The sequence below is a fragment of the Arvicola amphibius genome, chromosome 7, assembly GCF_903992535.2.
Source record: "Arvicola amphibius chromosome 7, mArvAmp1.2, whole genome shotgun sequence".
NCBI classification, from domain to species: Eukaryota; Metazoa; Chordata; class Mammalia; order Rodentia; family Cricetidae; genus Arvicola; species Arvicola amphibius.
Genome location: NC_052053.1, coordinates 138,432,231 through 138,576,409, shown reverse-complemented (window position 1 = coordinate 138,576,409; position 144,179 = coordinate 138,432,231). Strand labels below are relative to the sequence as shown.

The following is a 144,179-nucleotide window of genomic DNA, read 5'->3' as shown; positions in this document are numbered from 1 at the left end:
TTAAAAATTAATATAATTGTGGAAAATAAAGAAATGGGTGCTAGTAAGAGGGCATCATGGTAAATGGAATTAATTCGCTCTTGTCTTCGTTCACCGGCTTCCTTAGCTAAACAAAACAGCAAAGGCATGAAGGGGCATGGTCGATCGACAATTATGATTAACCAGACTAGCTTCAATATATAATATTCAGCTTTAATAAAGGAAAGAAAAGGGAAAATGATGGAGGAGCGTCTGTGTTACTTTCATTGGTTAATAAAGAAACTGCCTTGGCCCCTTTAATAGGACAGAAAATTAGGTAGGCGGAGTAGACAGAACAAAATTCTAGGAGAGAGAAGACAGGCGCTTCAGGCAGTCGCCATAGTCAGTCTCCATGCTTCTCCTCTCCAAGACAGACACAGGTTAGGATCTCTCCTGGTAAGCGACCACCTCATGGTGCTGCACAGATTACTAAATATGGGTTAAAGCAAAATGTGAAAAATTAGCCAATAAGAGGACAGAACTAATGGGCCAGACAGTGATTAAAAAAATATAGTTTCCGTGTATTTATTTGGGTAAAGCTAGCCAGGTGGCGGGACACAGCCTGCTGCTCCATCTACAAAGGCATCCTGATGATCTGATGAACATGGGATCCTGTGGGTCAGAGTCTTCTTGCTAGACAGAGAGTGGCAAGAGCAACATCCTTCACATTTTTGGTCTCTTGTTTATTCTCTTCCTTTTTGTTTGTTTTGAGACCGTATCTCACTATGTAGCCCTAGCTAGTCTATAACTCACTAGATCCTCCTGCCTCAACATCCCAAGTGCTAGAATTCCAAGTGTGTGCCACCATGCCCAGCCACCCACTATTTTTGGATGTTCGGTAGAGCTGAGACCAGACCCACACTCACAGACTCATCACCCATTGCACAAATGCAATGTGCCAGAGCAAATGCCCCCGAAAGTCCAACCCCTTCCAGTCTCCGTCTTCGAAAGGAAACAGATTGCCCACAGTGAAGTGATACAGCTACTTGGCAGCAATTCGTTGCCGAGAGATTTTTTAATGTCATGTGGAGATACAGATAGTGAAAGATAATTTAAAGGCAGGTAACAGATTTTACCTGGAGGGGAGCTCAATCATGAAAGGAATATAACATTAAGACAAAAGGGCAAAAAGGGTAAGATTATTAGTAAAGTTTTGTCTTATTTATACTTTAGAGGTACTTAATTTTTTTTTTTGCTATGATAAATAGTACATTGAAAATCTAAAGAACGGCCAGGAGGTGGTGGCGCATGCCTTTAATCCCAGCACTCGGGAGGCAGAGGCAGGCGGATCTCTGTGAGTTCAAGGCCAGCCTGGTCTACAGAGCAAGTTCTAGGACAGCTAGGAATGTTACACAGAGAAACCCTGTCTCGAGAAGTTTTTTAAAAAGAGAAGAAAAATCTGAAGAACCTATATGTGTAATCTCTCTCTCTCTCTCTCTCTCTCTCTCTCTCTCTCTCTCTCTCTCTCTCTCTGTGTGTGTGTGTGTGTGTGTGTGTGTGTGTGTGTGTGTGAAATACTAGGGCACTGGGAATGTTACTAAAATAAAATAATGTAGGAAGATGGGTTATACTGGAGAAAAGAAGGCTCTTGAAGCTTAGGAAGGAAGATGATTAATGAAATAGAGGGTGGCTTGTGGTGAGGAGGTATGTTAGATTTCACCATGTCTGCTTTAGCCCAATCACTTCTAGTAATACTTTGCAAATGTCTGCCTCATGTTCCTCTCATCTGATATGGGCTTCTTTGGTTATTTTGAGCCCCCAGATTTAAGTATCTGGTGAATATTTACGAAGGTGAGAAGCTGAGCTTGTTCCAAAAAAAAAAAAAAAAAAAAAAAAAAAAGTCTGTATCTCTTGGAATGCTTGTGATTTTAACCTTTGACTGGGCCCCTGAGCTGCTGGAATGTCAGTGAGGATAAATAACCCTGAACAAACAGCCCGAAACTCAGCCCTTTGGTCCTCCAGCCCTTGTTCCTTTCCTCTGTGAGGCCTCTTCATCTCCCCACCCCCACTCTAATATGACTTATAGAAGGCTGCATGCCTTTGAAAAATCAGAGTGCAGGAACTGACTTTTATGTGCTAAGCAGCTGTATCTGGTGAAATCTGTATGTCCTGGATATGTATGTGTGCTGTTAATGGCATTTACATATAAACCCTATTTCTCAAATGAAGACTTTTACTTTGCTTAGGAGGAATTTAAATTGACTATAAACAATTCAGTTAAGCTTTGGATTGAGTTTCTGGAATCCTCAAGGTGAAGTAAATGAATAATGGCATGTTTATCTAATCTGATATGTTAATATCTTACCTTAGAAAAGAAACAGCTGTTAAGACTTGAGGAAATGCTGAACAGGTTGCAACAAGTTCAAATCACTCAAGGCCAAGCAAACTCAACTATCACACAGCTGGCTGCCGAGATAATGAACATAAAGAAGAATGTACTGTAGGAATTTTATCTTCTCTAAAAATATCATGAAGTAGATTTTGAAGGTAGAAAACACAGTTGTTTTTGCTTATATCAACTTTCCCTGTCTGTCTGATGGAATTGTAATAAAGATACATTAACATCAATAATTTTGTTATATCATTATTAATGGAATTAAGCATCAGATTATTGTACAGCAAAACCCTTCTAAGCATGAACTGGGACAGGGATGGGGAAAGCATGTATCAGGTACTACCACCAGCTTAGGAAACTAAGACTCAGAGAAGTTATGTAATTGTCTCAGGTCACACAACTACTTAATAATAGATTTGTAGACAAAGCTTCCCCACTCTGATGGAGAACAAACCTAAAAACTTACAAACCATCAGGCAGTGGTTGTGCACACCTTTAATCCCAGCATTTGGAGAGGCAGAGGCAGGCAGATCTCTAGAGTCAGGCAGATCTCTAGAGTTTGAGCATTGAGGTCATCAAGGCCATTAAGGCCAGTCTGTCTCAAAAAAAAATAAGAAATAAACAACAAAAAAAAAAAAACTCACAAACCATAGAACTAGATAGGGCTCCTGGTTACAAGGTTGCTGCAGTTTATCCTGAGTAAAATTAAATGATGAGTAGAAGCAAGGCCTGTTTCCACCATGAGATGACAAAGGAAGAAAATGACTTCACCCCATGGTACAGTGGATCCTCCACAGATCCAATTTTTGACATATGTCCTTCCTCCCAGGGTTCGGAGTCACTGGGTCCCCATGCTTCAGCTGTATTTCTCAGGCATCCTGAGAAGAAGAAGAACAGCAAGGAAGAGCATAGGAAACAGTGTACCATGAAAGTGACCATGGAGGAAGAGGCTGTAGAAGAGGGAAGCTCCAGCTTTCCCTTCCAGATACACACTCAAGAACAGAAGTGGGAAAATTAGCCAGGACCATGCTGGCTGTGGCTGCTTTGAACTGCAATGCCCCAGAGTCAGAGAGTAGCAGCAGGAACTCTCTGGACCACAAAGCACAAAGCACTTTCCACTTCTCTTTTTACAAAAAAAGTGCTCAATCTCTTGCTGTAGAAGAACTCCCACATATACTTAAGAGCATGCTCTTCATATCTCAGAAGATGGTAGACCAACACCTTAAGGAATGCTCCTAGTAGAAAAGAGCTAAAAATGTTATACAGGGGGTTAGTAAGAAGCCCAAGTTTTCTTAGAGGCCAGAATGACAGGCAACCATAAATTCAGAGAACTAAGCAAGCATGTACCTAACAAAGTGAGAAGGTATCTGCCAAAAGCAGTCTCTCTCTTTCCTCCTTTCTTTTTCTATCCAATAAACTTGCCTCTAGGTAGGGCAGTACTCAGTCTCCTACAAGAATTGCTATCCACAGTTGACTCTTGTGCTGGGTAATTTTGTGTCAACTTGGCACAGGTAGAGTCATTTGAGAAACCTCAACTGAGAAAAATGTCTCCCAAAGATTGGACTGTTGAGCGTTTTCTTAATGAGCAGTTGATAAGAGAGAGCCCAGCCCATTGTGGGTGGTGCAACCTCTGGGGTAGTGGCTTTATCTTTTAGGTGCTTTTGTGTAACATAGTCTACATGGTTGTTTTGGTTCATATAAAGATTTTGTTTTCTTTCTGGTCTTTAACCCAACAACAGGTTAAAACTCAAGCCAAGAAAATGAAGGCTTAGCTGGAATTAGCAAAATTAAAATCAAAACGAAACAGTCAGAGTTAGAGCCAGGAGCATGTAGCAGTGCAAAGGATCCTGAGGCTGTATGAGTCATTTTTCTACCAGTCACCAGGACACAGTGCTTCCTTGCAGTCTTACCATTTAACTCCAGACTCTTGGACCATTACCCAGAATTCCCTTTATTGTTGATCCATACTCAGTGGTATATGTTCACAGGTTCCTAATGTGGGAAGGATTTTGTGCAGTAACAAATGACCTCTGACCAAATCCTGTTGGGGTGTTTCGTCCCCACCTACCCGTCCTAATCTGCTTAATGGTGACCTATTCACATAGCCCATAGTATTTTGTGTTATCAATCTACGCTGTGGCCGGGCGGTGGTGGCACACGCCTTTAATCCCAGCACTTGAGAGGAAGAGACAGGCGGATCTCTGTGAGTTCGAGGCCAGGCTGGTCTACAAGAGCTAGTTTCAGGACAGGCTCCAAAGCCACAGAGAAACCCTGTCTCGAAAATAATAATTAAAAAAAAATCTACATGTGTGTATCTGCCCTGTGATTTAAACCCACACCATATAAATAAAACAGTAAAAGAAAGTCAGGTGAAGGTTAAGGCTCACAGTGAGCCCGTCCATGCTGTAGAGTTCACATTCATTGCCGTTGTCCTTGGTTTCTCAGTCCTCCTCCACCATCAGCCACATTCAGAGAGCCCGGTTTAGGTCCCCTGTTCCATCAGTTCCATTCCAACTGGACTTGGTGATCTCCCGTTAGATCTGTCCCACCGTCTCAATGGGTAAACGCACTCCTCACGGTCCTGACTTCCTTGCTCATGATCTCCCTCCTTTTGCTCCTCATCGGGACCTTGGGAGCTCAGGCTGGTGCTCCTATGTGGGGCTCTGTCATTTTCTCCATCCAGTGCTGATGGAACATGCGACCAAATCGGACTCTCTGAGGGTGGTTGATGGTGGAGGCTGACCGAGGAGCCAAGGACAATGGCGATGGGCTTGGTCTCTACGACATGGACGGGCTCTGTGTGAGCCTTGTCAGTTTGGTTGCTCACCTTCCTGGACCTGGGGGGAGTTGGGAGGACCTTGGACTCAACATAGTGTAGAGAACCCTGATGGCTGTTTGGCCTCAAGAGGGAGGGAGTGGGGGTGTGGGTGGAGGGGAGGGGAGGGAAGGGGGAGGAGGAGGGGAGGAGATGGCAATTTTTAATAAAAAATAAATAAACTGGAAAAAAAAAAGAAAGTCACCCTTTGGAAAATAGATCAAGTTACAAACATTGGAGTGAGCTAATTAGCAGCCTGTGGAAAGTGTCCACTCATTTCAGTTGCTGAAAGAACCTATCAATTCACTTTCTTAGTAGGAAGTCTTTGGTTGGCTGTATGACTACAGTAGCTTACACAAAAGGAAAATGCTGGGGTTTCTACAATTCATCTGTTCACTTGCTTTGAATTCCTAATGTGCTGGGTAAACTTTCCATTGTCTGAGGAGCTGGGAACATTTGTTACAGAACAGAGGTTGAGAAAGGGGCTTCCTGCTCACTTGCTTCCCACCTCCATCCTCCATACCCCACTCAGCCTTTGTTATTTTCTTACTCTGGGTTATGAGCCCAGCCATACATGCTGATATAAAAGATTTCCACTTGAACTGCAGCAGAATTTCATGCCATTCCCATATTTTTCTTTCCTTCCTCCCTCTCACCTTCCCACACTTCTTTCTTACCATTAGCTAACCAAATCTAAATCTTCATTATTCCATTCTTCATCCTGGACATGCAACTGTTTCCTACAACTGAGCCACAGGGACTGGTCAAGCATAGATTAGGTCACTTCTGTTTTCTACATCTCCCACTATAAAATATTGAAAGACAAACAACTCTGGTCCCACCGATGATAATTCAATATGCATTAAAATTAATAATTTATAATTAAAAAGTTGAATTAAAGCTGAATTTTTTTCAATCTGTTTTTGTTTTTGTTTTTTTTGTTTTTTTCGAGACAGGGTTTCTCTGTAGTTTCGGTGCCTGTCCTGGAACTCGCTCTTGTAGACCAGGCTGGCCTCGAACTCACAGAGATCTGCCTGCCTCTGCCTCCCGAGTGCTGGGATTAAAGCGTGCGCCACCACCACCCAGATTCAATATGTTTTTTAAAAGCTTATAAATAGACTAGGCAGTGGTGGCATACACCTTTAATCTCAGCACTCAGGAGGCAAAGGGAGGTGGATCTCTATGAATTCAAGGCCAGCCTGGTTAACAAAGTGAGTTCCAGGACAGCCAGAGAAACACAGAGAAACCCTATCTCAAAAAACAAACAAACAAAAAAACAAAAACAAAACCAAAACAAAACAAAAAGCATACAAATAAAAGCCCTCTTACGACACAAAAGTGACTCAAGAACATCAGTATTCTGCACTACTGCTTTCTCTGTGTTCTTTCTCGAAGCAACAGGAGAATCTTCATGCAGTGACAAGCTTTGTAAATACTTTCTGATAACGGGAGTATGGCTCTGCTATAGGAGTTTGTTCAGCTGAAAATTCAGTGTATACATCTTAAACATATGGCAAGCTGATGGGGGAAACCTTAAAAAGAATGAGACAGCTCAAAGATGTTTCAGAGATGCAGAGGACAAGATAAAAAGGATAACAGGACCTATTCTTTCACCCACAATGCCAGTCTGACAGTAACATCATGTTAACCTGTTTCTCTGCTAGGACTTAACACTCATTTGAATTTGTCATTAACATGACTTAACCTCAAATAAGTCCACTGAGGTATGAAGTGTGAAGGATGTAAATAATCGACCTCTTTCAAGGATTTTCCTAGGAAGGTGCAAATGAAAATGTGCCTTAATTAGTCAGAACGGCCATTCTCTTGAGTCTCCTCGAAATGTGATTTCCTCAACTTAGTGTTCCCAGCTGGAGGTGAGACGCCTCAAGACATTTTGTGAGGTTACAGACATTGCTGTACATATTGCAAAGCAGAGGACAAGACAAGGACTAGAAATGCAGCTCAGTTGGTGAACTGTTGGCCGAGCAGGCAAGAAGCCCTGGTCCAGTACTGCCTGCCCCAGCTGTACAGTGTATGCGAGAAGCAAGAGGATCAGAAGTACAAGATCATCCTTGGCTACAAAGCAAATGTGAGGCCAGGCTGTCAGTCAAACAAACAAAACACAAGAAAACTCCTCAGAACAGACAATGATGTTAACCAATGTCAGTAATGGTGAGATTCCATAGTCTCACTTATTTTTTTTTTTTTATTTTTCTTCTAATGAAAAAAATCCCTTTAGGGGCTAGAATTATCTAGATTCTTGTGCATGAGTCACCTAACATAGGTCTACAATAGATATCAAAACGGAATTATTTTTCTGGAAAAGGGTTTTGACCAAAATGAAAACCCTAATGTATGTAGGCTATCGTAAGCATCCACTATAAATAATCAAGAAGAGAATTGGGCTGTAGAGATGGTTCAGTCAGTCAAGTATCTTTCTCCTAAGCATGAGGATGTGAGTTCACATCATCAGCATCCACATAGAGCCAGAAACTGACTGTAACAGTGGGAGCCTAGTCAGTTCCAAGTTCAGTAAGAGAATTTGTTGAAAAAATAATGTGGTAAGCAACAAAAGAAGAGACCTGATGGCAATATCTATCCTTCACACATGTGTATCCTCTCCACATAAATACACCTGCATACACACATACACCACAGAGATACACACGCAAAAAAAAAAAAAAAAAAAAAGGAATCAGAATCTTCTTTTTTACGCCGATAGTCATGACTTTTTCTAGGTAGTCCTAATGAATTCAACAAATATTAAATAATGAGTACAGTGCACTACTCATGGTCATATATATTATCTCCCCACACTTGAAGACTAATGGCATTTTTGCAGAATGAGCAACTTAAAATATTAAATTAGACAGGACCCCCCTTAATTATAAATGCATCTTTACTATGAAATGAGAATTACAGCCACTTATATCATGGCTACAACATAGATAAAATGAAAATGCATAAGTGTGGGGCAGTTAGGGAAAGACCGTGAGATACCAAGCTATTTTCACTAATTATTTCAGGTGAAGTGGAAACTGAAATTTACATTTATATAGTTGTCTAAAAGGCAGAGAGCTTCAGGATTTTTTTTTCTTTTACCATTTTCAGCAGTTTCCTGAAAACGTTTTGAAGCAAATAGGAGAAAAGGCTCAAGAACACAGGCAAGGATGTGAGGGGTGGAGTTTTGCCTTACATTGTATAGCCGATACCATGAAAGTCAGTTCTGATGCCCTCAGACCTAAGTCCTTACTATAGAGGTAAAAACATGGGAAGCGTATTTCTGTCTGTGTTTTACACCCAAATTGCTTCTACTTTAGCCACATTAACTGACACTTGCAATTCAAAAAATTAGACTGTAAGAGAAGTTTAAGCCAGAGCCCTCCCTGAGTGTCTATTAGAAATAGATGCCCACGTGCCTGTAGCCAGGGTCCCAGCAATCCACAGAAAGCATGATTGCCATTTTTCTGGATGAGTATCCCTGTTAACTGCTCACTATATAGCAGCAATCCAAATTTGATAGCTTAAAATGGAAGCCATATCTCTTTTGCAGTGGGTTGGCTGGGTCATCTTTTGTACAAGCCATCTGGAATACATGAGTAGATCAGCTTACCAGAGAGATCAGAGGCCCAGTTATGCCAGGGAACGACCTAAAATCCAAGCATGGCTGATTCATGATCCCCTGACTGTGAGCACAGAGTATGGCCACTGAGACCCAGCAACAGCATCATTCCAGCTTCCACTGGTCAAGACAACTCTTGAAGTCAGCCCAGGTTTTAGAGTATAAGAGTGGGAGAGAAAATAGATTCTACACCTTTTCAAACATTTTACATCTTTGTTGTATTTATTTGTATATTTGTGCATGTTTATGGAGGCAGATGAAGTATGTGTGCCACCATGTGCATGTTCAGGTCAGAGGACAACTTTCAGGAGTCAGGTCTCTGCTTCTCTACCATGTAGTGGCAAGTGCCTTTGTGGACTGAGTCATCTTTGCTCGTGGTAGGTTGTAACAACAAAGGTTACAGAAGAACTTGGGGAGTTGGCTAGTGTTGTGCAGTGCAAATCCTTTAGCACCTCTAGACTCAAGAGGTAAGAGAAGCAAGAATGCTACCAGAGCCCTATGAACCCTGGTACATCAGGAAAGCTAGAGCTGAGAAAGAAAAGACTGCCGGTGTCAACCAGGGACGCATACCGTTTGCTGGTCTCAGTATAGCCCTTCGTCAGCACATCTTTCCAGCCACACGAGTGTAAGCAGAGGTAGAGAAAGCCTGAGAATGTCACCATGGGGGTAAGGTTTCCAAAACACTGAACAAGATAGAGACTGGGTCTGCTGGGGGAATGAAAGGTATTCTGTTTAATCATATCATTTACCTGGTAGAAACATGGGTCTCTTTTCAAACATAGTTCCAGGGTTGAATCCTCTTTTTAATTTCAAAAGACTTGCACTTGAAAGTATCTAGTGACAAAACACTCACTACTTTCACACCAGCTCTTTAGTCTTTGAGTTTCAGTGGCTGCTATAACATTCTTCTTTATACTTAGACAAAATCTTCCTTCAGCAAGCTTTCTAAATGCCGCTTTTCATTTTATTTCACCAGAACGACATAGAACATATTCACTCTGGTTTCCAGGCTGGCTTTTCAAGTACTAGAAAAGTAGCTGTGTTACAGGCTAGGAATTTTTTTTCTCCACATGAAACAGTACAACAGCATTTGTTCAGAGAACAGTTTCTGATTTAGCCTGGCCCTTTCCTTCACCATGTGCTAGTTTGACAATCCTAAACTAAGCTAGCCCTTAGGTGCACTCTGAACAGTAAAGCAGGTTACATTTACTTTCTTGCTTTTGGAAAGTCTACTTCTAACCAAGGACAGGGTTTTTCTCCCCCCCCCCCCCAAAAAAAGTCACTTCATGTTGTTATCTGTAGCTCTCTACCTCTCTTGTATCCCTTATTCTGTATGGTTCTTCATTAAGATTTATTAGAATTCTCAAATAATTGCCGAGTGAAGAGTAAGCAAATATACAGACAGATAGATAGATGGATCAATTGATAATAAATTGATAAATGGGTTATGAGTGCAGCCAAAACAATATAAACAAACCACCAAAAAAAAAACCCTCTTAATTTGTTGTCACAGTTCAGGGACTTCCACAACAGTAAGGACATTTCTAAAAATCTGGAAAAGTCTAAAGAGGCATGTTTACTAAGTTAAAGTAGTAACAAAATACTTTGATTTGAAAAAATAGCAGCAACTCCACTCAAAGCTGCATGGGCCTTTTCATTTCTAATCAGCTCTAACTACCTATGGATGGCATCTTTATTTTCTTATTTTATTTAATTAATTAATTTTAATTAATTAATTAATTTTATTTATCTGTTAGTTTTTTTCAAGACAGGGTTTCTCTATATAGCACTGGCTATCAGGTTTCTCTACATAGCACTGGCTATCAGAGATCTGACTGCTTCTGCCTCCCAAGCGCTGAGATTAAAGGTGTGTGCCAACACCACCTGGCTTGAATGACATCTTTAAATGTTTTTTGATATAAAATTTTTGGAAAAAAGTGTCAGTTTTATTTGATTTATGGTGTGAGATTTTTGAGAAGTCTGCTGAAAAGAGATTCTATTTTATCCACTGAATAAAAAGGCACCACTAACACACAAATCTGTCTTTATAATGAGAAAACACAGGAAGGAGCTATGAAGCAGACATAAATCATGCTTTTCATTTTCCTTCAGATTTATAAAAGAAGATAAAAGATTTGAGTCTAGGTGGACAAAAAAAAGCTGACCAACTGAAACAATTGGAAAATCCAAGTTGTCACCATTAAAAATGAAATTGTCAAGAAGAAAAGAAATATGCCACCTGATATAATTAGGCAAAGTCCAGGTGCAAAAGTCTGTGCCTGTTTTTCTAGCTTCTTAAGCACAAACCTGAGAGCTGTGGCAAACTGGTGGAGCACTAAGATCCGCCACTTCATCGCCTGCACTGATGCTGGCTCCTCACCTGGACTGCTGTGCGTCTGGAGGAAGGAACTGGGCCAGAGCACAGTCTTAGCAGCCCCACTTCACGAGGCAAGGAAACAAGGAGTGAGGTTGCTTCAGGCTTCCAAAGCCTTCCCTCTCTGCCTTTTCTTTTCCATAACTTAAAACAACCGGTTCATCTGCCAAGTAAAAACCTAAGTAAATTCTCTACTACTATTGACATTAAGTGAACATAACATTAAGTAATTATCTCTAATGCTAGAAAGGAATATGTATGATGGCATGAGCTGGGTCATCTAAACATTTGGATTTGCTTTTTGCTATTAAAACTTTAATCAAAATACAACATATGAAACTCAAAATGTAACTCACACCACACTTGCCTATTCACTCATTCTCTCAACAAGAGGATTAATTTTCCTAATTCTACACAATAATTTACTTGTATTAATATGCATACGTTGTCTTTTTCTTTATTGTAAATAATCTAATGGTCTTCTAATTTTGACAGAAAAAAATCTTCCTACAGTAGAGATATGATGGGACCAACACAGTGAAGTCTAGACAGATTCTGAGCTTCTTGGACCAGGGATATATGTAATGCAGGAGCAGGATTACCAAGGACCAAGTAGTAGTCAGACCTTATGTCACTGAGACCGGCAGGTAGAGTAGTGGCGTTTGATGCAGAATATTTGTTTAACTATGCAAAGATGTGTTGCATTTATTTAACTATGTAAAATGTGTTGCACTTGTTTAACTATGTAAAGATGTTATTGTTTTACCTTGCCTGTCTAAGGCACCTGATTGATTTACTAAAAAGTTGAATGGCCAATAACAAGGGAGAAGATATAGGCAGGACTTCCAGGCAGGGATAGTAAGTAGGAGGAGGAATTTAGGCTTGGGGGAAGAAAGAAAAAGAGATGCCAGGGAGACACCAGGGGTCAGACAGACACAGAGGAAGCAGGAAAGAAGGACACACAGAATGAAAGAAAGGTAAAAAGTCCCAGGCAATATTCCTAGGGTTGTGTAAAAATTTCTTTGACACAAGGGTCATGAATGCAGTTTAAGAATTTTGTTATAAGGAATTTTAGTTATTGAGGTGGGGATTTTTTTTGCCTTAAGCACATATCGTTCCCATTTGACATACTCTCTCTAAATGCTGCAATAAAGATCTTAATAGTTTTCAGTGTAAACTTTTAGAGTCCCAGGCAAATGATGAATAGAAATAGGTTAAATTAAGTTAAAAGAGCTAGTGGGACAAGCCTAAGCTAGAGAATTCATAATCAATAATAAGTCTCCATGTCTTTATTTGGGAGCTGGTTGGCAGCCCAAAGAAAATTGCTACTACAGGGGTTAGGCAATGGGGTCATGGTCCTGAACATGGGATGTATAACAGGAGGATGTCCAGTGAACTTGGGAGCTCGCAGGCCATGGGTGGGCTGGTAAGTGTACAGGAACCCTGTTCCCAGAGGCCAGGTAAAAGTGTGGAACCCAGCTAGTTCCATCAGAAACTCGACGTAAAGATCAGGAAATGAGTTCCCCAAAAGACAGCTAAGCCATTCAGGGATTCTGCCTCTTGTAGATTAGAAACCCACCAAGGCAAAGAGCAACAAAGAGCTGGTCAATGAGAAGAGCCAGGCGAAATCACTGGGACACATGACATAGAGGGAAACCAGAGCACATGAGTGGGGGGTGGGGTGGGGCCGTGGCCCAGCAGGAAGAAGAGGACACAGATGAGACATATTCATATATGACAAATTACCAAGATGTGAGGTGGGTGGTGAGACACCATTAGGCTCCTGTAGCAATCCAGAGTCAGTACCAGGCAGGGCATGTCAGAGAGAAGGGCTTGAGTGTGGAGGAAAGCCACTTATCAGGACATATGCTCTTTGGTGAGTAAATGCAGCCAGCTGTGATAACTCAGCAGGTCTTCTTGGTGCATAATTACACAGGGTCAAGTCACTCTCTCTTGTTGAGTCTCTTATAGTCTGATCTTCCCATGCAGATCAGCCTTCTTAGCCAGAAAGCAAGACTGTGGAGAAAACACTTCCCACTCAAGCTTCATGATTTGTTCTCTTTACCAGTCAGAGCCACATCTTCATGAGTTTCTTTGGGGCATTAGGGGCCTCAAATCCTCCTCAGCCCAGTGCAACAGTCCTGTCTTCCCTGCCTCAGTGGATAGAGGACCAACAATTCCTGTCCCTGACCTTATGACTTGCATTTTCTTCAGCTAGTCCCCTTCCCAGGGTAACTGAGCTAATTCGTGTGATAGGATTGGGGAGAATGAGGATCTTGGAAATCCTCAGTCCTCCTGACTATTACATTGTTAAACTCATTCCCAGAGCAGGAGCCTCTCCGATAGGATTGTTCTTGTAGTCTATCTCTCTATCTCACAGAAAAAGCCCTGGAGAACCCCAGCCACTACATTCAATAGCTCAACTAGAGCCTCTAAACCTCTCCATTGTCAGCTGCCTGATGTGCCTTATCTGGTAAGCAGATAGTAAGTTCCAGGACAACACAGGCCATGCGTTCAGTCACGTTTTCTTTGTCCCCCACAGAAGTTAGCCTAGCACAGAGTATTCTAAAGCAATGGTAATCACTTCGAGAAATTGACTTCAAATTGATGCAGCCAGGCAGTCCTCAGACCATCAATGAACAAAAATACATTCAATTGTCACAAGAAACTTGTTTGTCACATGATCCAGGGCTCTAAAAGTTTACACTGAAAACTATTAAGATCTTTATTGCAGCATTTAGAGAGAGTATGTCAAATGGGAACGATATGTGCTTAAGGCAAAAAAAATCCCCACCTCAATAACTAAAATTCCTTATAACAAAATTCTTAAACTGCATTCATGACCCTTGTGTCAAAGAAATTTTTACACAACCCTAGGAATATAGTTCTATAAAATAGTTATAAAAATTAAACATTTACTGATAATAAATCTTAAAAATTCAAATTAAAAAATTTCATATACATATCATTTTACTATTTATTAGAGATAAAAGACAAATTTGTACACTAACAAAATTGCATAAAGAATTAAATGGGAGCTTGAGGGATAGTTTAGTGGTTAAAGTACTAGCCACTCAAGCTTGGCATATCTAGTTTGGATCTGCAGAATCCACAAAGAAATCTAACCATAGTAAAGCAAGCATCTACAACGCAAGCACACCCTGTCATGAGATAAGAGACAAAGACAAGAGAGACGCTCAGGACTCAGCTAGCCTGGTGAACACAGCGATGAACACGAGAGGCCCTGTCTCAAACAAGGTGCAAGGTGAGGATGTCCTCTGTTCTCTGCATATGCACTGTGGCAAATGCACACCAACACACATGCCACATACACTTACACACATATACATACACAAGGAAAATGCTGAATGCTGGCTGAGCATTTGCTACTACAGGGTATAGAAAATCATGAACATTTTTTGGAGTTGATCAATATTTTTATGTATAATCATCAATGTTGAAAATATCACTTTTCACAAATTTATAATATAAAAATGGCAAGTGTTGTGATTAGAAACATTTCAAAATTATTGTAAATTCTGTCTTAATCCTCAATCCAAAATTCAGTTAAAGACATTCTGTAAAATCTAAGGCAGCAAATCAAATAGCAATTGATAAAATCAAATATTCTAAGAAATACATTTCAAATATGAACAAATCAATATTCACATGCTAAAGAGTGAGTAACAAAAATGGCAAAGGTCTTTATTTCTATAATTAAACCATTATGTTTCTTTAAGAATGAAAGATTTATGCATGGGGTTGTGGAGGTGGCTCAGCCTGTAAAGCTCCCAAGCTTGACTACCTGAGTTTGACCCCTGGATCCCACATGGTAGCAAAAGAGAACTGAATTGTAAAAACTGTCTTTTGACCTCCACATGTGTGCTGTAGCATAAATGTTAATATGTCACACATAAATATATGTGAGAAAATCTGTACATATAGAAAAAAACAAAAACAATAAACACTGCAATTTGAGATGCGCATCAATCTGCACTCTATCAAGGCTTTCCAGGGAGCATTCCTTGACCTTGCAGAGTGTGACCAAGTGCAGTGTAAACTGCACCTCCTACATATTCAGAACAAGCCTGTAGTGATGGCAACATTCACTTACATGACCTACATATAATTGAAACCCACGATTTAAGAAACTATGACTTACAGAAGCCATAACAATCTTCTTTTTTAGGGCTCAGAATATAGCTCATTGTTAGAACATTTCCCTAGCACCAGCCTTCAGTTCAGCTCCCAGCACTGCAAAAATAAAGAGAAGGTAGGTGGACGGACAGACAGACAGACAGACAGACAGACAGACAGATAGATGATAGATAAAATTTGAACATATCCTTTCTCTTGGCTGGAGATGTAACTCAGTGCACTTGCCCAGAATGTGCAGGTCCTGGCTCAGTGCAAACACACTGTGCATGTACTAACACAAGCATAATGAAGACGGTGTCGGCATAGTAACTGCACTGGTTTTTCCTGAAACTCCCCTAGATTCTCAACCAAGTACACACAACTCCTCACTCTTGCTTTTTTTTCCTTTTGCCTCCCATATCTAACTTCTTCCCTTAGCACTGAATCATCCTCCAGAGCTCAGCATGTTAAGTTAAACACACGGTTGCTATTTTCCAGTTCACTTGACCATAAATTAGGGTGAGTTGTCCCTGAGGAAGGTCATGGCCTCAGACAGGCACCAGCTGTACTTCCTGGGTTGAGTTTATGGAGCCAAAAGGACACATAGCTTTTCCTTTCCATCCCAGTAGCTTCCATCCAAAAACAGGTTGCCCCAATGTGGCTAAGCAAAAGAAAATTACAGAACATATATAAAGGCATATAAATATACAGACTTACATTTGCATGTACTTGTAAGATTTTCTTAAAGTTGCTAATTTCTTTATGTAAATGACAAATGTTGTAAGTTAAATATTTTGAACATATGAAGAATTTAGCAGAAAGTAATTATATTATAATTTAGATTTATTTGCATGTGTGTGTGCCTGTGTGTACCCACAGAGGTTAGAAGAGGATGCTGAATACCCTGGAACTGAAGTTATAGGTGTTTGTGAGACACCTGACATGGCAGCTGGGAAGCAAACCCAGTTCCTCTGAAGAGAGGCAAGCACTCTTTACCACTGAGACATCTCTCCAGCTCCCACAGAAAGTAATTCTCAAAAAAGAAAAATAGCACATCAGTTAGCCAAATAGAAATGCTTTATTTTTGAAATGTAATTGAATAAAATTGTATAATCTTTTGAGATCAGTATGTCTTTTGTGAATAGGCAGCTGAGCAAATATACATACAGTTTAAGCTATAAAATACATTTGATGAAATTATTTTAAGATTCCTCAAAACACTCCATGATGTTTTAAAAAATGGGCTTCCATTTAAAAATAACGAAGAAAGCAAAATTACATGTATCAAATTTTATGTTACAGAATATAATGATTCAATAAACTATTTGATTTTGCAGGAAAACTATGCACACATACACACACACACACACACACATTTACACACACATGATTACAAAAAAAAATACTTGGTTTAGACCAGTGATGTTGTAGGAAGTCGCTTGTTTATTCCTGGCTTCCCAGACCTGAAATAATTACACAGAAACTGTAGTAATTAAATCACTGCTTGGTCTGTTAGCTCTAGCTCTTTATTGGCTAGCTCTTACATCTAGAATTAATCCATTTCCATTATTTTATATTTTACCATGAGGCTCGTGGCCTACTGGCAAAGTTCCGGCTGACAGCTCATGTCTTTTTCCTTCGGGCTCCATGGTGTCTCTCTGACTCTGCCTACTCTCTCTATATATCTTTTCCAGCCTGGGTATATTCTGTTAAGCCATGGGCCAAAAGCAGCTTCTTTATTCTTTAAGCAATAAACACAACACATATACAGAAGGACTTCCCACACCACAGTGTCTCTAGGTGGGCAAGGTGGTGCATGCCTTTACTCCCAGCACTCAGGAGGCAGAGGCAGGCAAATCTCTGTGAGTTTGAGGCCTGCATGGTCTACAAAACAAGTTCCAGTACAGCCAGAGCTACATAGAGAAATTCTATTTTGAAAAACAAGCAAGCAAACAAACATACAAAAAAGGCAGTAGCTACGTATCATATACCACAAGTCTCTAGAATTTTTCAAAAACCCAAACAGGAGTCCATATTATGACTCTGTGAAAGAATCTAACTCGAGCCTCAGTTTACTGAGCCAACTAAAGAAAACCCTTTCTTGTGAACTTTCTGGAAAGAATTAGAAATAGAAATTACATGGGAGCCTGTAAATCTGACAAAGGCAGTGTTTGGGAATTCCAGAGATTCATGCCATGGGAAAAACCTCAAAGCTTAGGGAAGCTGTATAAACAGTCTGTATCTAGAGATAAACAGATGGGGATCTTTATGATGTCCAGGTTCAGTTTCGTGTCAGCCTTGCTGCACTGTGACTCATTTAAAGACGGCAAAGCATGAATGGAAAAGATGGAGTAGTCAGGATTAACAATACAGCTGCTTTCACTGGAAACAGGAAGCTAACATTTCTCATAAAGTCAGTATTAGAATATTGTAGAGACCCAAATATGTGAGCCTATTTCTACGTTGACCAAAGGTCAGAGAGTTGGAACTTACCTCTAATCCTTCAAGGTAATTGTGTTTCTACCTCAAGCAAAGGTTCCACCTAAATTTAGGTCTGAGAGTTCTGCTCTCTCAAGGTTATTGTCAACAGGTGTGGCTAATAGCCAGACCTTGTATTTCAGGAATAGAAAAGTAGATGTGTGTTTACCTCAAACAAAAGTCTAAGGATCCAACTAAGGTTCTGGTTCCTTTAAGGAGTTAACATTGGACTCCACCCAGGGAGTGGTTTGCCTACAGAATGATATGGTCTAGGGTGTGAGCATGACTTGTTTTGTTCTAGCAACGGAAAGTTTAACTATGGATGTAGCCTGCGACCTTCAATGGTATCTTCATTTCCTTGTATCATGTTAATGCATTATTTTTTTTGTCTTATTCCTACCTTTTGGGGTCAGGGGTATTTTAAGCAATTGGAAATTAAACACGGGTGATTTCGGTATTCACTGGAACTCCCTCCTGGTACTATTTTGTTTTTCTGTCATATTATTTTCATGTCTTTGTATTCTTTACTAATATTTCTAGATTCCAATGTCCCTTCCCTGGTGAGCGATATTTTTGTAGAGGCTGTCCCCGGCAGAATATCAATCTCTTTAGACATAATTAACATAGTTTGGGGGTTTTGTGTGTATAATTGCTTTGTTATGTTGGGGATTGAAACCAATGCCTAATGTATGTCAAGCAAGTGTTCTATCACTGAGTTACATCACTAGCCCCAGATATTTAGAATAATTATGTTTCTCTTCCAAATCATCTTGGCTGTATTCTTCTACTGTTCACATGGCTATAGAGCAAATGTATAAAAATATATAGATGTTTCTAAACACTGTTTCCTTAACAAAACAGAAAATCTATTAACCCACTATGGGGAGCAATAGTAATATACAAACAATATGAAAGATTTGAATATTTACATTAACACATTTCTTGAGCAGGAGAAAAACCTGTCTCTGCTCTAAACAAAATTTTTTATATTTTGACTGTGTTGGGAGCAAGAAGGTGCACAGTTCGTACAACAAAATTTATATTTTATTATGTGGAGGGTCATCACACAAAGTTCACACTCTGAATTCCTAACTACAGTACTAAGTCTATCACCCCAACTGCTTACCTGTGCAATATACCTTAGCTGAAGGTCTCTAACAGTCTTTGATTCAAGGATCTTTTCACAGCAATAGAAACTCTAAAGACACCATGAGCGCTGTTTTTATTCCACTATGAATTAAGGATTTTCCTCAATTGGAAGCTGTTTCTCCTCTTAAAGAAACAGGTTCCATAATTCCAGGCAATTGTTAAGTATACTATTACTTGGTTATTTTATATGAGTCCTTAGGGATAGACATTATGTATTATTTCCAGTTTTTCTGCAGTGAAATAATATTGTATGCATAATCTGGTGTAGTTTCCTAATCAGATCTGGAGTATTTAAAATTAATATGCATTTCAGATTGCCTTCCAGAGAAGCATAGTTTAATCTTGTAGATAACTGTTTACACTATTGTCCTCACAGATAGAGCAGCTAATGCCTGGGGACATTAACTTATCATTGAACTGTAGCCACTTGAGCTCTAATTGGGTTACTTCTTCGTAGCCTTCACAGAGATTATACTCCCTTCATTACAGTACCTTTGTCACTGTACAAATTTATGCTGAATCCAGAGTTTATGCATTAGTATTCCATACAGCTAAATCAGAGCAAACTACTCATCTTTTGTACAACCTACTACAAAAAGTGAATATGCTCTATGCATTTTAAAGGTGTTCATGTGTATTGCACATGATGTATTCTGGTGAAAGACTCATCTGTCAATGACTTCTCCAAAAGCTCAGTGGGTATAGTCCCAGTTATTAAGTTCCTCACCCTAAATGGTCTCAACAATTACCTGATGAGCATTTGTCAGATACTCATATATACTGGCAATTCTAAGATGTTCCCAGAGCACTTAAAACAGTATTCATACAATTCTTGTTAAGTTAGCAGACACTCACTGGACAGTTATAGTGCACTGTGCTCTGCACTAGTGCTAGAGACACAACAGTGAGTACCAGAGGTTACAATGCCTGGATTTATGGTTCATCTATTTTAGAACTGTCCAGAAAGTTTCTCTCCAATTAGCATGTGACCGAGTCCTTACTTCAGGGTAGGACTGAAAAGGTTCTACATGTGAACAGCCTTCAGTGCTAAGCTGGCTGTGGAATAAGGAAAAACAGGCTTTGCAAGAAAGAAGGCTGATAGAGGGGGAATGTATCAGATTTCAATGGCCCAAATACTGATAAAGGAGTCTAAACTCTGTACTGTTTCACAGATAAGAAAACTGAGGCATATGGATGTGAGGACACTTCTCATGAATGACTGGTGCATTTGAATTCCATGGGCATTTGGATTTGTATTTCAGAGAAAGAAGTGCAGCTTAGCACTTCAGCCCACTTTCTTCAAAATATAATAAATATTTTACTTCAAAACAAACTTTCTCGTTAGAATTTTACTGATTTTACCAGTTCAGACAAACACATTCTCCTTGCTTAAAAACAAAAATACAGAGTCAGAAGAACAGGGACCTTCTTGCTTTCTGAACCACCCCACTCATTAGGTCCCCAAAGACCCATTCCACCCACCCCACTACCACCTCACTGTTCACCTGACTACCAGACCCCTGCCCTCTTCTTGGGTGGTTTTCCTTTGCTCAGATGCAGACCACACCAGTCAGAAGAACAGGCGCAAGCCAATCAATCAGAAAAACAGGTGAACTCAGAGACGCCTTGTGGAACCAGAGACCACACCTGCCACCAGAACCACAGACAGGCAGCACACCAGCAGACCTTCTCCAATCATTCAGTGCCCACAGTCCCCACTCCCCTCCTCATCACTGTATCCTCAACTCTGGCAGAGAACCTCTGCTACACCAAAGGCCAAGCTAGCTGCCAGAAGTTCAGCCCCCAACTTGGACAATGACTTCCTACAGGATCAGAGGTAATGCCAGTCTCCAGAAACCCAGACCACAGACCAGAAACTAAGGCGCAAAATGTCCATTCAACAAAGACAAACTCGGAAATCAGCACCTAGACCTAAAATCATCCCAAACCCAGATGCCTAAATGGCAGTGTGAGAAAGAATACAATTGGCACCACTCCTGAATATTCCAATGCAACTGAAACACAAGAAAACAACCTTAGAAAACAACTTTATGAAGATGATAGAGGTCCTTAAACATGAAATAAAAGAAGAAAATCTCTTAAGGAAATTGAGAAAAAGATGATCAAAAAATTGGAGGAAATTGCTGGGCGGTGGTGGGTGCACACTTTTAATCCCAGCAGTGGGAGGTGGATTTCTTTGAGTTCAAGCCCAGCCTGGTCTATAGAGCTAATTCCAGGACAGAGAGGTGAGGGCTGTTAAACAGAAAAACTCTGTCTCAAAACAAAAACAAAACAAAACAACAACAACAAAAGAGTAAATCAATAAATCCCTTAAAGAATACCAAGAAATCCAAGAAAAAACAGACAAACAGGCAAAAGAAACTGTTCAAGACATGAAAATGGAAGTAGAAGCAATTAAAAAAAAACACAAACAGAATTCTGGAAAAGGAAAATCTAGGTAAGCAAACAAGAACTATAGACACAACATCCAACAGACTACAAGAAATTGACAAGTGAATCTCAGGTGTTGAAGATACGATAGAAGAAATAGATTCATCTGTCAAAAAATATTAAATATAAAAATTTCTATCACAAAACGTCCAAGCAATCTGGGCCACTTTGAAAAGACCAAACCTAGAAACCCAGAAAATATATTTAACAAAAAACAGAAGAAAATTTTGTAGCCTAAAGAAGGGCATGCCTATAAAGGTACAAGAAGCTTAGAAAACACCAAATAGATTGGACCAGAAAGGAAAATCCCCTTGCCACATAACACTAAACACACAGAACAAAGAAAGAATATTATAAGTGGCAAGGGAAAAAAGCCAAGTAACATATAAATGCAGACTTATTAGAATCACACCCATCTTCTCAATAAAGACTCAAATCCAAAAGGGTCTCTACAGATATCCTGCAGACTGTAAGAGACCACAGAAGCCAGCCCAGACTACTATACCCAGCAAAACTTTCAATCACTACAGATGAAGAGAACAAGATATTTAATGACAAAGTCAAATTTAAACAATATCTATCTACAAATCCAGTACTACAGAAGGTACTAGAAAGAAACTCCAACCCAAAGAAATTAACTATACCCAAGAAAACACAGGAAATAAATAATCTCATACTAGCAAAATCCAAAGAAGGGAAACCACACACAAACACAACAAAACAAAACAAAAACAACCACCAATAATGACAACTAAATAACTGGAATTAGCAAGCACTGGTGCAAGAAACACACTTCAACATTAAAGATAGACATTACCTCAGAGTAAAGGGCTGGAAAAAGATATTCCAAACAAATGAGCCCAAGAAGTAGCTATTCTAACAGTTAAGAAAATAAATTTCAAACTAAAATTAATCAAAAGAGATGAGTAAGGATACTTCATATTCATCAAGGAAAAAATCCACAAAGATGACATTTCAATTCTTAACATGGATGCCCCAAAAGCAAGGGCACCCACATTTGTAAAAGAAGCATTTACCCGTCGAACCTCACACATTAATAGTGGGAGACTTCAATATCCCACTCTTACCAACAGACAGGTCATTCAGACAAAAACCAAACAGAAAAATAATGGAGTTAACAGACATTATGAATTAAATGGACCTAGCATATCTACAGAACATTTCACCTAAACACAAAAGAATATACCTTCTTCTCAGCACCTCATGGAACATTTTCCAAAATCGACCACAAACTCAGTCACAAAGCAAGTCTCAACAGACACAAGAAAACTGAAATAACCCGCTGTATCCTATTAAACCACCATGAATTAAAGCTGGATTTCAATAACAGAAAGCCAGAAACTCATGGAAACAACTCCATATTAAATGATCACTGGGCCAAGGAGGAAATAAAGAAATTAAAGACTTCCTAGAATCCAATGAAAATGAATGCACAACATACCCAGTCTTATGGGACACAATGAAAGCTGTGGTAAGAGGAAAGCTCATAGCACTAAGTGCCTTCACAAAGAATTTGGAGAGATCTCATACTAGCAACTTAACAGCACACCTGAAAGCTCTAGAACAAAAAGAAGCAAATACTCTTGTTGTGCAATGTTTTATTCTTTTGGGGGGGGACTCCTAAATAAATCACACACAGAGGCTTATTCTTAGTTATGAATGCCCGGCCTTAGCTTGGCTTGTTTCTTACCAGCTTTTCTTAAATTATCCTTTCTACCTTTTGCTTCTGGGCTTTCATCTTTCTCTATTTTTGTATAACTTTTGTAACTTCTTTCTCCATGGCTTACTGTATAGCTGTGTGCTGACCCCTGATGTCCTCCTCTCCTTGTTCTCTTGTTTTTCGGTCCTGCTCCTCTTCCTTGTTTCTCTATTTACACTCTCTGCCTGCCAGCCCCACCTATCCTTACTCCTGCCTTGCTATTGGCCTTCAGCTCTTTATTAGACCATCAGGCGTTTTAGACAGGAACAGTAACACAGCTTCACAGAGTTAAACAAATGCAGCGCAAACAAAAGTCACACACCTGAAAATAATATTCCCAACATTTCCCTTTTTTTCTAAACAAAAATGAAAACTGTTAACTTGAACATAGTAAGACTTAGTAAGAAAATAATATTATCCAACACACACTCAAGAGGAGTAGACAGCAGGCAATAATCAAACTGAGGGCTGAAATCAATAAACAAAGAGAAAAAAAACAAAGAATCAATGAAACAAAAACTTGGTTCTTTGAGAAAATCAACAAGATAGACAAACCCTTATTCAAACTAACTAAAAGACTGAGAATATCCAAATTAACTAAATCTAAAACTAAAGAGGGGCATAACAATAGATACCATGAAAATCTAAAAAATCATTAGGTCATACTTCAAAAACCTATAGTCCACAAAATTGGAAAATCTAAAAGAAATGGAAAATTTTTCCCATAGGTACCACTTACCAAAGTTTAATCAGGATCAGTTCAAGAATTTAAATAACCGAGCAGTGGTGGCACATGCCTTTAATCCCAGCACTTGGGAGGCAGAGACAGGTGGATCTCTATCAGTTCCAGTCCAGCTCTGGTCTACTGAGTGAGTTCCAGGACAGGCTCCAAAGCAACACAGAAAAACCCTGTTGAGAGAGAGAGAAAGAGAGAGAGAGAGAGAGAGAGAGAGAGAGAGAGAGAGAGAGAGAGAGAGAGAGAGAGAGAGAGAGAGAGCGCCCAGGGCCAGAAAGTTTCAGCACAGAGTTCTACCAGAATTTCAAAGAGCTAATACCAATACTCCTCAAATTGTTCTAATTGTTCTAGATAGAAACAGAATAAACATTGTCAAATTCATTTTATGAGGCCACAGTCACCATGATACCCAGACTATACAAATATTCAACAAAGAAAGATTACAGACCAACTTACCACATGAACATTAAAGCAAAAATACTCAATAAAATACTCAAAAACCAAATCCAAGAACACATAAAAAAGATCAGTCACCATGATCATGTAGGCTTCATCCCAGAGATTCAGGGATTGTTTAACATATAAAAATCTGTCAATGTAATCCACCATATAAACAATCTGAAAGGAAAAAAACCCATATCATATCAGTAGATGCTGGAAAATTCTTTGACAACACCCCTTCATGATAAAAGTGTTGGGGATCAGGGATACAAGGGACATATCTAACATAATAAAGGCAATATACATCAAGGCAACAGCTAGCATCAATTTAAATAGAGAGAAACTCAAAGCAATTCTACTAAATCATGAACAAGACAGGGCTGTCCACACTTTCCATATCTATTCAATATAGTACTTGAAATTATAGCTAGAGCAATAAGACAACTGAAGGAAACCAAAAAGATACAAATTGAAAAGAAGTCTAAGTATTGCTTTTTGCAAATGATATGATAGTATACATAAGTGAACTCAAAAATTCTTCCAGAGAACTCTTTACAGCTGATAAACATCTTCAGCAAAGTGACTAGATACAAGATTAACTAAAAAATATTCAGTAGTTCTATATACAAATGACAAATGAGCTGAGAAAGAAACCAAGAAACTAACACCCTTCATAATAGCCACAAATAATATAAAATATGTTGAGATAACTCTAACCAAGTATGGTACCTTAAGTGTAATTTCCCCCTATAAGTTCATAGGGAGAGGCACTAATTGGATGTGTGGCCTTGTTGAAGCAGGTATGGCCTTGTTGGAGGAAATGAGTCACTGTAGGGCAGACTCTGAGGTCTCCTATGCTCATGTTACACTATGTGTGACACTCAAACCACTTTCTGTTGCCTGTAGGTCAAGATGTAGGACTCTCAGCTCTTTCTACAGTACCTGCATGCCACCATGTTGCACCATGATAAGAAACTAAACCTCTAAGCCGGGCGGTGGTGGCACACGCCTTTAATCCCAGCACTCGGGAGGCAGAGGCAGGCGGATCTCTGTGAGTTCAAGACCAGCCTGGTCTACAAGAGCTAGCTCCAGGACAGGCTCTAAAGCTGCAGAGAAACCCTGTCTCGAAAAACAAACAAAAAAAAAAAAAAAAAAAAAGAAACTTCTAAAAATGCAACCACCCCCAATTAAATGTTTTTCCTTTATAAGAGTTGCCATAGTCATGGTGTCTTTTTACAGCAATAAAAACCCTAAGACACCAAGCAAGTGAAAGATCTGTGATACAAACTTCAAATCTTTGAAGAAAGAAGTTGAAGAAGTATCAGGAATTAGAAATACATCCCATGCTCATAGATTGGTAGGATTAACATAGCAAAAATGGTCATCCTACCAAAAGCAATCTACACATTCAATGTAATCCCCACCAAAATTCGAACACAATTCTCTACAGAACTTGAAAGAACAATACTCAACTTCATTTAGAAAAACAAAAGAACCCAGAATAGCTAAAACAATCCTATATGGTAAAAGAATGTCTGGAGGTTTCATCATCCCTGATTTCAAGTTGTGCTATAGAGCTGTAGTAATTAAAATCACATGGTACTGGCATAAAAACAGACACATTGATCAATGGAATCAAATTGAAGACCCAGACATAAATTCACACACCTATGGATATCTAATTTTTGGTAGAGAAGCCAGAAATATACAATGGAAAAAAGAAAGCATCTTCAATAAATGGTGCTGGTCTAACTGGATGCCAGCATGTAGAAGAATGCAAATGGATCCATATCTATCATCCTGCAGAAAACTCAAGTCCAAGAGTTTTAAAGACCTCAACATAAAACCAGAATTAATAAATGGGACCTCCTGAAACTGAGAAGTTTCTATAAGGCAAAGGACATGGTAAATAAGACAAACTGCATCCTTCAAAATGGGAAAGTATCTTCAACACCCCCACATCTGGCAGAGGGATGATTTCTAAAATATATGAAGAACTTAAGAAATTAGACATAAAATACCAAATAATCCAGTTTTAGAATGGGATACATATCTAAACAGAAAATTCTCAACAAAAGTATCTCAACTAGCTGAGAAACACTTAAATATTCAACATCCTTATCTATCAGGGAAATGCAAATAAAACAACTCTGAGATTCCATCTTACACCTGTCAGAATGGCTAAGATCAAAAACACAAGCAATAGCTCATGCTGGCAAGGTTGTAGAACACTCTTCTACTGCTGGTAGGAATGCAAACTTGTACAGCTACTTTGGAAATCAATATAGTGATTTCTTGGAAAACTGAGAAGCAGTCTAACTCAAGACCCAGCTATACAACTCCTGAGCATATACTCAAAGGTTTCTCCACCCTATCACAAGGACACTTGCTCAACTATGTTCATAGCAGCTTTATTCATACTAGTCAGAAACTGGGGAGCTGGAGAGATGGGTTAGCAGTTAGGAGCACTGATTGCTCTTTCAGAGGAACTGGGTTCAATTCCCAGTACCCACATGGTATCTAACAACTATATGTAACTCCTGACACCCTCAAGTAGATATACACACAGGCAAAACCAAAAATGCATATTAAAAGTAGTCAGGATGTACGTAAAATATGAATTCTTAAGAATTACAAAAGAGCTATGAATAAAGTGAAATGTTTTTCTCTGCATAAAAATGACTTCCAAGCCAGGCGGTGGTGACGCACGCCTTTAATCCCAGCACTCGGGAGGCAGAGGCAGGCGGATCTCTGTGAGTTCGAGGCCAACCTGGTCTACAAGAGCTAGTTCCAGGACAGGCTCTAAAAAAAAAAAAAAAGCTGCAGAGAAACCCTGTCTCGAAAAACCAAAAAAAAAAAAATGACTTCCAAATTCATATTTCTGAATTTGATGTATGACAATCTGTCCATATATCAAAAATATTAACGATTTAAATATCTCACATTCTTGGTTGATATATATTGATGTCGTATATATATGTTTATATATATTCAGCCATCATAGCGATTAAAGTAGTTCTTGGCATAATCCATCTGGCAACAAAGGCACAGCATAAAGGACAAATAGACAAACACCACGTGCCTGGAATACTGAGCCATGGTCAGCCCTAGATATTTTATCTGAACTCAACCCAAACATGTTCTTTATCAATCTGACCATATGTCAGTCTCATTCCTATAATACATGCATTTCAACTGCATAGACAAGACACAGAAACGCACTGCCTAAAACATTGCACACTACCCTGGAGAATAAAGCCTTGCAGTAGACTGAGAGCATGTCATGACTTGAATGACAGCCCCACTTCAACTTCTGTAAATTTACCTATGTTGCCATTTTACTAATAAGAGAAACTCCAGGGTAGCGTCATCCTTATTTGGTTACTTGTCTGATGATTTTTCTGACTTTTGATGTACTATCTAAGTTCTAAATTTGATTTCGGACATTATATTTCATATTCTGGAAAGAGTTATACTTGATTATATATTAGTTTGTCTAAGAAATTTTCGTGAATCCATATCAAAATGTGGTATATAACATGTTCTTTATTTTTCCTGCTTAATTTAAATGATTTACAGACAGAAAAAAAAAATTTAAATTTTTTTCTTAAAAGTCAGAAATTAGAAATAATCCAGATGTCCTCAGCTGAACAATGGATAAATAAAATGTACATTTACACAATGGAATATTTCTCAGCTGTTAAAAACAATTACAACATGAAACTTTCCAGGCAAATGGATGGAACTTGAAAAAAATCATTCTGTGAGGTAATCCAGACTTAGGAAAGACAAACATGGTATGTACTCACTTATAAATGGATATTAGTTAAAGATAATCATGTTATGGTCCAAAGACCTGGAGAGGCTAAGTAACAAGGAGGATTTAAGGAGGAACTCAAGGGTCTTCCTAGGAAGGGGAAATAGAATAGATATTGCAGGTGAACTGGGGAGTGGATGGGGTTGGAAAAAGGAGGGATCTGATAAGTGGGAGAAATGACTGGAATTAGGGGGCAATTCAGGGGCAAGGTGGAAACCTCCTGCAATGGAAACTCAGAATCCTAGCAAAGACTCCAAGTAATATTGGACACAGAGTCTGAAAAGGCCATCTTCTGTGAATAGTCAAGGTCTCAAGTGGAGGGACTGGGACACCAACCCAGACACAGAATCTTCAACCTACAGTTTTTCCTGTCCTGGGAGTGTTCTGGGACCTGAACCTAGTAGAATCATCATAGAAAAGATCAGAGTTTTGCTGTGGGATGTCTTTCTGCACACTGTTATTATGTGTTGCTCTTATTGGTTGATAAATAAAGCTTTTTTGGCCTATGACAAGGCAGGATAGAGTCAGGCAGGAAATCCAAGCAGAGATACAAGAAAAGAAGGGCAGAGTCTGGAAGATACCAGCCAACCACCTAGGAAGCAAATCATGTAGAAAATGAGGTAACGTCATTGCTCATGGCAATACATAGATTAATAGAAATAGGTTAATTTTTAATGTAAGATTAGCTAGTAATAACCCTGAGCCATCAACCAAACATTTTTAAGTAATATTAAGCCTCTAAGTGGTTATTTAGAAATAGCTGTGGGGATGGGCAGGACAGAAAAACTTCAGTTATAGAGTCTTCATCTAGCAAGTGATGGGAATAGATGCAGAGTCGCACAGCCAAAAACACTGGGCAGAGCTTGGGGAATCCTTCAGAGGAAGGAGAGGAAGGCTAGGAGGAACAGATGGGCCAAGGACATCATGAGATCACAGTCCACAGAATCAACTGACAGGGACTCTAGGAGGCTCTCAGAGATCAGAGAGCCTGTATGGGTCTGACCTAGGTCCTCTGCATATATATGTTATGGCTAAGTAGCTTGGTGTTCTTGTGGGATTCCTAAAAGTTGGATCAGGTGTGTCTCTGACTCTTTTGTCTAATTATGGGATCCTTTTCTTCCTACTGGGTCACCTTGTCCAATCCTCATGTGATAGCTTGTGCTTGGTCTTATTGTAGCATATTATGCCATGTTTGGTTGATGTTCCTGGAAGGCCTGCTCTTTTCTGAGAGGAGAGAGGGTATATCTCAGGGAGAGGGGATGGATGGGGGAGGAAGAATCTGGTGGGGAAATTGTAATCACGATGTAATGTATGAGAGAAGAATAAAAAACAAGAAAAATTTAAAAACAAGCAAAGCATAATTATTTTTCTCTTTTATCATCATGTTTTAATATAAATATGTATTTCATTTATAGAAATAGAAAATTATGTTTTGGGACATGTCATTTACTAGTAGTGTCTTTGCCTAATGTGCACAAAATTTTACATTTTAACTGCACCATTGGAAAAAATGACTTTCTCGTCATCTTAAATTGGAGCTGTTGTTTATTTTGGCAATAACATAAACACTAATGTAGGTCTGATCTTTCTTAGCCACCAAGCAATTTCTTCAGTCAATCTGATCTTTCGTATAAGTAGATTATTGTCACTGTATATAGCAATGTTTAGCATATAAAGGGCACTAGAGAAATGACTACTGAGGAATGACATCTGTGCCACTGGTGGACTTACGGTAACTCACCAGGTAGGCAGAGCATCCAAAGCTAAAGGTCAGTCAAACAGAAGTAACATCACCACCTCTTTAGATGACTGGATTATAGGCATTGTTCACCTGTAATTTCCAACTCAGCCCCATTTCTCTTTCTCCACACCCCACCCTCTCAGAAAAACAGCCAGAAAGCCCAGGTCTGCATTCTTAGTGATGGGGAGGGGGCAGCTCCTTCCCTAAAGCTGCCAGCTGCCCAATCCCTGCCTAAAGTATTATAATTGGGCACAAACCCAGCTTGTGGCAGATACACCATCACCCCGTGCCTACACGGTATTTAAGCTCCCTCCTTTAGATCAGCCATGTGATTTTTTTTGTACCCCTTTCCCATGCTCCATCTCTGGGGGCTAGAGGAGTCACCTGGGAGCTGCTTTGCTCGGAATATACCTGGCCTCTTACTTATTAATTTGGCTTGATCTGGCTTACTGAGTCAGCAGAGAAACCTACTATTGGGCATCACACTTATTAGGTATCCTACTTCATGATATCTAAACAGGACTAGTTAGAATCATGGAGTCTTAGACCCTCACTGGAGTGGAGGCATTTTGTTAACTAAGGTGAAAAGAACCAGCATTCCCTCGATCATCCTGGGTTAGAAGAAGGCCAATATTTATACAGCACCTAATTCTGGAGTGAGACATAGGTGTGACTGTTTTCTAATGTGATAAAAATGGACCACTGGGCTCAGGGTGAACTGACCTCCCACCTCCATCTGATTAGCAGTCTTAGCAGGAACCAGCAGGGCATCTGTGATGAAATAAATGCTCTTTCCAGAGCAAGAGCCCTTTCTTTCAAGTGAACTGTGGTTAAAGTCTTAACTTACCTAGAAGGACAAAGGTATTATGGTGGAGGTGGGACAGGACCGTCACTGCCTGAGAAAAGGACATGGCTTCTACTAACATTGCCATCATTTCAGAAACACACTCAGGGCAAAGATCTTGTTTTTCCAGGGAACAAGTACTGGACTGGGAATTAGACTGTTCTGCTATAAGCCACAAATAGTTAGCAGAGTGTTCAGCTTGCTAATGAAACCCAGCTCCTGAATGGCCCCAGGTAATAATTAACAACCCAGAACTCTATGGCAGTCTAATCTACAAACCTGTCACTTTTAGTCTCTAGTACAAAGACATGCCCTGAACCCAACTAGTTTAAACCAATGGTTTTTGTTTTTCTTTTTAAAATCTGTTTGCATTCCTTAAGACTCACCCTTTGCTTGGAGCTGTGGGGAGTGATAGGAGAATTCAGGTGCTCATGGAAAACCTGGCTTTGACCTTTCAAATAATGACGACAGAGTCTGGATTTAAAAAAAAAAGTAAAAAATTAAAACTGTAGATATGGGAATAAGGACAGTTGGCACCTTCTCCTCTGGCTTTTATGGGTTTTAGCATCTTACAGAGCTGAGAAAGGCTGGTCCCATCAACCCAAATTAAACTTTTGGAATCTACCTTTAAAAATAAAAATTTAGGTGGGTTGTTTTAAAAGAGAAGCCACTAAACTTCATTTTAAGTTGCTTTCCTCTGTAAAACTTAGCATTCACACAGAGCTAATACTCAGCTTCTCATTCAATCTTCTAAGGGTGTTTTTCGGTAAACATGGTGAGTCACTTATGAATAAAAGCAAAGATAGAATTCAGAGAACATGAAGCTGGGGTTGATGGCTATAGTCATATCTTAAGTGTTTAGCTGGCTTTATTTATGTTAATTCCTATGAATCTACTTTTTAATTTTTCCTTTAAAAAGCTTCCTACAGCTATCTAGCCCAACTTCAAGCATCAGTCTCTATGACTTGTTTCTAAAAAACTAACTTAGCAACCAGGTGCCCGAATCCATAAAGAAACAGTAAACAGTGAACTGAAGAAACTTGCCCCATTTATACAGTTTCTGTGGTGTTCTTGCTAAACATTAGGGGTGGGGAAAGATGGTGGAATTCACTATCATAGACAGAAGAAGTGAAAGTGGGCTGGAGAGAGGTCTCCACTTACTGTGCAATCATGAGGACCAGAATTCAGATCCTAGGATCTGTACATCAATCTAACTGCAGCCCACCCCTGTAACTTCAGCTCTTCCCAGGGCCAAACAGGGGGATTACTAGGGCCTGATAGCCTAGCAAGAAAACATCAACTCTGAGTTCAGAGAGAGACCTTGCCTCAAATTAACAGGTGGTGAGTGATAGGACATAAGCATACTCTTCTAATTTCTACAAAGTAGAGTCTACACGAGCACTAGCACATATACAAGTACATCAGTAAGCAGATGTTACTATACACTGCCCCCTCTCAGAGCTACTTCTAACTAATCACTCAGAGGCTTATATTAATTATTAATACTCAATAATAGCTCAGGCTTATTGCTAGCTTACTCTTACACTTAAATTAACCCATATTTCTATGTTTTGCCATGTGGCTCAAAGTTTCTTATCTCATTTTCTATATGTCCTGCTTGTTCAGTGGCTGGCTAGCATCTTTCTCGACTCCACCCTTCGTCATCTGAGATTTCAGTTTGATTGTTCTGCCTAACCTTATCATGCCTGGCTATCAATCAAACAACTTTTATTATTAACCAGTGAGAAGAATAAATACTCACAGTATACAAAAAGATTATCCACATAGAAACTTATATTAATTACAAACTGTTTGACCTATAGTTCAGGCTTATTACTAACTAGCTCTTACATTTAAATTAATCCATTTCACCAGGCGGTGATAATGCATGCCTTTAATCCCAGCACTCAACAAGCAGAGACAGGTGAGTCTCTGTGAGTTCGAGGCCAGCCTGGTCTACAGAGCAAGTTCCAGGACAGACTCCAAAGTACAGAGAAACCCTGTTAATAATAATAATAATAATAATAATAATAATAATAATAAATTAACCCAGTAAAAGTCATGGTTGTGGCTTTTACTGGTCTGCCGATATCTTGTTTCTTGGGTGGCTGCTGGAGTCTCTATTCACACTGCCCCTCCTCATCTGAGTTCTCAGTTAGATCATTCTGCCTAACTTTATCCTGTCTACCTTTTGGTCAAACAGCTTTTATTATTAACCAATAAGAGAAATACATACTCTCAGGGTACAGAAAGATCCTCCCACAACACACATTCACTTACACAGATGCACCAATCAATCAATCTGAAAAGAAAAGAAAAAAAAATAAAGTTACTCCAACTGGATCTTATCATCTTCATGGGAAGTGAAATGCAATGGGATGTGCAGACTTGCAAAAGCCTAAAAAGCTTTGATAATATCTAAATGCCCACTTCAATGACTCTCTTAAAGCATTCTATTACAAACTTGGGTGCTCTCAATTGAGAAACATCTTTTGTAATGCTCTGTGAATGGATAGCCATTTGTAAAAAAAAATGTTATTAAATGCTTGACAACTTCAGACAGTATAAACTGTGCTTCATTGCAGTAAAGGCCAAATTTATTCCTCACTCATGCTACACATCCAAAAATACTAACCAGCTGAAGGAAGAATCTGACTTCAGGTACAACTGCATCAAGACACCTCAAGGTAGTCCTTAAGATATACCTTTTGGGGTTTGGAGAAGTGGCTCAGCAGTTAAGAGAATTGACTACTTTTCCAGAGGACCCAGGTTCAATTCACAACACCCACATGGCAGCTCACATCTTTCTGTAACCCTAGTTCCAGAGGATCCAATACCCTCACAAAGATATACATGCAGGCCAAACACCAATGCACAAAAAAGATGAATAAATATTTTTCTTAAGAAAGAAGATATACCTTCTGCTGTCTTCATTGTTCACTAAGCTCAAGCAGTTTTCATCATTGCAGGCTGACAGCTATAAAACTCTAAGTTACGGAAACTAAGAGAGAACTTCTTCCTAGGAATTCACACAAACAAAATCTCAGAGTTACTGTACCTGGAAAACGTGAGTTTCACAACCATCCCTGAACCAATCCCTGGAAGAATGGAGAGGGTAATGACTAAACACTATTGTAACATTTGGGCCGAAACGAAGAGGACTAATTTCTCAAGGCAATCTAAGGGAAGTTACCAGAGGAAGAGAGACTTTATCTAAAAAACACAAGCACACATGACAACTTCATTTAAAGTTTGAGGTGCTGCGTGCCAATGACTCCTGTCTACACTCTCTGTATGTTGGAGGATGACAGTAATGTCCCTGTGTGATCTCTAAACAGTGAAAGAAAGGCTATTCAATTTATTTATTCATCCAACAAATGATATTCAATATCTATAATATACTAGAAACCCTTCCCTGATGGGAATACAACATTGAACAAAATACAGACTCTGCCTTCAAAGAGTTCCTAGAGACAAGGCCATTTTGGAAAAACTGTGGAGTAATGATCTGCATGGTATAATGGGGACATAGTAGTCACTGTTCTGTTGCTGTGCTAAAACACCTTTACCAAGGCAACCTACAGAAGAAAGGGTTTATTTTGGCTGAGGATTCCAGAGGAACGAGTCTGTCATGATGTGAGAGTGTGTAACAAATATAGGCAACGCGTTAGGAGCAGGAAGCTGAGAGAACACACGTATATAACCAATCAGAAAGCAGAGAGAGGGAACTGGAAATGGGCTATGAAGTCTCTAGTGACATATTTCCTCCAGCAAGGCCATACTTCCTAAACCTCCCCAAACACTGCTATCAACTGGGGACCAAATATCCAAATACTTAAGCCTATGGAAGACATTCTCATTCAAAACACCTCAAGGGGTATGCACAAAGAAGGGGTATGCACAAAGCTATCTGTGACATCTGACTGTTGCCTCCCAAACCTGTAACATGTTTAGAAACCAAGAAACTTGGAAGAACTACAATATTCAAGAAGAATTGGTTTGTAAGTAAAATTTTGTATTCCTGAAATTAACTAATTCAGGCGGTGTTGGTTATTTTTCTCCTTAACCAAAGAAGTGTGATTGTTCATATTTTTTCTCAAAGCAGACACAAAAGACCTAAGAACTTTTGTGTGTGTGTGAAAGAGACATCAATTCTGAATCTCTAGAAATACAGTCCAATCTAATTTTAAAAGCAGTTAAAAAAAATCTATTTTTTTTTTCTGGAGAACAAGCTTATGTAAATAGTTAGGTTTTCTGATCTTAAGATCAAAGTCTTGAATGCAAAGTCCTTGATGCCTCACTGTTAATCAGAATGTAAGATGAAACACATTCTTGGCATTTAAATACTGTGAGATGAAGATAACCTTGAAAATGATTCTTGGCGGAAGTTTTTCAAGTGGAAATAATAAATGCCTCCAGGAGATAACTGTCCCATAGTCTTGGAGACAAATAGCCAATAATTTGCAAACCCACCTGGCATTCCAAATCAGAGAGCTCTCCAGGGATGGAGGCAGGTGAGCATGAGTGAGTGTGTTGCCATCTAGAATAAAGTCCTGAGCAGGCATACTCACAAGTCCACTCCTCCTGAACTTGCAACACCTTCAGAAATCAAGGAAGCTGTATAAAATATAATGAGCTGTAAGAATTTGTCCATGTGTAAAATTTGGAAATATTCGTAACACAAATTCAAGTGGGCAGTGATATTTTCTGCCTAGAAACAAATTCATAGTAGGAAACTAGAAGGTAGATATATATGAATTAAGGAAGTTTTAAAAACAGACTATTCATTTTGATTTAAAAAAAAAACTGTATACTGAGCATCTGTGATGGGCCTGGTGGTGTGCTAGACAGTGTGTGTGTGTGTGTGTGTGTGTGTGTGTGTGTGTGTGTGTGTGTGTGTCGGGAGCTGTTTTACTTGTCAATGCCTCATCGTCTCCTGGGAGAGACAAGCACACAGTTACAGCATTGTGTCATCTATGCTGTATCAGACATAGTGCTGGAAGAGGGAACACGTGTGTAAAAAGCTCTGTGGAAATGCAACAAAGTCACTACAGAGGTCCCCTGAATACAGAGTCATAAAGATATGCTCTATAGCTTTTGAAGAAGAGAATAATATGAGCAAGGCTGTACCTCTGAAGACTCCTGTGAGTACTGGGAGGAGCTGACCGGACAGGATCTGGAAATAAGAACAACACCAAGAGGGACAAGGCAGCTAACAGCTAGGAAATCATAGCAGGACCTCACAACTGGGTCAAAGGAGAGGGTGAGTGAAGCAGACGTATCCGTGACTTAAAGCTGGGCTGGCTTGGTTAAAATGTGATTTATACAGTTACATTCAGGAGAGCCCTGTGCTCTGCTGTCGCTGTCATTATTAGTAATAAAGGGATTACAAGTTGGTGCCCTGCTGGTCATGCCAGGGCTATGCCGGGGCTTCTGTCTGGAGGTAAGGGGTGAACCATAGCACAGATGATCCAAATGAGAAATAACTTATCTTGTTCTCGAAGGGTGGGTGGACAGATGAGCTCAGTTTTGCACTTATATTTCTATTTGCCAGTAAAGTGGAACAACTTTGTGCCTGTTAGAAACTAGGTGCATTTCTGGACCAGATACTGGGGACAGATGTAAATTCAGGAAGAGGGGGATGAGGTGGAGTCCCTGGATATGGATGAACGTGTGTGGAGGAAAGAAATGATGAAGATACAACCTTTAGGAACATTGATGGTGAAGGGATCAGAGATGGCCAAGAGAAATGGAAAAGTGTCAAGTCCAGTAAGAAACATTCAGAATTGTGTCCTAGAGTTAGGATCAGTGATCTTCAGACTTAATGAGAAACTGTCTCAATAAACATGGAGAACAACTGAGAAAGACACCAGACCTCAACAGCTGTTCCCATGCTGTACATGCACCACACGTAAACACAACCCCCTTTTAAAAAAGTGTTAAATTGACTGGCTAGTGAGGTGGTCAGGAGAGCAGTCTTTTGAAGAGTGCTGAAGGTGGGACTAATCCTTTGCACACTAACCAGGGGCAGGTGACCAGGAGGACTTGTCTGCTACTGCAGGAAAGACCAGCCTCAGAAAAGAGGAGCGGAATGGGACGGCAGTTGTAACTGGGGTAGATGAAAAGCTAATATAAACCTTTGGTCCAGAGCCCTGTAAGTTGATCAAGGAGATTTCTGTTAATGTCTATAGATCTCCTTTCAATAGTACGGTACACTCTCAGTGCCCTGTAGGCTATGTGTGCAGCCAGCCCTAGAGGATCTCAAGCATTGGAGAGGCTGGAGAAACTGCAGTTGGGTAAGTGCTAATTTGGTGAATAATTAATGCACATTTCTAAACTTGAAAAACAGCTTATTCTATGGTCTAATGATTATAAACTTCCCCAGGCCCAATCTAATTGCAGCTAAGCTAAAAACTGACCAGTCAGCCACTTAATCCCTTCTTGAGATGGCTGGAAAACATTCAAGTCCGCCTGGCCTAACAACTGACTTATGCTGCCCTCATTCCAGGAACATTTATCCAGGGCAGGACTAAAGACAATTTTAAGGCAACTGAATTGGGATCTTAGGAAAATTTGGAGAATCTCTTCCCCAATCTTTTTCCTTTCAAATCCTCAGTAATGCGAACCTTACAGTGCTATGAGACGTTTCCTGAGAGCCCTCCTGGCAACTTGCCTCTTCCAAAAGGTGAAGATACTAGCAGGATTCTGTTTCGTAGTATGGGAGAAGGGCGTCTCATCAAAAACCTCCAGCTTCCTGACTGCATCAACCTTTCTACTCTGAGGTGGGAAAAGGAAATCAAGAACTTACCTGGGTTCAGGTAAGATGCGGGCTATTAACCTTGTGTATATTTGAACAGACAGATAATTCAGAGCCAGGACTCCTTGGGTAGCAGAGATTGTAGGTATGTCCTGAATAAATTCGTACGCAAAAAAGAGCAGCTAATGGTATCCTTCCTATGAAATATGAAGACACCACACATGTAGCACCCACGCAAAGCTCTAGCTGTTTCATCCTGAGATATCGGGTAACGATGCTCATGGGAGTTCAAGTTCCTAAGAACCAGGCATGCAGACCCTCTTTCTAAAGGCTTAACCCAATTCACATTCCTCCTGGTGTTGGGTGTCAGAGTTCTTAGCCTTGGGCTCCCTTAGTGACTCACTCCTTACAAATGTAAATGTAGGAGTCCGCGGTAGGTCCCACCGGCCCCCTTTGCCGACCGACCAGCACACCTACTTCCAGAACCAGCCCCAACCCATCCCTCCCGAACGCGCACCGCTGGGGTAGCGCGCCCAGGAGAGGACCCGCCAGCCCACTCTGGGAACTGGAAGCACCAAAGCCCTACTGCGACCGCAGACGCTGCCTTAAAACAAAAGAGGCGCCTAGGGAGGTGGGACCCAGACCTCAGCCCCCCCCCCCCCCCCCCCCCCCCCCCCCGCCTACTTGCTGCCTCCCGCCCCTCCGCCCCCCCCAACCCACCCCCGCTCTCTGTGTGCGCATGAGCAGAGGCGCCTCCCTCGGTTCCTCCCAAGACGAAACTTTGTAATTCCCTTCTTTGGGCCGGTGGGCTGCCAGGAGCCGCTAGAGCACTCGCCCCGCTGGTTGAGGAGAACAAAAGTAGCTGAACGACTTGACCCCTTCCTGGGCCCAGCACCCCGCTTCCGTGGGAGCTGCAGAAAATGGACGAGCCCCTCTCCTCTCTCTCAACATTTGCCTTTCTCCCCCTCTACCTCTCCAGAAAGGAAGACACGAAAAAAAGGCAGGCAGCTTCCCTACCGCGTCCTCCCTCCCCGGCTGTGTCCCCTCGGCTGCAGGGACTGGACATGGGGCTGCTCCAGGTGTTCGCCTTCGGTGTTCTAGGTAACTCAGGAGAAGGGCTTGTGGGGGCGGGGAGGGCCGGTGTGCTCGGGCATTAGGGAAGAAACCTCCAAACCGGTTTGCTCCTGCTTTGAAGGGGATCGGGGGAGAGGGACTGGTTGGAAATGACGCCCCTGGGATCAATCGCCACCGCCGCTCTCGCCGGGGTGGTGGTCGAGGACGCGCACGCGGAGGTCCGCGGACCCGCATCTCCGGGTTCTGCTCACAGAGACCGCGGTTCTGCGGACTTCCGAGGCAATCACTTCGGGGCTTTGCACCCTCTACCAGTTCGTGCTGTTTCCCCACCGCCGAAGGCTGGCTCCCTGGCTTGGCTGAGGATCCTCGAGAAACCCATTACGCACAAAAGTGTCAGAACCCAGAACAGGCTTCGTCTTGGAAACAGTTTGGGGGCCATGTGGCTTCAATTAACTATCGCTGTTGGTCTCGGGGTGGCACCATGAAGAGCTGGGCCGGGTTCCTTGCTGGAATGGCGAAACGTTGAAGCCACTACCGAACTAGAGAGACACCAACCGCCTCTAAGCTCAGGGAATCGGCTTCTACGGCAAACGCTGTGCCTCAGCCGGGCGCGATCGCCGGTGACCCTGCCGCGTGCATGAGTACTTGTTCTTGTGTCCCCACGCCCACAGATCTCCCACACTGGCACCGAGGATGCGGGCACTGCCATGTGCACTGGAGTTCTCACAAGCGGGGTTGCAACGCTTGACGGGGTCAGCCTCACGGCGCCCTGGCCCAAGCACGTCGAAGTGGCCGGTTCACAACGTCCACCTTTAGCGTAGGGGCTGCTTGGCTGGGGCAGATCAGAGTAGACAAAAGAGTCGGGTGGATTTCCTAGGTGATGCACTCAGCTGACTGCTGGTCAAACCTAATGACGTGTCTGGTTTTCTTTTCTCGTCCTTCTCTACTTGTCCCGACTTTCCTGGTCTCTCCTGCGCTCATTTCTCTTCTGTGTTTTTCTATGTATTCTCCTTTCTTTTGAACCCCCCTCCCGCCCCTCCTGCTGTTTTTCTTTTGCTCTGGCTTGTCCCTTGCTTTCTTCCTCCTCCCTATTATAGCCCTGTGGGGTACCCGAGTGTGTGCTCAGGAACCAGAGTTCAGTTACGGCTGTGCAGAAGGCAGCTGCTACCCTGCCACTGGCGACCTTCTCATCGGCCGAGCTCAAAAGCTCACAGTGACCTCGACATGCGGACTGCACAAACCAGAGCCCTACTGTATTGTCAGCCACCTGCAGGTAAGGCGGGTCTGGCTGTGGACTGAATCTCCTCCTCCTGGCCGACCAAAGAGGCATGCCCAGGAGATTTCACATCCTGCTGTCAATTCAGATAGGAATTCAGCCAGCAGAGGGGCCTTGGGCTTAGGCTGATAGCTCACCCAGTCTTCCCAGTCTCAGTTTGCAAAGTCGAATCCGCCAAACATTTCCTGCCACCACCACCATCAATCAGTAGGGGAAGCCCGGGCTGCAGAGAAACTTAGCCTCAGTGCCCTGTAGGGTCCTGCGTGTTTGATGTTGTTGCTGCTGCTGTTTGTTCAGTCCCTTTTGAAAAAGTGTGTGTTGAAGATGGGTCAATCATCATCTTTGTGTAGTGATCATTGGTGCTGGGTTTTCCATCTTTCACTTGAGTATAAGGATGTTCCAAACTGAAGCCTTGTGAGGTGATTCAGTCAGGATCAGACACACTTCCTTACTGAAAAATGCCCTGGTTGTCATGGCATCATGATGGTGAAAGACCAATATGAAATTTCTGGGTGGGACATGCTTCTAAATGTTGGCTCAGGTTTAAATTTCAGAAGTCATACTTATGTAAGAGCTAATATAAAAGAAAGAACATCATAAAATATCTTGAAACAGAATCTTTTTGATTATTCTTTCCCCAACCCCTGGGAAAAATAAAAACAGAGACTGGAAATGGAATGGGACTTCTGACAATAGTGGAGTGCCTATGGTTCATCAGGACAGTGACCTGGGATTGCCTAGCACATTTAGTGAAGTGGAGTCACAATGTGGCAAAGTGGATTCACTCATTCGCTTCTAGGTTTATACAGAGCTGTCTAGACTGCTTCCTCCTGATTAGAAGAGAAGCTATAATTAAACTTTTTTTTTAAGTTCTGGTAATTGTTCTTCAGTACTAGTTTCCTTGACTACAAGTTAATGAAGGCAATTAATGTTAGCTTTTCTAATAATAGCATTTCAATTTCACCTAAGCTGTCTTGCTAACATTTACTTCAGAGGTCAGAGCGCTTTGTCAATGGATCACCACATTCTGAAATCAGTTTTGACCATAGTGAAAACTGCACTTAAAAGCAAGTAGAGCCAGACTCCCTGGTTTGTATGATTAGCCGTGACACTGTAGAGTGCTTGTCCCAGATCTCGAGGTCTTCTCTCTTTCTGAAATGACTGGGTATAAGATGAAAGCAGGGAACTGTAGTTCCTGATCCCTTTTCCCTGATCGTTCTAGAGTTCCTAACCCCCACCCATCCCCATCTTCAAATCATTTTTGACAAGAAGTTAATTAAATAAATACAATTGTAAAGATATAGTCTGTCTTGACTTTATATTACCCTTGACCAAATTCTGTTATATATATATTTTAACCTGTAGATACTTCAGCCTTAACATAATTTTTAGATGTAAAAATAATCTGTATTCCAGAAAACAAAGGCACTGAGCCGAGCTCCATACGGGGAAGGAATCTTTAAACTGTTCTGTTTATGGTTCACCACAATGTATGGTGAAGAGTAGAGATGTGGTGCCAGGGTAGCTATGTTTATGTTGATTCCAGCACAGACCTTCTTCCTCAGGACCTCTCCCTTTACTCTGAACAGCTTTGTGTTAGCCTGCTCACCACCAACCTCAGATGAAGTAGAAACTAAGAATCTGGTTGTCTGGATCCCAGGGACTCAATACTTTTGCCTCATATATGGTCTGTGCTTCGTGTATGTTTTGGAAAATCAGGCCAACTGAATTTATTTTTTGTTCTTTCCCTGCCCCCCCCCCCCAATTTTCAGTTTGCATCATGTCAGCAAAAACTCTCTAATACCTCTTCTTACTACTGAGTAAGCTATTTACTGAGATTAAGATTTAAGCCTAGAAATTTAAGTTTGATTAAATTGGTAGCTTATGGAAACAATGCCCCCTATTTTACTCCTGATCTTAAGTTTGCAAGAAAGGAGGAGATAATTTTCCAGAGCATTTCAGACAATTCAATAAGTTTAAAAGTGAAAAATATGACATACATTTGCATAATTTTTCCACATTCACCTTTTTTGAAGGTGGTTGGTCATTTGGGTTTTTTTTTTTTTTTTTTTTGTATTGTGGACTTAATGATTTTTTTTTGTTTCATAGACTCATGAAAATGTTGTGTTTTTAGGAGGACAAGAAATGCTTCATATGTGATTCCCAAGATCCTTATCATGAGACCCTCAATCCTGACAGCCATCTCATTGAAAATGTGGTCACCACATTTGCTCCAAACCGCCTTAAGATTTGGTGGCAATCTGAAAATGGTACGTGATTGGTGTGAGAACAAGTTCCGTGGAGTGTGACTGACTGTTAACTGGGAAGCAAGTTCCCATGAGTATTTGTGACAGATTGTAGTCTTGGCCCTGTGATTAGAGCCACTAGCAGAATACTGTTTGGAGCATTCAACTTGCTTGGTCAAATCTGACCCTCCTTCCTGAAGTTTGTGTCTTGTCAGAAGCAGTGTTTGATGTTAGACCAAAGGAGTGTTCATAGGCCTCACCCTGAGGGGGCTTCTGGGGAGTGGGTGTGTGCTAAGGGGTTTTGGGAGAGAGCAAAGGAAGACTTTATACTTTATATTTTATACTCAGGCTTTATACAGAACACAGCAGTTTTTGTTACCAGCCCCCAAGAAAAGGCAAATGCATGACCCCTCCCCCACCTTCTAGCTACAGAAGATTCATGAAACAAATGATCATCCCATAAAATAAGCAATGTGATATGATTGGTCAATGTGCCTCTTTGCTAGCAGTGATGGGAATTCAGCCTTTTTTTTTCTTTTTTGGTCATTTGGCTTAATCAATCAATCTGTTAATGTTGTTATAAAACCAAATTTAGGGAATACAGGAAGAGTTGCTATATTGGCTAGTTAACCATGTAACACTAAATCTTAGATGTGTGTGTTGAACAACCTTGGCTCCTACTTCAGTCTTCAAGTTACTGGGATTACAGGTGTGTGCTACTGTGCACGCTTGAGTTCATTTTTTTTTTTTTTAATTATGGAAGAAGCCCTTGCAGAAGTGAATCTAAGCTTGGTTGTAAACAACGTGGAAACTACTAGTCTTCGCTACAGATCCTATCTCAGGAGTTCTAAGGGGCCTGCAGGCAGGCGCCTGTCATTCATCTCATTATGAGGAATTCTTTTATGGCTGTCAGTAATTGGCTATAAATTGTGTGTTTTCTAGAAGGACTTGTTTTCTAGGGAAGGTTGCATGTTCATTGATCAGTCTTGAGAATCCTATTGGTTACACACTTGCTTGAGAGAGATGAACCCTCAGAAAGCATATAGATTACTCTTTAGAATGGGTTGTTTTTACAAGGAAATATACTGGTTGGTAGTCCAGTGTGAAAAAAGATTCTACCAATGAGTCCCAGAGGACTGCATCAACAGCATAAACCTTCTTATGAGCAGGGTCTGGAAGCTCTTCCTGTCTATCCACATTCTGCAGTGACCCTGCAGTGAAGTGAAAACTGGGAGATAAGGATGGCCCCATTTTAGTTAAGAAATGATAAAATAGTTTTAAATGTAATTAGAGGTTTTTCTTTATGATGTCAGGAGTTCATTCGTTTCAATAGCTTCGAGGGGAACAAAAGATCCCAGATGCCAGATGCCAGAAAGATTTTGCAAACAGTGAGGCCTGAGTTCTGTCACAGAGGGTAGATAAGATTAGACAGATGGGGCTTGGCGCCCAGAAATCACTGATTGTCCCTGTACCTTGTCATCTCTGTTGTCTGATAGTTCACAATTGAAGACTCTCTGTGATTGTGACTTTATCTCCTTTTCTGTGTTCTCAGGTGCTGAGTGGTCAGAGTGAGATTGAACCCAAGTGCTCAGGTTCAGGGACTGGCGGGGATGATTGGAACTTTTCTCACTCTTCACAGGGATCTGTTCTCGAATCTAGTAAATTAGATACACCGTAAAATAGTTACGTTCTCCGCAGATTTTTTTCTTCCCATATTAAGAGAAAGAAGAACAAACCATCCTGCTTTATCAGGCTGTGACTCTAAATGGAATGTGCTTTAGGGACACACATTGCTGAGATAGTCCCTTTGTTACAGGAAGGGTGCTAGTCTTGCTTTGTGCTTTACATTTTCTCAAAAGCCTAGAAAAGCAGAAATGTATAGTTGCTTAGCTAATGCTTCACTCAGAAAGAAATGCTTAGAGTAGTTTTGTATGATAGTTCTTTTTAGTAAATTAGATAAGGCTCATGGCTATGATTATGGTGTTTTTCTTTAACATTCCAACTAACTCACATCCGTTCCAGTGACCACTTTTCCCCCTCGGTCGACTTGGCCGTTTTCCAGCAGGCGTGTTTATTTCAAAAGGTCCTACTGACTTCCTGAAAATATACCAGCTGTAACATGATTCATTCTGACACATTCCCATCTTCCTGCGTTCAAGACTTATTTGCTTGGGAAGATGAATCCTAAAGGCATCTTCTTACAGGGACAACTGAACAGTCTTCTTAACCCTGGGGGCATCTTAGAGGTCCTTAGGGCCTTGGGGGAGGTGCTTTTTATCCCTGGAATTCCAGTGACTTTGTGTGTGTGTGTGTGTGTGTGTGTGTGTGTTCAAGTGGGTCTCTCACCCTCAGGGCACCATGCACTGTGCAAAGGCTTGTTTGTTCAGGCTTTCCCCCTGAAAGGGAAGAAGTTTTCATTTGTTTGGGGACAGGTTTATTTATCTGGCTTGTTCTCTGCCTCCTTGGTAAGGAAAATGTTCTTCAGATTTCTAAGTGTAACCAAAAATTGCTCCTATCAAGGATATGTTTCCATGAGTTGACATGTACTAACACACATGATACTCACCTGCTTTCTTTCCCATCATTTAGGGAAAAAAAAAGGAATATTTGTGTTCCTACTGTACTTCTACAAACCGATCCCCTACTGTGCACTAGACATGTGCCTCCCTCCCCCCATTTGGTTTAGAAGATTGGGGCAGTGGTTATGGCTTCCTAAGCAAACAGCACTGAGAGATCTTCTGCCAAATGTCTTGCGGCAGTGAATAAATCCAGTAAGCTGAACTCTGGTATAATATATGGAAAACTAAAGAATCATTCTGGCTTATGTTTCACCTCTAAAATAAATACAAAGGGCCCCCATTAATAGCTTCAACTCCAGCTTTAAGACACAAGAGGGATTTGTATGAGGAGCTTACAGGCCATTTAGGAAGAAAGTCAGCTCTTCACAGACCATCTCCTTTATTGTTTTAAAAATCTGTAGGTGTGGAGAACGTAACTATCCAACTGGATCTAGAAGCAGAATTCCATTTCACTCATCTCATAATGACTTTTAAGGTAAGGAATCCCTCCCTTTCTCAAGAGCACTGCGATTTCTACATTCAGAAAAAAAACAATGTTTATTATTCGTTGGCATAACTGGGAACTTAAATATTACTGTTGTCATGTATTGGGGTAATTGAGGGGCTTCAAACAGGGACATGGATAGCTGCCCTTCCCACGTTCTATTTTCATGTCAATAACTTCTCTAACCCAAGGTAATTCATCTATAAACTTTTAATTAGAGATCTCTTTATTTCTCCCATAGAGAAAAATAGTGTTTGACTCTCTCCCAGATCTCATTTGCATAGTATATCTCTGATCCTTCACGTTTATATTTTAAATGCTGAATTTGGTAACTCAAAAGAAAGTGTGTTATCTTAGGCTCCAAGATTTCGCAGAAGTGTGGGAAGTTTCTCAGTCCCTAAAAAAAATGCATACCTTCGTAAATGCAGATTTTTTTCTCTCCATTTTTCTTTTCAAGATGTAAAATGACTCTAGGACTAGGGAGTGTCTCTGTACAAAGTGCCTTTGTTTCTTAAGCAGCTGCCTGGAAATGACAGACTTCACTTGGCTTAAAGTACACGTCAGTACACACAAAACTCATAATTTACTTACTCTCTCCAGATTAAAATCACTTTTGAATAGTTTTCAGTTAGAGTTGGGGCCTTATTGGCATCTTCTCAGGTTAAGAAAAGGGGCTGGGGATCAATTTACCTCATTGGCAAGGAGGCATAGAAGTTTTGTTTCTGTCTGATCCTCAAGCCTGAGAAGCTAAGGAGTAAGGGCAGGCATGGGAATCAGAATGTGAGTAGGAGGGTGTCAAACTCCATGGTTCCCAGTCTGTGCACCTCACTCCCTTGTTGTCCCCCAAATTAGCCACTGTGACAACTACTGAGGCAGGAATGTTAATAGTGACATCTAATACTGAAAGTGGCTGCATAAGGGCAATCACTAACTTATCAGGGACCCCTTGCCATAATTTTTTTGCTTTCACTAACCACACTCAACCTTAGTGGTTAAATTCAAGCTCAGCCCCACATGAGGATGTCATCTTCATGTTATGAGACTCTTTAAAATATTCGTGATCTTCTTTATTGATGTCTGTGGCCCTATCTTACTTTGGAGAAAGCATCTGCCTCACATACACAGATGGCTCTGAGTTCTTTTACATTCAGAGTCCTTTGAATGCATAGTCTGTGGTTGCATTCAAAGGGGCCAGAGATGAAATTCTGTTCTATACCTAAAGGCTAGGTATAGTGCTAAAGGTTAGGCTGAGGAGCCAGTGCCAAATGAACCATGAATGGTACATGGTACCAACTTCAGCACACTGGAGGAGGATCATCCTTCAGGTTCCAAGCTGCTGTGAGAAAGCAGAACCTCCGGGGAAGGGCAGATCTGGCAGTTTGTGTTCTGCCCTTTCCTGGCACATGTGGCCAGAGCGGTAACTTCCTCACTGTAAAATGGGAAGGAAAATGCCTGTATCAAAAGGTTGTCTGGCATGCCCCTGTACTCTGGGTACATGGGAAAGCTTTCTTGACACCTTTTGTAAATGGTGATATTAATGTTAGCTTGTGTTGTGAGAAAACTTTTCCTGGGCAGACAAAATGTGCTCTTCTACTCAGCCCAGATAGGGAACCCATGACAGACCAAAGTTCAGGTACCACCTAAATTCAACTTAGTGAACCAGTGAATTTTATTGGAGTCACTTGCAGGAATATGTGTTGAGGGTTACTTTGGAGCAGAAATGACTCAAGGACAGCTGCATCACCAAGGACTGCAGCATGGATGGCAGCTCACAAAGCTGGGAACCTGCAGCAGGCTGCACAGTTTGCAGGCAACTCAACAGGTTGGCGAGTGTCCTTTCCAGGTGTCTCAATTGGTCTAAACCTTTTCTAGGAAGCTCAGCTGATTTCTGCTTGTCTCATAGCTGGTCTTGTCTGAGAGTTTCTTTGCAGCTTGACTTCTTCCCTCCAAGAGGGACTCTTAGCTTTTATTGGGGCCTAGAGACCCTGGTCAGTTTCAGGGACATCCTGAAGCTATTTTGAGTTGTTTATCTTCCTGCTAATTGAGCTTCCTGCAGGATGGAATGTTTTTATCTTGGAGGAAACTATTATACAACAACCTGGCATAAGGAAAAAACTTCAAGGATGAGAAGGATTTCAGAGGAAAAGATAGAGAAAAACTGTTCCTTGTGGATGAGTCTAAGAGCAGTGTACCTTTGGTATGATCATTGGGCAGACTTACTCAGTAGTACTTGCACTTACATGCTTCAAGTTCAGGGTGACGAGGGAAGAAAGAATGAAGAAACAGGTCTAAGAAGGAGCTTGACTCTTTGCTGAGGAATGTAAACTGTATAGGAAGTAAGGAACCACTGACCCAGAGGTCAGAATAAAAGCTCATCAAAGAAATCAGGCATAGTGACACAAGCCCAGCACTCTAACAGTTGGGTCTCTTTGGGTTCTAGGCCAGTCTGAGCTATATAGAAAGTTCCAGGCTAGCCTAGGCTACATAGTCAGACCTTGTCTTTTAAAATAGTTTTGGATTATAGAGCATTTTAAATTCCAGAAGCTCACCTTTTCTTAGACACTTTTTTGAAATTTACTTGCTTCTACACTCTGACACCCTTGCTGCTTTGGGAACAACTGTAGAGAGGAGGATCCTCTGCTTCCTGAGACTTCACTTGGATGCTTGAGAATCAAAGGTTGACCTTGAAGTTGAGAAAGATTGGAGGCAGGACAGGGGAAGGAAAGGGCTGTGTCCAAAATAGCCTAGAAGTACAAGTCCTTAGGAAGATGCGAGTCCCTAAAAGCACTGTAAATGGAAAAGAAGAGGAAGCAGGACAGAGATGAAAAACTTATGTTTATTCTCCGACAGGCTAGCTCGGGATGGATGGTTGCTAGATTAATTGGGTTTTCTTAGACTAGAAAAACTCATTCGTGTGTTGTATACCCAGTGTTTTTGTTATAGACAGATGTTTCCAGGCCTTTCTGTTTATTATGTGTTCAGCAGCCCCTGTGTAGCAATAAGGGGCCTGAGAAGCTTGATGACTAAGCAGAGTGGGGGGAAGGTTTCCATCCTTTAGGTGAAGTGAGCTGTTCCGGTTCCCGCAGCTTCACAACTCCACAGGAAACTGATGACTCGTCAATGTCACTTGGGATTTAAGAGTTTTCAGAAGTGAGAGAGAAGGAAGCATAGTTGGGACTGGCTTCTGTGTGTTACTTCCCTGCTGCCTTTTGATACTGAGACATCAGACCAGGTGTGCCCCTTCCAAGCCTGCTCACGTCGTCCCAGCCTGAGCTCATGGGATTGGCTGTGCCTGCGCCATACCAGGTTCAAATAATCAAAGGTGCTTCTTATTCCCTTTTCAAAAAATCTTAGTCTACAATTCTCTTTGATAAAGCATTGTTTTCTTCTATGCCTGGATACATAGAAAAGTAACTTTATCTGTCAATCAGATTAGATTATTAAGGACGGTAGAAGCTAGGTTAGTGAATTTTTAATTTCTAAGATCAACACTCTGCAAAGGATGTGGTCAAATGATGATCCTATTTTACTTCTTTTACTTTACTTCTTTTCCCAAGTGATGATTTTAATTCAGAAATTCATCCTTATTTAAGTTCTGTTTCCTAGGTTGACTAAATTTTCCTTTGATTTTTTCCCCCCATGGTAATCTGACTTCCCCTTTGTAAAATGCACACAGCATGCTCATGGGTGGGAGGCATCTGCCTGTACACACAGCATGCTCATGGGTGGGAGGCATCTGCCTGTACACACAGCATGCTCATGGGTGTGAGGCATCTGCCTATGCACATAGCATGTTCGTGGGTGTGAGGCATCTACCTGTGCACATAGAATGCTCATGGGTGTGAGGCATCTACCTGTGCACACAGCATGCTCATGGGTGGGAGGCATCTGCCTGTGCACACATCATGTTTGTGGGTATGAAATATCTACCTGTGCACACAGTGTGTTCATGGGTGTGAGGCATCTACCTGTGTACATAGCATGCTCATGGGTGGGAGGCATCTGCCTGTGTCTGTTTTAGAGTTCTGTCTGCTTTCTCTCCTATTTCCACTTGAACTTTTTCCTCACACCCTCCTGAAATCTTCAACCTGTTCTGAGTATTTGTTTTTTTTTTTTTTTCCTATTCCTCTGGCACCTGCTTTTCACCCGTGAGCACACAGTGCTCCTATGCTCGGCCTCTTAGGCACTTTAATAGAGTACTGACCTCTTTTCCCTTACCATTCATTCGCTTTGCTGGAGAGATTCAAGTATTAAGTGAGTGCAGTAACTTCCAAATTCTGTTTGCACAACTGAGCACCATGCCTGTGTATCTGGTCCCAAAGGAGCGTTCGTATCATTTTCAACACAGCCACCCATGCTTGGGGCCTTGTGTTTCCTTCCTGTGTTCTTTTTCACTACAGTATAATTGGCCAAATGTAATTCCATAATTATACTGTCACTAGTTATACAGAAGAGTTGACTTAATATCTCTCTGTCCATGTTATAACTGTTGGAGTTAACAGCCGTCACCTTTCTTTGGTTTCTCTGCTTCTTGTCTTCTTCCATGTTTAATGACAATGCTATCAGAGTTGTTTTTCTTAGTATGATCTTATGATCTCTTCATTTATTGAAGAGATCCAGCCCTTGAGATCCCAATTTGACATTATCTTCTCTGTGAAATGGTCTCTAATTTTTCTATTCTTTAAAAATGTTTCCTTTTGTGGTAAAGTATGCATAACAGATTTCCCCATTTTTATGTGTATAACTCAATGATGTTAGACATATTCAAGATATCATACAATCTATTGTCAATTTCCCGGACTTTGTCGTCACCCCAGATAGGGCCTCTAACTAGTCACTGAGCACTAATCCCTCATTGTCCTACTCCTCTTTCCCGTGACCCCGTTTCTGCCTCCATTTATTATGCTAGGTATTTCACATAAATGGAATCATAATATTTAAGATTTTGCATAGCTTATTTCACTCAGCACAGTGCCGTCAAGGTCCATCTGTGTTACAGCAAGTATGGCGTTCCCCTTCTATTGTGTTATCACATTTTGTTCTTCCTTTACCAGTTTATAGGCACTTGGGATGTTGCCACTCTGGCTATTGTGAATAATTCTGCTTCTTTTCTTGACTATACTGTGGTGTTTGACATATTGTACTATGATATTTTATGGTCATATGTATTCCTTATTAGACTATGCAGCATATGGGTGACATTCATTACATCTATTGAATGATTAAATGAAGAACTGAAAGAGCAAGCATTCAAATTCAGTTCTGTCATGGGAACAGTGGCTAAATATACCAAAATATGTTAGCTACAAAGGCCTGTTTATAATCAGCTTCCAAAGAGAAGCAGCTTGTTGATCTACTAGGGTGGGAAAAGTGTTTCCTTGCAAGAACAGCCTCCACAGAATAGCGTGTAGTGTTCAAAAGTGAGCTAAGTCTGATATACCAACCACATGAAGTTGGGGCTTTTGGCACACAATGCATGACATTTTTGAAAAGAACAGATCAGGAATCAAAAGCACCAAATGAGACTTTTCTCCTGCTTTTCAGACATTCCGTCCAGCTGCTATGCTGATAGAGCGGTCTTCTGACTTTGGGAAGACTTGGGGTGTGTACAGATACTTTGCCTATGACTGTGAGAGCTCATTCCCAGGCATTTCGACTGGCCCCATGAAGAAAGTGGATGACATCATCTGTGACTCTCGATATTCTGATATTGAGCCCTCAACAGAGGGAGAGGTTTGTATGTCTCTTTGTTTTAATTCTGCTTGCTAGTCTACTTTTTGATCATTGCAAAAATACTAACCCTCTTATCTATTTTTAGGTGATATTTCGTGCTTTAGACCCTGCTTTTAAGATAGAAGATCCTTATAGCCCAAGGATACAGAGTAAGCTTGTTTTCAAATAAATGCTTAGGTGGGAAACAGTCGTCATGGAACAAGTATCTTCCTACCCAGTGCCCTGCTACCAATATCCTGATGCCCAGTCCTAAATTCACCTACATTTTCTTCCTTTTTTATAGTCTTCAGAAGCTCTACAAATTAACAGTAATCAGTCTTCACTGATAGGGAACACATTTTGATTATGTCAGCAGAATACTGACCATGCCACCTTATACTTTTTGTTGTTCAGTATATTAGAGTACAAATTGAGTTGCTATAGTAAACACCCCCCAAATACAGTTGCTCAAATAAAACAGGTGTTTCTTTTGTAAGTATGAAACTAGCGGGAGTGATTTTACATTTTAATTTTATGCATATGGGTGTTTTACCTGCATGTATGTGCACCATGTTCATTTCTGGTGCTCTAGGAGGCCAAAAGAGGATGTCAGATCCCCTGGAAGTAGAGTTACAGACAATTGTGAGCCAACCATACTTGGTGGAAATCAAACCCAAGTCCTCTGAAAGAGTAGCAAGTGTTTTTATCCACTGAGCCATCTCTCTAGCACTGGAGGGATTCTCTAAGAAATACAGCTTAGTTGCCACAATTAGTTTTACTATATAAAATGCAAGATGATACCCAGTTAAATTTAAGTGACTGATAAATAACAAGTTCTTTTTCAAGATCACATGTAACATTTGTAGTTGGTACAAATGTGTCCCATCCAATATTAATGGTTAACATAATTGGCATCACTTGTTATTGGGGACCTACTTAAACTATAATTGTGTTTTTATTATCCATTCGAATTTAACTGAGTATATTTTTTTATTTATTATTTGCTAAATCTGGTAATCATAGCTGTAAGACTATCTCTCTCCCAAGAATTATCCACACCAGCAGAATTAGAACACTATCACTGTTTCCTCATTCTAGAAGTCAAGTACAAAGATAAGACATGGATGTTGTGCATATCACATTTGTTCATTGCTATAATTAGTCTTATAGCTAGAGCACAAAAGATACTGGGAAATACCTCTGCCTATGTGGCCTGTGCTCTGCTAAAACTCTTGGCAAGGGCTCTTATCCATAAGCAATAGGAAGCAAAAACACTGAGACATATCAGAAATGCCAGTCGTGTCCAGTATATGTAGTAAAGTGAGGACTGCATAGCCTTTGGATAGATGAATGACCCAAGTGCAGAGTTGGAAAACGTGCATAAGGTGAAGGGGCAGTGCAATGGCAGGTGGATCTTGAGTTCATATGATACAATTCTTAGTTCAGAGCTCTCGCCACTGTTTAACAGTTGTTTATATTACAGGACTGCATATTGATGTTCAGTAATTAAACTCATCAGCTTCCATGTAGTGATGAGCTGTGGGCAGGCCTGCTTTTTGTCCCGCCCCACTCCTGGCCGCCTGGCTAGCTTATGCCCCAAAATAACAATACACAAACTGTATTCATTTAAACACTGCTTGGCCCATTAGCTTCAGCCTCTTACTGGCTAACTCTCACATTTTGATTAACCCATATTTAGTAATGTGTGTAGTAGCACGAGGGGTGGCTTACCAGGAAGATTCTAGCCTACGTCCATCTTGGGTTGGAGCTTCATTGCATCTGACTCACTTCCCTTCTTCCCAGCATTCTGTTCTGTCTACTCCACCCACCTATGCTCTAACCTATGAGGCCAAGCAGTTTTCTTTATTAATTAACCAATGAAATCAACAGATTGATAGAAGACCCTCCTCCATCACTTCCATACCATTCTGTCATATTGTAGCAACATGATCTGGTAACATACTTAAAACTTTACCTTTCCCATCTTTGAGTGGAAATAGAAATACCAACTTGAGGGTTGTTTAAGAGAAAATGAGTTGTATATAAGTGACCAGTCCAGAGCCAGACAGGAAGAAAATTTTCAGATGATTGAAGCTGAGGGTGGTAGTGATGTTAACTTTATTGCCAGCAACAACAGTTTGTCTTGCATAGAGCTCATCCCTGTCAGAGTAAAAGAGGGAGATACCCTCCTCCCTTATTCTGCCTTGCTATGAGGTCACAATCAGTCAAGTAACTGTTCTTGTTGGTCTTTGCGCCTGTGCACAGCCCTATTTATAGCCAAGGTTTCATGGATCTTCCAAGCTTGCAACATGCAAGAACAGAGTAGAAGATATCCAGGGGATGTTGACAGAAAAGTCTGCTTTCCAACTTAACTTAATTTGACATGTGTCCCAGACTGTCTTGGGTCTGTAGTTTACTCATTCATTCTATTGTAAAACAAGTATTTAATGACATGCCCATGCAATCTCTGAGCAAGTCATGAGGCTATTGTTATAGGTCTCAACATCTGGTCATGACAAACAGCTCTGGAGTCCCTAGAAATACTTATTTTCTGCTTTGCAGGTTAAGTGTATGGGACTTGAATGTATTAAATTTATGATTCAGTTCTCTTGCCTACACTTGTTGTCCAGTGGCATCTGAACCTATTTCTAGGAAGTGCCTCTGTTAACTGTTTGTGCTTTGATTTACTTAGTATACAAGGGAACAGAATTTCTTTCTATCATTGAGACCTTGAAGACTCCCTTCCAAGTGATGTTCCTCTTAGAAATGCAGGCAGCTCGAGGCTATGTTGTTCCTCCATATGGCAGGAGAGAGTGGGGGGCTGTTTGCTCTTCTGAAGGCTTCTAAGAAGTTCAAGGGTTTCTAAATAGTCCAGCTGCCCTTCATGTTTGTTTTCCGGCCTCTTGTCAATAGTGCTCACTGTGTGCATGAGCATTTTGCAGATGTTGCCATTCAGCGCAAGATTGTGAGTTCTCTGTTTTATATTTAATTTTTACAAAGAGCCTAAGTTTAATGCATGGACTTTTTCTTTCCAGCCTCAGCTATTTCTGTCTTCATTGTAAACTATGCATGTGTTATAACTATTTAAAATTGCATTTGGTCTCCTTGGCCACTCAGGAAAACCACCTGAGTAACAGGTTGACTGGCCCTTGGTCTATCTAGTCATATAGAATGTCACTGACAGCCCAGCTTCTGGAATAAGCTTAGGCTTATAGACCCAGGAAGAAAGAGGAAAGATAAAAGAAGTTGATTTATAAGAAACTTTTGTATAGGAAAAACAATTTGCCTGACCACCTAGAACTAAACCCCTTTGTCCTCATGTCACAATACTGAATTAAAAAAATATATAAAAATGTTTTTCAAAAAAATGTAGACTACAATGTTGCTTAAAACTTGATTGAAAGAGGTTGTGAATTTGTGAGGGAGTTGAGGGGACTAGGGAGGAGTTGAAGAAAGGAAAGTGAGGGGTAATAGAAATACAGGACACATATATAAGTTTTAAAATACTACTTTAAGAAAAGCTTGGTTGAGACATTCTTCGCCTAGAAAGGGAGTTTTCTCTAGTCTTATTACTTGGATTTAAGAGGCAGGAAATTTCAGGTAGTGTTTTCTCATTCAAAAATAAATACATATCTGTTCCTAATGTAGTTAGAATTGGCACCCAGGATAAACCCATTTCTACCTGAAAGGAATTACTGACTTTGACAGCAGTGGCTGTGGGAACCAAGGGCACTGCAATATTTTTAGGTTAAGTGACAGTGGATTTGGAACTCCAAGACTGTAACTGACATGATATTCTTACTAATCGGAGGATTACCTTCCCGGCTTCGAGAGGCTATTGCACTGTATTAACTGTGGTAAGGTTTACGCCATCATCTAGTTCATTCCGGAGGAGTAAAGTTTACTTAGACTGCTGTCATTTGTCCAGTCTGTCACTAAAGAGAAATAATGTAGATTGCCACAGCATGCTTATCTGTCTGATGAGACCTTTCATCTTGGTGACCTTTGTAGATCTATTAAAAATCACCAACTTGAGAATAAAGTTTGTGAAACTTCACACTTTGGGAGATAACCTTTTGGACTCTAGAATGGAAATCAGAGAGAAATACTATTATGCTGTTTATGATATGGTGGTTCGTGGGAACTGCTTCTGCTATGGCCATGCCAGCGAATGTGCCCCCGTGGATGGAATTGATGAAGAGGTGGAAGGAATGGTAAGTGTCCTGTGGATGCTTGTTCAGGTGATCTGAATGGCAAGGCAAAACTTGTCTTTAAGCCTGTCACATTTTTTAGCAGTTTTAAATTCCCAAAATAGACTTCGATTTTTGTGTCACATTAGTGGTTGATTACTGATTTCCTCTCTTGGAGAGTTGCTTAGATTATGAGTATGTGAGCAAAAACTACTAGTTTCATAGACCCTTAATTGGCTTTTGAAATCTATTGCTTTAGGCTGTTGCTGAAGTATTTTAGTTACCAAGGATTAAAAAGTTGTGTAAATAACAATCCAGATTGTTTTTCCATTAAGAAGATTAAGAAACCACAAGCCTCCAGGCTTTATGCTGGTAAGAACAAGGTGGCCTCAGCTCAGAGAGACTGGCAATTGTAACCCAGGACCAGAGATACCTCTTAGAGATCAAATGATATTTTCTCTTTGTCCTCTCCATTAACTTTACTTTCTTTGCCAACTTTATATTGTGTTTGCAAACTGAATACTTGAAATTTTAGATTTCATTTCCTTGACAAATGGTTAATATGCTGGTTAGTTTTTGTCTAGTTGACACAGACTAGATTACCCTGGAAAGAATGAACAATTGAGAAATTGCCTCCATCAGACTGACCTGTGGACAAATATGGGGGGCATTTTCTTGCTCAGTGATTGATGTGGGAGGGCCTAGCTCACTATGGATGGTGCCAGCTTTGGGCAGATGGCCCAAAGAAAGCAAGCTGAATGAGCCATAGGGGATCAAGCAGCATTCTTCCATGGATTCTGCTTCAGTTACAGCCACCAGGTTCTTGAGTTCCTGTCCTGATGTCCTTCAGTGATAATAGACTGTGACTTGGAAGTATAAGCCAAATAAACCCCTTTTCACTCCCAAGACAGCAGCAAACTACAGCAGTTAGGCTGGAGTATTGTACTTTAATCCACTTAAGTGGTTTCCCGAAAAATTCTTCAAACCCTTAGGAGTTAATACCACACAAAGACTCTGCCGTCCTTGAGAGATCTATCCCAGGCACCTCCCATAGTCTCTGTCCCTCCCTTGACGACAGGCATATGTTGCTTATTTTCTTTCTGTCTCTTTAAAACTAGTTAGTCTTTGTACAAAGGGTGCAGAATCTGTGTACTCTGACCTTCTAAAACCTCTACCTTCCCTTTACTCCAGTTGTAAGTCTTCATGAGTAAACAAGTTAGCTTTTTAACAGCCTGAAGGCAGGGATATGCTTCTAATCAGTACATCTTTCTGAGAATTCAAGACAGACTTCTCTTTGCAGCACAGAAATCTTTGTTACTTTATGTCCAGTCATTCTCGTGGCCTCAGAATGTGCATATTCAGATGCTGAGCGTCTTGTGATGTGGACTGGCCCACTGCTTTTCAGTTCAGTGCAACCCCTGGGAATGAGAGGTTCTCTACCTAACTGCACTCTGTCAAAACAGAGAGGAGAGACCTGTCTGTCCTGTTCCCAAATTCCAGGCAATAGACATCAGGGTTACGGCAAAGGGCTTATATCTGTTTGGTAGAAAGAATCTATTTATCTTTTGCAGGCTACAAGGGTCTTAAGAATGCCTTGGTGTAAAATGACATTCTATAGTACATCCTGAATCTTTTAGAAAAATTAATTTGTGTCTTTCTGATAGTTTTATTTTCTTGCTTGAAAGAAAACATGGTAAATAATTGAAAATATTTTTTATTATGGTTAGGAAAATTAAGTGCTTTGTTTAAAGGGAGGAAATTTTCACCTGGCACAGTGTAAAATGCACAGTGGCCAGATCTGGTTCTTGGAGACCAGTGCATATGGCATTCTACACTCACTTTTATAGGTTTCTATTACAGTAGCTTTAAAGAAATTATTCTTAAATAACTAGTTTGAAAATATATTGCATTTTAAAATTTAGTGTGTGTGTGTGTGTGTCCTCACTCATGAGCCACTGAGTTCATATGGAGGTCAGGCACAACTTGAGTTGAGTCAGTTTCTCTATCTCTGTGGATACTGGGGATAAAATTTAGGTATTCAGGTTTGGTAGCAAAGGCCTTTACCCACCAAACCATCTCATAGACTCTAGGTTGGTTTTGTTACTGTTATTTTAATTCTTAAATAATTACTTAAAAATAATTTATTTTATATTATAATTACATCATTTTCTTCATCCCTTTCCTTCCTCTCAAACCATCCCGTGTGTGTGTGTGTGTGTGTGTGTATCCTTGCTCTCTTTTAATTTAATTTTAATTTATGGCTTCTTTTTTCATTAATTGTTGTTACATATATGAATGTGTGTATGTATGCAAACATACATACATATATATGTACATATCCCTGAATACCTAAGTACAACCTATTCAGTCTGTATGTTACTTATATGTGTGTTTTCAGGGATAATCATTTGGTATTGGATAACCAGTTGGTGTGTTCCTCCCTGAGGAAGGCCCTTTCTCCTGCTGTAAGCATTCCTCAGTTGCCTGCAGTCCCTTAAAAAAATTTCTTAAGTTGTAATTTTCTCGTCTGGATTCTTTGTGTAGATATTCAGTTGACTGTCTGTTGTACCATAGAAACTATTCCAGAAACAAGGATAATTGCTATTATCTTACGTAGATAGAAATTGCTTAGTTGGGGAAAGAAAATAAAAATAAGCCCTCAGTGGTAGAAGCTAGAGATGTGTGTGAAAGATTCTATCTTCTACTGACTGTGGAAAAAGTGTGGCCGACTGTATGTTTCTGACTTTGCATCTCCTGGTTTGCAACTTCCCAGGTTCATGGACACTGCATGTGCAGGCACAACACCAAAGGCTTGAACTGTGAGCTGTGCATGGATTTCTACCATGATTTGCCATGGAGACCTGCTGAAGGTCGAAACAGCAATGCCTGCAAAAGTAAGTGTCAGTGGGAAGGGCAGTTGGGATCCGCTTTCTGGGGAGCTACTTCCACAATGAATGTGTCTTTAGAGGGGAGGAAGATAGGGCCATTCTCCTGACTGTGAGTGTTCCAGAGCAATAATATGTATGCATTGAGTTAAATTAACAATAATTAGTATGCATCTGCTTTTAAAACAAGAGGATAATAGGACAAATGAAAGGCAAATATAGTATATTTCTGGTGTGGGTTTGAGGTGTCCCCCAAAGGATCATGTGTTGAATGCTTGGTCCCCAGCTGGTGGCACTGTTGAGAAGTAATTGGGTTCCCAGGCCATTAACTTGAGCAGTGGATTAGTCCCTTGATGCATTCCTTGCTGAACCTAGCTTTACTAGGTTAGATCCAGGAGAAAGAAGTAGGTCTTAGAAGTATGCCTCTGATGTTGTTTCTTGCTCCCAACCTTGTCTGGTTTGTTCTGCTTCCTGACTGTCTTGAAGGGAGCAGCTCTGCTATTCCATGCCTTTCTGCCTTATCACAGAGCCAGCAACACCAGAATCAACCAGCTGTAGAGTATAGCCTCCAAAACTATGAGCCAAAGTAAAGCCTTCCTCCTTTAAGTTGTTTTCACAGTGAGGAAAGAAGTCTGCCTTATTAATGGATTGCCCATGTGCTAGAATTGCAGGCTGTACCACATGCCTGCCACTGTCATCCCCCACACCTCTTGCCGTATTCTTCAAATACGAAACCCAAAAAGATTTCCTAGGAATGCATTGTCCAGCATGTCCTTCAGAATAGTAGAAAGTACTGCAATCAATTCTACCTAGGGTGGTGCCAAAGGTACCTTCGGTGGAACAGCACCCTTCTCCTGTGTTGATTTCACTGAGAAAATAGCCAAGTAAATCTACTAGGCTGATCTCAAACTCAGAGATCCTCCTGCCTCTGCCACCGCAGTGCTAGGATTGAAGGTGTGTGTCACCACGACCTGGCCTAGCAATCTTAAAGCTGCTACCCTGATTTGTGGTTTCCACCAGGATCAACAAGGGCTATATCCTTGTTCATGACCAGAGCCTTCTCACTGATTGCTGTTTTACTCAAACTTAGTCCCCACTTTGTTAAACTTCCTTCCTGTTACCTCCATCTTCCATTGGTAAACATATTTAAAAGTTATGTTCTTGCCAGACAGCGGTGGCACATGCTCTTAATCCCAGCACCTGGGAGGCAGAGGAAGGCAGATCTCTGTGAGTTTGAGTCCAGCTTTGTCTACAAGAGCTAGTTCCAGGACAGGCTCAAAAAAAAGTTTTGTTCTTGACATTGGTCTTGTCGTACAGAATGCAACTGCAACGAACATTCCAGCTCATGTCACTTTGACATGGCGGTTTTCGTGGCCACTGGGAACGTCAGCGGGGGAGTGTGTGATGACTGTCAGCACAACACCATGGGACGCAACTGTGAACAGTGCAAACCATTCTACTACCAGCACCCCGAGAGGGACATCCGAGACCCCAGTCTCTGTGAACGTACGTTAGGAAATGTCATTTATAGGGCCTGTTTTGTTTATTTGTTTGTTTTAATCATTTTTCATGCAGAATAGTTTGTTGTCAATATCCTCCTCTTGGAGCTCAGCTCTGAGCAGCGTAGCCAGCTTTGCTAATCAATTGCTGTCTAGGATGCGGGGAGAAGCATTTACTTGCTAGTCAAACCTTCTTAAGTTCTCTTTGGCTGAATTTGGAGGGTGGAAGAAAACATATGTGCTTACAAAAATCCTGGCCTAATTCCTGATGCCTTTAACTTGGAGTTGTTCTTCTCAGCATGTACCTGTGACCCAGCTGGTTCTGAAAATGGAGGAATCTGTGACAGTTACACTGATTTTTCTGTGGGTCTCATTGCTGGTCAGTGTCGGTGCAAATTGCATGTGGAAGGAGAGCGTTGTGATGTTTGTAAAGAAGGCTTCTATGATTTAAGCGCTGAAGACCCATTTGGTTGTAAATGTAAGTTTGTTTCGGGCATTCTCCAGGGATATAGTTCCATTTTACATTGAAATTGTAAAAGTAAACAATAGCTTTGGACTCACTTAGTTTGTGTTTCTTTGCTTCATTTTGTCTTTAATAAAGCATGTGCCTGCAATCCTCTGGGGACAATTCCTGGAGGAAATCCTTGTGATTCTGAGACTGGGTACTGCTACTGTAAGCGACTGGTGACAGGTCAGCACTGTGACCAATGTCTGGTAAGTAAACCTTAGTCCCCGGGGATAAGAAGTTAGTGGATATGGCAGAGTCTCAGTATATACTCAAGGCTGGCTTTGAACCCACAATCCTCTCAACCTTGCCACCCATTTCCTTGTATGGTATGTGTGTACCACCATACCTGGAAAATAAGGAATGTGTCTCCTTTTATGAATTTTACCATCATCCTTACAAGTTAATGCTAAGAGACCAATGAGAAAAGTCAAAATGAGGATTCAGAGTGAGTTTTTTGACAAAGCACAACAAATAACGCTTATGAAGACAAGTGAACAGTTTTTAAAAGTGGCAATGCTAATTGCTAGTGAGGACAAGATGAGCTAAGACTTGTTAGTTGCTAACAGAAATGCAGGTTGACTCATACTGTAAAAAGTGTTTCAGAGAAATGTCTCAGGAGCTAGTAAAAATGTACATATTCCTAACCTAGTAACCTTACTCCTGAGGCTCCCAATGAGATCCTCAGAGAATTGGACAAAGGTATATCCCTCACAAGATTCATTCTGTCCTTATTAATTATGGCAGAAGACTTGGAATCAACAGTGGGAAAGTAGTTACATGAACTTGGGGATTTCCATACAAAGTGACATCAGTTCCTGTGGAAAATGACACTAATGCAAGGAAATGTTTGTGTTGTTATACTAACAAACAAACCAGAATAAGACAGAGACTTCATGTAGGAAAAAATTTCATCAAGGCTGAAAAAATCAAGAGGAAGTACACCAATAGCAGTTCAGTGGAATAGTATTTTTTTGGGGAAGTGCGTGTTGGGCATTGAACCCTCTTCTTTGCATGTGTTGGGCTTTAACAATGAACCTCAGCTCTAGCCCTGAGTAGAAGATTATGAGGGAAGTTAACATAGATTATCTTATAGCTTCTGTAGCATTTTAATGCTGTTTTTATTTAGTTTTGCTTAGAGGATCCACCTGCCCCATACAAACATGTGTTTGCAACCCCTAAGTGTGTGTGCTTGTGTACAATCCTGAGATGCCTAATAAATGTCTTGAAGTCTGACTTAAATTAGTAAATCTGAGCAGATGAACCTCTGCTTGCTTTTGAGATACAGGGGATCTCTGTTGTAAGGAGGCCTCTTGTTCATTTCCTGGTTGCCCAGACTCCCGAAATAACCACACGAAAACTCTATTAATTAAATCACTGCTTGGTCTGTTAGCTCTAGCTCTTTATTGGCTAGCTCTTACATCTAGAATTAACCCATCTCCATTATTTTCTATTTTACCACGAGGTCCATGGCCTACCTGCAAGGTTTCAGGGTGTCTGTCTCTGGCAGCGGCTCCATGGCTTCTTCTTGACTCTGCCCTTCTTTCTCCCAGCATTCAGTTTAGTTTTCCCCACCTAGCTCTCTTCTACCCTGTCAGACCAAGCCAGTTTCTTTATTAACCAATGGTATTCAGAGGGAAATCCCACATCAGATCTCTGTATGAAGAGACCTGGCATTTGCCTTTCTTTATTAGAGAAGAAGCTCTCCTTGTTTTCTGCTGTGTCCATGAACACAAATTCTAAAGCCTTTCCTTGTGGGACTTGTGACAGACTGAACTGAAGGAAATGTAAAGACATGCCAAATACTGTTCTTACTGCCAGAGCCATTTGAATGAAGAAAACCGATCTCTGTACTGCTTGCTCAGAGCAGTACAGCACTTTCCCTCAAATGACTCAAAGATGAGTGTGTGTGTTTTTTTTTAACTAAGAATATTTCTACCCTCTGTCTGTTTTCATGGTTGAAAGAAATGCTTGGAATAACCCAAGCATGCTGAAGCTTGTTCTTTGCTGAGGCTCTTGTACAGTCAAAGGAACCCATCTTTACATGTTTGATCTTTTGTTCTGTAGCCACAACACTGGGGCTTAAGTAATGATTTGGATGGATGTCGACCTTGTGACTGTGACCTTGGAGGAGCATTAAACAATAGGTAAGTGGAATCTCATTTGTACTCTGACCCAGGTGCCAAGGAAACTCATGACTTCTGGAAATCTGAGGTTTTGTTGCCTCTTAAGAAAGTTTGTAAAGTATGTTCATCCTTGGTTTGAGTACCTGCTAATCATTTGTACTGTGGTCTCAGTGAATTCAAGGGTTGTTATCATGCCAGGAGTTATTGTGTTGGCCTAGAGGTGGCTTAGTGTTTGCAGAGGAGCCTAGTTTGATTCACCCGTGTCACTAAAAATGCATGGAATTCATGCTCCAGGCTCTAACACTCTATTTTGGCCGCCACAGGCACCTGAACTCATGTGTACACACACACACACACACACACACACACACACACAGAGAGAGAGAGAGAGAGAGAGAGAGAGAGAGAGAGAGAGAGAGAGGGAGAGGGAGAGGGAGAGAGAGAGAGACATAGTATACATGTACATAATTAAACACTTTTAAAAAGGATAATTTTTTGAATCTAGGAAATTTATGTCTTGATTTTTTAAATAATGCTGTTATTCAGTTTTGTACTTTTATTTCTCCATATCTTTTAAATTATGGAAGCAGTGCATGCCCATAGTTTATAAAGAAAACAAAAGAGTTCAAACAGTTCAAAGAACTATAAACTGAAATGCAAAGGCATTTTTTTCTCCTGTTTTCTCTTTTAAGTTTCTCCTAGGTAATGCTAGGTAGTTGCTATCATTATTAGCAACTTCTTGTTGCTCCCTAAAAAGTTAATAACAGGCAGTTATGAGTTCAATATGCCTGCTGAAAGTCGGTGTTATTTTCTTCTCTGCTTTAAAATGATGTTAGATTTATCTGTTTGGCTTTTTTTTTTCTTTTTTCTTTCTGTGTATGTGGAGGCAGTCTGCGGTTTGACATCGGGACTTTCCTTTGAGTGCTTGCCATCTTCATTCTTTTGAGGCAGGGTCTCTCAGTGAAGCCCAAAGCTCACCTATATGGCTAGTCCCCTTAGCCAGCTTGCTCTGCAATCCCCAGTCTCCAGCATATAGGCTAGGATTCCAGGTGAATTGCCAAGCACTTACACGGGTTCTGATCCTCTTGCATACTGAGCCCTCTCCCATACTGAGCCCTCTCCCACTTACCTTTATTTTCATTTGTCTGTATCCACGAGTGTGCACACACCACAGCACACACGTGGAGGTCAGAAGACAATGTAAGAGAATTGGTTCTCTCATTTTGGTGTGTTGGTCAAGTCATCAGGCTTAATAGCAAGAACCTTAACCCACTGAATCATCTAGCCAATCCTAAACATGTTATCCTGAAACTTGCAAATTTCCCACTTGTAGAACTTTGTCTTACACTCATCCACATCTTTACTTTTAATAGCATTTGTATCTGTCAGGTGAAAATCGTGATCAGTTTGGTTACTTTTCTCTCCCTTTTTTAAATGTGTTGTGGTGAAGCTTTGTGAATACATGTCTTGATAAATGCTTGCAGCTCTGTAGATCGGGTTTCAGTGATGAAACTGCTAAGCCAGAGACCATACATATTTTCATTTTCAGAGAATGCCATATTGTTTAAGGCGGATTAAACCAGCTGGTTTCCTTTTTGTCTGTCACAGAAATGCTGGCTCCCCTGGCCCCAGCCTCAGCTGGTAGTAGCAATTTCTTTTTTCACTGATTTTTGTTGGCTTTTTGTTATGTTATGTTTTGTTTTTTTTTGTTTTTTTGTTTTTTTTTTTTTTTTTTCAGAGACAGGCTTTCTTTGTGTAGCCTTGGCTGTCCTAGGAAACTCGCTTTGTAGACTAGGCTGACCTCAAATTCACAGAAGTCTACCCGTCTCTGTCTCCCGAGTGCTGGGGTTAAATGCATGTGCCACCATTGCCTGCCTCTTTTTCACTAATTCAACAGATAGAAAGTAGATTCTCATTTGGTTAGAAGAATCTTTTCATTTCTTTTCTTTGTAACTTTGTAACTTTAAATGATAAAGTTCATTTACTGAAATATGCTAGTTTCCTTTGAATTGATACAACATGTGAATCTCTACAGAAATATATAATATGTATAGCCAGTTCTTTTTATGGGAGTTGAGTTAACCACAGTTGAGTACGAAAAGAACTCTGGCCTCTATCCCTGGACCAAACTCAGAACATCTGGCAGGGAGAGTGTAAGTGATTGCAGAGACAGATGTTTTCTTGTCTCCTCAGTCTTCCCTCAGAGAACATGCTGAATTCATTGAGCAAGCTTCGTGTGCTCAAAACTTGACTCTCTGACAACTTTATTTCCCAACCGCACAATCTGCTGGCAAGGTCTGAGAATGTGTTCTTTGGCCTTTTATTTGGGTTTGTTCTGTCCCAGAGTATACTGGGATACAGTACAGCAGATGGCTTCTCCCTCCAGAAGAACTCTGTTCTTAGAAACTCCTGAGGGGAGGCAGCTGGGATGTTCCCATAGATGCAGGAGACTCCGGTCTGCCATGTATACACTCCGGATTCCTCCAATCATAGCTGTCACCAACCCCCACCCACCCAGTCCTTCCTGAGCAGATAAAAGTGACCATCATAATTCAAGAATGTCTGCGGTTCCTTTACCCTACAAGGTCTCTATTCTTTTTCATTTTCTTGGTCTCCATCCTAACCTGTCTTCTAATTCCTCCTGCAAAAACTTCAAACACCAGAATATGTTCATCCAAAGAGTCTGTGAGACAAAAAGTTTTAGTGAGAATTTTAAAACTGGTAGTCCTCTGTTGGGAGCTATGAACTCCCAGATCCTGAATTTCTGGTAAGCAACTTGTAATGCTTGCAGCTGCTCTGAGCACGAGACCTTCAGGAGTTCCTGATGGCAGGGGAGTGGTTTCTGGTGGGTTTGGCTGGGGCATAGCTATCAGTTAAGGATCTCTATATAAGCGACTCTGGTACACAATAAGGCGTGGTGCGTTACAGTCCTCCAATCTAGCATGACTGATGAGACCCCGTTTTGGTGGGGGAAAGGAAGTTTTTATAGATACCTGCCAGCCCAGGAAGCCCTACAGAGTCCTGTAGTGGTTAGTGTTTCCTCCAAGAAATGTTTCTGAAAGATTTTCTTAGGCTTGTCCCTTAATCTACTATTTCAACTAGGACACTTGCCCATGCAAGGCGCCCAGGGAACACTTGCTGAATGGTTGACCTGTGGCACGGGAGTATATTTTAAACTTTATGATATTTCTTTACTTCTCTTTTAAAAACTGTTTTTACACTTTATGTATGGGGAGGGTGTAAGAGTACAGTCCTCAGTAAGTTGATTCTCTCCCTCTACCATCTCTGAGTTATCCCAAGCTTGGCACCAGGCACTCCTACCCATTGACCCATCTCACCAGCCCTTTTCTGTGGACACATATTAATAATGCTAGATAAATGTTGATTGAGTAAGAGAACTTGATAAACGATAGGTTTCAAGGTGTAGTAACTGCATACATACTTCTTAGGTGAACCGGTTTCTAAATATGATATCAAACACCTTTTGGTTACTTTTAGCTAGGGACAAAATCTAGTACAAAAGTATTTAAGGTGAAAAACACTTCAAAACATTTTGTAGAACTAGCCAAATGGAATTTGAGTTGGACAGTAAAGGCTTTATCCACCACTTCTAGTATGTTTTAAATATTTAAAGAACTCAGGCCTAATTGTTTTAAGTAATAGAACTAAACCCAAGATAATGAATTTTTGTCCAGATTGCTTACTTTAATGAATAAATAAGAATTAATGGCAGTGGCTGGTGGATAAACAGTACTTTAAATCAACATCTTTGCAGCATCCTTCCAAATGTTCTCAGTCAAATGTTGGCCCTTGGGCCAGCCCTGCATCTAATCTGTAGCCCACTATGTCTTGACAAGAGCTTTGAGCTCAGTCTTCCCTCTTAGAAGTACATCAGAAGATGCATACTACTTTCTCGGAAGTTTCGAACACTCTCTTAAGATGTGAGGTCTCAAGAATGTGTTCTCTTTGACCTCTTTATTTGGATTTGTTCTGTTCCAGAGTATACTGGGATGCGATACAGCCTGTGCCTCTTCCTCTAGAGAACTCTGTTCTTAGAAACTCCTGAGAGGAGTAGCTGGAATGCTCCCATAGATGCAGGGAGGCTCTCTGGCCTGCCACATATGCAATCCTGATTCCCCCATTCACACTGTCACCCCCCGCACCCTGCCCAGTCCTTCCTGAGCAGATAAAAGTGAGGTTATCTTTTAAGAGAAGGTGCTACTTTCTCTGATGTTCCCAACATTCTCCTGATGTTTGTTTAGTGTTTGTTTACTCTTTGTATTTCCTTTAGCACCAGACTGAGGCTTGCAGATGTTCTATCTGCGAGGGTCTGAAATTTACCAACTGTGAACCCAGAACACAGGTTACTAGACACTTTCATCAGCTCTCTGAATAATTGTGATTTATCTACCTTTTTGTTAGTTGCTACAAGGGATGGACATTAAGGGATTCTAGAATATCATTCCTTCTTGTTTGGAAGTGTAGTTGGGGTAGTGGTGATACTACCCAGAAAGAATGGGTTGTACTGGTCTTCAAGGTAAAGTAGTTCTTACTTGGAATCAATTATGAATGAGATGACAGTGTTGAGTACAACAGCTGGCCCTGATGAATGGTACTTTTTAATACTTTAGAAATTTTCATTGTTAATAGAGAAAAGCTGAACTTACACTTTTCCTGCTTATTCATGTGTAACTAAAAGTAATTATATTCCATGAGAACTTTTAATTGTTTGTATTTGTGAGAAATCTGTGCTAAATAATCTTAACCTTGACCTATTGGGAAACCTAGAGCCTGTATTGACTTTTGATTGCTGCCAGACAAATTACCACACTTTAGTGGCTGAAAACAATATAAACTTAATATCTTGCAGTTTGTTAGGGCAGCTGTCTCTGTCTCTGTGGATTACAGACAGATGTTGGTGCAGGGTCCTTTGCTTTTGATGGACAATAGGGGAAAGAGAGTGTTCTCTGTTTATTCACGTGTCAGGTAGTTTCCTTGAAGGTGTAGGGTGATACTGTTTTCTGCTGGCTGTTACCTAAAGGCTGCTCCTAGATGCTAGATGCATCCACATTCCTTGATTTCACAACCCACTCTCTTTCCTCAAAGCCGTGGTAAGTCCTTGTGATACCATAGCTCTCTAACCCACTTCTCTGCTTACCTCTCCCACTTTTGAGAGCTCCTGGGATTGGATTGAGTCCACCTAGATAATTCATGATCATCTCACCCATTCTGGGGTTCCTGCCCTTCATCACATCTGCCCTGTGTGGTCATGGACCAGCAGGTCCCAGAGAGGATGAATGTCTTTCGATGCCAAGCCTCTGCTGCTCAGAGCCTTTATTTTGTTTTGTGTTATCTTTCTTTTCTTTTTTTTTTTTTTAAAATATTTATTTATTATGTATACAGCATTTCTTCCATGTATGTCTGCAGGCCAGAAGAGGGCACCAGACCCCATTACAGATGGTTGTGAGCCACCATATGGTTGCTGGGAATTGAACTCAGGACCTTTGGAAGAGCAGGCAATGCTCTTAACCTCTGAGCCATCTCTCCAGCCCCTTGTGTTATCTTTCTGATAATGATTAAATAAACTTTGTATTCAGGATACAGGAGAATTTGTAGTGAGAGCATGAAAAATTGTATAGTATTTTTGACATGTGATTTTTGTTTTCTTGTTTGAATTTAGACCAGTAAATAATAGTTACATGTCATGTCGTCTTTTGTTGGGGAGGAGCTTGGATTTGGGAATGAGTTTCAAAAGCAGAGTAAAGTTGAATGGCCTCATAATTGTTGGGGGAAGACCTTCTAGCTGGGAGGAAAGAGAGGGTAAAGGTTAAGAGGGGGATGGGCAGGTCAGGTTCTTCCACTTCTTTGCTTTCACCATTCCCATCCTTTCTCTGCACATCAGAATCATCCTCCCCAAGTATCAGGGCCACATCTTTCAGGATGTCTCCTTTAATTTTCTGCATCAGGTGAATTACAACTTCCTAAGTAAACCCAGAATGCTTACTGGCTACATTTTGTCTGGGTTAATTGCTTTACTGCTTATCTTCCCAGTAAGATTCTAAGTTGTTTAAGAGAGAGACATTCCCCCTCCATCCCATATTATTTATCCATAAATAATTAAGGGTTGTTTCAGAAGCAAGTTGGACTAACACATGAGGGCAGTGATGCCAGCATGCAGTGTCCAGGGACAGTATTTGTTTGCTAAATATTTGCTGAAGAGTACAAAGAGTGTGACAGCACAGGGCTCTATTAGGAAGACAAACACTATTTTCAGAGGATGAGCTGTGGAGCTGCAGGAAGCCAGACAGAGGCATCATCACTTGTGGGTCTATGGAAGCAGGGCTCTAGGAAGGTGGATTGGGTAGTGATGGCTTAGGAAACCGCATGAAATGGTGGCATCATGGCCTAAGATAAGGACATTGACAGGAGAAGAAGGCTGCTAAGTGGAAAAACACGCTGGAAGAAGACTTAAATGTTCATGTTGAGGAAGAATAAAGTTTTGTCTCACACCATGAGAAGGTACTTCAAATCTGAGCATTTAAGAATAGAGAATGAGAAGGGGGTGTGAATGATGCTGAGTATTTCAGGAGTGCAGCTGGGAGTGCCTCATCCATGGCTGGAATAATGGAAATGAGCATAGCACTTGGGGTGTTTAGAGCTGTAAGGGTGAAGAACGTCTGTGGGGAACTGGTACAGGCACGGGACATTTACGAAACATTAGTGTGCAATTGAAGCTCTATTAACAGTGGCGGTGATTCCAGTCTGTCACTAGACTTGTGGTCACAGGGCTGGCAGAAGCAAGGTCCTTCTAGATCCTTCCATGTGATCATCTCTTCCTGGGATTATTGCTCATTTAGAATTGTGCCGCTTAGGAAAGACAGGCTCAAGGGTCTGCCATTATCTCCATCTTCAGCGATTGTTTCTAATGATAGTGGAGAGCTAGTTACCTTTGTTGATTCATTTGGCTCCAAGTAAGCATCTGCTGTAGCGGAAGTGGGTCCATGTGATAAAATGTCTGATGGCTGAATTTCTGAAAATGACAGTTGTTGGTGGCCTAGGCGAAGAGTGCTGGGTCCTAATTAGAACAGGCTTTCCCTTCCTGGAACTGGTTCTGTAGCTTTAAGAACTCCTATTCCTTTGGGATAATGGCTTGCTCCTCTAGCAAGGATATCACTTGACAACAAGTCTTGGCCTGTTCTGTCTTCTGGAGTTGCAGCTTGCCTGAAGCTTGATTACCCCTAAACTTCAGGCGCAGGACTTAAGTACCATTGTAAATCACATCTTGACTTTTACTGGAGTGAAAATGGATGCCTGAAGCCAGGTGCAGTGATTCAGTCTGAAATCCCAGCAGTCAAGCTGAGTTAGGAGGATGGCAAATTCCAGGCTAACATGAGCTATTTACAGAGACACCCATCTTATGAAAAAAATAAAGTCAGCTGCTCAAGGAGCAAGCTGGGGACATCTCCTTGGACTCCTGGGAACCCCTCTAGAGTCCAATCTCTTGCCTACCTTCAAATGGCTCCCTTAATTAAGATATATACTTTTCTGATTCCATATCCACTCTTCCTCCATCCCAACTGTCCCATTCCCCCAAGCTCTCCCCATCCTCCCCTTCTCACTTCTCTCTCCCCATCTCTCCTTACCCCCATCCTGCCCCCACCCCCAAGCTCTCAATTTTTGCCTGGCAATCTTGTCTACTTCCAATATCCAGGAGGATAACTACATGTTTTTCTTTGGGTTCACCTTCCTATCTAGCTTCTCTAGGATCATGTAATATAGGCTCAATTCTATGGCTAGAATCCACTAATGAGTGAGTACATACCATATTCATCTTTTGGGGTCTGGGTTACCTCACTCAGGATTTCCCACAGGGCAGGGAACCCTGACTGCTCCTTGAACTGGAGAGGGAGAGGGAGGGGGGAATGGAGGGAGGGGAGGGGAAATGGGAGGAGGGGAGGAGGTGAAAATTTGTAAAATTATATAATATAATAAAAAAGAAGAAAGTAACAAAAAGAAAAAAGAAAAATAAAGTCAACAAAGGATACATGTATTTGGGTTTTACCAGACTCATAGAATGATAGCATGGGAAGAAACAAAGAAATATATCAGAGCAAAAGATAAATACATTATAGTTTATACAGTTGCATTTATTACCTAAAATAATAATATATAGTAAGAATTTATCTGTATTAAATTTTTTTTCTAACTTTTGTTCATTCTTCTATCCATTGTTTGCTGAATGTATTCCCTGTGCAGAGCAATAGGCCTGGGTGGATGTGGGCAGTTGAGGTGTGAAGACCCAGCTGGTGGATAGAGATCTGCTAACGATTATGATAAAGGAAAAAGCAAAGGTTTTATGTGCAAGTAAGGAAGAATCACATTCTTAAAAAGCATTCATTGACAGTGGTTGGCGAAAATAAATAAGCCTTAGAAGTTGGTCTAGGCTCTGAGAAGCAGATGTGAAGGTTCGGGGCCTCCACGTTAAGGAAGTGACAAAGCGTTGTAAACAGTATGTGTACAGAAGCAAGGCAGTGACTTGAAGAAGGAAGTCTGAACTATGGAATGGGGCCGGTGGTCAGGAACTGCCACAGCAGGGAAGATAGAGCATCCTAGGCTAAAGGACCAGCCTGAACCACAGGAGGAATCACAGTCACTAGGCATCTGAGAAGTTGCAAGTAGTGCAGTATGATTGGGGAGAACTGGGGAGACAGACAAGGGCCACACTAGAAGGCATAGTACGCCTGTCCATTGTGCCAGGAAGTCACATGGTGGATGCCTTCTAGAAAGGTCCTGAGGGGCAGCTGTGTGGAGGAATTGTGTTAGGTTCTATATTTGACAAGGATTCTGTCTTAATTAGGGTTTCAATCACCGTGAAGAGACACCATGACCTCAGCGACTCTTCCAGAACAAAACAATTAAAGTGACTTGCTTACAGTTCAGAGGTTCAGTCCATTATCGTCATGGCAGGACATGGCAGTGTAAAGGCAGGCATGGTGTGGGAGAGATAGTTAATACTTGTTGACATGGAAGCAACAGGAAGTAGACTATCTCACTGGGCATGACTTGAGCATATATGACACCTCAAAGCTTGCCTGCACTATGGCACTCTTCCTCAAACAAGACCACACCTACTCCAAGGCTACACCTCCTAATAGTGCCACTCCCTTTGGGGGCTGTTTTCTTTCAAACCACCACAGATACCAATTAGAAAACTGTCACGTTTGCTGACTGAGAGAACAGCATGGCCACTGGGAGGGGAAGGGCACAGTAGTTGGCTCTCCATGACTCTGTGTTGGGTGGGATGCCATCAGCCCAGTGGAGAACACAGGAGGGAGGTAGTGATGCCTCTTTGGATGGGTTGTTCCAAGGACACTTGGAGAGCTGAGTTAAAGATGTCCTTCAGGGAGTTGGCTATTTGGGTCTGAGGTCAAAAAAGAGTTATAATAAGAAAAAAAGCAAAAGAGGGCTGGGGAGATGGCTCAGTGGTTAAGAATATTGACTGCCTTTCTAGAAGAACTGGGTTCAAGTCCCACCCACATGGTGGTTCACAGCTAGTATAACTGCAGTCCCAGGGAATCCAGTGCTCTCTGCTGGTCTCCTCCAGCACCAGGCATGCATGTGGTCATATGTATACACATATAGGCAAAACAGCCATGCACATAAAATAAAGTGAAGTGGGGGAAGAAAAGCAAACATTGTAAGTAAGATTCCAAAGCAAGAAAATGTGTGATGTTTATAGGAAATCTCGGTGTGGTATAGAAGGAGGTATAGAAATCTCGGTGTGGTATAGAAGGAGGTATAGAAATCTCAGTGTGGTATAGAAGGAGGTATAGAAATCTCGGTGTGGTATAGAAGGAGGTATAGAAATCTCGGTGTGGTATAGAAATCTTGGTGTGGTATAGAAGGAGGTATAGAAATCTCGGTGTGGTATAGAAATCTCGGTGTGGTATAGGAAACAGAGGAAATTGAAAAGACCAGGCTGAGAATACTCAGGCTCATGTGTTTAGACTAAGTTTGGGATTCATTTACAGGTATTGTTTTTTCCCTTATACTTCATTTTTTGAATGAAATAAAAATAGATTGCCCCATGATAAATTTGATATCTAAACATAAGAACCTATCTGTGTCTCCAGTGAGCTCTGATGAGCTGTGCTTCCTCCTCAGCTGTTCAGAGGACTCCGGCCAGTGCTCCTGCCTGCCTCATATGATTGGGAGGCAGTGCAATGAGGTGGAATCTGGTTACTATTTCACCACCCTGGACCACTACATCTACGAAGCCGAGGAAGCCAATCTGGGGCCTGTAAGTAGGGGAGCTTCTGGAAGCATGGGAGAGCAGCACTGTTACTGGCTACACAAGCTTTATAACAATGTCATTTAAGAAGTATTTTTGTAGATCTTGTCATCACAAAATAAGGGTGGGGACATGCTGTCATATTTAAAGGTAAGTCAATATGGAATTCACAAGTAGACTTTGGAGAGTTCTATAATAAGGCTTTTGGTTGGTGTGTCTACAAGTATAAGTATTTTACACTATTCTCTCATTTGTGCTTCAAAATTATTGTAGATCTGACATCATGAAGACTCAGACATATTTCACTTACCACCCCAAACCTTTCTGTTGTAAAATGTATGTCTGGCACTTAAGCATAACTGGTTGGCACAGATGGAACCAGGGTATTTTTCCCTGTAGTAAGGAGGCCACTTATTTCCCAGCAGCTTAGACCCGAAAATAATCACACAGAAACTATGTTATTTAAAACACTACTTGGCCCATTAGCTCTGGCTTCTTATTTTCTAACTCTTACATCTTAATTCAACCCACTTCCATTAACCTAGCATCACCACGAAGTCATGGCCCACCAGCAAAGTTGCAGCACGTCTGACCCGGAGGTGGCTCCATGGCTTCTCCCTGACTCTACCTCCTTTCTCCCAGGATTCTGTTTAGTTTTCCCCGCCTACCTCTGTTCCCCTATAGCTCTGCTATAGTCCCAAAGCAGTCCCTTTATTAACCAATGATATTCACAGCATACAGAGGGGAATCCTACATCATTTCCCAACATGACATGCTGCCTTGAGCATTCTCATAGCATGGCTTCTGACAACCAATTAAAAAAAAAAAAAAAAAAAAAAAACAAGCTGCTGGAACTCTTAAAGTTCTAGACTGCCATCCCCTAATACTCTGTCAGTCACAGTTCCCTGGGCCAGCATAGTTTACAGGGAGTGAAACATTGGCCGTGTCTCTTGGCAGGCAAAACTCCTCACAGACACTAAGAAGAACTCAGTATGGCCATTTTTGGAGATGACCAGGCACAGGTTCTATGTAACAACTGTGAGAAGTCCACCAGAGTGGAGTCATCATTTGGGATCACATACTCGCCAGTAAATCACACTCCTGTTTGTGTACTCGTCAAGAGAGCAGTGGAGGAGGAGAGAGAATGAGCTGCACTAGATACTGAAGTGGCCATGCAGAGACTCGTGGAGTACCTCAGCACTCCTAGAGAGGCTTGGAAGCCACCATGTCCTTCCTTTGATTATCCACTAATTATGTCGAGTGTGGTATATCCCAAACTTTTGACTTCCATCTCCCTTGTCCCAAGACGACTCCAACCATAAAAGTAAAAGCATCTAATTACCTGTTTATGTGAGAGGGGAAAAAAAAAAACAAAACACACACAAACCTAAAAACAACTTACTATCTTTAGGGCAATTGTAGCTAGGAAACAGACAATAGTCAGTTTTGAATTACTGGAATCTTTGGCTATGAGGTGTAGGTGAATTCCATTTCATACAAAGAATAACTAGTGTCATTGTGTCCCCAGGGAGTCACTGTGGTGGAACGGCAGTACATTCAGGACCGGATTCCTTCCTGGACAGGACCTGGCTTCGTCCAAGTGCCTGAGGGGGGTTATCTGGAGTTTTTCATTGACAATATACCATATTCCATGGAGTATGATATCCTAATTCGCTATGAGCCACAGGTAAAAAAAAAAAGGCATCAATATACATTGTGTGGGGGATTGAGGGGACTGTTACTAGAAAAAACTTAGTCCTAATAGGTACTAGAATGTTCTGTGAAGATGAGTTTGCATTGACATAAATACTGGCCACTGGTTTTTCTAACCTCTGTGTGCCTTTTTAGATCCAGCTTCTTATTCAGCAATCTCCTGTTAGGCCCTTAACCTGGCTAAGTTAAGGAGGTGATGTTGGTTATCAAAAGCTATCCTCCCCCTGAGGCCTGGCTGCCCAGTGGCTGTTCCCCCTAGTGTAATGAAAGGCCAGAGGTGACATTATAACAGAAATAAAGATGGGAGACGTGTATGGGGACACTGAGCCAGGGCTTCTAGAGTATTTCCTAAAGACTCGGCTCCAGGCCTTACAGCATGAGTGTTAATCATTAAGTGGTATTTTTTTTTCTTTAGGGATGGGGTCTTGTTTTGTAGCTGAAGCTAACCATGAGCTCAAAGTCCTGCCTCAGTATCTTCAATGCTAGGGTTACAATGTGAGCCAACGTATGCAGCACATAAGTAGAGTTTTGATAAAATGACTCAAAGGGAAGAAAGAAGAGATGAAGGAGGGGCTTGTTGAAAATCAGTCTTAATGCTAGAAAGGATATGGTTAGAGGTGTGCTTGGGGAAAGTGCCAGGATGAGAAGAGGCTTCTGGACTGTGTATTGAGCAGAAGGTTGTCGTTACATGAGCTTCTTGAGAGTAGATAGCAAAGGCATGTCGGAAGAAAGCAGGTTTTAGGGCTGGAGCTGCTCAGTAACAGGAAGTGTTAGGGATGGGAAAGCAACTGTGTGGTTTCTATTGAAACTTAGCCACAGTGGAGAGATCTTCCGAACTGAACTGAGTGCAGTGGGCTAACACAGAAGTTTCTTTCGTTCCTTGTTTCCTGTTCTAGCTGCCGGACCACTGGGAGAAAGCTGTCATCACCGTACAGCGACCTGGAAAGATTCCAACCAGCAGCCGATGTGGTAATACTGTTCCTGATGATGACAACCAGGTGGTGTCTTTGTCACCAGGCTCAAGGTCAGTGTGACAGTGGGGTCCTACAGACTGAGTCACCATTTCAGAGTGAGGCACTGGCTGTGGAAAGTCTGTCGGAATGGTAGCCATAAATAAGCTTTTGTTTTACTTCCTGTTATTATTGGAAGCTTAAAAGTTGTTTTCTGTTGTTTCTCTCTTGTCTTGGGGCAGATATGTCGTCCTCCCTCGCCCAGTGTGCTTTGAGAAGGGAATGAACTATACAGTGAGGTTGGAGCTGTCCCAGTACACAGCATCTGGCAATGATGTGGAGAACCCCTACACGCTCATTGACTCAGTGAGTGCCAGGTTCCTGTCCATGTAAGATAACCTAATAGAAAGTGCCCATCTGCTACCGAAATATTGTGTGAAGAGACAGCTCTGGGTATTAAGGCAGAGTGGGCCCGTTTTACTTCCAGAGTTTCTTTGTTTATAGCTGTAGGGTAAACAGTCAGCTCTCACTTCTGGACTGAAAACAAAAAACAAAAAACAAAACAAAACAAAACAAAAAAACTCTGACTAAAACCCACCAGTCCCTGAGCACAAAATCCCACCAATCTCTGGGCTCACTCCAAGCTCAGGACTTGAAATCTCTACCCTGGAAAAATTCTCCCCCACAAAACACTATATAAGCACAATTCCTGCTCAGTTCCCTGCTGCTTCTCACCCAAGCAGATGCAGCCACTTCATGTCTTTCCCAATAAATCTTTGTGAGGTTTGTTGAATGGTGTGACCTTGTGGTAGTCCTTGGCTTCTGATTGCCAGGATTCTTTTCCCTTCAGAGCTGTGACACTTCCATCAGAGAAACCTTTTCTTCAGAGCTGTAACAGTTAAAATAGCATTCCACCTTTCTGGGAAGGATGTGTTTAAACCATTTTCCCACAAATCTGTAAACTGCTTCAGTAATAATTGTTTCAAAGCCCACCAACCAGTATAAAGTTTATCTCATTTTCTAATCAGACTATTTACAATAGGGAAGGTTTCTGCTTTATGTTATGAGTGTTATTAGCTTCTGTTCCAAAAGCAGAAGGCTGTGGGGTTTTAGAATAGGTTCTTGCTATGGTTGATAATGTGGGAACCTTCATGAGGTCATTGTGTTATTCTTCTTCCCCCATAGCTGGTTCTCATGCCCTACTGTAAATCCCTTGACATCTTCACTGTTGGAGGCTCGGGAGACGGGGAGGTCACCAACAGTGCCTGGGAAACCTTCCAGAGGTACCGGTGTCTGGAGAATAGCCGGAGTGTAGTAAAAACACCGATGACAGATGTCTGCAGAAACATCATCTTCAGCATTTCTGCCTTGATTCACCAGACAGGCCTCGGTAGGTGTCACTTGAGCAGCTTCAGAGTCTACAGGGTATATTTTGCACTAGGAAGTACAGTGGGGTACATTGTGCTTCCTTGTGACACAGCATGAAGGAAGCAGTATCTTACTTTAACCTGAGTTTGACTTTATTTAACAAATGTTTTAGTTTAGTTTAGTTTAGCCTGGTGTGATAGTTGAACACTTTTAATCCCAGTGCTCAAGAGGCAGAGATAGGCAGCTATCTGTGAGTTTGAGGCCAGTCTGGGCTACATAGCAAATTTCAGGACAGGACTCTATAGTGGAACCTTGTTTCAAAAAAATAAAATAATAACAAATGCTTTTGTAATTTAGCACCATCAATGTTGGAATCTGCATTAAAGAAATTTTCGAAGGGGGTAAAGAAATAGCTCAGTAGTTAAGAGTACACGCTGTTCTTACAGAGGAATCAAGTTCAGCTCCCAGGGATCCAGTCCCTCTGCCTCCGTGGGCACCTGCACTCATGTGCTCTTACCTAACAAACATACACATAATCAAAAATAATAAAAATAAATCCTAAGTATACACAGTGTGTGAGGATGCAGCCTGCCTATAGGCTATGGACATTTCTCTAGGAAAGGTTAGACCAGCTTCCAATGGTCACAGAGGTTTAATATTGTCAGATATTTGAGCTCTTAATGACCTCCTGCCTACGAACCCTGCATTGATCTGCCAGGGCAGCTGACTTGTTCCCTCCCAGTTAGCACAGGATGAAGTTTTTAAACTGGAATTTTCAGAACTAGAGTAGGAAATGGGTTGGGGAGTGTTCAAGGGAGACAGGTGTGACGTTCTGCTCCTGCCATCAGTCTAACCGTTGCTCTTTTTCCTGCAGCTTGTGAATGTGACCCTCAAGGTTCTCTAAGCTCTGTGTGTGACCCCAACGGAGGTCAGTGTCAGTGCCGGCCTAATGTGGTTGGAAGAACATGCAACAGGTGTGCACCAGGCACCTTTGGCTTCGGCCCCAACGGATGCAAACGTAGGTGTATCACAGACTTTGTAATGAATTCTGGGATGGTCCTTGGGGATTCCCTGACTTCCGAAGGCAGTGCTGTGCTCTGAGCCTGATGACTACGATCACTATGGATCAGGGCTGTGCACATGTGAAGGCATGTCTGTCTATTTAATGAGTTCTTTGTTTGCCTTGTCTGCAGCTTGTGACTGTAGTCTACAGGGATCTGTGGATGCTTTCTGCGATGCTGTCACGGGCCAGTGCCACTGTTTCCAGGGCATATATGCTCGGCAGTGTGACCGATGTCACCCTGGCTACTGGGGCTTTCCCAGCTGCCAGCCCTGCCAATGTAACGGTCATGCTGAACACTGTGACACGGTGACAGGGGAGTGTCTGAGCTGTCAGGACTACACCACTGGCCACAACTGTGAAAGGTATGTGGGCACCACCTCATGAAAGTAAAGATAACACATTGGGCATAGAGACTGGAACACCTATAATCCCATTTCTTGTGGGGCAGAGGCAAGAGGACCAGAGTTTAAGGCCAGCCTGGGCTACATAATGAGGCTTTGTCTCAAAAAAAGAAAATGACACCATCTTTGGCTAAGTAAATATTATCTTGGACAAAGGACAGAATTAATCTCTTATAGGCTCCAAATGGTTCTTTCATTGTTGGTCATCCCAGCATTTTCTAACAGCTCACTCGTTTGGAACAAGAGCAGCCTACACCTGGTTGTGCCACGCACTGCTTTGGTGCTAGAGCTGTGGTGATAACAACCACCTGAAGTCTGCTCTTTGAGAGTTGCCTTGCAAGTCAGCCTTGGATAGAGGAAACTCCCACATTGACACCTTCTGGCTTGGATAAGAGTTGAGAAATATTATTCTCTAGTTTGGGTCAAAGCAAAAGCCTCATCCAAGTGTAACTACTCACTCCATATAGCTTTGTTATTCAAAACATTGTATGCACCCAGTTTCCTGGAGACATTAAATATACAAAGTAAAACTATTCTCCAGTTAGCAAATGTTAATTGAATAATTATCATAGATACAAAGCACACTAGGTAGATGCCTTAGTTAGGGTTTTTATTGCTGTGAAGAGACACTGTGATCACAAAAAATCATATAAAGGAAACATTTAATTGGGAAGGAAAATGGTATGTGTGGATGTTGTAAGGTATCGCTGTGGTTTGCTTTCTTTTCCTATAGCAAACACATGACCAAAAGCAATGTGGGATGTAAAGACTTATGTGGCTTATACTTCCAGTTCATAATCCTTCATTAAGAGAAGTCAGGGTGAGAACTCAAGGCAAGAACATGAGACAGAAACCATGGACAGATGCTGCTTACCTGTCTAGGGATGGTACCACTCACAGTGGGCTGGGTCTTCAAGCATCTATTCCTCATCAAGAAAATAACCACAGACATGTCCACAGGCCAACTGAGGACAGTTGAGGGTCCCTTCAATTGAGGGTCCCTTTTCCAGATATGTCAAGTTGGCAACCAAGATTAGCCATTGCAGATATCAAGGTGTCCATGAAACAAACCTAAGTGCTAGTGTGGTAGTGGAGAATGTGAAGGTCACAGTGGCTACATCTCTGAACTGTTTCTAACCACAAAACTGTGCTGTAGAAAGAAAATAAGAGTCACACAAGAGTGAAAGGATGTAGTGAGGAGCTGTGGGCTGGCTCCCGCCGCCCTATGCCCCAAAATAATTACACGGAAACTGTATTCTTTTAAACACTGCCTGGCCCTTAGTTTCAGCCTCTTCCTCACATCTTGACTAACCCATATCTAATAATCTGTGTAGCACCACAAAGTGGTGCCTTACCAGGTAGATTCTAGCGTACGTCCATCTTGGGCTGGAGCTTCATTGCGTCTGGCTTCTCTCTGAGGAGAGGCATGGCGGTCTGTCTAACTTAGGAGAGGCATAGCATCTGACTGAGCCATCTACCTCACTTCCTTCTTCCTGTTCTGTCCACTCCGCCCACCTAAAGGCTGGCCAATCAAATGGGCCAGGCAGTTTCTTTATTAGCCAATGGGAGTCCTCCATCAAAAGGAGGTGGGAGATAGAAGGTTAGCATGAAGAGGAGAAAATAGAGGGTCCAGGAGGCGGCAATCCACATGCCAATTCAAAAGAGGTGTGATGGGATGCACTTACGAGAATGTCCAAAACAAGCCCGGGTGGCCGTTTACACCTAGCCTCAGATCTTATTTGAAAGGACTCTGTTTTCTTGTGAAGAGCAAGAAAGGATGTGGGAGAAGGGAAAGACTGAGGATGAGGTTTGCAGAACACTTCATCTCATCATTTGAGAGTCTGCTATCTAGTGTGAGCAAATTTCTCATTCTGTACCTTATCCCCAGGCAATTGGAGTTTTAATCCATTTGATCTAAAAAGAAACTGGTCAGATTGCTCCTGCAAGGATGAAGTATACATTACAAAGCTGTTAGGAACTTCCTCAGCTGCTCTTAGAGGAAACTGCTTGTCACTATAGACATTCTCAGCACATAACTCAGGAACATGTTCTTGTAATATTTCTGCATGAAATTAAATACATAGTTAATATTCTGTATAGAGCTTTGTTGTATTTCTTCATTTTCCCCCTCATTTAAAAACTATTGCCCCATTTCAGAACAAAAGCATGGACAATACACTGAAGTAGAAATCCTTAAAGGTGAACTGCAGGCCCAGCTGTGCTTCTAACTGCTTTAAAACTGTGGGAGAATGAATTAGAACTTCTGTGTGTGTAATAGCCAGGTTGAACCCAAAGCTCCTTCAAGCTTTTGTGTTATATGGGAAGTAAAAAGCACCCTAGTTAACATTTACTTTGAGGTCAGCAGTCTGGCACAGTAAGGTAATTCCTTGCTAAAAGTTGGGAGGCTGAGTCAAAATGAGGCTCTTTATCTGGGTGTACAAGAATTTGCAAAGCATTCAACCCTCACAGATGTTCAGTCTTAAAAATTCTGGATGTGATGGATTTGAAAGCTAGGAACACCCCTCCTTCTTCCCCAGGTTTGGGACCACATAAGAGATGGACTCAGGGGTCACAGCTGTAGAGCATCCCTATCGGTCTTGTTGGGTGAAAGCTGGGTTGCAGGGTGCTTAGACCCATGACCATGATTATCCTACTGACTGTATCTCCTCTAGCACCCTCATCCTCCCCCTCCTCCATACTCACATACAGGCTAAGAAGAATAAGCCATGCAGACTGACTCCCTAAGGCAAAGAGAATGTAAAGCCAAGTGTCCAGGGCAGGTAGGCAGCCCATGGGACAGTGAGGTCCACTCACTATTGAAATAATTGGAAACTGTTTCTCTGGGTAACAGTTAGTGAAGATCACCATGCTCATCCAAGGGTATCATCCTAAATACATTATCTTGCAAGTGTTCCCCATATCAGCCAGCTTCAGCACCACCAGGAACCTTGTTAATCAAAATATTTGGTTCAGGAGCCCAGCAACCTATTTAACAAAGTCCTTCGTGGGATTTTAACTAAAATTTAAGAACATCTGTTGCTGGCTCTGAAAAGTTCCTTGGAATAGGAAGAATGGGGAATCATGTCCTCAAACAGAATACAGTTTCTAAACCTGTTCTTATGACTGGGTCAGGGCTCACTGTCTTCTGCACCCACCGCAGGTGCCTGGCTGGTTACTATGGTGATCCCATCATTGGCTCTGGAGACCACTGCCGCCCTTGCCCTTGCCCAGATGGTCCTGACAGTGGACGCCAGTTTGCCAGGAGCTGCTATCAGGACCCCATTACTTTCCAGCTTGCATGTGTTTGTGATCCTGGTTACATTGGTAAGTCATACACACACCATAAGAAGCAAAGGCGATGGGAGACGATGTGTCTGAGTTCATTATTAGTGAGAAAAAGATGAAGAGAGAAGCAGTAAAGTTCACCTTTACAGTCCTTCATTAAAACTTAAGGGATTCAGGAGCATATGGGCAGAGTTGATTTGGTTGGGCAGGACAACAGAGTTAAAGCAACAGGATCATCAACATTTGAATACATGACAATTCTTAGGAATACTTTCTCAGTTTTAAGTACAATAAAGATTAATAATTTACTTTTTAGTTTTTTCTTCCCGTAACTTAACCTGTAGTGAGTGTTTGGAAGCCATGTGGTGGCCCTAGGGTAGGCTAAAGAAAAGATCGTCAGGGGAAACATCAGAGAGCAGGATTGGTCCTTGCTGAGTGGAGCTAGCCGTGTGTGTGTGTGTGTGTGTGTGTGTGTGTGTGTGTGTGTCGGAAGTTGTTTATTCCAGCCATGAAGCTGCTGACAAACTTCTGGATAGGCTCATGCACAGCCCAAGAAGAATTTCATGCATGTGATTTTAGGGTTTCTTAAGAAATAAGGAGGAACTTATTTTCCTGGCTGTTCACAGGGATCACTGATTGTTTCTAGCTAAACACCCAACTACACTTTTATGGTCTGATCTCTGTTCAGCTCCTTGCCTTCTCCACCCTGGTTATGACTAGAAGTTAAGGCTTCCTACCCATCATGCTGTGGCATGTAAGCCTGCTTTAGCAGTGTTGGGGAACACAGAATACTTTTCCTTCACAGCTGGAAGTCTCTTCCTTCTCTTTGAGATCATAGACTTGGTAAATTATATAGTGATAGTAATGAGTGATTGCTTGGTTGGTCCCAGGATGGGAATGCCAATGGACTTATGAGCATGGTTTTAGATAGGGAAAACTGAACATTGTGCTTGGTTTTATTTTCCAATAGGCTCCAGATGTGATGGGTGTGCCTCTGGGTTTTTCGGCAATCCCTCAGATTTTGGAGGGTCTTGTCAGCCTTGTCAGTGTCACCACAACATTGATACGACTGATCCGGAAGCCTGTGACAAGGAGACAGGAAGGTGCCTCAAGTGCCTGTACCACACAGAAGGGGACCATTGCCAGCTCTGCCAGTATGGATACTACGGTGATGCTCTTCGGCAAGACTGTAGAAGTAAGATGTACATTCATACGGCGTGCCCACTACACCCTTGTTTTAAATCAGGACTTTGCTGTTGGGGTACTTATTTCGCAGGGAGGAACGCTTGTTCAGTGAGGCAAAATTTCATAATCAACAAATGAAAGATGAGACTGAATTTTTTTTCAATCTGTAAATCTTCATTCTTTGGCAAGACAAATCTCAAGATGTGGCTGTGTGCCAGGGGAAATTGTGGCTGTCATCAAGATGAATACCACGCAGTAGAGTGCGTGGTGATGTGGTCTTTCCATGAACTTGCTGATTGGGTGGGTCCTAGAGACCTAAATTACCACCGTGGGTGGGCTACACCTTTCTGAGTAGGCCTCTCGCCTAAGGCAGAGAAAGAAGTAACAGCAGAAAAATCATTCAGACCTGATTATCTGTCTTGTCAGGAGATCAGCCAGGCTTTCTGGCTACAAAGCACACAGGCATTTGTTTTTGTTTATGAATAAGTGGAATGTTGGGGACCCGCAGGATTGGATTCCTTAAAATCTTTTTAGCTTACAGGGCTTGTACCTGCTGCTTCTGACATATGCTGTGGCTGCTTCCTGCCCAGAGTTTGAAATCACTTAGTGTCTCAGTTCCAACTGGTGTATTTTTATAATTTCCAATTAAATTTTTAAAGTTTGAAATATTTCAAACTTTTTGAATCTTTTGAATCTATGTATCATGAAAATATTCCTAAACAAGTAAAAATCTGTCATTACATTTGTGTGGACATGTCACTTGCCTGGGAAGTATCAAATGCATAGTTATCATGAGAACTTCTAAAGGATGCTAATTTTAGATTTGTGTGTGTGGTTTTTTTAAAGATTACTTTTAGTTTTTTCTTGAATGTCAACATTGAAATTTTGAGAGAGAAAAGCTTAGCTGTTTAGATGGAACTAACCTCTGTATGCTATGAATGTGATCAGATGTACATTTGATCATGCTGTTCTATTTCAGAGTGTGTCTGCAATTCCCTGGGCACCGTGAAGGAGCACTGTAATGGCTCTGACTGCCACTGTGACAAAGCCACTGGTCAATGTTCATGTCTTCCCAATGTGATCGGTCAGAACTGTGATCAGTGTGCACCCAATACCTGGCAGCTGGCCAGTGGGACCGGCTGTGAGCCATGCAATTGCAATGCTGCACATTCCTTTGGGCCATCCTGCAATGAGGTGAGGAACTGTGACTAGGGGTGAGGCCTCTGAGATGCTCAGGGACAACTAGCCCATCAGGTGGCTTTGCCCCATATGGAGGAAGGCCAACATATGGCATCCAGCTTGGTATGCAGATATGTACTGGCTGTCAGTCTCTGCTTGTCCTCCTTGACTGAGACAGTGTTATTGTACACAAGGTCCTCATTTAACCCATCCATAGCATTTCAGTATAGTGTCCAGCTATGGATGCAGACTCACATATCATTCCTTCCCTTGTCTGGTTCCCAAATCAGTTTTCATAGTTTCTCAGCTTGAAAGGAACTACAGAGCCATCCGCAACATTGCAAAAGTACTGTCACTTGGTGGCATAGGCTAAAACTGACACTCCCCCAGAGTTAGATGAGCAAGAGGTGACCCAGGATTGGTATCAATCTATGGAAAAAGTGAAGATGCTGAAATCCTCCCATGCTAGAGACCTTTCCAAGCCCCTTACAAGAGAACAGCTAGGAAGTGCTGGCGTGACACCTTCTCCCCAGTCTGCACTACAGGTGTCCAGGCTCCACTTCTGTCACTTAACTGGGTTGAGACAAGTTACAACTAGCTTCTTCACTGAAACCACCTGACAGGTCTTCTGTTTGGACTGCAGTTCACCGGGCAGTGCCAGTGCATGCCGGGCTTTGGAGGCCGTACCTGCAGCGAGTGCCAGGAGCTCTTCTGGGGAGACCCTGATGTGGAATGCCGAGGTGAGGACAAGCCCCAAGCTGATTCTTTGGTTGGATGGGTGAGGATGGGAATCTTAGATCTGCAAGGGCCTTTGGTAGACTCTAAGTCAAAATGACATAAGTTTGTGCTCTTTTTTTTTTAAGAACTAATCTAGCCTTAAATGTGTCTAGTAAACAGAGGGTGTGCTCATTTCTTCAGCCCCACACCAAGGCGAGTGTCATCTGTCTTAGTACACAAATAGGCAAGGACACGTGTACACCCTACAGTATACACATCTATGCAAGCACAGAATAGCAAAAGTTCTGGACCAGGCTGGTCAGCATCGTAAGAACCTATCTCAAAGAGCAAAAATAAACAAAAAGCCCACTTATTAAAACCCCATGAGTCAGAAGGAGTGCTTAATTTTTATATGCTACCATTGTTTTAACCAGGCAAGTTATTTTTCAGACCTTAAAAAACATTATTTATTTATTTATTTATAAGCTGTTTAAACTGTCATCCATCTGTTAACTTTTCCTTCCCTATGTTTTAAGCATATTTTTGGGTAAATCTTCCCTATAGTTAACTATCTTACATGCTTCTTGATGTATTTTTCTTGTAGGTCCTTGTATAACTCAAAATGTAAAAATGGCCTTTTCCTCTTTGGAGTACAATGATAACAAGAAATAGCTCTTCAAGGAGTAGCTAGATCTTCAGTATCTTCTGTAGACACTAGAAATCTAGACTTCGTGCCTTAGAATAGGAAGGCGAAATAGTGGTCCAGACCTGAACAAATTGCATCTGATTTGATTTTTCAGTGAGGTGAGATTTGCTGGCGGGTTTATATAGACATTTTAGGTTTGTTTCAAACAGGGATGATGTTCTTTGTCCAAAAATAAGTACATTCCCATTCATAGTTCTCTAACACCCAATGTCATTTCCTAGTAAGGTTTGACTTTGTTGCTTTCATTAGAAGGTCCTGAAAGTATCACTGTAATGCATCACTGGGCGGTATACCCGCTTTGTCTGCTCTTCCCTTTGGATTTCTTTTTTCTCCTTAAGATAACAGACTTGCTGTAAAGACACTACAAAGATTATGCTGGCTTGGTCCCCATGGCTCAAGGGCAGCAGGAAGGCAGGCAAATGGAGTGACCCCATGCAAAGAGCACATTGATGGTGCCAGCTGCCTGATTTCAATTCAAGCAGTGCCACATGTACTTCTCTCTGTATGGTATTGATCTTTCTAGTTCTCTATTTCTTCCTTGATATATACATCTTATTATATGAAAACATACATAGTTTTCATATAATACACATAGGGTTTACTTTTAAAAGTAAATCATATCTTTCCACATTTGTCACTCTTAGATCACAAGTCTTCACCCCTTTAGCCCAACCACTAAAAAGTTGTTTTCAAAGCCCCTTGGAAATACAGTTTCTGGATGTGGGCTCAAGGAAAAAACACCCTAACAGAGACTGATAGGACCTGGATATACAAATTCTGTTTTCCCTTGCTTCCTCCCAAATCAGGCCATCATTCCAACCTCCTCTATTTCAGGTGGAACCAGGAAGTTCCATCTCCTAAAATGTCAAAGTCTAGGGTGCTTGACCTAGTCGTTCACAATGGCAATTTGTTTATCACTGTTTTTTACACAACACTCTACATTGTCTTTCCATAGTCTCTGAGATGGGGAAGTGGGGGTTGTAGAAAGGGAGAACTAAGCAGGTTCTTGGTATTCAGGAGCCAAAAGAAATGTATAGGGCTCAAGCTCCCGTTCAGGCAGGCCCCTAAACAAGAATCTGAGATTCTGACAAAGACTCAGAATTTACAAAGCCCCAAGAGAGAAGCCTGGAACTTCCAGGGTTAGAGAATAGGGTTCATTGCCAGCCCTGAAGCTGTGGGTGGCCTGGGTGGCAACAAGGCTTCGTGTTGGCTGAGGGCAGGGGCAGCAGTGTGGAGTGAGACACAGCTCAGGGATCTTGCTACTGGAATGCACAGACAATGGGAGGACCCCACAGAGCATCAGATATTAAAGACCACACTCTTCCGTGGTTACATAGTGAATTTCCAATCTATTCTCAGTTGAAACAGTTTGTTGGAGGGCACAAATTTGGACTTTTCGCTGCCATCCAGAAACTGCTTGTAGAAGGACTTAGGTCATAGTTAAGTCATCTCCTTATGGGAAAAAAATGTAGTTATGTGAAAAACAAATGATTGGAGCCTCTGGCATACAAATGGTTGAATGTTCCAATTGTTCAGGCAGCTTGGGGCTCTTGGCCTATTGTGCCAAGTCTGAACAAGCCCACCACTGTGCTGGAATGGAAAGACATCTACCCAGGGCTGAACGTGCTAGTTCAATGTACAGCCTGAAGCTTTGTTCTGTATCCCGCGAGGGTCAAGGTCACAGGAGGAATCTTTCTGTCCATTCATAAATGGCAAAGGGAAGAGTGCAGTGCCCTTGTAAGGTCACAGGTTCCTTGTAAGGCCAGTGGCTTTCTAATCAGTGAAACTGCAAGGTCGAGACATAGGTGTGGGCTCTGGGTGGTGGGCTGGGAAACTCTGTGTTACAGTGTTCGCCTCCTGCGTGGGAAGTCCTAATTTCCATTCCTCAAGACCATAAAAAAAAGAAGGAAATACCATACATTCCTTGCCTACATATTCATTCTTCCACAATTACTCCTCTCCCTTCACCGTCTGCCCTTTGAGATAGGCTGGCCTTGAACTCCTAATCCTCTGTTTTGACTTCCCAAGTGCTAGAGTTATAAGTACACACCACCAAATCCAGCCTACCTACCTTCTTTTTTGTTTATTTCCATTTTGACTCAGGAAATAAGACTGTGAGCTTTTAGAGAACCGTAACTTCAGTTATGAAGAAGTTTGTCTTGTATAATCCTAATAACAGAACACATGTACCCCCGAGTTGGACTACACTTGATAGGTGAGCATGCTATAGACAGCAACTAACCCAGATATAGTTACCTTGTAAAGCTTTGCATTCATTTCTTGATATCTTGTCTGTAGCTCTTTTGTGCTCCAATGCCAGACTTAATAGTACAGACAGGCAGAATGGCCAGCAAAACCTAACATGTTTACTCTTTTAGTTTTCATTTAAAAGCTTGTGGACCCCAGGAATGATGGGAGCTGGAATCAGTTATCCTTCAACTTTAATTCCAGACTTGAAGCTTTGTTACCAATGTCAGAAAAAAGAAAGGGATTGGAATCTCAGAAAAATGAAAACTGCATATAAGAGGATGAAAGTATTAAGATGCCCTTGCTATCAAGAATAATTTTTAATATTTGGAGATTGCCATGGCACACATAAGGAGGACAATAGACAACTTGCAGGAGTCAGTTTTCTCCTATCATGTTACTTCTGGGGATTAAACTTATGGTCATGCCTGTAGCCCTTTGTTTTTAGTGAAACGGTAACTTCCATGCAAACTGTCAGCAAATCTTTAACTTGTAGCAAAGGCTGTGGTGGTGCTTGTGGGCAAAGCCAGGGGTAGGATGTGGTAGGAAGTGGGGGCAGCAGATACCCGCTACTTGATTCTCAAGTTGCATCATTTCTATGTTCAAAATCAGATTTTAATTTCTAATATAAAGGTAAACGTCATAGTAGATGCACAGTGAAAACTGAGTAGATAGGCCTGACAGGATACACCTGTAATCCTAGCTCTTGTGGGAGGTAAATAATTCAGAGCCATTCTTCACTACATAATAAGTTTAAAGCCAGCCTGGGCTCCATGAGTTCTTTTCTCAAAAGGTGCTCTTGCCTAACCTGGAGGCTCTTAATAGGCTATTTGGGGAAAATGGGGCATATAAATTTTCAGAGAATTATTTTAGTACTGGGCATTTTTTAGTTATATTATACACACCTTCTTAATTACATGGATACAACAAATAACCTATGCAGATGAATATAGCCTCTGTTATAGCTGATGGATCTCAGGCTCAGAGGTTAAGTGGCTTTCCCAGAGCCATACCTCTAATGAGGGCAGAACCAGGATCACAGGCAGGCTTGTGGAGCCCAGGGTCCTTGCTCTTGCCACAAGTCTGGTGCTCCTGCCAGCAGCTGGTGTTGAGGGAAAATGACTATCCTAGTTAGAAGGCAACAGACATCATGTCACAACATGCCTATGAGGAGGACTGATGGAGGACTCTCATCAGAAACTGCCTTGGCTTTTTGATAGGGCAGGATTTAGATGGGTGGAGTAGACACAACAGAATGCTGGGAAGAAGGAAAGTTAGTCAGACGCGATGGAGCCAGCCACCAGGTCAGACATGCTGAATCTTTCCCAGTAAGACACCACTTGTGGTGCTACACAGATTATTAGAAATGAGTTAAGTAAGATGTGAGAATTAGATAATAAGAGGCTGAAACTAATGGGCCAGGCAGTGTTTAAATGAATACAGTTTGTGTGTTGTTATTTCGGGGCATAAGCTAGCCAGGCAGCCGGGAGCTGGGTGGCAGGAACACAGCCCACAGCTCCATATTACAAAGGACCCTCAAGAAATGATTTTAGCTTCAGTTCTGGGAAGGTTTGGTTTCATCAGGTAGTGAGATGCTTTAATGTTAAGTCAATGAAGGTGGATTCCGTTCAGTGAACAGAAAGGAGAAGCTATAAGGAAGCAGGAACCTTACATGTCCAAGAAATAGGTACATAGGTGAATTCCCATTGTCAGAGCAGTTGGTTAGTGTTTTCAGTGCTTTTTTAAATCGGTGCAGTATGGTTTGTGTATCTACCTTTTAGAAATCATGATTTAAGAAAAATAACAGCTTTAGTAACAGAACAGCATATATACACAGATAATAATGGAGTTAGGTTTTTGTTGTTGTTGCTAATGATATTTTCTTTACTAGTTTTTAAAATATACATGATTAACACTTTTTGCATACATACATACATACACACACACACACCACATATATATATATATATATATATATATATATATATATATATATATATATATACACATACATATAATGGCCAGTTTGGTTAAAACAGCAATAAGAAAACCCCAGACTGTTCAACTGTAAAAATTACATCCTTTGGGCAGGTTTTATTCCCAGGTATTGAATCCTTAGCCATGACAGCATCTCCACTTCATAGAGTAGCATCGACCTTGTATTCACTTTTAGTACATTCCCAGCATGGTAGTCTTTCTGCCATGATAGCAGCTGTCAGAATGCTGTGAGAGTAGTTGCCAGCTATAAATGTACTCACAGAAAACATGGAAGAATAAGTCATCAGGAATCTTTTGGAAAACTCCTAGATGTCATTCTTTCTCGTGATCCACCAGGCTCTGTGAGCATTTCTTCATCATAGTTCCTCAGCAATGACGGGTATGCACTGGATCTAGTTCCCATGAAGGCATACATCTGTGTTGCCTTTAGGGCCCAGCACTTTGTCAAAGGATATATAGTTGTTAACTGGTTATGGGCAAGGTCAGCATATTTGAAATAACCACAGGCAGCAGCTGTCTAAGCAGTTTACATTCTGCCACAATCAAGACCGTAGACCACTGTAATCCTTCCAAAGAGTCTGGGCAGTACACGAATTCACATAAATTTCTTTTAAACTGTTTCATCCCCTAGTACCACACCAGATCAAACAATATAGAGTTATTTTAAGGGTTAATCGAGCAATCATTTGAACAGTAGCAGATACTACCCAGAAGTGAACACATCTACTGTCTACCACTTAGAAGACCATATCTGTTTGTCCCTCAAATAGGCCTTTTCTCTTTCTTTCTTCTTCTTCCTTCCTTCCTTCCTTCCTTCCTTCCTTTCTTTCTTTCTTTCTTTCTTTCTTTCTTTCTTTCTTTCTTTCTTTCTTTCTTTCTTTCTGAGCCAGGTCAGATGTATCACAGGTAAAACCTCCTATGATTAATTAACCTGAGACAATCTATCTTTCATTCATCATCTTCTTCCATGAATACTTCATCTTCAAATTTCTTTACTTCATTCATCCTATCTGGATAAAAGGATTCCCTATCTCTATCTAAGTGATAAGAGATGTCCAGTTTGTCATGGAGTTCTATGTATTCCTTGTGGCAGACATCACGGGTATGTTTCCAAGCTTTTATAATATCTAGATTTTTTTACTCTCGAGAGAGACAGAATGAGCAAGAGAGAGCACACACACCTAGTGCAAAGAGACAACCTTCACTGCCTTTCCTTAGGAGCTGTCCACCTTGTTTTTTGAGACAGGATTTCTCAATGGCCTGGAGCTCACCAACTAGGCTCAGCTAACTGGCCATCAGTCTCTTAGGAGCTATCTCCCAAGGGCTGAGTTATAAGCCATCACTCTTGACGTTTTAATGTGGGTACTAGGGATCAAAGTTAGGCCCTGTGTTTATGCACCAAGCACTTTACCCTAATGCACTCTCTCTCCAGTACCCTGGAGCTCAGCTCTTCTCCTGAATATCATACTCAGTATGGATTTCTTATTAAAGGGCCTCAAAGGTATCCAGACTGGCAAATCTTTCAGGTAACCTGGAAACTTCTCTGTAAGCAATGAGCATGCCACATATGGTTCCCCAATATCTTACATGGTGTAGTCTCATAGTCAGAAAATTCAAAGAGGCAGCACATATTCTTTCCTATATAGAGGAATGAAGGTGGCCCACGTGCATCTCTAGCTGTGTTGGGAAGTGCCAGCCAACTTCTAAAGGCATAGTTGAAGTCTGTTTATGGGGAGACCAGTTAACTGTTCAGAAACAAAAAATCTTAATGAAACTAGGGTCTGCAATTTCAACTTTTTCAATACAGTCATCATTTGACAGGTATGTTTGGTAGTATTTCTGGAAATTTCTCAGGTTAACTTTCTGTTCCTTGGCTTTGAACTTTAAAGAAATACCAATAACACTTTTTAAAAATTTTTATTTATTTTTGTTTTATATGCATTGGTGTTCTGCCTGCATGTATGTCTGTGTGAGAGTGGAACTGGAGTTACAGCAGTGAGCTGCTGTGGGTGCTGGGAATTGAATCCAGGTCCTCTGGAAGAGCAGTCAGTGCCTTTAACCACGGAGTCATCGCTCCAGCCCTCAGCTAAACACTCTCATGCTGATAGTCCCCTGACCTGTGTTGCCGACTTGGTCAGCAAAGATAAAGTCCTTTACCATCATCAGCAAAGACTTTCCAGGACTGGATATGCAGCCTTGATGGCAAAACTCGTCTTCTTATTGACCAGTTGATGACACTAGACATACATTCTGTTGGTCTCTTCCTTTCTACTGAAGACTATTTTGATATTGCAATTTAAACATTTTCTTTAATTACTCAAAATTAAAGTCCCTTAAATAGTCATGTTTTGTTGTAGCAGCTATACTGAGTCGCCAGCCCATCCAGAAACTACCTGGCTCCTTTAAAACACTAGGTTACTTTGCTTCTTGTGTTGTGTTTTACAGCTCTACTAGATGGTGGGAGCTTGGGAGAAAACTGCATATTACCAAATGAAATGGAAACTTGTTCTTAAAACTTAACACAAGTGTAATCTGAGCTCTTCCTATTCACTTGAAAAACTGACAGAAGTAGACTTGGCCAGTCCTTTCCCTGGTCTTTTTGGGTCGCTACACATTCCACTGTAAGATCCCACAGTGAAAGCCGGGCGGTGGTGGCGCACGCCTTTAATCCCAGCACTCGGGAGGCAGGGGCAGGCGGATCTCTGTGAGTTTGAGGCCAGCCTGGTCTGCAAGAGCTAGTTCCAGGACAGGCTCCAAAGCTACAGAAAAACCTGTCTCGAAAAACCAAAAAAAAAAAAAAAAATCCCACAGTGAAATGATTTAAAACAAAGTTTGGCCTATTGCACTCCTGTGACATTAATATGCTGCCTGCCCATCCAACTCCCCACTATGTAGCCTTGACTGACCTGGAACTCAGATATCTATCTGCCTGCTGGGATTAAAGACGTGTACTACCACAGCTGGTTGAAAGGAACGATAACCTCACAAACTGACCATGAGATTCTTTCATTTTTAAGGAACATAGAGAACAAATGGTATAGGAATCATACCTAAAGTAATTAACAGCTTAAGTGGCTTCTGGGTTGATAAATCATTGCCTAAAAAAAAAACCCCAGGAAAACAAAATGCCTGGTGCTTAGAAAGTTATGATCTGGGGATTGTTCATTTTAGGTTTATTCACTTTAGTTTTTTGTTGCCCAAGTTTACTGCCTGGTACTTAGTACTTTGTTTTGTGAGCAGGTAAGTTTGATTATTTAGGTGCTATTTCTTTAGGATGAGTCTTCTAGCAAAGAGCTCACATCAGGATGTAGTCTGAATCGTCTATACTGCTGTTGGAGGTGGGAGCTCAGACTTAAAGAGATGGAGGCCAAGATGGGCTCCGGAGATGCAGAGTTGACTGCTGGCTTGGTCTTTTCCATGCCGTGAGACTTGAAATAGGTCATGTAGTGTTTCTACCTTGCTACCATTTCAGAGAAATGGTAATAACTATTTTGCCTAGCCCATAGGGATGGTGTGAAAGTTAAGTGGTGTGATATATATAAAACATGTCTACAATGCTTGTGCTATATCTGTTGATTTTTAAATTACCATTACTCTTATTAAGAAAGAGTCAACAGGGGTTGAGACACGTATGCTAGGTCAAGCCACTGTAGGCTGTAGCAGTTTGAGGATTTTAATTGCCTACTTTTGTCATTGATGCTTTTAATGTCAACTAGCATTTCTGTTTCCATTCCAGCCTGTGATTGTGATCCCAGGGGTATTGAGACACCACAGTGTGACCAGTCCACAGGCCAATGTGTCTGTGTGGAGGGTGTTGAGGGTCCACGCTGTGACAAGTGCACCCGAGGGTACTCAGGGGTCTTCCCTGACTGCACACCCTGCCACCAGTGCTTTGCTCTCTGGGATGTGATCATTGGTGAGCTGACCAACAGGACCCACAAATTCCTGGAGAAAGCCAAAGCTTTGAAAATCAGTGGTGTGATTGGTCCATACCGGGAGACCGTAGACTCTGTGGAGAAGAAAGTCAATGAGATAAAAGACATCCTGGCCCAGAGCCCAGCAGCAGAACCACTGAAAAACATTGGCAATCTCTTTGAGGAAGCAGAGTAAGTAGTTAATAAGCTGGAAATCACTCATGAAGGTTTTTCAACTTTTGAATAACCAAGATTTCTCAGGGTAGTACTTCTGCTAGATTTTCTTAGTTCAGTTACTCAGGCTCTGGGCCCCTTGCTTATTAGCAGTGTTCAATGTGAGTAGAACAAGTGTGAGTTCAGTGTTCCACTTCGGTCTGTTGCAGCAAAGCTGGATTTGAGGCAGAAGGTCCATAGAGTCTTAGCTTTGATATGTATGAGGCTTGTGAATGTGGGTAGCATGTTAATTCCTGAGTCTCTCTCTTGCCATGGCCCAACAATGATTAATCTCTGCAATGATAACACACTCACAGAAAAATTATGACCCTAAATTGTCATTTTAAGTATCGCTAGTACTAGGGAACTCCCATCGCCACAGATAAGATCCTTATTCCCAAATTATTTTTCTGTTCAGCTGCTGTCCTATGAAAGGCATCTTTGATGTAACCATGAAATGCCTGCACCAAAACAACCTCATTGGGCCTTCTCTTGATATTCATTTCGTTGATGCAATACTGTTTATTTTTATCAGTTAAAGCAATATGAATTGAGTGGAGATACAATTGAGGGCCATGTTTCTACCCTGTATCCTAGCCTAAACCCTGCCCTAAATATTTCAACTACTGTTAAAAGGAACCCAAAACAGCATGCAGTAAGACTTAGGAATTGAAGGACAAAGAAGAAAAATGGAGATGGGTATGGTGGCACAGGCCTTTAGATCCTAGCACTAGGGAAGCTGAGTCAGAAAGATCACAAATCAGAAGCTGGCCTGGGATACATGGTGAGAACAGATAGAGAAAAGCAACAAAGAATATGTAAATACACTCTTTGGGCTGGAGAGATAGCTCACCACTGAGAGTACATCAAGTCCTAGGTTTGTTCCCTAGTCCGGCAAAAATATCAATACATTTGAAATTATTGCCTATTTATACATGTGTAGACATGTGCTGCTATGGTATACTTACGGAGGTCAGCAGGCAGCTTTTCCCAGGTCATCAGACTTAGCAGTAAGCACCTTCTTACCTGTGGAACCATCATCTCACCAGCCAGGTGAGATGGTTCAGCCAGGTTTATTTTAATAGCAAGATTTTTGAGACCTGAAAAGAAGTGAAAGCCTTTGGAGTCAGTCGGTTAGTAAAAGTGAAACACTGGGAAAATTATCACCAGGAAAATCATTTTACAAATCCTATAGTCTTTTTCAGTGTTTGTTCTTTGTGTTGGGTCATTCATGGTACCCTTTCAAGTTAAGAAGCATTAAAAAAAAACTTATTTACGTATTTGGAAATTCAAGGTATACCCAAGCCTTGGAGCACATGTAGAACACAAAATGTGGAGGAGCCAATTCTCTTTCTACCATATGGGTTCTGGGGTGGAACTTGATTTGTCAGGGTTAGCAGCAAGCACTTTACTGACATAGCCATCTCATCAATTCTTAAGAAGCATTTTTTTAAAAAAAAAATGCCCAAGGTTTTAGCTTTTTTCCTTGTGTGTGTGTGTGTGTGTGTAGGTGTGTAGCCTTTGTGCCATGGAACACATGTGGGGGTCAGAAGACAACCAGTGGGTAGTCAGTTTTCTCCTTCCACCATGGGACTCCTGGGGATCGAGCTACGGTTGTCAGGCCAGTAAAGTTTTAACTGCTGAGCCATTCTATTGGCCTGTTTTTAGAATTTTTACACCTTACATGTTTTGTTGTTGATTTCTTTAAGAGACAAGATAGGGCCTGCCTAGTCTGTTGCTTAATGAACCCAGATTCTTGATCTAAGGTGGTTATCCTCCCTCAGCATCCAGAGTAGATAAGAAAAGACTTGCCAGGATGGCTGGGTGATTTTACAGAACTTTACAGTGACTATCATATTTCTGAGAAGACATTAGATTCTTTGAGGTGAGCCAGTAATCCCCAGAAATCATGTCTTCTTGAACATTCCTCTGTGGTATGTGTGCACACAGACATCATATATTATATACACAAGTAGGAGAGGAGATGGATCTCGAGTATGTGTTTCATTTTCTAGAGATGATCACCCCTTTTCGGCTTTTTCTAAATAAAAGGGTATTGTTTTGTGGACAGAAGAGACTTTTCTGATGCAACTTTGCTCGGAGCATAGAATCTTTGGAAAGCTGCTTCAGGTGGCTCCTGCTATCTTCATGATAGGTTGCAGGGCTTCCTCTCATCATGTTCCATCTTGAAGGAGAATGCTGAGGTGAGGTGAGGTTCAGAGAAAAGGTTTTTGGCAGGTGAGTGGGAGACATTCTTCGGCACTGGGTCTTGAGTCTGTGGACTTTGCAGCAGCTTACCATGGAGAGCTGGCAGCCTACACTGACCCTGGCTCATTTTGCATCAAAGTCTTGGAACCCTCCACCACCACTGCCACCAAGGAGCTGAGGCTTCACTTCTGTTTTTCTTCAAAGTATTTGGTGAAAAGCTGTTAGCTCTAATTGTCTTTTGTAGGAATAAATGTAGAACATAGAGGAATTTGGTGAAAATGGAGAGAGAGGAACTATACTAGTGGCCAATGTGGTGAGATTTGACAGTTTGGGCCAATTTTTACTTTTCTTTTTACAGGAAATTAACCAAAGATGTTACAGAAAAGATGAGTCAAGTAGAAATGAAATTATCTGATACAGCTTCACAGAGCAATAGCACAGCTGGACAGCTAGATGCACTGCAGGCAGAGGCAAAGAGCCTTGACAAGACTGTGAAAGAACTGGCTGAGCAGCTAGAATTCATCAAAAACTCCGATATTCAGGGTGAGGACTTGTTGTGCAGGAATCTCAAACTTGGATAATAAATAACCCTCTTAATACTTCCTAAAAAATGTTTTTTTCTAACAGTTTTAAATATTTGTTATTTTAGTCTTTGGCAAATGGGGCTTAAAGTTTTTGGTTTTCCAATATAGTACCTGGGGGCAAGGTGTAGCAGAGGCTCCATTGAGTTAAAATGTGGTCCCTTTCTCAATTTAACTCCCTACCCTTTCCTTAGCCTTGTGAATACTAAAAAAAGTTGTTAATTCTGCAAATCCTTTCATATTTGAGATTACTGCTTACTTAAGAAGTAATTTTTGAAACTATTTTACTTATTAATATCATGGGCTGTATAAGACTCTCTCCAAAGAGCAAAGGTAAAATACATTAATGACACAATTCTGCATTATACATTTTGTTTTCGTAGGTTCCCAATGCCAAAATTTATTGTGTTCTTTTTTGCATATAATAATTATTTGAATAGACCCAAGTAGATAAACAGAAACAGTATCTGGTTATCTCCAGGCTGCCCAACACCAGGATGTAGATGTTTGCCTTTGTGTAGAAACAGCATGTGCATGATAGCATAGTTGCTCATTTTCACCCCAGTGTTTGGCATCCTCCATATTTTGACCAGGTACTAATGGGACAGAAGAGATTTATTGTTCATTAAAGGGAATTTCTACTTCTAAAGATTTTTTTTCTTGAATCCTAAAGCTTTATAATATAATTCAGGGCCACAAGATATCAAATATGGGCCCTGGTTGGTTAATAACCAGGGATGAGGAGATTAATTGTAGGCAATCTCACTTCTTGCCCTAGGTGCCTTGGATAGTATCACCAAGTATTTTCAGATCTCTCTCGAGGCAGAAAAGAGGGTGAATGCCTCCACCACAGATCCCAACAGCACAGTGGAGCAGTCAGCACTCACCCGAGACAGAGTAGAAGATTTGATGTTGGAGCAAGAGTCCCAGTTCAAGGAAAAACAAGAGGAACAGGCACGCCTTCTGGACGAACTGGCCGGCAAACTGCAGAGTCTAGATCTGTCAGCTGCTGCTGAGATGGTGAGGCTTGGGATTTGGTCTCATTTTCTGTGGTCTCCCAGGAGACTGAGAAAACAAACAAAAACCTTCCACCTTGTCTTTCGTATTGCATTTGCAAACCTGTGAGGAGACTCCAGTGCTTAAGGTGCTGGGGTGCAATGTGGGTTAGCCAGAGCGAGTGCTTTCTAGCCTACTCCTGCCTCTAGATGTTCCTTTGTGCGACCACCAAGAGTCAGGACACCCCCCGCCATCATCTGTATCAGCTGAGGAGCTTCTTACTGAGATTGGACCCTTTTTATAATGTGCCCTAAAACAAAACAAAAAAAAAAAAAACTTTGCATGATTTCCTTTGAACTACAATATACAAGTGGAAGAATCGAGAATTGTTCAGGAACAGACTTTGCCAAGTTTTTTTTTTTTTTTTTTTTTTTTTTATCAGTGTTTGCTAACATCCTTTGTTCCAGTAATATTACCTGGTAAGGATTAAAGTCTGAACTGTCCTAGAAAGCAGATTAATTTCTTAGATGCTTTTAAAAAGTAACTCTGGAGCCATATGAAATTGAGTAGTGAGCTTAATGAAAATCAGGCAGAAAGCCAAAAGGAAGCCAAGCCAGTTTTTTTTTCCTACAGTTTCCTTATTGTTTTTCATGGGAGGGAACCAGAGAGAACTGAGAGCTAGTTTTACATACACACCAGTATTATTTTCTAGTTTTTCTCAGCCTAGACAGAGGAATTTAAGAATCAGGTAGAAAGCCCGCAAAGAAGACACCCATTTATGGGATCTTGGGCACCCATGCCTACCAACCACCCACTTCCAAGTTCCTTCCATTTCAAAACAACAACCTAACAAGCTGAGCTGCTTCTAACGTACTGGAGATGGTGAAAACTCTACTAACCATTCTGTAGTTGCCATAGTCCCCCTACCTACATGCAGTCTAAAATAGTCATCAATTTTATGGATACCTGCAAGGTTTATAATTCATTATTGCATGATGCTTTACCACACAAATTTCTTATCGCAGTTTTGTTGAAAAGAAAAAGGCCTAGCTTCAGCATAACTTACACATAAGACTGCACAGCTTCCCACATTTCCACATAAAATGCTAGTTTTCTTCATCTTTCAGGATTCCTTCTTTACAAATCCTAATGAGAAAAATTAGTCATTTAAAAATCTCTACAAATTGCAGTGAGGTGCAGCTAAGCTTGCTAATGGGATTCAGCTTTTTAACAGAGGGCAACTTAAGAGTGGGCAGTAGGTAGGTGTGGAGAAATGGCTCTGGCCTTCTAGATGAGCATCCTGTCTGTGCAGACTTTTCTGATAAGACACAGTTTGTTTTCTTACTCTTCTTGTCATTAGTATCCTATGAAAGATTTCAGTGGGCTCTGTGCTGCCATTTTCTTGTGAAGGGTCTTTCCGTCTTCGTGCCCCTCAGGCACTTCTCATCCTTCATAGAGAAAAGCTCAGCCATGCTGGATTTTATCCCTGCTCATGTTTGCTGAAACAAAGCAGATCTACTGTGTTGCCAGCCTGTTTTTAGAAAGCATCCATAAGGCTCTAAGTTCAAGTCTTGAGTAGGATTTTTTTCTTCCATAGCAAATAGACTATAATTACTCTAAAGTGCTTTATGGGCTATAAAGATCCTTATTTTAGTTGTTAACAAATGTGGGATTAAAGTTATTTTACAATTATTTGGACCAAAGGGTTCACAGTATCTCTACTAAAAACATTGTGTCTTTAAAACAATACTTTTCTGTTTGGAGATATTCTGGTAATTGCTTCCCATTGCAGTAATACCAGCCTCTCTTCAGTACAATTTCCATAAAAGTGCTAAATATAACTTTCTTCCTGCACAGCCCTTTCCTATCATACAGCATGCTTGGAATTTCTGTTTGCATCTGTGCGCCATAGCCATGTGATGGCCTTTAATTTTCTGGCAGAGGAAAAAGGAGTCAGTGCTAGACGGGTGGGGTGGTTAAAGAATGTGGAAGCGCAACATCCACCTTTGTTCTTACAAACTGTCTCCCTTCCCGTCTGAAATGTTCTAGCACTTTCGTCAGATTACTCCTGCTTCCTGTCTGCATTAAATCCCCAGTACTGTCCTTTGGCAACTTCTCACTACATCTCATCTGTTCTTGATGATGTGAATTACATGTCAAAGTTATGTACCAGATAGCAGACCATATTCACCAGAGTACTTGGTGCTGGGCCTAACCAGTTTCAGAGTTCCTTCCCATCCCGGTCCAACTCAGTTCTGAGTCTCATATTGATAGAACTTGATAAAGCAGGACTCATATGCTATCCCTCTGCATTTGAGTAGAAGGCATGGAGATGAGTTCAATGGAAGCAAACTGGCTGGCGCCTACATCACAAACACTTTTTAAGTATCCTTGCCGAGGTCCACCAGCTGTTCTGTTCCTGACTTACCCTGAACTCCTGTGCCTGACCCTTGGCTTATTGCAGACCTGTGGAACGCCTCCAGGGGCAGATTGTTCTGAAAGTGAATGTGGAGGCCCTAACTGCAGAACTGATGAAGGAGAGAAGAAATGTGGGGGGCCTGGATGTGGTGGTCTGGTCACCGTGGCCCATAGCGCCTGGCAGAAAGCCATGGATTTTGACCGTGATGTTCTGAGTGCCCTGGCTGAAGTGGAACAGCTCTCCAAAATGGTAAGTCATTGAATGGACTCAGGTTTTGTTGTTTATTGGCTTGCAATTGTAGGGAGGATTTGAAAAGAAATCAGTTCCACATGCTGACCAATTCACTGTCCATTGTGAAAGCTGATGTTTCTGTGTGGTCAAAAGGTGGCAGTAAGGTTCTTATTCGGACTAAGAATTTACTTTCTCTTCATGGGAGTAACATGTATGTTAGGAGAAAGCAGCATAAATTTTAGATTAACAATAATTTGAGAGACCGTATTATTGTTGTACCAAAACAATTGGGCAGTGTTCTAAAGTGTCTCATATCCTTCTTAGATCACCAAGTGTTTTAGAGAAGCCAAAAACAGATTTGAAACATTTTTAATGCTAGCCCTAAGAACACTGAACAGGAATTTCAATTCCTGTGCATATTGAGTGCTTTTAGTCAACATAAAAGCACAATATTTTGTTTATGACCTCTACAGCATGGACGGGCTCACTGTGAGCCTTGTCAGTTTGGTTGCTCACCTTCCTGGACTTAGGGGGAGCTGGGAGGACCTTGGACTTAACATAGTGAAGGGAACCCTGATGGCTCTTTGTCTTGGAGAGGGGTGGAGTGGTGGGGGTATGGATGGAAGGGAGGGGAGGGAAGGGGGAGGAGATGGAAATCTTTAATAAAAAAAAAAAAGAAAAAAAATATTTAAAATAGGAATTTGTTTCTGTGTTTGTCAATAAAACTTTTTATACTGTTTGACATTCTGGCCTGCTTTAGATAGAGCAAGATACTTTCATAGACAGGTTATTCTTCATGTTTAGGTCTCTGAAGCAAAAGTAAGAGCAGATGAAGCTAAGCAGAATGCTCAGGATGTCCTGTTGAAAACAAATGCTACCAAAGAAAAAGTGGACAAGAGCAATGAGGACCTGAGGAACCTCATCAAGCAGATCAGAGACTTTCTGACTGGTAAGTAGTGTTTCTGTTTTATTTCCACTTTCAGATATTTGTTCCTACAAAGTTCTGTTTGAGAGGCAAGATTTACTATCTGCGTTTCAGTTAAAGTAACAGAAAATATCCCTGTTAAGAATTATCTTCATTTCAAGCTGAGTATGTAGGTACATGTCTGAAATCCCAGTACCTGAAAGGTAGAAGCAGGAAACAGGCATCAGAATCACCATTTACTACATAGAAAAACTACAGGAGATCCAGCCTCCCTTAAAAAGGCGTGGGGGGGGGGCATTTAAAAAAAAATTGTATATATGTACATATGTGTACAAAAGCCCATGGAGGCCAGAAGCTAGGATCCCCTAGAGCTTACAAATGCATTGCAGGCATTTGTAAGCCACCAAGTGAATGTTATCTCCAACTCTGGCACTTTGATGGGCAGTAAGCACTCTGGACTCTGTAGACCTCCTTTTCTTAGAGTGTATGTTTTAAATAACCTTCCCACGTGTTCTGCAGGCACTGCCACACCAAGCAGCCTACCAAGAAGTCAAAACATTTACCCTGAAAACTGAATTACAACTTCTATCATTAGGAACTTGAAGGAGTTATTTTCGCAATGCCCCAAGCCTTTGTCATCTGTACTCAGAACCTCACAGTCAATGTTTTCTGTGAAGAAATCTCTAGAATCTGATCCAAATTTTAAGGTTGATTATAGTTCACATACTATCAACATGGATACTAGTGGGTTGCAAGAAAACTTAAAATTGAATCAGAATTAGTCTCACATAATAGTCCAAAAATAGTGCATCTTCATGGGTCTGAGACTCATTCACTTTGCCTTTTCTTTCTTGCCTACCAATTACATTATTGAGATGGCCCCATCATTACAAATTGTAGTCTGACATGAAGACACTGGCCGATGGAAGAAGAGGACCTCTCCATACTCCTTTGCTAGCCCTTTTAGGAGGAAAGAAACCTTTAGGCATTTCCTTGCATCTCGCCAGAAATTAGCCATGGCCCATACATAGATGCCACTTGAAGTGAAGTGTGACTCTAAAAGCGGACTAATGAGAACTCGGTGTTCATTTGATCTGAGAAATGACTACTAAAAACTGCTTCCCAATGACAACTGGAAACATATGTGGACTCAACCATGTATTTTTTTTCTCCCTGTTTAAGTCCTTTGGGGGTCCATATTTATGTTCTTAGACAGTCAAAAAATGAAAACAGATCTGACCTATTTAATTAAAGCTTAACAACACATAGGAAAATCAAGCTCCAGAGTTTTGCTGAAAATAGACTACCTTGATTCTTGTTGCACTCAAGCCCTTCCAGAATTTCCTAAATTTAGAGAACTGATGGGGAATATCATGGGCTTTTTTGTTTTGTTTTTGAGATTAAACTCTCAATGCAGTCCTAGCTATCGCCACTCACTATGTAGACCAGGCTAGCCTTGAACTCAGTCCTGCCTCTTAAAGGTTGGGACACAGTATGTACCAACCTCATGTTAACTGTAAAGCTTTGTCACCTTGCAGCCCCAGCTTTAAATGCCGGCCTCAATTTTCCATAACCTGAAGCCACAGTTAACCCACAGTGCTCTCTGCCCATTCTCCCTAGCCCAAAAGGTCTTTCAAAACCTGTGTGGTTCTTCCTCTTCCATGACCTCTCCAGCCTAAAGCATGGAGGGGCTTGTCTCTGAAATGGGAAGAGCGTATCCTTGTAACCTTGCAAGTACTGACGTGCTGCAGCTGAGTGAATCAGCTCTGATTTTTGTCTTGACTTTTCAGAGGATAGTGCTGATCTAGACAGTATTGAAGCAGTTGCTAATGAAGTACTGAAAATGGAAATGCCTAGCACTCCACAGCAGTTACAGAACCTGACAGAAGACATCCGGGAACGAGTTGAAACTCTTTCTCAAGTAGAAGTTATTTTGCAGCAGAGTGCTGCTGACATTGCCAGAGCTGAGATGTTGCTGGAAGAAGCAAAAAGAGCAAGGTATCTGAAGACACACTGGCAATCTGGGTGGGTGGGTAGGGTGTCATCTGCTGTAGCTAGCCTGCTATAAAAGAGAATTTTAACTAATGAAGGGTCTTCCAAGAGGATATGCTTTCAGAGAAAATGCTATTTTCGTAAGAGAAAAATGTTTTCATGTTAAAAAGCAGTGTTGTTCTTCTGCTCAGCAAAAGTGCAACAGATGTCAAAGTCACTGCAGACATGGTGAAAGAAGCATTAGAAGAGGCTGAAAAGGCCCAGATTGCAGCAGAGGCGGCCATCAAACAAGCTGATGAGGATATCCAGGGAACCCAAAACCTTCTGACATCGGTAAGGTATTTAGAGCTGAACTTTATGGGGGAAACACTCACATGATGTTACTTAAGGACAAGAATTCTTGTAACACTAAAGATCATTTTGTAAAAATAAATGTAAATTATTTCTTAGTGGAAAATATTTGTATGGGAAAAAAATAAAGGGGCTCTGAGACACATTAAACCCTTTTATTTTTTCCTCATTCAAAATGAAAGTTTGTCCAAAACTAAGCACCATTGCTTCAGAATTTTAACTATTAATTAATTTTAATTATTTATAATTTTTCAAGCTAATGGTACATTTTAGAGGTTGAGAATCTTGAGTTTGATTTGCAAATTGTGACCTGTTTCTCTGCCAACATTAGCTTTTTAAACATTTGCTTTCAGTTGGTTTTGTGGGTGATACTAAGTTTTGTGAAACACACTAAGCTGCTTCTAGGTTTTAAAAGACAGTGTTTGTCCTTCCAATGAGATCAATTAGACCCTTACCAGTGGTCCAGGTATCTTTTCTTCTGGGGTAACTCAAATGTTTCTAGTATTCCTAGTCCCTGTGTCTTCAGTTACTAGCTAGCTCCCACTTCACTCCCGAGCTGACAGGAATTTCTAAGGAAATGACTGGAAGCTATCATTTTCCTTTCACAATAATCTGGAATTTTCACTGGAAATCCCTTCTCAAGGTTGCTCAGTTGTGAATGTTCTTTAGCTAAACATATCAGATTGTCTGAAGGTGGTTCTTAACATCAAGAAAAAATTATCAGTCGTAGCTTAAAGCTGGGCAGTGGTGGCACATGCATTTAACCCCAGCATGTTAACTCAGGAGGCAGAGACAAGTGGCTCTTTCTGAGTTCGAGGCCAGCCTGTTTCGGGAGTGAGTTCCAAGACAGCCAGGGATGTTACACAGAGAAACCCTCTCGAAAAACAAACAAAAGATCGTAGCTTAGATCAGCAAACAAAAGCGAAGTATGACACAGCAATGACTGAAGCTGGGCTCTTTATCTAAGCTAGTGTTTCCGCCTTCCTAACGCGGCAACCCTTTGTTGTGGTGACCTCAAGCCATAAAATCATTTCATTGCTACTTCATAGTTGTAATTTTGCTGTTACATATTCTAATGCAAATAAATGATATGCAGGATATCTGGTCGCAACCACTGATCTAAGCTATCTTTAAACTGTCAATGCTTCTGGTCTAGTGCAAACCAGCAGAGCAGCCTCAACTCCCCTTAACTTGTAATGATTAACATTATACCTATAGATTGAATCTGAAACTGCAGCCTCTGAGGAAAGCCTGACCAACGCCTCCCAACGCATCAGCAAGCTTGAGAGGAATGTGGAAGAGCTTAAGCGCAAAGCTGCCCAGAATTCTGGGGAAGCGGAATATATTGAAAAAGTAGTATATAGTGTAAAGCAGAGTGCAGACGATGTTAAAAAGGTAAGTAAATATTTGTAACTTCATAGCTAAGTTGATAAATAAGCAACTAGTTTTTCACTTTGCCTTCCTTGACATTAATAGGATACAGACATCCCAATGACCTATTTTAAAGTAGCAGTCTCTAGAGATACATGAGAAATAATGAATTATGGGATCCTTCTGTAAACTTAGACCCTCAGATCTCTAAACTTAGGGAAAATGGAATTAATGGGACCTGGAGTGGTACTCTAAAAGCATACACACTAGACTGGTATTTCTGTTCTGTAGCTCATAAAGGTCTTTACGACATAGCAAACAGCTGACTACTTGAGAATAATTTAAAGAGAGAACGGGGAAAGCTTAAAAGTCACCTACAGAAAGGAGCAGTAGGAAATCAAACCTCACTTCTTGCCAGACTTGTTTTGAATTCGCTACCTTTTGCTTTTCATTGGAAGGCACTGTATTTAGCAGATTTCTGTTTTACACTTATATTTCATTTCTAAATTTACCTCCAAAGACAGCTTTTTAAACTTGGGAGTAGAGTCAGGGATGTTAAAACTGCTACATAACCTAATTCTGATTTCTTCTTGTTGGGAAAAAAAAAAAAAAACTTGTTATTGAGCTTTTTAGTATTACAGAAAAGTAATTTAACTGCACCTGAGTTGGGAAGAGCGGCCTAAGAAAAATTACTCGCCAGTGTCAGACAACTCTTTCCTGTTGTTCTACTGACCTGTAGTTCTGAATACACAAATCTCCTGAATAATCTCATGAACCATTGAAAGAAAACTACTACTGATTTTTTTTAAAAAAATTATGCATGAACTCTACAGCATGGACGGGCTCACTGTGAGCCTTGTCAGTTTGGTTGCTCACCTTCCTGGACTTAGGGGGAGCTGGGAGGACCTTGGACTTAACAGTGAAGGGAACCCTGATGGCTCTTTGTCTTTGGAGAGGGGTGGAGTGGGGGAATGGGTGGAAGGGAGGGGAGGGAAGGGGGAGGAGATGGAAATCTTGAATAAAAAAATGAGGAAAAAAAAATTATGTAGTGTTCTGCCTGCGTGTTTGCCTGCTGGCCAGAAGAGGGCACCAGATCTCATTATAGAGGTTGTGAGTAACACCATGTAGTTGCTGGGAACTGAATTCAGGAAGGGCACCAGTGCTCTTAACCTCTGAGAAGTCCCCATTAAAATTTTTTTAAAGCTAAAGGAATGAATTTACTGTTTGTGCCCATCATTCCAAAAAACCTGTATTCTTTTTTTTTTTGTTTTTTGTTGTTTTTGACAGTCTCACTATGTTGACCAGGCTGGCCTCAAACTCCTTTCTACCACCTCCTTATTCACCTTCTCTTTATGTGTATGTGTTACAGGCTTGACCTCTTCCTTCCTAAACCTTTCTGTTCCTTCTGGTTTCTGGATGTCCAGTGTACTTTTGTATGGCTTGTTGAGCTTATTTTTCATAGTAAGTGCTCATCCAAGCAAGCAGGGCTAAGCCCCACAGTAGTAGACTTACAATTTCAAATTTTCTTTGCAATGTTTTTAAAACTTACAACTTAATATGAAGCCTAAGTACTTTGCTGATCCTGTCGAAAGATGTCTTTGATCTAATGCTACTGGATTTAACTACTGACATTACATTTCACCTGTCTTAATATGAACTGTAGGCTCTAGATGGCGAACTTGATGAGAAGTACAAGAAGGTAGAGAGTTTAATTGCAAAAAAAACTGAGGAGTCAGCAGATGCCAGGAGGAAAGCTGAGCTGCTACAAAATGAAGCAAAAACACTCTTGGCTCAAGCCAACAGTAAGCTTCAGCTGCTGGAAGGTAAGTCTTTTCTTCTGGTTTATTGTTTTTCATAAAGGTGAAAAATCTATTCATTTTTGGCTTAGGTATTTAGTGGTCTGACATTAAGATCATATGCTATAAACAATTCATGTTTAACCTTATTTTTATTTCCACAGCCTTAGAAAGAAAATATGAAGACAATCAAAAATACTTAGAAGATAAAGCTCAGGAATTAGTGCGACTGGAAGGAGAGGTCCGTTCACTCCTTAAGGACATAAGCGAAAAGGTTGCTGTTTACAGCACCTGCTTGTAACACAGGAAGAGGCCTGTAAGGAGGCTGCAGCGACCAAAGCAAACTAACTACATATGAAAATTGATGCGGTGGTCTTCAAAATAACTCATTGTCTATTTAATGTTTTTATCTACCCACTTTTGTATGGAGTTAAATAAAATACATTGGTTTTGTATAAATATATTTACTATAATTCTGGTTTCTTTTATTGATTTGGTCTTCATGAATGTTACTTTCTCTGTAAAGATGGACTTGTATAGCGGCACTTTCTTACCTTTAGGAAGACACTAATTTCTACTATATGTATAAACAAGCTAACAATATTCACCCTTTTTTAGGTTAACAAACTTTATTCCCTTTAAATCCTCCCCCCCCTCCCCCCCGAGGAGAATCCTGAGTGGAATTTAAACAGGAAGGATATAGAGTAGCTTTCTTTGTTGCTCCGACCATTTCTAAACATCAGAAGAACAAACTCTGGCTTCTGTGTTTTACCACGTGTGTTTACCGATGAGCAGGACTTCGGTGATCTAGACCAGTATAGGGAAACTGTTCATGGTAATGGAGCAAAGCTACTTAAACACACAACTTACACTTAGTTTTTATATTACACTTTATATAACTTTGCAATCAAATATTTCAAACAAGTACTTAGTCCAGAGCATAAAGAAAATCATTAGCATAAAATAAAGGTGTGTGTTCACTACATAGTAGCTAAAGAGAAGGCTAACAGCCTAGCCTTCTGTTCTTCACACATTCTTCTTAGACCCCCAGATCTGACATAGGTGCAAATAAAGCAGGACATTGATAAAGGTTATGTAAATAGCTATAAAACCTAGTAAATACCAAAAAACCACACTTTACCATGTCTGGTTCATCTACTAAAAAATGAATAAATAAAAAAATAACACACACTACTCCCCATGTCTTTTCCACCAAAAGCCCATATACATACACACACACACACACACACACACTAAATCAGCTCGGTGAATGGGCTGTTCCTATAAGGTCCTTGCATAACACCCCAAACACTGAGAGTTGAGCAGATTACAGCAAGGAGACTTTTAAAGCTTGTTTTACTCTTAGGCCTTTATTCACCCAGATTTTATTTATATTCTCATATATGAGAATCCTTCAGTTGGACAACTATACTTTTGTATATCTGCATAGCTAGGAGATCATATTAAACATATTAAAATCGTTTTACTATTTCCAAATTAGAAAATTCCATGGGAGAAGGGGGCACGTTTGGGATTTAAATAAACCTTTTAAAAATACAGACTTCACTCCCCGTATGACAAATTAGCATGTACAGCACAAACCCTCTGCTAGCTGCAAACTCTGAACAAAAAAGTATGAAGGCACCGCAAACACGGAGGAATAGCAAAGCAGAGTGTCCTGGTTTTTAAATAAGCTTTCACTTAAAAATTAAAAGCCAACTTTCTATAGTTAAATAACAAGAATTTGAAAAAAACAAATAAAAGAGAAAATGTTAGAAACTCCCCCAACTCAGAATTCTGGTACAAGACAAAATGTCAATTTCAGCTGCAAACTGCTATCAAAGAAAAGAGTTTAGAGTTAAGCCAATTTAACTGCCCGATTAAAGGAGAAACATATTTATAGAGGTTTGTGAGTGAATCCAGCCTTGACAATGTACAGTCATTACCCTAACAGTCCTAAAACCATTAGGCATTTTTTAAAAAAATGGTGGAAGTAAAGCCTGAAAACTAGTGAAATCTTTCCTTTGAACTACAATTCCACCAGGTGGTGGATCACACCTTTAATCCCAGCACTCATGAGGCAGAAGCAGGCAGAGCTGTGTGAGTTTGAGGCCAGCCTGGTTTATAGAGTGAGTTCCAAGACAGCCAGGGCTACACAGAGAAACCCTGTCGAGAAAAACCAAAACAAAAAAGAACAGCAATTCCATTGTGCAACAGTATTAAAGCCTATGAATGGTCATAGTACTTGCATTTGTTTTACAAATGATCCCTAAATGTTTAGCCTGTACGCTAAACAATATTATTAGAATCAATATTATTCCACGTTTGCTTAAGTCAAATGAATATCTTGTTTGTATATTTATAAGTATTTACAGTTTTCTTTTTAGAAAACTGTACTATCAAATTTAGGAGCTACTCAAATTTAAAATGACAAATTTAGATGTAATTATATATAAAGTGGTACTTAGCATTTAGTTCGTGGCTATTCTTGAAATAATTATTTTAACATTTTGCCATTTAATAGCATCAGTAAATTTTGTAGCACTTTTTTTTTTTTTTTTTTTTAAAGATTTTAAGGCAGGGCTTCTCCGTGTATTCCTAGGTATCCTAGAAACTGCCCTACAGACCAGGCTGGCCTTGAACAAAAAGATATACTTGCCTCTCTCTCCTGAGTACTGGAACTAAAATCATGTGATACCACTGACCAGCTGTTTACAATGTGAGAACATTCAGTGCTGTAAAGTGGTAAAGAATAAAAAATAAAAGACAATCAGAGGTAGTTAAAAGAATTAGAACCATCTTAATATGCACTCAGAATAACCAGTAAATAAATATTAAGACATGTTTATTTTGGTATCTTCATTTCCTGGTATAATCATGAGTCTCCATTTAATAGTTTTGTATACAGAATCTTCATTTGGGCAACTGAATGCCCTTTAGACTTACAGGTCTTACTACAACCTCAAAACACGTAATTCTATCTCTAAACTACCAGGAATTTGGGAGTTAAATAAAATGAGAGACAATCACTTTTATTTACATAAGTTGTTTGTACATATTTGAATCTTGTTCTAATCACTGACTCGTTTCCAATATGAAAACCAAATTTAACTTCGTCCGTTTTCTTGAAGCTGTTCACATGAATCATCTAGCTCCTTCCTTGTGAACAGATTCACCTCCACTGAATTAGAGATAAAATCCATTAATGCCAATTCAGTGAAGTTGAATCTCACAGACAGCATGAAAACACAAGTCAAAAACTTTCCAGGATGCTACTATATGTAGCTTTCTATCCACATTAATACACTGGAACAAAATATTTAAAATATAAGTACAAGGTTATTCCATCTGTTTAAACCTACTAAATACCTTCCAGAAGTTTCATAATTTCATCCTACAAATTCCTGAAACTGAGAGATAATCCTGTTCAAAAATGTAACCTTGACAAAAGCTTCCAGATTTTAGGAAAAACAAACTTCTAATTAAAAGTTGATTGGTTTGCCAAAAGATGCAGCCAGGTTTGCTTCTCTAAAAGCCTCGGATAAGGTCTGCAAAGGAAACAATAGACAATTAAAACATGAAATAGTTGTGGGACAAAAGAAAACTTGGGCAGTCATTAAGTCTGTGAATGTTGTGCAATAATTACCGGATGTGCGTGGCAGACTCTAGCTATATCTTCACAAGAAGCTCCGTATTCCAAAGCCAGGGCAGCTTCATTCACCATTTCTCCAGCACCCTTTAAAATTAAAAAGCAATTATGTTTCCAAGGCAAAAATAACAATACACTATGATTAACAAATCAGGTTTTTAGGCTTTCAAACCTTAAATTTTCTAAACTTCTGCCTATTATTACAGCAGTTGGAGAAGTCAGACAAGAAAATCTTAAGAGAAAATGTAGGAGCAGCTTGGGCTTTGGAGCCAAATGGCCTAGGTTCTACCACATTGCTATTTTTATGTGTTTCATGCAATTTCTTTACTTAAAAATCAGCAACTCTCCCATAATATTGTAAGTGAAATATTTACAATGAGTTTGTAAGTTATGAGAAGTGACATAGGAAACATTCAAATACTATTAACTTTACTGTTCTGCCACTTATCAGGGAATGTACACTTCATATTCACCGAAACCTAAGCCTTCCCTCAGGAAGTTACATTTGGGCTGAGAATATGCAGAAGTCTGGAAGCAGAGAGCTCTATACCAATGGTATAATATGCATATACACAGGCCCCAAACTGCAAACCAAATTTGGCCTGCTATAAAAACAAAGAAGGCTCACCTTCCATGGTAAGAAATTAAAGAGTGGGCTGCAGAGAGGACTTAGCAGTTAAGCACTGGCTGCTCCACTGGATCTGATTCCAGTCCTAGCCTCAGCGGGCACTGTGTTAATGTAGTACATAGATGTGCATGCAGGCAAACACCCATACACATAAAATAAAGTTTAAAAAAGAATGAGTAAAGAAGACGATTAGAAAGATGAGGTCAGAATGGAGGGTGCAACCATTCTCAGCGCAGCCTCATCCTTACAATCTGGTTGTCGGGCATCACTGCAGGGTTTTAGGCAAGAAGGCTGTGCAAGTGCTGTTGGGATCCATGGCTAAAAGCAACTTTCAATGGCAACAGAATGGAAACAGCAAGTGTACTAAATTCTACCTATTAAATGATCCCCAGAAATCTTCTGGGACTTCTCTGACTCTGCAGTACTTACTGGCCCCAGAATGTGTGCACCCAGTACCCGATCTGTGGACTTCTGTCCCAGGATCTTCACCATGCCCTCCGTGTCAGCATTGGTCTTTGCTCTACTGTTGGCCGCAAATGGGAACTTACCAACTTTGTACTCAACACCCTATGGAGAACAGACAAGTTGGTTTCCATTAGTGAAATCATCTTCACTACTTTTGCTGACAAATCAAAGGAATAAATATCTCCTTATGATCCTAACAAAAGAACAAATGCATACGCTATAATATTCTAAAGTTACTAAAGAAAAAGATGTAGGACTCTTTTTGGTTGTTGCTGTTGTTTTCATTTTTTTTTGTTGTTGTTGTTTTTGAGACAGGGTTTCTCTATGTAGCTCTGGCTGTCCTGAAACTCATTCTGTAGACTAGGCTGGCCTTGAACACAGAGATCTGCCTGCCTTTACCTCCCGAGTGCTAGGATCAAAGGCATGCGCCACCACGCCTGGCAAGATGTGTTTCCAGTCACTGGTGCCATTAGTTCAAATCCCACGCTTAGGATTACCTCTTCTTTCAATTGCTCTTCTGATTTGCCAACCCAAGCAACCTCAGGGTGTGTGTAAATCACCGACGGCACACAATTATAGTCAATGTGCACAGCACCGCCAGCCATTCCTTCAACACAGATGATGCCTTCATCTTCTGCTTTGTGAGCCAACATTGGACCAGCAACCACATCCCCAATAGCATAGATACTACCAGAAAAAAGAAACACAGTAAACTTCTAAAACCTAAAGAGATTAGTTATAACACAGGAACATATTTCTTGTTAATAAGTCACCAAAGACAATCAAATGCAGCCTTTCAAAAACCAGAGTTAAGTATCTAACCTTTGAGCCACCAAAAATCAGTTATATTTAAATAGTCTTATTTTCAAAATAGTGTTTGAAATATATTTAAAATTATTAAAAATGCTCAACACTTGAGAGCCTAAGAAAGATAGGATCACTTGAATCTAGTTTAAGACTAGTCTGGACCATAGAGCAAAATTTCATCTCTAAATAAGATAGCTGAAATGTAAATAAAATATTTTCAATTAAAAATATTAGTAACTGATGCTAGAGAGATGGCTCAGCAGTTAGGAGCACTAGCTGGTCTTCCAGAGGACCCAGGTTCAATTTGCACCCTCCACATGGCAGCTCACAGTTGTCTGTTAACTTCAGTTCTAGGATATCTAACACTCTCATGCACGCAAAACACCAATGTACATTTAAAAAAAAAATTAGCAATTGGGGCTGGAGAGATGGCTCAGTGGTTAACAGCACTGGCTGTTCTTGAAGAATACCTGGGTTCAATTCCCAGCACCCACACAGTGGCTCACAGCTGCCTGTAACTCCTATTCCACAGGATCTAATATCCCCTTCTGACCTCCACAGGGACCAGGCACTTTACGCAGCAAACAGATATACATGTAGGTAAAACGTTCAAACCATAATAATAAAGATATAAATTATTTGTAATTAAAGGATTTAAGAAGTCTTCATTACTATCACTTTTAGCTTGGTAAAATTATTAGAGTAGAAATGCTACTTATTCCAACCAGGTGGTAGTGGCGCATGCCTTTAATCCCAGCACTCCGGAGGCAGAGGCAGGTGGAACTCTGTGAGTTTGAGGACAGCTTGGCCTACAGAGTGAGTTCCAGGACAGTCAGGGCTGTTACACAGAGAAACCCTGTCTCAAAAACCAAACAAAAGAAATGTTACATATTCCTTTACAACATACATGCTTCTTCATGTGTCATCTTTTATCTTTATAGAGAGCCAAAAATATTATCATGCACATAACATTTTAATGAAGAAAACAGATAATTATCAACTTACTTTGGAATTTTAGTTTGGAATCTGGTATTGACTGGAATTCTACCTCTGGGATCTAGTTCAATTCCAAGCTCCTCTAGTCCCAAATTCTGAGTAAAGGGCCGTCGACCAATACAAACCAGGAGTACATCACAAGTGATAACTTCAGCTTTACCACCTGAAGCAGCTTCAACACTAAATAATCAACAGTGGTAACTGTTAAACACAAACCTGCATCGACAGCAGAAAGGAGCCACGATATTTCTACTATCTTTATTTACTCATAAACATGAATCATGAAATCAAACATACAAATTCTTAAAAGTTTATTCTTAAAATCTTATAAAATCACGTAGTGTTAACACAGTAGAAAGAACATAGGTCTCGCCAGGTGGTGGTGGCACACGCCTTCGATCCCAACACTCGGGAGGCAGAGGCAAGCAGATCTCTGTGAGTTCGGGGCCAGCCTGGTCTACAAGAGCTAATTCCAGGACAGGTTCCAAAGCTACAGAGAAACCCTGCCTTGAAAAACCAAAAAAAAAAAACGAGAGAGAGAGAGAGAGAAAGAGAGAGAGAGGGAGGGAGGGAGGGAGGGGGGAGGGAGGGGTGAGGGCGGTGCGTGAGTAGATAGAGAGAGGAGGTGAGAAAGAGTGAAGAAAGAAAGAAAGAAAGAAAGAAAGAAAGAAAGAAAGAAAGAGAAAGAAGAAAATAGCTGAGGATGTAGCTTAGTGGTGGAGTACTTGCTAAGAATGCTTGGGATTTGGTCCCCAATACTGTAAAAAACATAAAGATAGGCTGGGCAGTGGTGACTCACACCTTAAATCCCAGCACTTGGGAGGCAGAGCCAAGAGGAACTCTGAGTTCTAGGCCAGCCTGGTCTATAGAGCAAGTTCCAAGACAGCCAGGGAGGAGTCTTGAAAACAAGACAAAACACTGTCTTGAAAAGCCCTCCACCACACACACACACACACACACACACACACACACACACACACACACACACACACAGATTTTAGAAAGACCCACGCTCAAGTATTGATTGGCTCCATCTATCACCAATTGCATGACTGTGAAGAAGTTACTTTGTTAAACTAGGTAAGTATTTAATGAGTGCCAGATATATGCTATCAATTTAAGTAATACTATCATCAAATTCCCCGTGTTATCTGTCTGAAAGTGCTGCATAAATTTTACTAAACACAAAGACCTTTAAATTTTATGAACATATACAATAAAAAATATATCACAATGAGACTAGCTGATTAGGTTTTCTTAGCATCAACTTATTCATAAATTTTAACTGGCTAATTTGATAGGCAATACTGTGTAATACAATGCAGTAAGATGGGTCTAAGTTATAAAAAGTCTAGACTACATTTGTTAATCTGAAAATGTGAGTGCTTTTTTGAGACAAGTCAGGATGATTTGTCAAAAACAAATGTAGCATACTTACGACACATCAATTTTTCCATCTGACTTCTTGGTGGCACCAGTAACTTTTGTATTCAGTTTAAACTTAAATCCTTGCTTTTGAAGAATACGCTGGAAATTTTTAGATATCTCCATATCAATTCCAATTCCACCCACGTGACCCAAAAATTCAACTGCTGTCACATCTGCACCAAGTCTTTGCCAAACTGAACCCTGAAATTAATTTTTAAGAAAAGTCATAAGAGTTTCCAAAGCAATATTTGCTAATTATTGCAAGTAATTTATTGTACTGTCTTCTTTACAAATGTTTATGGGAAGCTCTAGAGTTTAAACAGATAATTTTATCTATTTATTCATCTATTCCACATTTACTGGGCACCTACTTATTATAGCCCAGGTGCCACTATAGCGGCTAAGCATCTGTTACTAAATGACAAAATGTGGTATTTCTGGGAATTTTACAATATGGTAGAGGAAGGGAACAAATAAGTAAACTTCATGCTAGAGGAATAAAGTGCCATGAGAAAGAGAGAAGACAGCATGATTACAGAGGCTTCAGTCTGAGTGACATCTACACGAAGGAGTAAAGGAAGTGAATCAGAGCAGTGACTGAGAGAAGAGTCAATACAAGAGTCTGAGATTAAATAAGGATGATATTGATCTCACTGGCTTTGGACAAAGTTGTAAATCCAGGATTGGGCCCAGTTCTGAACCTGGGTTAATAAATCTCTCAGCCTTCATCACACACCTTCTTTGTGCAATAGATGATTAATACAGAAACATACAAGCGGTCACTGTGCAAAAAAATAAGAGGCTATGAAGCGCCCAGCTCTAAATCTATAACACATCCCCTTCCCCAGGGCTCAGGATCACTGCAGAAAGTGGGATAGAAAGATTTTAAGAGCCATAAGTAGTAGACAAACATCTAGCAAAACAGTATTTTCTGGTCATGACAAGGCTGTTGTACACAGGAACTCATAACAATTATAACTGCATGCATAAAACCCATACAAAATTAAGACAGTCACTATCTCAGCATGGACAGGAAAGGAGCTAAAAAAAAATTCCACCTATAGGTGGGAAGCTATTGGCAATTGACAGTGCTGGGGAAGGTATAGTAAGCTTTCTTCAAGGATGGAGCTCCAAAAAAAGCTACCATGCTCAGGTAGATGGCCCTATACCCATGTACATACAGACAGCCCTAAATGGATTCGGTGAATTTAAAAGGGGACACATGAAGCTGAGAGGGGAAAGTGATGGACAGGATACACGAAAATTTGGAGTGGAGTGAATGGAGGGTGGACATTATCAAAATATATGCATGTAAGAAATTCTCAAACAATTAAAAAAAAGGAAATATGTTTTTACTACCAATAATCACTAAGGTCTGCACAATATTAAGCTGGCTGTGAAAATAAATTTCTCACCAAAGGAGAAATGCTTACATTTGTACTAAAATATTGACTTAAATTAAATATTGCATTTTAACAAGTAGTATGGCTTTTACTTCTCAATGATTCACTATCAAACAACATAAAATCTGAAGTGAGGACTAGGAGTAGAGTTCAGTAGAATGCTTGCCTGTAATTTGCAAGGTTCAAGTTCTAACCTTAGCACTGGAAAAAAAGCAAAAAGGTAGCCTTTTAAAAATATATTATTTAACATTTCATATTAAAATCATCCAGTAAGTTTAAATGGCAAGAGTATCTTTCTAATAAAGTTAGATTTACAGTCATTTACAAATTCCATGCATTTTTATCATGAGAATGAACAGAAGAGAAGGTACCATTGGGCTATGAAAAATCCACAAATAAATATATACAAAATTATCTCAAAATGAATCATGGATATAATACCCAAGACCAAAACTTCCAGAACAAAGCACAAGAGGTGCCTTTTGTGACCCCAAGTCATTAAAAGATACAAAAGCAGAGCAGTCTTCTTCCCAGCAACTAAGAGGTAGAGGCTGGGAAATCATGGCTTTCAGACCAACCTGACTACACAGTTAAGATTATATCTCAAAACCAAACAGGCAACTACTAAGCTAGCTTTTGAAACGTAGTCACCGTATGTCTACCGAGAAATAATAAAAGCTAAACATGAACACTTACTACATACCAGTAATGTGCTAGATACTAAGGACACATGGTGAACAAAACAGCTATGACTTCTGTCCTTGTGTTTATGATTTAATGAAATCAAAGGGATCAGGTAATATCAAGGAAGTAAGATAAATTATAAGAAACAGAACAAACGGCAGGAGCACCAAAGAACCTCCGCTCTCATGAAGTGAGGCTTAAAATACTTCAAGAACTGAGAATTGAGAAATATTCCACCAGGTGCACTTGAGTGGCTGAGGTGGGTCTCTATAAGCTCAAGGCCAGCCTCATCTACATAGCAAGTTCCAGGCCAGCCATGGATACACAGTGAGATGCATCTTAAAAACCAAACCAAACAAAACAAACAAAAAAAGAACTATTCCAGAGAGAATATTTACCAGTAGGTGTAATGTTTGCTCAGAACTAATATTCTTATATAACCAAAACACGGTGTAAGAGAAAGAAGAGTTGGCCCATAGAGCTGGAGGAATAGTACAGCTTATCCTCAAAAAACACTAACATTAGATTTTCCTAACAGTCATTCAAAGACTTCAGCTAGGTAAGGGAAGAGACATGATTAAACATACGTTAGAGCCACTGTGAAGACCAGTGGCTATCATTAGAAGTTAAAGTCAGGAAGGCCTGAACTATGATCAAAGGAAGTGACTTTCATTGGAACCCAGGGAATGACTGTGGAACAAGAGATCAAAATCAGGGGTAACTCCTAGAGTTCTTATGGATGCCTCTACAAGAATAAGTAACAGCAGACACACTGAAGAAGAAAATGTTGCATGAGAAATGAGTGTGGCTTTGTTTGGTAGGAAAATGAAGAGAGAAAAGTACTATTGTAACTGAACAGAATGCCTACGAAATACATTAAGTGGAGATAATGTGTATTTAAAAATAAAAACCAGCTGGGTGATGGTGGCGCATGCCTTTAATCCCAGCACTCAGGCAGCAAAGGAAGGCGGATCTCTGTGAGTTCGAGGCCAGCCTGGTCTACAAGAGCTAGTTCCAGGATAGGCTCCAGAGCTACAGAGAAACCCTGTTTCAAAAAACAATAAACAATAAATAAAAACCCAGAAGCAGAGTCTTAAGCTATAGGTTTCACGAGTCCTTGGATAACTGAGACGACAGTGAGAAGAACACTTTGTGGATAGACCAACAGGGTCAAGAAAGACACTAGCAACAGACTCTAGAGTAACACAATTAAAGGGACTGGAAAACGGAATCTGAGTAAGTATTTTTTTAAAAAGCAACCCAGAGGGTAGATGAAAATCCCACACAGGATAGTGTGAGAAGCTAGGAAATTTTCTAAGGCAAGAAATCACAAAGCCGACAGCTACCAAACACAGCAGCAAAGAAAACAATCCAGTGGATTGAACAACAAAATCCATTTGTGTCCTTTTCAGGAGCAATTTCTTAGCACAATAGGCTATGGTCTGAGGATTAAGTAGAAGGTGATGAAACAGAACATGAACTCTTTTGAAAATTTTGATGAAGAAAAGAACATGAGAGGGAAATTAGTAACTGAAGGACAAGCTCACAAGAGGACTTATCACACAATCATGCGTCTGCAAGGAAATGCACCTGAGTATGTGTGTGACACCCAGGTAAACAGAGGCATGTTCAACTGTAAATCAAAAGGAAAATAGCCAGGAGTGGTAGTACATGCCTACAGTCCTAAGACTTGGGTGGCAGAGACAAGAGGACTATTCAAAGTTCAAGGCCAGTCTGATCTACATGTATATTCTAAGCCTATCAGGGCTATATGAGACCCTCTCTCAATGGGAGAGGAGGATGTAGAAAATAGACCAAGTTTAAAGAAAGAAGGAAAAAAAACCTACAAAACTAAGTCACTGTGAAGGCAGAAATAAAGTATGAAAGAAAGGTGAAGAGATTACTCTTAGGGAAAATGGTATTTTCCCAGCAGCAGGAAGAACAAAAGCATTTCATCCCATGCCCACTCCTATGTGCTACGCAGGAAGCCAGCAGAGGAAGAACAAGAGTGGGGAATTAAGTGGCCATGGCAGAGAGCAGAACTCAGCTGGAGAAAATAATGGCTCAGCCAGGCTGGGGTTATGTTGCTATCTGTGACTTCAATAAGAATTTAATACAGGCACCAATCTGAAGGGCTTACTTTCCTCCAGCGGCAGAAGATAGCAAAGGAAGACTGACAACTAAATTCAACCAAGATAACAGTTTTTTTTTTGTTTGTTTGTTTTTTCCCCAAGCAGGTATGTCAGAAAAGTAAGTCAGCCAAGCCTGATGGTAGAGCAGGCCTGTAATCCTCTTACCCAGGGGGCAGAGGCAAGGATATCATATGTTCATGCCTACTTGGGCTACCAAGTGAATTAAAAGGCCAGCTTTGGCAACTTACTGAAAAGTTCTGACTCAAAATAAAAAAGAAGGAGAGGGCTGGGGATATAGGTTAGTAGTGCAGTGTTTGCTTGAGGCCTGTATTAACAACTAACACTAGTCCCTATGTTCAATCCCCAGTATAAAATAAGGCTAAAGTGACTCACTTAAGAAAACTTAGAACAGTTAAAAGTAACAGAATGTAGAAACTGATGGGGAAATAAGTCAAGATAGGAAAACACGGATAACAAAAAAAAACTACTGAATTTCTGAACTCGAAAAATCAAGCAGCTAATTAGAGTGGGAGTAATTAAGAGAAGCATGTGACCAGGGTAAGTCTGAGCTGAGGACAGCAGATGTAGAGCAGCCCTGAACAGTAAGATGTGATGGTCCTGCAAGAGGACACCTGAAATAAAGGGAAAGATTCATTACTAGTATGTGGAAACTTGCTAAGTAGCAGACAGAAGGTATAAAATACTACTGTGCTCAAACTATAAGTACTTCGGCATTTCTAAAACATGTTAGAGAGAAGGGAAGAGTCATTGCATACGCTATCTCAAGGAGTGTGGGCTTTAATGGAATGCAATTTGCTCAGAATGAGAACAATTTTTTAGTATGTTGAGGGTTATCAGATTTAAAAAGATCCAATGATCAGAAAGGGTGAGAAAACAAAGAAGCAGACTATAAAACAAAGGACATACTAAAGATAATGATTACTAAATAAATTATGTTGGAAGAAGTATATTAGCTATTACTAGAAGTTTTAAGCAAAATTCAATGCTGACTGACCTAAAATGTTATATACAGAATCAAATAGAGGTAGGGTTTTTTGTTTTTTTTTAAGATTTTTAAATTTTTTTATGAATGGGTGCTTGCCTACATTATATCTGGGCACCAGGTTTTGGGGTTTTCTTTCTTCTTTTTCAAGACAGGGTATCTCTGTGCCTTTGGAGCCTGTCCTGGAACTAGCTCTTGTAGACCAGGCTGGCCTCGAACTCAGAGATCCACCTGCCTCTGCCTCTTGAGTGCTGGGATTAAAGGTGTGCACCACCACAGCTGGCTGGGTTTTCTTTTTTAAGATTCTTCAAATTTTGTATAAATGGGTGTTTCTCTACATATATGTCTGGGCACCATGCATATACCGGTACCCTCAGGCCAGAAGAGGGCACATTGAAAGAGAGATTTGATTTTTAATTACGTGTGCATCTGTATATGGATGTGTGCACATGAGTACAGATGGTGAACTCCTGGAGCTGGAGTTGAGGTGGCTGTGACCTGCTTGATAAAAGGGTGCTGGGAACTGAACTCTTCCAGGTCCCCTGGAAGAACAGTATGTGTTGTTAACCACTGGGCTAACTCTCCAGCCTCCCAAGAAATTTTAAGCCCCTTTCAACTCCACAGAGGTAATATAAGAAAGATATTACTTACCAATTCTACACCAATTACTCCTGCACCAATAACAACCAACTTCTCTGGAACTTTTTTTAAGGATAAAGCTCCTGTAGATGACACTATAGTATCTTCATCAATCTATAAGAAAAGCAAAATCAACAAAGCAAAATAATCTGGAAAAACCTAGTAAGTTATTAACTGATCTCATGTCATAAACGATTATGTCATGGCTTCCACATACCACAATTTCATCAACTCTCATTCAAAATGCTAATTTGAAATTTTATCATTTGATATTCCAAAATAAAAATGGTTAATTTTAACTTCATATTATGTGTTTTATTGTGTATACATGTATATGTGTGTGGAGGCAAAAAGGTCAACCTCAGCCATCATTCAGGAGCCTTGCTAGAATTACAAGCCCATGCCACCACGACCAGCTGTTTACATAAGCACTTTATCGACTGGGTGACCTCACCAGATCTTTTTCTGAGACAGTCTCACTGTGCAGTACTCACTGCTTATCTCTGATCTTGTAAAACAATCTCTCTGCCTCTTCCTCCTAAATGCTGGGAATACAGACACTCACCACCATGCCTGGTTTACCTTCATATTGAACTCAAATATATTACAAAATGTTCTATATTTGATCATAATCACTGCAAAATAAGAAGTTACTCTGCAAGGTTAAATGGCTGCCTAATTACAGTGTTTCAGTCAGTAATCATTCATTTATAAACAGAACAAATTTATAAAAAACCTATTTTGCAAGAAAGGTTGTAAGAGATGAATTAGAAGACATACATACCGTGATTCCAGGAAAAGGAGTGACCTCTGAACCTGTAGCTATAAGGATGTTTTTTGTACCAATAACCTGAGTGCTGCCATCGGCTTTTGTAGCTGTGACCTGATTTTTGCCAGTTATCTTTCCAAATCCATTGACGTGAACAACCTTTACAAAATAATATTTATATGCTTAAAATGTTTTTCTGATAGAAATAACAGGAATAGTACTCTAGATAACATAGAACATAAAATACTTCCTTAATAATACTTAACACATATAGCAGCAAAAACAGTCTTCTGGACATCTGTTTCAGGGTAGTGTTATTTTGGATTTTGTTCTTTGTACGATTTGGATGATGATAAACGTATTACATCATTTTTTAAAATGTTTTATCACTATTTTAAATTAAGTATCACACAGCAGGCCAAGATCATAAAGCATCACTCTAAAAGCATAAAGATTTCATTGGTGTAGGAGGTTCTTCTGTTCATGTGTTGCTTTCATTGGTTAATGAAAAAAGAAACTCATGAACAGAAGAACCTCCTACACCATTTCCCCTTTTCTGTTTAAACAAAAAGGAAGGCTTTAAATTTAACATAGTAAAATTACATATAACAAAACAGGTATCAAATAAGAATTACAGTTATAATACTTATATTTACTTTATCTTTTATCATAACTAAGGAAAACTATAACTATCTATCTATTCTTCAACTCCATCAAAGACTCCAGAAGGATATAATATTACCCAGGTAAACAGGAAGTACATTATAAACAACTTCCAAAACTCTAGAGTTGACAGAGACATCTCGCTGCCTGGACATTTAACCAAAGTTCTTCTGTACCACTGGGGCATCCATCTTCAGCCTACAGGCCCATAGTATACAGCAGACTTTTCCAGGAAGCTGGAAATTTCAAAGGCAGTTCAGTTACTTTCTTCTGTGTCCTGCAGAATGTCTCGCAGACTCTTTCATGAAGTAGGAACCCGGAAGGACCATCTCACCTTTAGGCAAGTTCAGCAGTCATCTCTCTGTGGGTTATGCATGTGCAGTGAAGCAGTCCAGGCAAGAGCAGTTTCTTGCCCACATGGTTATCAAACTCCATAAGGAGCCTCTTCGATGCCCATCTTCGTCTTGAAGTAGCTGGTGCTGCCAGGAGCAAACTTGTCTCATTGTCATGAAAAGCCCTAAGTTATTAAAACATTTTAAATGCCATATTCTGTAGTCTTTGAAAGATATGAAGAATGCCTATCCATCTGAAATATATCTATGCACATCTAGAAAAATCTAACATGACTACAAGCTTGAATATTATAGATTAACTATTAACCTGTATTTCTTAATTATACATTACATTTTTAAATGAACACAATCGCAATACCTTAATCAAGATCAGAAATACATATACATATAACAAAATTGACCTTAGATTTATATCAATAAATCAAGATCCATAGCAATGCAAATTATTCACATCTATATCATATGCGTAAAAGAACGTTTATGAACAATATTTGGGAATATGGGCGTAGATCTATCCATACTGCTTCATGCTGACTGGGGGCGCTGTTAATCAGGTCTTTCATGGTGTATCCTTTGTGCTACGTTTATCTCAGTCAGAAGTTGGGTGAAGTAATTTTTTTTTTGAGGGTGTTCATGGCGACCTTTCAGGAGGCCTTGGTCCATGAAACCATATTGGTGTAGAAGCAATCCACAGGTTCTCATCTTCTGTGAAAACAAAAGAAGAACCTCCTTTCCAAAGCAACTTATCCTTAGACTCAAATTTGGAAGTCATGATACCTTTATAATATACATGCTGGTTTAGCTTAGTAGCCCATACAATGAACTGTACTTAACTCCTTCACAGTCAAAAAATTCAAAACACAATAATTTACAGAATCCAGACTCCCTGTATATTTCCCATTTTTTACGTGGCTTATTTTTTTTTTACTTCTTTTAATCTATGACTATCTGTACTGTCTCTTTAAAGACTTTACCCTTATTTTTAAGCATTAACTTTATTTTATGACTCTCTATACTCTTTTCCTTCTCTCTCCCAAGCCTACATACATTTATTTAACACTGTGACCCATATAGAGGTCATTTATGTCTGAATCTGTCCTATTGTGAATCTGTCATTCTTTACTGTCTAGAAGAGCTTTTAAAATGTTAAGCAGCTTGGTTGCAGCTGCTCTGGATGTTGGCTCCGCCTCTCTCCAATTTTAAAATGGTGGAAACATCACCAGTGCTAGTTCTGGGGCCACCAGGCAGGAGCCACACTCAGCAGTCCAACCCCGAGAATGAGCGTGCAGCACATAAACCTTTTTCATCTGAGTTACAGCCAAATCTGCCACGCAGAGCACTGTGCAGCCTGGAAACATCTCTCTGTATGGTGGCAGGAATCCGCCATGCTCTCCAGCCTGCCCAAGCCTAGTAGACCTGATCCCACCACCTGCCCAGGAGGAAGAGCCGAGCCATGGGCATGGTTTCAGCTACTTTCCTACCAGCCCCAAATGCGCACACAAACACCTGGGCCCATAAATGCTCCATAGCCAAAGTTTGCACAGGCAGCAGGGCCCAGGAAGCCTCATTTTAAAATAGCAAGGCTTTTTTTTTTTCTGCTGCTATTGCAGAGTCAAGAAAATCTCTCTGCTGCACGCGGCCAGCAAACAGCAAAAAGCTGGTTAAACTCTGTTTTTTCTTTTTCTAGATTTTTTTTAAGCTCTCTTAGGTTTCATGTGGAGTTAGATAGCCACGTTGGGCCACCAATTGTCACATGGCGAGGGCTACTTGTTTGTCCCCGGCCACCCGACTAGCTTGCACTTAAAATAACCACACAGAAACTGCATTCATTAAAACACTGCATGGCCCATTAGCTCTAGTTTCTTAATGGCTAATTCTTACATCTTAATTTAACCCATTTCTCTTAATCTGTGTATCACCACGTGACTGTGGCTTACCAGCAAGAATCTAACCAGCGTCCTTCTCAGGCTGAAGATCCATGGTGTCTCTCCCTCTGCCCTTCTTCCCAGCATTCAGTTCTGTCTTCTGCCTACCTAAGTTCTGCCCTATCAGGCCACTGACACTGACTAACCTTGTTTTGTTTGAAGAGGTGGGCAATTCCCCCCGTTAAGGCTTTTACTGCCGAACTCTTCTGCTCCATCATCTTCTCTAAATTCAAGCGAACTTCCGACACTGAAATTTATTAAAAAATCTTGTCATTATTTAAACTCTGAGAGCAATGTTTTCAACTAATCAAGATCTGAAAATATCCGTCTTAATGTTGATAAACTACATCAAAACAGTATTCACTTTTAAATTTTAATAACTGTCATAACCACAGCCAGAAAAGCTAAATCATGACATCACAATAATAGACGCTATCAAGCACCGTTAAATGTACATCTATGCCAAAAATGCAGACCAAATTAAAAATGTTCTATTCCATTACAACATTCTACAAGTAATTTATGATGGTTATTAGTCAAAAGATAGTTAAATAAAAATGGCAAAATCACCTGAAATTATAAAACAGACAAATATTAAATTTCATGAAACAAAAGAAAGTATATATTTGAACACTTCAAAATACAAAAACTTTATATAATGAGTTTAATCAACTAAATTTTAAAATTTATTTAACTCAGAATACTGAAGCAACAATATAAGATAAAAATGTTCAACTCAACAGAACTCAGAGGAAAATACACAACAGTTAGTTCATGTAGTCAATGCAAATACAGACTCTTAGACATCTCTGACTAACGAAAGTCACCAAGCTAAAAGGCAAAGCTTTTTCTGACTATCCCATCATGGTATATTCACAAAGTGTGACATAGTTGTTGCAGTATATACACATCCTCTATATGCTGACTCCCTACAAAATCTCTCTCAGAAACCTATTACTGCTTTTAAAAAAAGGCATGAAGTACATTAAGTCTATCTTCTGGAAGTTTCTGTCAAATACAACTAGAAAAAAAAGGGGGGTAAAAACAGCTCTCCAAAACATGGTAAAGACAATACAGACTAAATGCAAATGTTATAAACAATCCTCTTTTCTTACTAAGCCTCTCCCTTCTCTCTCTCCTCTAGCTCTTTCTGTTCTTTCATGATGGAGGAGTGTTTATGTGTTACTTTTATTATTAATAAAAAAAACTGCCTTGGCCCTTTAAGAAAAAATTAGGTAGGTGGAGTAGACAGAACAAAATTGTGGGAACAAGGAAGTAGAGTGGGGGAGACGCTTCAGGCAGTCGCCATAGGAGTCTCCATGCGTGGTGCTACCCAGATTAATAAATATGGGTTAAAGGAAGATGTGAAAATCAGCCAATAAGAGGCTACAGATAATGGGCCAGACAGTGTTTTAAAAGAATACAGTTTTCCGTGTAATTATTTTGGGTAAAGCTAGCCGGCGGCGGGTGGCGGGACGCAGCCCCTGCCGCTTCCCACTACACTTTCAACCACCAATAAACTCAAGGTAGGCCTGCTCTCTGTCCTTCAATCTTACCCGTCAATAGCAAAGTACTCAGTAATCAAGCCTTAGCCTTTCCCACGTTCAAAAGTTGTGTGGGAAAAATGAAAACTGGTCATGGAGGAGAGTCATCTGTCTATTTACAATGTTACTTTCATTGGTTAATAAGGAAACTGCCTTGGCCCTTTAATAGGACAGAAAATTAGGTAGGCGGAGTAGACAGAACAGAATTCTGGGAGAGAGAAGGCAGACACTTCCGGCAGTCGCCATAGGCAGTGGCCATGCTTCTCCTCTCCAAGACAGACACAGGTTAAGATCTCTCCTGGTAAGTGACCACCTGGTGGTGCTACACAGATTACTAATTACAGGTTAAAACAAGATGTGAGAATCAACCAATAAGAGGCTGAAACTAATGGGCCAGGCAATGTTTAAAAGAATACAGTTTCCATGTAATTATTTCGGGTGTAAAGCTAGCCGGGTGGCGGGATACAGCCCCACTGCTCCTTCTCCAAACTGACTTCTTCACTGGCACCAAAAGATAGAACTTAGGAAAAACTTGCAAAGGTACAGAAGCTGTCATGGTAGAATTCTAAACCTAAGTATTCTTACATAAATCTCTCTAAATTTCGAGATATTTATCTCACTCATCCTTGAATAAACATCGGTTCACACATACCAGTTCTTAGCAAGAAGAGTCAAGCATGACTGGTACTTCTAACTATAAAAAGTATACTTACTTTCAATTCCCCTAGATGCAAAATCTTTTCCATGGGCCATATGGTAATAATGAGAATTATTCAGTAAAGCCTAAAAGAAGTAAGGCAAATTTACCAAGTACTCATAAACTCTATAACGACTCTATAACGAACTTACAAAATGATACTTTCTATTTAGAATAGTACATACTATGATACGAATTCATCTTTCCTTCTCATACAATTAGCCTAAGATAAACAATAGTGACTAAAACTACACAAACAAGAATAAAAAACAAAACAAAGTTATTATCTTTAAATGTAAAATGAAAAGAACATATTTCAAGGCGGCAGGTCAAAAGGCAAAAACAACAACAAAAAAAATTGCTAACTATCTTTTCACTGGCAATGGAAAGCTAAAGAAAGAACAAAACCGGAACACTGGAGTCTGGAAAAGAAGGACTCTCAGAATGTATGGTAGGCTGTGACAGCGTTCAAAGGTTTACAAAGGAAAAAGTCTTATAAACATACTCAGATTCCTTTTACGGCACTGTATTGGATTCCCAATCTAGTCTCAATACATCTCTGCAGTCAGTAGTAGCTAATGAAAAACAATCTTTGCAACATTTGAAACACATGCTCACCTTTGAAGGAATACAACCCACATTCAAACACGTTCCGCCTAGTGTTCCATTCTTCTCAACGCAGACTGTCTACAGTCAAAGAGAACATTAATTACATGTAAATACATATTTCATTTCACTAAAGTTCAAAATATACATGTCTAAATTGCTCTGCAAAGCAAGCTATTCAAGCTGTGCTTTTTCAGACTAAAAGAACCCTTTGAAATCTATCATCTGAATCATTAAAAAATGAGGCTAATACCAGAGTGAATTATTTTAAAATGATTTTTGTTCAATATTAACATATATGTGTTTTTATTGTTATCACTGTATCCCAAATGTATTTAGAAACCAAAATGAAGTATTTCAGAAAAAAATAGTTGACTTTTCTATACTACAAGATTACTACAACCAATAAAGTCCATTAGTCATAGATTTGCAAATTATAGTTAAAAAATATAACTTCCTGAGCTAGAGAGGTGACTCAGGAGCTAAGTTTAATTCCCAGAACCCATATGGCCATTCATAACTGTCTGTAAAGGCTTTAATACCACTTTTAGGCCTCTGTAGGTCCTGCAGTGCACAAAAATATACATGCAGGAATATAAAATACCCAAATGCTTAAGGTTTAAAAAAAATTTTTTTCTAACTATTTCCCATGTGCAAAACTTTTTTTCCCATGTGCTAAAATAAGCTTGGCCCATAATAAAACAAAGCAACTTCTACATTGAGTATATCTTACCTTAAAGCCTAACTGGGCAGCTTTGATGGCAGCAACATATCCTCCAGGGCCAGAACCAATCACTGTCACATCAGCATCAACTACAAGAGGAGATTGATACAAAAGGGTAAATAAATTTATCAAAAACTCTCCAAATAATCAGCACGTTCTACACAGCATTATTTTGCTCCAGGATATTTGATGTTCTTTGATGCAACTAAAAATGGTACAAATTTTGGAATCCCACTTTTATCTTCTATTCATTATAGCATATGCAAATACAACTAAGTCCTAGAACACAAACCTTACACCCAGCTGCCACTTACTGGTTATCATATACCAAATGACATACATAACTCTTCTGTAATATGAGGAAGAAAAGGACAACATAAACATAGCATTTTCAAGAAAAAATAAGAGGTTCAGAAATGAACTAGTTTAGAAATGACTAGCCCAAATTATCTAGCAATTAAGCAGAGACAAACTAAGCTTTTTTTTATCCTGGTTTTTCGAGACTGGGTTTCTCTGTAGCTTTGAAGCCTATCCTGGAACTAGCTCTTGTAGGCTGGCCTCTAAGTCACAGAGATCCACCTGCCTCTGCCTCCCAAGTGCTGGGAATTAAAGGTGTGCGCCACCACGGCCTGGCACAAACTAAGCTTTTTGACTCTACACATGGTTGTTTTTCTTTTTATTAATATAATCCCACTCTTTAGTTTCAACCTTCATAAGTTAAACTCCCAAAAGCAAAGCTTTAAACCATTGGCAACATGACATTGGGTGAGTAATCTGACCTGCTTCGCTTTAACCCTTGATTTGCAAAATAACCACAAGAAAAAAAATTATAGTCATAAAACAGAATTTTGAGGACTAAGAGTCGTTTGTAAACTGTCAATGGCCTTAACCTCTAAGCTATTTTGCAAGCTTCTTCCATAAATATGCTATATCCCAAAATGCTCATAATCTGAAATCCTGAACTAAAATTATTCACTTTCTGATCATAATCTTATAACTTTTAGTTCTATGAGGGCTGCTGAGAAGCCAAGGACAATGGCACTGGATTTGGATCCTACTACATATACTGGCTTTGGGGGGGCCTAGCCTGTTTGGATGCTCACCTTCCTAGACCTTGATGGAGAGGGGAGGAACTTAGACTTCCCACAGGGCAGGGAACCCTTACTGCTCTTCAGACAAGAGAGGGAGAGGGAGTGGAGTGGGGAGGAGGAGGTAAATGGGAGGCGGGGAGGAGGCGGAAATTTTTAATAAAAATAAAAAAAAAAAACTTTTAGTCCTCAAGAATAAAATAAGGACTAAAACAAATCTGGGTTCGGGGCTGAAGAGATGGCTCAGTGGTTAAGAGCACCAACTGTTCTTCCAGAGGACCTGAGTTTGATTCCCAGCACCCACATGGAGGCACACAACCTTCTGTGAGAATAGCTATACCACCAAAACAGAAACAAACAATCTCAATGTAATACCCATCAAAATTTCAATGTAACCTTTAACAAAAATAAAATAAATAAATAGAAGAATAAGAAAAGAAAAACAAAAAACAAAAACTCCTAAAACTCACATGGGAGCACAAAAGACCCCAGATAGTCAAAGCAATTCTAAGGAAAAAGAGCAACACTATCATAATTTCTATACTATAGAGCCATAGCCAAAAGGGGGTGGGGGTACTGGTGTGTGCACACACCCACAAAACAGACATGCACACCAATGGAACAGAATATGAGATACAGAAATAAAACTATGCAACTACAATGCTGGGAAACTAGCTGTCCATACATAAGACTGAAACTAGAGTCTTATTTCTTACAAAGCTCAAAGTGGACTAACGACCCTCACATACAACTATGGCACTGCTGAAGGAAAATACTTCAGGACAGGCTGAACAAGGATTTTCTGAAAAGTGCACCCACGGTCCAGAAAATAACATCAAGGACCAACAAATAGCCGGGTAGTGGTAGCATACACCTTTAATGCCAGCACTCAGGGGAGGAGGGGTAGAGGGGCAGAGAAAGGGGGATCTTTGAGTTCGAGGCCAGCCTGGTCTACAGAGCAAGTTCCAGGAAAGCCAGGGATATACAAAGAAACCCTGTCTCAGAGAGAGAGGAGGGGGACAGACAGACAAACAGAGAGACAAAGAGACAGAGAGACAAAGAAAGAGACAGACAAAGAGAGAAGACAGAGATACAAAGAGAGTGACAGAGAGAGAAGGGATATACAAAGAAACCCTGTCTCAGAGAGAGAGAGAAAGAGATAGAGAGAGAGAGAGAGAGGGACAAAGAGAGACACAGATAGACAGACAAAGAGAGACAGAGAGAGAGAGAATAGAGAGAGAGGGACAAAGAGAGACACAGATAGAGAGACAGACAAAGACAGACAGACAGACAGACAGACAGACAGACAGACAGACAGACAGACAGAATAGAGCTAACAAATGGGCTGCCTAGAAGTGAAGAGCCCCTGCACAGAAACCAAAGCTAGAGAGTTCCCAAGAACTAGCTATACAGGTAACAAAAGACTGATTGAGATCTAAGACAAAGAATTCCCCCCAAAAACCCAAAAATAATCTAAAAATAAACAGACAGTTCCCATGGAGGAATTCTGCTCAAAGGCTTGCTCAGCTTGCTTTCTTACAATAGCTCACGACTACCTGCTACATTGGATTTGACCCTTCCACATCAAGAATACAAGCTACAGACATACCCACAGACCAATCTGATGGAAATAATTTCTCAAACAAAGGTCCCTCTTCCCAAGTGACTCTGGTTCATGTCAAATGGACAAGAAGTAACCAGCATGGTCCCACTCCATTAAAATCTGAGTGCCTGCTCAAAGATTGCAGAGAAAATAGAAGGCAACAAATAAATCTTAACATTCTCCTATTATATGACACCCAAGGCTGTTCTGTGACCTCCAACAATCAACTGTGGCATACACACAGGTACTCACACACTTCAACATATACAAAATTAAAGAGTAAAATATTTTAAAATTTAAATTTTATGGATGAGTCCAATAAACAGATCACTTCAAATATTTTTTTATACTAGGAAGTTAAATAGCTCACTAAAAGCCCATTTATCCCATTCCAAGTGCTTACTAAAAATACATATATTTACAGGGCAGTGGTGGCACACACCTTTAATCCCAGCACTTGGTAGGCAGAGGCAGGTGGATCTCAGTGAGTTCGAGGCCAGCCTGGTCTACAGAGTGACCAAGACTGTCAGGCCTGTTACATAGAGAAACCCTGTCTCGAAAAAAACAAACAAACAAAAAACCCCAAAACATATATTTTATAGAAAATTCAAAACTTCAAGAAAGCATTAAGAAAATTATACACCACACAACTCCCTTTTATGTATATAGTAGTAGTCTTAAAAAAAATCGTTCAAGATGTCAAATGTCATCATCGTCACGAAGTTTTGAGGCAACCAATACAATCTGACCCAGCAGACAAAGTTAATTCTTAAAAGCGGTAGTCACATGAAACTGCTCATCTCAAAACCAACCTGTGACTCTCCATTACACCTGAGTAAAATCCACACCACCTTGTCTGGCTTAGAGGAATCCCATGATCTGATCCCTGTCCATGATTTTAATTTGGGGACTCTGTACATCCACTTAGTCTTCTTGCTTTTCCTGGAGGCTCACAAATTAAGTCCATTTCAGACCTTTCTTACTGAAGCAACCTTTCACTCCCTCATCCCCTTCTCAAACACCACCTCACCTTTCCTTGACATCCTCTCTAGGCTCCTAGTAAATTGTTTTCATTTTCAATTACTTCTCCAAACACTTGTTACTTGTGTATTGTTCTTAGAATGGATGCTACCTTGTTTACCTCTTATAACTAAGTGTTCAGTCAACAGTAAACTAATGTTTAGATTAATTCTAACACAGAAAACAGTTACTCTAACACTCGATTTCTTTTACATAAAAACAGAAAGGAACTGTCAATTAATCTGATTGAAAACTGCTGCATCAAGTACTTACTTGGTTGATCTGCATAAGTTCTTAAAGGCACTGAAGAAGCTCCTTGTAAGCCATGAGATATCCGATTGAAATGGCCTCTCTAGAAAAAAAAAAATAAGACAAAGAAAACTTTCCTGTTAATTAAAACATAATTTTTAAACGGGCTGGTAAGATAGTTGGATAAAGAAGGCTCCTGCAAACAAACTGACTTCCCAAATTCAATCCCTGAGAATCGTATGATGGACACTCTAGCTAGCATGCTCACGTCTATACACATACATTCAAACACATGGTTGATGAGAACAAACTGGGGCAAATGGACCAAGGACTTTCTGTAGCCACACAGGGTATACTATCAGTTTCCCTCTTTGTCAATAATATGAAACTTTCACCATCTTGCCTTGCTAGATCTGCCTTATTAAGAATACGCAATGCATTGTCTTATCTTAAATTTAATAAAATGTACTCACTGACTTACAATTTTACTAAAGTTTCAGAAAGCATGGCTAATTTTAGTGCCAAGAATCATTTTACTATTCTAACTAAAAGTCTGAAACTTTGAGTTCAGTTATTTAAATACTCCAATAACAATCATTTCACTTGTCATGCGTTCTAACTAATCTATTTAACAGTCTGTAATCACAACATTTATAAAGATGTTCTTGAGCCACTAATATGAGCAGAAAACTAAAGTAGGAATTTACCAACAGTGTCAGTGCACCCACATTCTGGAAGTCCCACAAACTGTAACATACTCTCACCCTCTCTAAACACTTATGCCTACCATTTCCTAAGACCAGTGAGGCAAAGAAACCAACGGTTCCACCTGCTGTCACAGCGAGCAAATCAATGGAAGGCAATGACAATATATACTCTGAAGTAGCAATGTCCTTTACTTGGAGGCAATCTCTGCACTTGAGATCAAGTCAGCCAACCAAAGAGCAAGCTGTCGGTACTGAGTTTTAGTCCCTGCTCAGATTCTCCCTAAAAGAACATTTTTCATGTTACATTCATTTTTGAGGACGCAGACAACTCAGGCGTGAAATAAGAGTCTGATCTCTGTATTATCTCTAAAGTACTCACGCTACCCTGTTACGACGCTGCATACATTCAGTTTGGAAGTATCTTAACTGACAGGTGAAACGGGAAAGTGGTTTGGATACACCAATACAATAATTAAAAAAAAAAAAAAAAAAAGCCCCAGGGCCTGGCGGATGGCAGAGGGCACTAGTTTAGAGACGCGAACGCAGACAGGACCTTAGAGCAACACCCAAGGCTGTGTTGGGGCTGCCCGCGTCTGGGCCATTCGCGTCTCAAGGTTACCTACCCCCGGCGGCAAAGTAAGGCCTGGGTCTGAGCTGGGATGAGGCAAAAGGAAGAAAGGGGCAGATGGCCGGTGAGAGGGCTGATTTGCTCGTTCCCGTGCCCGGGTAAAAACCTAGGCCCGTCGGCCCGCGTCCGGAAGTGGGGTGTGGGGCTCGGGCAGTCATTCCCCAGCGGGGCCCCTCCCGGCCCGGCCCGCGCTCCCCGCTGCCTCAAGAGGCCGGGCTGACCCGGCACAGAGGCGGGGCTGCGGCCGTTCCCGGCGTCAGGCCGCGTCCAGACCCAGGAGCGGACGTCTCAGCGCCCCTGACCCAGTAGCACCACACGCAGGCGGCCCTCACCTTGGCCAAGGAGCAGTACACACGACTCCAGCTCTGCATCTTCCCTTGGTCCTGACCCTACCGACAGGGCTTTCACCTCCGCTGAGCGGCTGGTAGGTTTAGCCAAGGTCTCCCCGCCCTGCGCATGCGCGAGAGCAGTACGTCATCGCCCAGGAGCAGCGCGATTGGCCCGAGAGGCGGAGGCGATCTGCTCGCTACGTCGTACACTGTCGTAAAGAACGCCATGCTTAGTGGCAACTGGGAGTTTGGAGACTGATGCCAAAGTATCTAGAGTAGAGTTGCAGTTAAAGTGGAAGACAGACTATAATAAAAATGTTTGCTCACTGAAGCCTACAGAAAGTAAAGTTTAAATAAGAAAGAAAATTTGACAATTTGACAAGCTCATGGTTGTGTTAGGCATTCGTGGACACTTCCCAAGGACTTTATCTCGCTCTACAAAAACCATATGAAGTATTTTCATTTTCTGGATGGAGCCCTGGGGACTTAAAGAAAGCAATGGAGAGATAACTGCATCCTCGAGGACAAAGACATTGGTCTTAACTACTGATTTATAATCTACTCTCAGAGGCCTTGTAAGGGATAGATGGGCCCCAGACTTGGACCTTTCTTCACCTACACCCTGCTCTGAAAACGACGCTAACAGGAAAATAAAGGAAATAAACTACCTCCTGTTTCTCTATTTTGTAAGCGTGCCTCCCCTATAGAGCAAACTAGAAAGGGTTGGGATGATGGGTGAGATATTAGGTTTTCATAGAATATCATGCACCTTAAAAGATTGCTAACTTGTCTATAGGTTTGAGCACGGAGGTCTAAGGTATGATTCCCACTTTGTAATAACTGTCTCTAGCAAGAAAACGTTACATTTCCCAAAAGTTCACACCCCAGACACTGTAATGAGCTCCGTAGAGAGTTAAATGGAGATGACTCCTTCCTAGTGATGCCCATTTTGAGAGAAAAAGATGTGAGTGAGTGAATGAATGGATGAATGAATGGTTTTGACGTTACGAAGAAAGCTAGCTGTTACCATTCACATGCACACGCACGCCTGCCTCTTTTTTTTCTTGAGTGTCCCATGTGCCACAAACTACCATCAACCTCCATACGCAGCTGAGAAGGACCTTGAACTTAATGATTTTCCTGCTTTCATCTCCTGAGTGCTGGTCTACCACATGCCAAGCAAGTATATGCGTTTGGGTGGTGGAGATGGAACCCAGGTCTTCTAGTGTGCAGGCAAGACTCTTCCAACTCAGCCACATCTCCAACCCTTGCTCTTCCCTGTCATACACTAACAGTGTCAGAACACTTGCTCTTCCCTGTCATACACTAACAGAGTGTCCTGCAGAACAGGTAGGTATTCAGAATTACAACTTCCTTTTCCAGGTTCCATACAACTATATGTAGGCTTATGACCAAATACTGGCAATGCCCTTCTTTGTTTATTATATGTTAAATTATTTCTGATAATCTTTGATGGAACAACTCTCATCATAGTGTATTTAAGCCAAGTCCAAAACCTAGCACTTTTCAAGTTAAAAAATAGACTTGATTTCACCTTCTCTTGAATATGGAACATCCTTAGGCAAATGTTTCTTCTAATGAGTAAATTGAAACAGAGGTGATATTAGGTGACTCTCAGGTTAAAGACAAAATCCCTTCCTCCTCCTCCACCTTCTCCTTCTCCTCCTTCTCTCTTTCCTTTCCTTCTCTCCTCCATCTCCCCTTTTCCTTCTCGTTCCTTCTCCTGTCTTCCTCCTCTTCTTTCTCCCCAATGCTTGTCTCTGTAAGTAGTTTATAACTCAAATACTCTCAATTGCCATATTTATGAACAAAATAAAATATTGTCATTGTTTTAGTTCCTAAGATTTGTGCGACAGTTTGTTGTAAAGCAATGGATAGATTAAACCCTTATGTCCCCCCCCAACATTTAGTATAATTGCAACTGTTTTTCTGTCTCATTATGGATCTCATTATTCTCATCCTCTCCCTTGTTGCTATTAAAATTTCTCTTAATGGTGCCATTACTGATGCCACTATTCATTACAAAAGCAATGTTCATCCCCCACAGTTGTTGCCATCTTGCCAACAAAGTAGAACTGAATATGCAAATTTAGTTTACATAAAGGTGCAGTTTTTACAAGTTAGTGTCCCAAAATAATGACATGGGAATCAATTTCTCTTATATAAAAGTCTAAGCTGGTATCTCTGGCAGATATGTCCCATGAAGAAGTTCTTAACGTCTCTTTCCTTTTGCCTCTACCATTATCAGAATTTTGTCTGGAATATTTTTTTCAAGATGGTTGTTCTAGTTCATATTTCTGTAGCTTTATTTGCTTTTGCCTGTCTTTTAATATTATTAACTTGGTGATTTGCCCTTTATCCTTAGTGTCTTACTAGCTAGTGATACTTCTGCATTAGCAGGCTAAAACTGTTAACTTTCACTAACTCCCTGTTTTCACCAGTGAGAGATGACTTTTCTGTAGCAAAAAAAAATAAATTGGAAGGTGAGCTATTTTAGAAGATTAGTGGAAAGTGAAACCCAATGCAAAAATCAGCAGAACAGGGGAAAGAGCAGAGTTAAGGAATGGCAATGATGAATTAATTGAATTTGAAATGCCAGATAGACAAGCCAATAGAGAAGTTACAAGAAGCACAAGTCTGTAGCTTAGATGCACTAGACTTTGAATGGAGAGATGGCTTAGTGTGCTTGCTGGGCAAGTATGTGAAGTTGAACTTAGAGCCAGAACCAACATAAAAAGCAAGACACAGGGACTGAAGAGAGGGATTCATGGTTAAGAGAAAGTACTGCTCTTGCAGAGGGCCTGAGTTCAATTCCCAGCACCCATATCAGGTATATCACAACTGCCTGTAATTTTAACTCCTGGAGATCCAATGACTTCTGCACACTGTGAACACTGTTTGAGTATACACACACACACACACACACACACACACACAAAATCAGTTTTTAAAAAGGCAGGCATGTCTATGCTAATAGGGTGAGTGATAGAAACAGAAGGATCATTGAGGATTGCTGGTGACCAGCCTAGCTCCAGGTTCAATGAGAAATCTTGTCTGAATGGAATAAGGCAGCATGTGATAGAATGGGCCACTCAGCATCCTTCTCTGACCTGTTTATGGCCTCCCACAACCCATACTCTTGTGCTTGTACCACATTTACACACATACACAAAGAAAGAAAAAGGGGAGATTTCTAAAGCATTGAAATTGAAAATTTGCTGATATTTGGGTCATGAGACAGTTATAGGAATAGATGAATAAGAATAACAGCTAAAAGGGGGACATGTGAGAGATTGAGTAGTAGCACAATGCTAAATTCTGAGAAAGCCCCACTTGCTGTCTGTTCAATTATTTTTAACTGTTTTTGTTGAGCAGATAAGAAGGCACTGGGCAGGAGTTACACATTATCAGAACAGTATTAAACAGTGTTGAGTCACTGTTAATGCTAATTCTTTAATGTAGGTCCCCCTCACCCCACTAGCCTCCCTTGTTTGGTGTTTGGTTTCTTGAAACTGGGTTTCATTAAGCCTAGACTAGCCTTAAACTCACATGTAGTCCCAGCAGGCCTTGAATTTGTGACCTTTCCTCGCAGTACGGAGGTTATAGATGTGTTCTGCAGCATCCTGATATGATGTCTGTTAAATTTTTATTTTCTTTTAAGTAAGAAGATGTTGGGTATGTAAAAGAAACACTTCTAAAGCTTAAATCACACATGAAACCCCACACACTAGTAGTGAGAAACTTCAACACTCCACTCTCACCACTGGACAGGTCTGTCAGGCAAAAAAAGAAAATAACAGAGGAATAAGGGAACTAACAGTTATGACTCAAATGGACTTAATAGACATCTATAGAACGTTCCATCCAAACATAAAAGAATATACCATCTTCTCAGCACCTCATGGAACCTTTTCAAAAATTGACCACACACTCGGTAACAAAACAAACCTCAACAGATACAAAAAAAATTGGAATAACCCCATGTATCTTATTGGATCATAATGGCTTAAAATTAGAATTCAACAGCAACATTAATTCCAGAAAGCCCACAAACACATGGAAATTAAGCAATGCTCATCTGAATCATCAATGGGTCAAGGAAGAAATAAGGGAGAAATTAAACTTCATAAAATTCAATGAAAATGACCACACAACATACCCAAATTTATGGGACACAATGAAAGCAGTGTTAAGAGGAAAGTTCATAGCACTAAATGCCTACATAAAGAAGCTGGAAAAATAATACACTAGTGAATTAACAAAACATTTAAAAACTCTAGAACAAAAAGAAGCAAACTCAGCCAGGAGAACTAGATGGCAGGAAAAAAATCAAATTGAAAGCTCAAATCAACAAAAATAGGAACAAAGAAAACAATACAAAGAATCAATGCGACAAAGAGTTGGTTCTTAGAGAAAATCAACAAAATAGACAAACCTTTATACAAACTAACCAAACGACACAAAGAAAATATCCAAATTAACAAAATCAGAAATGAAAAGGGGGACATAACAACAGGCATGGAGGAAATCCAGAGAATCATTAAGTAATATTTCAAAAACCTGTACTCCACAAAATTTGAAAGCTTAAAGGAAATGGACAGCTTTCTGGATAAATATGACTTACCAAAATTAAATCAAGACCAGAGAGGCAAATTAAATAGACCTATAACTGCTGAAGAAATAGAAACAACCATCAAAAGTCTCTCAACCTAAAAAAGCCCAGGGCCAGATAGTTTCACCTCAGAATTCTACAAGATTTTCAAAGAACTAATACCAATACTCTGCAAATTATTCCACACAATAGAAACAGAAGGAACATTGCCAAACTTTTTAAATGAGGCTACAGTCACCCTGATACCAAAACCACACAAAGACTCAACCAAGAAAGAGAATTACAGACCAATCTCACTAATGAACATGGTTGCAAAAATACTCAATAAAATACTGGCAAGTCGAATCTAAGAACACATCAGAAAAATCATCCACCATGATCAAGTCTGTTTCATCCCCGAGATGCAGAGATGGTTCAACATACAAAATCTGTCAATGTAATCCAGCATATAAAAAACTGAAAAAATAAAAACCACATGATCATCTCATTCGATGCTGAAAAACTCTTCAACAAAATATAATATCCCTTCATGATAAAGGTCTTGGATAGAGCAGGGATACAAGGAACATACCTAAACATAATAAAGGCAATATACAGCAAGCCAATAGCCAACATTAAACTAAATGAAGAGAAACTTACAGTGATCCTACTGAAATCAGGAATAAGATAAAGTTGTCCACTCTCTCCATATCTATTCAATATAGTTCTTGAGGTCCTATGTAGAGAAATAAGACACCAAAAGGAGAAAGGAGATACAAATCAGAAAAGAAGTCAAACTCTCACTATTTGCTGATGATATGATAGTTTACCATACGCCACCCCAAAAATTCTACTAAGGAGCTTCTACAACTCATAAATACTTTCAGTAATGTAGCAGGATACAAGATTAACTCAAAAAAAATCAGTAGATCTCCTTTACACAGATGATAAATGGGCTGAGAAAGAAATCAGAGAAATGTCACCCTTCACAATAGCCACAAATAGCATAAAATATCTCTGAGTAACTCTAACCAAATAAGTGGAAGACCTGTATGACAAGAACTTTTAATCTTTGAAGAAAGATACTGAAGAAGACACCAGAAAATGGAAAGATCTCCCATGCTCTTGGTTAGGTATAATTAACATAGCATAAATGGCAATCTTACTAAAAGCAATCTACAGATTCAATGCAATGTCTATCAAAATCCCAGCAAAATTCTTCACAGACCTCAAAAGAACAGTAATCAATTTCATATTGAAAAGCAAAAAGAAATACCAGGATAGCCAAAATAATCCTGTACAATAATGGAACTTCTGGAGGCATCACAATTCCTGACTTCAAACTCTACTACAGAGCTACTGAAAACAGCCTGGTATTGGCATAAGAACAGACAGGAGGACCAATGGAACTGAATCAAAGACCCAGATATTAATCCACACACCTACGGGACCTGATTTTTTACAAAGAAGCAAAAAATACAAAATGGAAAAAAGCATATTTAACAAATGGTGCTGGCATAACTGGATATCAACATGTAGAAGAATGAAAATATACCCATATCTATCACCATGCACAAAACTCAAGTCCAAATGAATCAAAAACCTCAACATAAAGCCAACCACACTGAACCTCATAGAAGAGAAAGTGGGAAGTACACTTGAATGCATTGGCACAGGGAACCACTTCCTAAATATAACCCCAGTAGCACAAACACTGAGAGAAACAATTAATAAATGGGACCTCCAGAAACAGAACAACTTTTGTAAAGCAAAGGACGTGGTCAACAAGACAAAACAGCAACCTACAGAATGGGAAAAGATCTTCACCAACAGCACATCAGACAGAGGACTGATCTCTAAAATATACAAGAACTCAAAAAATTGGTCATCAAAAGAACAAATAATCCAATAAAAAATGGAGTACAGACCTAAACAGAGAACTCTCAACAGAGTAATCTAAAATGGCTTAAAGACACTTAAGGAAATGCTCAACATCCTTAGTCATCAGAGAAATGCAAATCAAAACAACTCTGAGATTCCATCTTACACCTGTAAGAATGGCCAAGATAAAAAACACTGATGACAGCTTATGCTGGAGAGGTTGTGGGGGAAAGGGAACACTCTTGCATTGATGGTGGGAGTGGAAATTGATACAACCCCTTTGGATGTCAGTGTGGCAATTTCTCAGAAAATTAGGAAACAACCTTTCTCAAGACCCAGTAATACCACTTTTGGGTATATATCCAAAGGATGCTTAATTGTGCCACAAAGACATGTGCTCAACTATGTTCATAGCAGCATTGTTTGTCATAGCCAGAAACTGGAAACAACCTAAATGCCCTTCAACCAAAGAATGGATAAGGAAAATATGGTACACAATGGAGTACTACACAGCAGAAAAAATAATGACATTGAAAATTTCAGGCAAATGGGTGGATCTAGAAAGCATATTGAGTGAGGTAACCCAGACCCAGAAAGACAAATATCATATGTACTCACTCTTAAGTAGCTTTAGACATAAAGCAAAGAAAACCAGCCTATAATTCACAATCCCAGAGAATCTAGACAACAATGAGAACCCTAAGAGAGACATGCATGGATCTAATGTACACGGGAAGGAGAAAAAGACAAGATCTTCTGAGTAAATTGGGAGCATGGTGACCATGGAAGAGGGTTGAAGGGAAGGGAAGAAGAAGGGAGGGGAGCAGAGAAAAATGTATAGTTCAATAAAACCAATTTAAAAAAAATAAGATGTTGGGGGATTAGGACGATTTTAATCTTGCATATTAGATTGCCATTGTGTTAATATTAGTTGCTTTGAACACTCCAGAGATGCCTTGAGGAAAACAGCCATAGAGAAGTCACTGTTGCTGGTTCCCAAAACACTACCCTGGCTTCTGAAGGCACTGCCACACACAGTTGTTTCAAATGGCAAGTGATTAATTTTTTTTTTTGCCATCACCAGCCATTTCCACCCTGGCCAGAGCAGAGACTTCACTTGTTCTAGACCTCCTTCCTCTAGAACAAACTTGGTCATTCATTTGCATGGATTTCTGCAGTTGGTACAGACACCCTTGGCACACACCCCACTGGCTGTATAGCTAGATGATCTTTTTGGTGTTGAAATTTCAGGGCTAATAAAGGACTTCTCTGGAGTGCTCTTTTCTTGCCTACTTTTGATCTTCATCCTTAGTAAGCAGAGTCACAGAGTAACATGAAAGAGAAAATGACAGTCGATACAGCACAGAGACAGGCAGCTGTGACACAGGCAGTAATGATGACAAGCAGCTGAAGAGCTCCAGAGAGCTGCCAGGCCTTGGAGACCTGGTCTCAGACACATTTATGTTAATAACTGAGAATGACAAGACCCTAAATCAAGCACCTGAAACCCTTGCTGTTGTAGGGTTGAAGCTCCCAGAACCCGGGGCTGAATGAAAGCCATGACAGTAGAAAAAGCTACTTACTGTAGTGCGCTGCTGTCTGCCTTGGCCACACATGACTTTATTGGCTGACAAGTGGGTGGCTATAGTACAAAACAACAAGCCTTCAACCTGACTTCCAAGTGCCATAAGTCCCTGGCTTTTAAAGACAGGAACAATACTGGCACCTAGCTCTTAAAAGCTACAAGCCTCTGGTTTTGGCTTTCAAGCCTCTAGGTCTTGGGCACTCAAGGGCCTACCAATCCCAGCACAGGAAAAGCTTCTTGCCCACCCACCCATGATTCTTATCCATGAAGAACAGAAACACCCAAGCCAGCTACAAGGCCTTTAAGAGCTATTACACAAGCTTCCTCAGGCATACACAGACCATTTACTTCATTGTAGTGTAACAGGGGATTACACACAGGGGATGCCCACACGATAGAGTTTGAAGGATCCCCTAAATGAGTCTTGGCCTAAAAAAATTCTACTCCATCTAATCGCTTCCTTAATTCCTATCTTGAAAGCATCCCATTAAGAGATTCATTGATATTGTCCCCTTTCTAAATGTTCTCTATTAAGTTTAGACTGGCTCCAAGTTCTGCCTTATGGAAGAGTCGCTGACAGAATGAATATCCTACTAAATCCAGGCTGGCTCCAGGTTTTGCCTTAGGGAGAAATGGCAGATGGAAGATGAGCTGACGGCTATAAGCTCTGTGCTGCAGGGTCTTTATCCCATTTGTTCCATGTTGTGTAATGGGGTCTTTATCTCATTTATTCCGTTCTTGTGTAATGGGAGTCTTTATCCCATTTACTCTGTTCTTGTGTAATGGGGGTCTTAATCCCATTTATTTTGTTTTTGTGTAATGAGGGTCTTAATCCCATTTATTCTGTTCTTGTGTAACAGCTCACCAGTGGATTTTCTTCTGGGTATCTGGCCAAAGAAATAAGGCCCCACTGAGTAAAGGGACTATTCTGGACTCAGGATAGAAGGACTGGAGCAGAGTGAATGTCAAGTGTACATCAGATAAAGGACATAAACATAAAGAAAATAAGAAGCCAAGTAGAAGAAGTTAAAGAGAACCAAACTGATGAAGTGCCTTCCCTGGGCAGCCCAACAACTACCTGAGTATGAGTCCTAACTACAAGAGGGGTGACAGCACTCCATGTTCCCTAGTGTTTGCAAGCTTATTTATCTAGTCACTCCTCCACTGAGCAGAGAACCAAAAGAGAACGAAATCATAACCATCCCATGACCTTGCGGCATTTAGAGCCTAGTGGGACAGGAATTCCATAATTCGATGACAAATGACGGGAAGAAACATGTTGACCTAAGAGGATTAAGTCTCACTGATGAATGAAGGCCACTTGTTTGTTCCTGACTGCCCAGAACAGAAATAAACACACAGAAGCTGTATTGATTACCACACTTCTTGGCCTATTAGTTTATGAATATTTATAGCTCACTCTTATCTCTTAAATTAACCCATTTCTATTGCTATATTTTATATTTTATCATGGGGTTCATGGCTTACCAGCAAGGTTCCACAAGCAGCTTGTGTCTTTCTCCTCTGGCAGCTGCATGGCATCTTTCTGACTCCACCTACTCTCTTTCTATCCATCTATCCATCTATACCTATATCTATCTATCTCTATCTATCTGTATCTGTATATCTATCTATCTATCTATCTATCTATCTATCTATCTATCTATCATCTATCTATCTATCTATATCTTCCAGCCTGGCTATATTCTGTTAAGCCATTGATTGAAATCAGCTTCTTTATTCATTAACTAGTAAAAGCAACACATGTACAGAAGGACCTCCCACACCATTCCCACAACACTGATCAAGTTGGGGATGGCCAGTTCCCTTGAAAAAGTGGTACCTAGTATCCAAACAAACATACAAAAAAGGTGGTCTCGGCAAGGACAATGAAGTAAGTGTTCTAGGCAGAAACACCACCATCATCTCCATTCTCTATATGGGATCCAGATGAGAAAGGATGTTGTAAGGATGCTGGACTGATGGAGGTCTGGGTTCTGGGTCTTGCTGCTCCTTCACTTTCTGTGTGCAATCTGCCATAAGTCATCTTTTGGCTTTGCAGACTCTAAGACACCTCCAAGCAGCAAAACTTAAAGTGCTTTTTTCTGAGCACTTGTAAAGAGATAGTTCATAGAAGACCATAGAACATGGTAGCCCCATGCCTGTTGGAACACTTATTACAAAAAGAAAAGATAAGGTAGGAATTTAGCTCAGTGTTAGAGTCCTTGTCTAACAGACTCCAGGTTCTGGGTTGTAGTACCAATCTTAAAAAAAAGACAAAAATAGAAAGTGTTGTGGGGGAAAAAAAGTAACTCATAAATTCTGTGGATGGAAATGTAAACTGATACACATACTATTGAAAAAATAAAAATAGAATCATTGTGTGATCCAGAATCTAACTTCTGGGTATAGAGCTAAAGGAAATAAGATCAGTATACTGACTGGATGGTAGTGGCACATGCCTTTAATCCCAGCACTTGGGAGGTAAAGGCAGGTGGATCTCTATGAGTTCAAAACCAACGTGGTCTACAAAGCAAGTTTCAGGAAAGCCTGGGCTGTTACACAGAGAAATTCTATTTCAAAAAACACACACAAAATCAATATACTGATGAAACATCTGTTGACAGAGGTTTCTGTCCCACCTGGTCCCGCAGTTGATCAGTCCCAAAGAAATACACAAAGGTTTACATTAATTACAAACTTGTTAGCCTAGTAGCTCAGGCTTTCTTATTAACTAATTCTTACATCTTAAATTAGCCCATAATTCTTGTCTGTGTTAATCACATGGCTTGGTACCTTTTATCAGCAAGGCATTCTCATCTTGCTTCCTCTGGGTCTGAGTGATGACTGCAGACTGAGCCTTTCCTCTTCCCAGAATTCTCCTGTTCTGGTCACCCCGCCTATACTTCCTGCCTGGTCACCCCGCCTATACTTCCTGCCTGGTCACCCTGCCTATACTTCCTGCCTGGTCACCCTGCCTATACTTCCTGCCTGGCTGCTGGTCAATCAGTGTTTTATTACAACAATACAAGTGGCAAATCATTACAGGGTACAAGACCATTGTCCCACAGCAAATATCTTTATTTACATGTTCATCACAGAATTATTTATAACACTCCTGAAAGAAGCAACTTTACTGTCCATTAATGTTTGGCAAATAAAATATGCATGCATGCACGCTCTCTCTCTCTCTCTCTCTCTCTCTCTCTCTCTCTCTCACACACACACACACACACACACACACACACACA

At 40.6% G+C, this 144,179-nt stretch overlaps 2 protein-coding genes across 2 annotated transcripts; one reads left to right on the top strand and one right to left on the bottom strand.

Annotated features, from left to right (window-relative positions):
- The first annotated feature begins 38,220 nt into the window (after positions 1-38,220).
- Lamb1 (laminin subunit beta 1) lies at positions 38,221-106,574 on the top strand. The gene is made up of 33 exons (XM_038336703.1): positions 38,221-38,536; positions 39,607-39,782; positions 41,920-42,055; positions 45,012-45,085; positions 50,639-50,827; positions 50,913-50,976; positions 54,818-55,020; positions 57,770-57,890; positions 59,199-59,387; positions 59,679-59,858; positions 59,982-60,094; positions 61,953-62,032; positions 72,176-72,311; positions 73,831-73,989; positions 74,912-75,039; positions 75,208-75,331; positions 76,151-76,355; positions 77,208-77,351; positions 77,527-77,758; positions 80,958-81,121; positions 82,053-82,277; positions 83,247-83,461; positions 84,090-84,186; positions 92,851-93,220; positions 95,808-95,992; positions 96,809-97,050; positions 99,491-99,694; positions 100,481-100,625; positions 102,392-102,599; positions 102,785-102,926; positions 104,163-104,339; positions 105,979-106,138; positions 106,276-106,574. The coding sequence occupies exons 1-33, from the start codon at positions 38,356-38,358 to the stop codon at positions 106,410-106,412; spliced, it is 5,505 nt and encodes a 1,834-aa protein (XP_038192631.1). The 5' UTR covers positions 38,221-38,355; the 3' UTR covers positions 106,413-106,574.
- A 2,365-nt stretch (positions 106,575-108,939) lies between these two features.
- On the bottom strand, positions 108,940-132,988 carry Dld (dihydrolipoamide dehydrogenase). The gene is made up of 14 exons (XM_038336867.1): positions 132,854-132,988; positions 131,211-131,289; positions 127,236-127,315; positions 126,515-126,583; positions 125,913-125,982; positions 123,802-123,902; positions 120,730-120,873; positions 119,958-120,059; positions 114,095-114,285; positions 112,666-112,836; positions 111,351-111,540; positions 110,818-110,955; positions 109,758-109,847; positions 108,940-109,659 (listed from the first exon to the last, which is right to left on the bottom strand). The coding sequence occupies exons 1-14, from the start codon at positions 132,890-132,892 to the stop codon at positions 109,594-109,596; spliced, it is 1,530 nt and encodes a 509-aa protein (XP_038192795.1). The 5' UTR covers positions 132,893-132,988; the 3' UTR covers positions 108,940-109,593.
- Between the last annotated feature and the right edge of the window lie 11,191 nt (positions 132,989-144,179).

Excerpts from the sequence above, each read along its gene's own strand:
- Lamb1 (XM_038336703.1), top strand. The coding sequence starts at position 38,356 with ATGGACGAGCCCCTCTCCTCTCTCTCAACATTTGCCTTTCTCCCCCTC. Across the intron at positions 60,095-61,952 it reads AGCACTGTGACCAATGTCTG|CCACAACACTGGGGCTTAAG; the intron begins GTAAGTAAACCT and ends TTTGTTCTGTAG. Across the intron at positions 83,462-84,089 it reads TTGGGCCATCCTGCAATGAG|TTCACCGGGCAGTGCCAGTG; the intron begins GTGAGGAACTGT and ends TTTGGACTGCAG.
- Dld (XM_038336867.1), bottom strand. The coding sequence starts at position 132,892 with ATGCAGAGCTGGAGTCGTGTGTACTGCTCCTTGGCCAAG. Across the intron at positions 114,286-119,957 it reads GAGTAATTGGTGTAGAATTG|GGTTCAGTTTGGCAAAGACT; the intron begins GTAAGTAATATC and ends AATTAATTTCAG. Across the intron at positions 112,837-114,094 it reads GATGGAAAAATTGATGTGTC|TGTTGAAGCTGCTTCAGGTG; the intron begins GTAAGTATGCTA and ends TTGATTATTTAG.